Here is a 130,399-nt window from a genome sequence, read left to right on the forward strand (position 1 = left end):
TGGAGCCCGGGAGGGGTGGGAGGAACTCGGGGCATCTCCCTCTTCTCACGACGAACTAAAGCGGACAGCGGTTCTTGTCCTGCAACAAACACCCTGCTTCTGCCGTGGTGTGCGCCATCCCGGCGAAGCTGAACCAAAAAAACAGGATCTTCTCACGAGCCGGCAGGATGAGGAAGTGAGCGGAGATTTCGGAAACATGCCTGCCCTCAGGGGGAGCACGGGGCCGCCCCAACACCATGGGTCTCCGTCTGCCAAGAATCACGCTCCCTGAAAGGATCTCAGCCGGCAAGCGTTGCCATCACGCCCTGCGTCCCTCCAGGGAAGCAAGAGCCAAGGGCTTGGGGCGCAGCAGAGCCGCAGAGTGCCACAGAGACATCAACATCAGAGTGTCGGGATTATCCCCGAGAGCCACAAAAAGACCCACCAATTCACAGCCTTAAGCTCTGTCCTGTGAAAATAAGCCCCAGAGCCCAGTGACAGCGCCGGGGAGGGAACACTTGGCCTGAGCCCTGGCAAACCACACCCTCGATGGTGCCAAACTCAGGCTCATCTCATCCTCTCAGCACCCATTTCGTGGCTCAGCACCTTTGTGTCGCCCCTTCTGCTGCTTCCCTTGTTTCAAGCACAAGCTGTCCAGGTGCCCAGCCCTACCCCTCCTTGCTGAGGCACACGCAACTCTAAAGGTTAACCTTAATTTGCCCTGAGCCTTGACTTGAGCCTCTTTCAGCATGTATAAATATTCCAAATAGTAGGAAGAATGAGTTGAAACTCCCACGAGGATGGCACAGGCACGAGGAGATGCCCTGCCTGCTCCCAGACCCGCAGCAGGAATCCTTCCCTGCCTGCCCAAGGCTCCTTTGTCCCTCCACGCCTTCACGGCAAGAGAAATGAGCTCCCGACAAAAGCGGTCGAGGGCTGAGCTGCAGGCAAAGCTGCTTTTGGAAGGGACGTGTGCAACAAAGTCGGTAAAGGACAAGAAAAAGTTTTATTAAACAGCAACAAAAACAGAAAAAACATCCCCCCAGTTTGCTCCAGCGTGAACCAGCGCCCCGTGCCCAGGGGGCTGCTCCTCTCCCACCCCGCAGCCGAGGGTCCCGGGGGTCCCTACGGCTTGTGGCTGAGCGTGGGCCCCGCCGTGGCGATGATGGAGGAGCTGGCCAGGCTGCTGCCCAGCGTTATGAGCGTGGTGCCGGCCCCTCCTGGCAGCACGCCCTGGGGCAGCAAGTGTCTGTTGGCCAGAGCCTCTCTGGTGTGGATGATGGTGCTCCCGTCGTCCACCACGGAGGGAACCCTCCCCAGGGTCTCCACTGCCCCCAGAGCATGGCCGAGGGCCGTGGCGCTCTTGGTCAAGCTGACCTTCTCCCCGATGTGTCCCAGAGGTCCATCGCCCTTCATCGTGGCCAGTGTCGAGGTCAGGATGACAGTCTTGGAAGCCGTCTGCAGGACTTGTCCCACCTTTGGGTGTACCAGGCTGCCGGGAGGGCTGGGGGCGCCGGCCAGCGGGGAGGTGGCGAAGGTGACGGCGCCAGTGGGGGAGCTGGCTGAGGAGGAGGAAGGCTGGATGCCCGGCAGTTTGAGGGGCACAGAGGTAGCCTCACCCATCACAGACTTGGTAAGCGCAGACAGCTTGGCATCCGACATGACGTAGAGCGTCTTCATGGGGCTGGTGGTGGTCACTGGGGAGAGGGGGAGAGCACGGTCAGCCGCCATGGGGATGCGGTGCCCACCCTGGGCCGCAGCAGCGGAGTCACAGGGTTTCAGAGCGAACAGAAAGACCTGGCCTTGTCTGCTCTGCAGAGCAAGACCCCAGAACAAACCCCAGCGCTGCCACAGCCTTGGCAAGGGAACAACAGTCAAACTTGGGCACCACCAGCACCGCTCCCCACCTAGACCGCTCAGATCCCCCACGGAAGCCTCCCTCTTCCTTCAGAGTCTAATCTCCCCAAAAAGTTCCCTCCCGTTGGGACAGGACATCGTGGTTCTTCCTTAGCCAAGCAGGCTCCATCTTGCCCCATCCTACCTGGCAAGCTGCCACAGACCACACCAAGCTCACGCTGCTCTCGGCAGCCCGGCTCAAGGCAAGCTCCTGCTCATCTCCAGCACCTCCAGCCCCATCCCACCAGCAGTGACGGGGGTGCTCAGACCCTCATCACGCTCCACCCCAGGAGGCGGCTGAAAGACTTTAGGCTTTGTGAAACAAAGCCCTCTGTGCTCTAAGGCAACGGCAGAGGTTGCATCGCAGTGGTTACCCATCCAAGTCGGCTCCCCAGCTACAGCTACGGTGGCCACAGCCCAGAGAGCAACAGAGGGGAGAGAGACGTCACTGAAATCTCATCACTGGGATTAGATGCGCTCAAGGGATGGGAAAAAGCCTGGAGACTGGTTAAAGACAACGCTGACCAGAAAGACCCCGACCTGGAGCAGCCCGTGGTTTGCCCCTGCAGTCGCCAGAGCTGCGACTTGCTCCGTCCCTCAGGAGCCCGCACCGAGGAGTGGAAAGCAACCAGCCACGCCGGGTCACCGGGCGTGCAGCACCGTTATGGCTGATACAGGGGCATCAGCGATGTGCCGCGGCGTCCCTCGCACTCGTCAACGCCACGCCACAACCACCACCAGCACAGCGTGGAACCCAAACGGAGCGCCTCAAGCGGGGAGGGCGCGGAGCAAAGGCAGAATGGGAGCACCGACCCCACCATCCTGGGGGGAATCAGGGAGGCTGGAAGGGTGGGAGGACAGCAAGAACAGGCGACTCCAGCCCCCCTGGCACAGGCTGGGGAAGCAGCACGGACACCCAGCGATGCTGTGAAGACATCGGCAACGACCGCCCCAGGAAACAGAGTCTGGAAAATTCTCTGCGCTTGCACCCCAGCCCACCCTGCTGCTCCAGCAGCTTTCCTACAAACTGGTCTTCCCCGCTGGACGTGAAGCCAGCCTGAACCCCCAGCAAAAGCAGGTGATGTTCTCCACAAACCTAACTTCATCCACCAGCTATGACAAATAACAAAAGGAACAAGAAAAAACACGAGACGACGACTTAAGCCAAGCGCTTCTGCACCTCCCTGATGAGTCCTGGGGGAAAAAAAGCAGAGTTTGAGAGTCTGCAGAGGTCAGTTAGCTGGGTTTAACGCCTGCAAGGAAAGCCGAGCTGCCTCGCCTGTCCTTTGGGAAAGCGGCACAGCCCCACTGAACTTCATCCGCCAGATCTGGCCTGAGTGCTGCCTACCTGCTCACCCTGCCACTTGCTTGGAAATGGGCTGGACCGAGGAAAACGAAAACACCGGCTTGGCTGGCAGCGGGCTCTTTGGTACAGAAGCCTTTGAGAATGCAACGGACCGCATCACCAGCTTGTGTCAGCTTTATTTCTTTTCAAGTCTGAGGCTACTGGCTGGGTAGTGGCTCTGCAGCATTTATTTAGCTGTAATTGGATGGGTCTGCTCTCCGCAGACAAGGTAAACGTAGGCAGCAGGGAGAGTGCTTATTGCTACGAGTGCATGACGGGGGCCCTAAACACAAGCTGCAGATAATCCCTTCTGTGTCTGGGCTCAAGTTTAACACCCTGCTCTTCGTCAACTGCTCAAAAACAGCTGCATTGGGCCAAAACTTGTGCAAAGACACCACAGGGGAACCTAACTTAAAGCGGGGGGGGGGGGGGGACGGGACGGGACAAAAAAAAAGGGTGATGGGCTTAAAAATAAGCAGCATTCGGGCAGCTACTCCCCGGGGTGACTCCGCACATGTCGCCAGGTGGCATGGCTCCAACCCAGCCTCCGCTCTGGTCCCCAGGCCGGCTGCCCGCGCCCCACGACTGCCATGCGCCTCACCTACGGGTGCTGCCGCGGCGGAGGTCAGGTGTGCCGCGGGGTCGGCAGGAGCCATCTCTGCGCCAGCCTGGGCTTTGCTGAGATCCATCTGAGACAGCAGCTTGCCAGGAGAGGCGGCGCTGGTAGCTGGGGCAGCCAGGTTCCCAACAGCACCATCTGGAGCCTGGAAGGGTTAAAGTAACGGAGAGCTACTGGAAGTGCCCCCCGCTCCGAGGATACACCACCTGCGGGACGCTAGCCCTCACCTAAAAAAAATCATGCCCTCTCCGTGCTTCTTCTAGCCTTGCCCTCACTCTGACCAGCCATCACCAAGGCTCAAGGGAAAATGCGTGCTGAGAAAATCCGCAGAGATCTGAATTCTAACAACACAACGGTGTCATTTGCAGCACTGACACTGTGCCGAGACTGGCACAAACTCGTTGCCTTTTTCTGGAGCGGAACAGGATGGCTCTATCCCCATCGCTGGTTGTCAGGGAGATCAGTCCTGCTCTCGTTTCCTCTGCAGCAACAGCGCAGCAACAGGCAGGAGCTCAAGAATGATTCCTGCATTGTGCAGACCCACTTGCAAGAATGACACGCTGCTACCAGCGGCACCAGTGAAAGCCCAGCGAAAACTGGAGCAGCACACACCATCCTCTGCATCAGAAGAGCTTCTGTCTTGCTTGATGAAGATGTACAAGCCCCTCTAACAAGAACCATCTGGTCACAGGGCACCAGTGTCCACCAGATATCCAGTACTGGGACAACTGGGGAGTTTGGATTTGTGTCCTAAGGCAGATGATAGCACACCCTGAAGAGCACCGAGAAGCATCAGCGAAATACCTGGAAATTCCCCCATTTGAGGGGCTCTTCAAAGACTTCTGGGTCAGCTTCACTTGCCTGAACTCAGGCACATCTACAACCTGATCCTGCAGAGAGCCGACTGCACGTGCTCCTGTGCTCTCCCTGGGAGCCCACAGCCCTGAGGTGACATAATTCAAGCTGCAAAGCAGCTTTTCCAGCTACAGAAGCAGACACCCACCTCTTCAGTCAGACTTCTCTGACCCAGCTTGGTCGCATTCCTCCACCACTGACAAGCACTGCTTAAGTCTGAGCCCCCCCCCCAATGCTTGTGCAGGTCGCAGCCTGCTTTTCCATGCCTTGTGCAGCAATTCAATGGTGCTCCATAGCTGTAATTAATATTTCTGCCCCTGGGAGTGGAAGGGGTCAGACTTCAGGAAAAGCAAGCTGTTTACTGCCTGCTTACAGCACATCCACCACCAGCAGCTGGCCCTGGGCTCTCCTCAGAGCTCTCCTCATCCCATCAAGGGGAGACCCTTGCCCAAAGCTCAAACCATGACACCTCAGCTTGCAGCTCTGGTCATCGCAGCGTAAATCTTCGTGCCGCTGAGCGGAAAACAAGAGCGTGACCCAGCATCAGCATCACTCTGCGCTCTGTGGAGCTACTATCAGGATATAACCACACTGCAGGGGGGAACCCGTACAAAAAGCCACGTTCAAACCACAGTGGAGCAGTTGCTTGAAAAGAGAAGCTGAAACTAGCTTGCTTTTTCACTTTAAAGCCACCCAAACACTCTTGCTCCTTTCTACTCTGCTACTCACAGAAAGCATTTGCGCCAAACTCCCCCGGGAGATTCCTCAGTCTTCCGCCTCCCGCTTAATGCCCACGGGGGAAGGAAAAGATTTACCCACTCAAACTGCATCTCAGCTGCTACAGGCATCGCCCCAGCCCCCAGAGTTTAAAAATCACAGCGCACAGCCGATGCGTGGGCTTCACGCTTCCTGCACAGGCACACTGGAGCCTGTCAGCTGGAATTTCAAAGGGAACGCAACCGACAACAAGTTTGGCTGTTGCTGAAAACACAAGAGCTTAAGCCCCCGGCGACGTTATCCCCCAAAAGCCTTTTGTAAATTTGCTCTTTTACAGGAAGCCCTGCTAGATTACGTAATCCTATGTGCTCAAGGTACACACAAGCTGATGTCAAGGGCTATAATTAGTTGCAAAAACACAGAGCTCATTCCATTTCCTGTAAAAGCCAGCTTTCAGTTTGCTTTTGAAGCAACTCTCGCAGCTGGCCACACAATTAAGCCCTACCTTGAACACACAAGCTCAGCATTGTAGGTAAAAGTCACAGCGTACAATCCAATTTCCCGCTCCAAGAGCCACCGCCTTAAAACATTAACCCGCACATGAACTCGTTAACCCTGGAGTTCATCCGTACCAAGTTCCGTTACACTGCGGAGTCACTGTTCCGCTGGATATTTAGGGTCTCTTGAAAGTAACAAAGGACATAAAGGGAAGCACGCCAGTTCTGACGGTTTACTAAGTGGCCTTTGAAGAGCACAAAAACTGCCTCCAACACGGATGAAGAGTTTCAGACCTACAAAAGCGACTCACCTGCTGCTTAGGTGGGATCTGCACTGAGCGTCACTAGCTCTGTGTTTCCGAGCTCTTCCTGCGCCAGCTCTAAGCTCAGCTCTGCCAACGCTCACAGGCTTTGTCGTGTTAGCAAAGTGACTGAAAGGCACAGAAAAGTCAAGGGAGGAAGGATGTGGATGCTCCCAAATGTGAGGTTTAACCAGCAGTAAACCAGGACGCTGCGTGGAAACTCCCAGCAACAGTGGTTGCAATGCCAGCTCTAAAACAGCGTGGGACAAACTAAGGTTTTATGGCTGCCCCTGTTAATACCTGCCCAACTTCCATCCAAAGGCTTCACCTTTAGGATAATACCTCCCTAGATATATCTCAGGGCTCCAACCAACCTCAAACAGCCTCTGCATACAGCAGCAAGGAGCAGAAGCACGCTCCCTGCCTCCACAATGCTGCCCACAACTCAAGCCAGCCCAGCAACAGGGACCAAACTACAGACCTTCATCTACAAAGATTGCTCTGCCCCTCCTACACCGGACTACCTGCCCGGGACCGGCGTTAGTGCTATCAAAAGTAGGAAAACCACGTGCAAGAATGACAAACCCAAACCCTGCCAATCTGGCGTAATCCTGGCATCCTCAGCATCCAGCGCCAGTTTGTTAATCCCTGTTGGGAACTAGAGCTTGATCCCCACTGGATGCTCCGCACTCACCCGACTGCCCAAGCTGCAGCATTTATCATCCTGGGAGCTTGTTGACTTGTTCTTTGAACTACCATCTCTCTGCAGATGCCTGCCTCAAATCACTGCAGTCAGGGTCTGTTGGACAGTCAAGTTACAGCCCTCGGTCTCCACTCAGGCAGCCAGCAGCCCTTTTCCTGCAATGCCTCCTTCAGCCCCGTGAGGCAGACCGCAGGTCTGGGCTGCCCGTTTTCTCCCACATCCCACAGCCAGGGAAGCAACTACAGGAGAGACCTGAGTGTCGCACAGTGCCGGAGCTGGCACCATGAGATCAGGTCAGCCTTGCTGATGGCACAGCACAGCCACCACTGACCAGCTGCCTGGTGCAGGGCGTCAGAGCCAACCTTTCCACTCTCACCTCCATGGATCCATCTCAAAATCTACAGTGGTTTAGGACAGAGCCCAAGGATACACCTGCAGTAAATTTACCCGTTTTGCTACCTCCAGGATTTGAGGTTGAGAGGTCCACATTACAGTACTGAAACCACTACATTCACAAGAAAAAAACCCCTCTCTGACTTGACGTCTTGTGCTTTCAAATCAACCACACCAAGACTTAACCTAGGAAGAAGGAAGGCAGCCAGGATCCTTGAGACAGTAGCTGGCACGCATTGAGAGTCCAAATAATAAGAGCTTTTCCTACTGTCAGTGATCCACCTCCAAAAGGAAATCTGTATCAAACAGGTACAACCTTGGAGCACACGCTCAGCACTTCAGAAACTGGTTTCGACAGCATGGTAGTGAGAAAGAGCAGGAGCTTGGGATCTGCAGAAGGAAACAGTACAGTATCCCCAACAGCCACAGGGCCCAGCCTCATATCAGGGCATCTAATAGTCAGAAGGAGCATTTTCAAGAGGAATAATGCTCCGGAGAGCACGGCCAACCCCCTCTGCCTGAACAGCTTTCTTCCTTCCACCAAAACCTGCCAAGAAAAGCCTGGAGCTTCAGTAACAATTTCCATGCCGATATCAGCTTTCGAAGTCTAGCCAGAGATTCCCTCGGTGCGGTATTAGCGTCGTATCGAGCACAAGCGACGCTGCCACTAACAGACAAGAAGATGAACTGGGTCCTTGTAACCACCACCTTGCGAGGCCCCTTTCTGCGTTGCCTCAGCAAAGCAACAAAGCTCATCACACCCAAGAGATGTGACCAAGAACACTTTCCCCACAACAGCCATATCTGTCCTTGACTATGATGGTCAGAAAAAGGGCAGAAGAGCAGCAGCAGGCACTTTCTCTACAGAGAAGGTGCCAAAAATTACCTGAGGTGCCTGCGTCTGCATCGGCTGTTCCTCGAGCTGGGGCTGGACAGTCCCCATCGCAGCCTGGCTAAGCGTGGTCACGCGGCTGGGCTGCCCACGCAGCGTCACAGTAATGGTCGTTGGGGCCTTCAAGCCTAGAAAACACACGAGCGAGATGTTCCTGAGACATGGGGATTGCGCGGGTCACGTTCACCAACTGGCGGATGCATCAGAAGCCTCTTCCCATTAGAGGAAGCTGCTCAGAAATTGCTAGCACATGCAGCTGGCCGTAGCTACGGCTCAAAGGCAAAATAAGCTTTGGAAACGTCGGTCTCGGGGCGATGGGGTGCCACAGGCACCTGCATCGCATGCCTGTCCCCGTTCTCCCTCACCTGCTGCCTGGTTGGAGATCTGAGCCAGGCCAGGGAGGCTGCTGGCCAGCTTCGCCAGTCCCCCGTTTGTCAGCAGCTGGTGAATGGCCGTGGGCTTCCCACTCGCCGAGGCTCCCAGAGACAAAGAGGTGGCAACCGGGATGGTGCGGACGATTGTGCCGGTGCCCGTGGTTATGGCACTCAGGTTCTGGATAGGCGCGGGCGTTTTCACAGCTGAGGTCTGGAAGGAGAAGCGGAAACACTCAGTACCTGGAAGGAAAGTGGATGCCGGGATGGCACAGCCTCTCCCTCGCACAGAAGCTAGAGGTCTTCAGAGGTCAGAGTTTCCACACTTCATTCTGGTGGCCACAAGCAGGTCTAAAGGCAAGTAACCTTGTCCCTTCCAGTCTGCACATACTCATTTCAACTTGAAAGTGTGACTGGGAGAAACTGTGGCTCCACTTCTAATGAAGCCACCCGTTCTGAAAGGTTGGCCCACACCACAGGGATGGGGAGCTTGCCTGAGAGGTCACAGGCATGCATTTTCCTAGAAGAACAAGGAGAAAGATCGCTGACCCCCACCCCGTCCATTCTCCAGCTCCTTCTCAGCATTTTCTAGGTGGCCATCTAGAAACAACTTCCCACAGCCCTGTTTCCTAGACCTCATGACACTTATGGGAACCCTTAGCCCCCAGCCCACCACCAGGGCTTAGATGCATCATTTTGGCTACAGTTCACACCGACTGTCCCTCATCTCTCTGGTTCTGGAGCAAACATGTCCTGTCTAGGTTCCCTTGACTCCTACCGCTTTATCCTCCATACAGCCTCCCTCCGGAGAGGGAATCTCCGATGTTTGCAGGCTGCGTACCTGCACGGGCGGCCCAGCAGCAGCTACGCTGGCAGGAAGGGCTGATGACTTGGTCCCAATGTCCTGCAGGCTGAAGCTCAGCCCTTGCAGCAGGCTGCTGGCAGATGCTGCTCCTAAAAAAAGTAAATAATAAAGAAATCAGGCTTGGAGAACTCACCAGCATGAAATTCCAGGTCTGTCACATGGCAGGTGTCTGCAAAACGGTTCTTTAAAGAACAGCATCCCAAGCAGCCTGCCTCAAGGTCGGCGGGGATCCTCCTCGACGCTCTACACACACAGTCCAACACATTTCATTGCTGCAGCTACAAACGAGGTTAGCTGTGAAACCCAGGAGGCAAGAGGAGGTCGGTTTTGGTATCTCAAGGCATCATTACATACCAATGACACAATTCACAGGTCACCTACTGCGCCATCAGCCTCGCTTTATACCATCCCACTGGATCTCTGCAGGCTCTGCAATAGCAAAGCGCTACAAATACTGCCTTGGCCAAACCCAAAGCAACCAGGGAATGCAAGAAAGAGGATCCAACAAATGATTTTGTACCTGGTTTACCTTTTACATTCACGAGAGAGACATGGAGAGAGGCAGGTACCTTGGAGGGTACTGGCTGGCTGGGCCTGCAGGCAGTGGGCGCTGCTGGCCACCAGCCTGCTCTGCAGGGCGTGGAAAGCGCTGGGCGCTGTGCTGCTGGGGCTCACGGCAGCCGGAGCAGGACCTGAGGAAGTTTCTGCTGCCGAACTCAGCCTACAAAGCGAGCAGAAGAGAAAGACTCCAGTTAATGATAAACTGCCCAGGGCAGGGCGAGACGGCTTCGACAGCAAGTTGTCACTGGCCTAACAACCAAGCATGACTCCTGGAGGCGTAAGGCAGGGAGTTGACGAGCTACAAAAACCCAAAGCAAGACAATTTTTCCCTGTGTCCACTGTGGCAGCTAGAACAAGGAGCACCTATGGCAAAATCCGTGTTCTTCCGAATTGGGAGCGAGCTTGTTATCACGTGTGCGCCTACCGAGGTGCAGCAAGGGCTGTGTCACCCTACACAAAAGCAATCTACCTTGCAGTGAAACTCTTCCCATTTAAAACCTACTTTCTATTTGAGAACAGCTCTTCTTCCTCTCCCCTCTCCCAGATCAGTCAGAGTCCGGTTCTCCAAAGCTTGGTTTGAATTAAAAGGGAAAACAGTGATGCGAGATGTCAACATCAGATTCATTCCCCAACAGAAATCCCTACAGCCAGTTCATCAACTTCATGAACCCATACTGAGGCTTCTTTTCCCTATCTTTGGAAAAAAAATGCTTGACTGTTAGAGGGAATGAAGGGAAGGATTAAAGACAACACTGAATTTCTGGCAAAAGACATCACAGGCATTCAAAAGACAGAGATAAGCAAACGTGGATTTGCAAAAACCATATTGAAATGTAGCCCAACAGCCACAATACCTTCTACTTGGAGAACAAATCTGATGAGGAGCAGCTGAGGGGGCTGAGGGGGTTTAGCCTGGAGAAGAGGGGGCTGAGGGGAGCCCTTCTCGCTCTCTGCAGCTGCCTGAGAGGGGCTGGAGTGAGGGGGGGGCTGGTCTCTGCTCCCAAGTCACCAGTGATGGGACGAGAGGGAACGGCCTCGAGCTGCGTCAGGGGAGGTTGAGGTTGGAGATGAGGGAAAATGTCTTCCCTGCCAGAGTGGTCAGGCCCTGGCACAGGCTGCCCAGAGAGGTGGGGGAGTCACCGTCCCTGGGGGGGTTCAAACAATGTGTAGCCGTGGCACTTGGGGCCATGGTTTAGGAGGCCTGGGGGGGTTGGGTTGGGGTTTGGGCTTGATGATCCTAGAGGTCTTTTCCAACCTTAATGATTTTACTTCTGCCCATTTCTGCCATTCTCAGACTTGACTGCCGGTTGACAAAGAGTTTTCAGGAGCCTGAGAGTCTCCTGCACTTCAGAAAATTCCAGCCATATGCAAGATACCAGAAAGCTCCATGCACAGAAATCACCCTGCTGCAGTGCTTCCCATCAGCAGCCTGTCAAAAAGACCCACAGCTTATAAAAAAGAAAGTCGCACTCACTTGGGGGTGGTGAGCAGTCCCGACAGCTCCTTTGCGCCCGACACAGACTGGCCGACAGCCATGGGGACCGGCTTTCCAGTGACAACTGCAAAAGAAAACGAAGAAACCTCACTCTCTCCTCTCCACGAGTCTTTAGGGATTCCCCCTCTCTCACACAACTACCCACAGACCCAGCGCTGCAGGCCACGGGCTTGTCCCGCTCACAAAGCTTCTTCTCAAGGAAACCTCTGCTGTTGCAGCCATAAACACACGCTCCGGCCACCACGCTACGGGAGATCGGGAATATCAAACAGAGCAGAGTTGAGAATAAAAACCGGAAAGCTGCCGTTGTGGAAGTGTTACACAGGATTGAGGGAATCGGCTTCAAAATCTGTAAGCAGTGAAATCTCAGACCCTCACCACCAAATGCAAACCTCTCTTCTAAACCTTATCTCCGCTAATCCCCTCCTCCTAGTCCATCACGGCACAGGTCTACCGCCTCAACCGATTAATTTGGATCTGGCTGGTCGCTAGCGATGAATTTTGTAAGCATTCCTTAGAGACACTTTACAAAATACACAGGGATGCGACGAGTCACAATATTTGTTTATTGCGGTGTTTTGGGATACAACTGCGTTTGTCTTGTGCATTCCTCCTGCTCACACACGGTAAGAGGGAATTCTTGTTTTGGTTCATGTTTACTTCTGCAATTCATTTCCTTTCTGTGAAAAGAAGTAAAGTTTGGAAAATTAAAAAAAAAAAAAAAGATTCCAGAAACCAGAGATTTTCAAAGCTGCCAGAAGATTAACAGTAACCGTAAAAAAGGATGTGTATTTATCAGTCATTTTCACAGTTCAAAACAACTGCTAAATTAACCAAGGGATACTTCCAAAGGAGCAGAATTATTTCTCAGCTTTGAAAACCTCTGATTTCGTACCAGAATGGAGACGCTGACCTTTCAGTCCTGCACTGCATCGAGCTAACGCTAATAACGAGCGACTGCTTTACATATCTGGGCCTCTCCACTGACGTGAGGAAGTCGTGTACACCAGCGCGGGCAGTGACAAGGCAACACCCTTCAGGTACAAGGGTGACAGTAGCCAAAGCTTCTGGCCTCCTTGCAAAGGCTCAAGGGGAAGAAGACTGAGCACATCACCTCTTCTTGGACCGCAGGGACCTCTGCAATGCTCGTCGCAGCGGGTTTTCACAGCCGCAGAGGAGCTGGAGTTTATTTATATGCATATCGAATGCGTATTGTGCCAGACTTCAGGCCCGAAGGGGAACAGCAGAGCTGGGCACTCGACTGATCCGTGAAGCCTGAACGCACAAAGGCCTTCCAGAGGGAGGAACATCGCCGTCATCCCTAAAGCAGGAGCACGTCCCAGGTGAGAGCTTCACGCAGGAGTTGCAAGAGCGGGAAGCAGAACCGGAGGTGTGCACGACCTACTTGGAGCAAGGGGTCCACCAGGACCGCCACCCTGCTTCCAGCAGCAGCTCAATGCCTCCGAGGAAGGTGTAAAATTCACCTCGCAGCTCAAAAGGCTGCAGTTGAGCGTTTCACTGGAGCCTTCAATTCCAACTGCTACGGAAAACAGAGGCTCCTGCCATGCTCCTACGTGTTGTCAGCCCCCACGCTTCCCCAGTTATCCCCAAGTCACTCACACCTTGAGCCTCCGTCTGTTTTCTGCAGCTAACTCCTCCAAAAATAACAAAAATCGCAGCTCCCCTCCCCTCCCCACGCCGTGCCCCAGAGGAGCGGGTCTGGGCACAGCCACGACCCCGCTCTCCGGTTAAAAAGCAGCTATGCAATCGCAACTCACTTTCTGCCTGGGTGGTGAGGGGTGCTCCGTTCCCCACGCCAGCAGCATCTCCGTGAGAGACAATGGTCACCTTGATTTTGGCTCGTTTGGAGGATTTGGTGCACTGGGTCGGGCTGGGGGTCTGATGCCTCTTCAGCTGCATACGCACATCATCTTTCTCAGCCCCTTCCGAGTGCTCTGAGGAGACTGGAACTAGGGGACAGAGAAGTAGCTTTTTGAAAACTGATGGCCGATCCCTCCAGGTCAGCGCTGCTCCACTGTGCGCACCAAGGTGTGGAGAAGGGACACATGCCCATGCACACTTCCACAGCTCCCTCCATGCCAGCCTTACCCATCTCCCATGCACCAGGAACCCACGCTTCTCCTTTTCACCACCTAGGCTGACTTCCACGTGCCATAAAGCTGCTGTCTTAAGGCCACAACTTAGCTTAAGCTACTCAAAGGCTAAGGCAGGCCAGCATATAAAGTCTTTCTTGCCTCTGCAGCAAAGAAAAAGGGATGCCTACAGTGGTAAGACACCTCCACATAAACGCTTTTCATTTCAAAGTGTGGCAAAATCAATCCCGGCCCCTCCAACATCCCTAATTTCCAGGTGAGGGGAGCGTCCAGAGACTTGCAGAGCTGGTGCAGGCACGCTGCCAGTGCTGGGATTAGAGCTCAGCTCGCCTGCTCCTCCGACACACCAGCACAGGTATTTGCACGCCTGTCGTTCGGCGCATCCCTTCCAGTGCTCGTAACCGGCCCTCCAGGAGCTGGGCTGAAGCATACAGGTTTCTCAGAGGCACTAAGCGAAGCAGTCGTGAGCACAAAAGGAGCTGCAGCAAAGCCAAGCCCCCATGTACCCTGTGCTGCTCGGCACTAGATAGAAGCTGCGAGCTGACTTCTCTTCCGCACCAACAGCTCGTTTTGCTGCCACGTCCTTGACCCGTCACATCCGTTTTGTCCTGCCTAGAGCACAAGCTTGCCAGGGCTAGGGCTATCCGAAAAAGCACAGAGGACCCACAACAAGAGCCTCTGGGCAGCCCAGATCAGGAGCTGCCGCCTCCTGCCCATCCATTCTCAGCACGTCTCCCACCGCTGGTGTACGATCATCCGGCCCCAGCCTGAAACACTGGTGGACTGGGTCGAAATGAGGGCACAGATCTGCCTCCCGCTGTGGTGTTCGCAGCCTGGCAGTGCTCAGAAATGCAGCTGCCGCTGTGCCTGAGTGCTGCTGTGATCTGCGGCAAGGGGGAAATGCCCTCGCTCAGAACTATGGAGAGCCCTCTCCATCAAGAGCTTCTGCAGGCCGCTGCTGAGCCAGCTAACCCCCCCTTTGCAGCTGGTCCTGGGCATCAAAGCCATGTACTGAACAGCCGAGAGGCCAAGAGGTATATAAATAAAACCATCTAGATATGGATATATTATATAAAGTTGATATAGATGTGCGTATGTATATATATACGCTCTCCTCGTATCGCTCCACCTGCATACCGCTGAACTGCGGGTGTAGGACAAAACCGCAGCCAAATCCCTAAATGTCAGGTGACTCCATCGTTCCGGGGCCGCTCAGGGCCCCAAGACAAGCACAAAGCTTGCTGTGCTGCTATCGATGGCCGGACTCGTGGCTTGAGCATGTTAACTCGTGCAACGCTCCCGTGCCTCCCGCCCACCTGCAAACATGCATCGTCCAAGTCGCCGTCCGGAAAGACCTCATCAGGCGTGCACAAACTGCAGGCACCAAAGCTCCCCCCACAAAGTGCCACCAGCCAAGCAAGGACAGTGAAATGGCTCATGCACAGGCAAGTGGCGTTAGGTGCCCCTCAAAGCATCAGCGAACAGTGACCCAACATCCCTCTGTGTCCCCACCGCACGAGAGCGGAGCCGCCTTCTGCTCGCGCAGGGGCACGCAGACCCCCGCCGCGAAGAGGCGGCTGCGTGTTCGGGAAGAGCACCCCGCTCCCAAAACAGCAGCGAACGCTCCCAACGCGTGTGCCTCAGCTCCCGACCCCATGGCTCAAGCAGCCAAGGCAACACAGTAACGAGCCCAGAGATCTTAATCGGCTTTGGATCTTATCAAAGGGCAGGGCAGGCTGGTGCCAGCCTCTCCACATCTCCCCACCAGTGGGGTAACACCCACTGCAGTTTCTTTTCCCAGCAGACGCTGGGTGGGAGGACATCGGGTAAGTGCAGGGCTCCATGTGTGCTCCGAGGCTAATCTCATCACACAGGGGAGAGCATAAAACAAGGCTCAAGGGAGAAAGAAACCTTTAAAACAACCGGCTCGGGCCAATACTTGCCTCAGGAGTTTGTTACCACAGCTGTATACATGCAGCTTGGACTACATCCCGAGTGTGCTCAGGGCAAGCAGGGAGCCTGTATCTTAAGAGTCTCCATACAACGTGCCAAAATAGCACCAGCTCCTCTGCATCCAGTGCTTGCCTCGCTGAGTTAAAGGTACTGGCATTCGGGGTGCTGCAGAGAGGCAGCTCTCATCCACGTCGATGCTCTCAGCACCCTGGGGCCACCTGAATGGAGAACTGACAGCGACAGCTCACGTACTGACGCTGCAGCCTCACGAAGCCTTGGATTTCAATCTCTTTTCCACTCCTAATACCATATCCACAGCGTCACTGCCATCTGAGATGGCAAAACGTGTCTTTAGATATGCTGTGGATCTCGCCCATCGATCCCTAACCCTCAGAGCACCGCGCAGACTGAGGGCCACCTCTCTGCATGCTCCAGCACCCAACGCGAGAGACCACAGGACTAGGGACTGCTCACCTCTGCCCATCTCCTGGTCCAGACAGCACCCCTCTCCCACTACATCATCATTTTGTCAAAGCCATCCCTCTCCCTGACCCCTCTGCTCTCCTCTAACTCTATCTGGCCAAGAAACGTTGCTCCACATGTCTACATCTGCCCCTTCCAAGTCACTCAGCACTCCCTCATTTCTGCTCCCACTGACAGCCCCTTCGCTGCTCCACGTGTTTGTGATGCTCCCCCAACACAGACAGTCTCTCAGGCTGGAGTCCATATCCCCTTCTCAGCCCTGGCACAGGAAAGGGCTAAACTCATGATCACAAAAAGCCACCATGTCGTCTACAAAGTTTTAGTCCATCAGAGCAAACCGGCTGCCAGACTACACGGCTCGAAGAGCAGTATTTACCCACCAGAGCAGGGAAAGGGGAAGAGCTCAGGAAAAGTTAATGCTCTCAGCTAGCCATTTGCTTTAGCTTCAAATATAGCAATGAGAAAGCAAAAAGCAGGGGGACAAAGGGACACGTTGGGCCGCATCCCCAAACCAGTGCAAGGGAAGAGGAAGACGATGAAAGAAGGTACCAGAGACAGAGAGAAGGAGGGAGACAGAGAGAGAGACAGTGAGAAGTGAGGAGATACTCACCAAAGAGACATGAAGAGGTGCCAGGAGGAAGAGCTTTCCTCACCAGCATGTTTTGTTTCAGAAAAGCAGCAAACTGAGCTGAAATGAATGAGAGAGAATTACAGTATCACAGCCCGGCTCTGCAGGGGGACAGGGAACTCCAGGGACACCACTGCGACCCACAGACAGAGACCTCGGAGCAGGCAGGCAGGCAGAGAGCTCTGGACAGGACTCATCCAGCCACAACGGAGACACACCGACCTCCTCTCCGGACGTCAGCGTAGCACATCCGACACTAGAAGGGGCACCATCCCAGCCCTCACAGAGAGCATGCCCCAACAGCACGAGCCCTCTCCAGCCCCACAGCCGTCAGGAAAAGGTCCGGCGCCCAGGGAACCGAGAACAGGCTTGGCTGTGAGAGGCACAGCTAGCTTAACCAGGCAGTTGCACCAAGAAGCTGAGAGCAGCTGGGAGACGTCAGCCAGCACATCCCTGAACAGCTACGGCCACAAAACGCAGGCCAGAAGCCACACTGCAGCAGCACTCCTGACAAAAACAAGGCGGCCACCACACACCCCACTCCACTGACCCTCCTCCTGCATGCTATCTAGAAACTTCCTCCCTCAACTGCAATGAAGGAATAGATTTCTTTAGTCGGTGGTCTGAGAAATTAAGGCAGATCCAAGCTTCAGCCTCCCTCCCTGAGTCAGAGAAAGACTTTAGAGAACGTGGAGGGTCACACTGTTGCAGGAGACAACAGCAAGCCTGTTCAGGTCTGTCTTGAGCAAAGAAATAAGGAGAGGAGGGAGGATGGAGAACTGTGCCCCAGGTGCCGCTGATATTTGCCAGAAGGGATCATCAACAAAACCATTATCTACACTCAGTGTTCATGATCAGAGGGAAGCTGCACCATAAAGTTTTTAATCAGCATCTAAGAGGACAAAAAAAAAAAACCCCACAGCTCAAGCTGGTTTCTTATTCGGAGCAGATTTTCCACTGCCATTTGATGCAAGATGACTCGGTAATTACCCAAGCCCCGCTGTTTCAGTCACAATTCAATAGCCTCAATCACCTCCTGAGTACCTTCAGTCTCCCTCCCAAGCAGCCTTCAAGGATATGAGACACCAGTCAAGGGGCTTACACTTGAAAAAAGAACGAGGAGTACAGCTACGTGGCGATTGGTCAGCCAGAGCAAGTGAAAACCAGAGCAAGGCTCTGCAAGCTGCAGAAACACCATTTCCAACCTAATTTCAACCCTACAGGCTGCAGCCTTTGGATGACAGCGACAGGGGACCGAGCAGTAGAGAAAGCTGCCACAGGGAGCTCGGAATTCAAGACAGGACTCAGAAAACAAAAACCTACACACGTCAGGGCAGATAAAGACCAAAAATCCAGATGCCAAGGGGGAAAAGGGTGGGAAAGCTACGGGGCATTACCTTGTGCCTGCTTGTGCGTCAGGACGGTGTCTGTCCTCTGCACCTGCCTCTTCAGCAGCTGCGTGGTGCCGATCGGGCTGGGCTTCTGGATGGAGGACACAGCAGCCATTTTAGTCTTGGGGCTTGAAGTGGGGCTGCTGGAGACGCTGGATAAGTCCTGCTCAGAGAGAAGGTACACCTCTTACCCCCTCATTTCCCTAAGAGGCAGCCGTAACCCTGAGCATAGCAGCACACAGGCAAGAACGTGCATCCTTTTGCTGGAGCAGATATATTTGCAAAGGTTCGTTTGCCCCAATGCAACCCTTTAGTCCCTCCGTACCCTCTCACCTCCCTCTCCCAACACTAACCAAGTCTCTCACCACACATTTCAGCAAACAAAAGCATCTCTTTACACAATCTCAGCCTTCCACAGCTCAAAGTATCTCAGAGAAAACCCCCACCTCCGAGCCCGAAGGCGAGGCAGGCACTTTGGCGGCCGGTGAGGTGGGCCTGCTCGTTCTTTCTGGCAAGTCAAACGACAGATCCCTCCTGGTCGAGTCACGGGGCTTCTTCTTCTTCTCAGCATCCAGGTCACGGGGATCGGAGCCTGAGTGGCTCTCCGCTCGGGTGAGGACTCCAGTCAAGAAGTCAGCTATTTCATCCTAGGAAGGATGAAACAAATAGTTAGACTAAGTGGAGTGCAGAGATCCCTTAACAACTGATCTTCACAGCTTGAGAGAAAAATCGAATGAAAGATTCCCAAACACAAAAATGGATAAGGCTCTCCAGGTTTAATATCCCGCAAAAAGAAAACATAAAACCTTAGAATAGAGTCATAGAATCATTAAGGTTGGAAAAGACCTCTAGGATCATCAAGGCCAACCGTCAACCCAACACCCCCAGGCCTCCTAAACCATGCCCTGACGTGCCATGTCTGCATGTTGTTTGAACCCCCCCAGGGACGGTGACTCCCCCACCTCTCTGGGCAGCCTGTGCCAGGGCCTGACCCCTCTGGCAGGGAAGACATTTTCCCTCATCTCCAACCTAAACCTCCCCTGATGCAGCTTGAGGCCGTTCCCTCTCATCCTGTCACTGGTGACTTGGGAGCAGAGACCAGCCCCCCCCTCACTCCAGCCCCTCTCAGGCAGCTGCAGAGAGCGAGAAGGGCTCCCCTCAGCCCCCCTCTTCTCCAGGCTAAACCCCCCCAGCTCCCTCAGCCGCCCCCCAGCACACTTGTGCTCCAGACCCTGCCCCAGCCCCGCTGCCCTTCTCTGGACACGCTCCAGCCCCTCCAGGCCCTTCTTGTCCCGAGGGGCCCAAACCTGAGCCCAGCATCCGAGGTGGGGCCTCCCCAGTGCCGAGCACAGGGGCCCCATCCCTGCCCTGCTCCTGCTGGCCAGATGGATACAGATAGGCCTTGGCTTTCTCATTAAAGCTCATACTCCACTGACTTCTGACACATGGGTTAGAAAAAAGATGGTTTCTCCAATGATCCCAGGAGTACTGCTTGCTTCCCCAGGCAGATGTACTGGAAGACTTAGAAAACTGCTCTTTGTTTGAGGTGCACTACCAGGAAGCTCACATCTCTCCTCCTAAAAGGAGACAGCCACTTCAAAATCCCACTCAGGAGACAGATACCTTCATCCAACTGATCCTGTCAGTAAGGTTATAACTTGTGGTCACAGAGACATTTCAGCACAGGTTATTTTTATAGATATGAGATGTAAAAGGAAGATTTCTGTGGTTACCTGGATGCACCTGTCCACCATACTCTGGGTCAGGCCTTCTGACTTCTTTTTGGCTTTGCTTATCCTATTAAAACAAACAAAAAAAAAAACACCACAAAACACACGGAAGTCAACACACGTTTGGTTCTCCACTTTCATGCTAGCAACATCATTCTTCACCTGAGAGTAAGATCCAAGCGACAGCAAGCTCACTCCCTTACCAGGTTAGTCACAGAGTAAGGTAAGAGCCAGCTCCGAAGGCTCTCAACTCAAGAGCACCGTCTGCTGGAAAGATGAGATTCATCATTTGTTCTGAGACAAACTTCGATGACTGAGGAAAAAGGCCCAGCACCCCGAAGCACTTGGCAATGCAAATAAAATGTCTCCTTTCCTTCAGAGCTCTGTCTTCAGGCCCAGTATGTGAGTTTTACGTTTCTTTCTTTCCTCTCCTTTACTGATTGTCCCTACTATAGATTTCTGACTTATATGACACTCCAAAACCTCGTCTGCACTACTGGGCCCAGCTCTAGCACCAGGCCAACCCTACTCTCATACACAACTTGCTCGGGTTTTTGGTGGTGTTATTCCAAACACACACAAGTCTGACAGGGAGAACAAGTTCCGAAGTTTACTGAAACCTTAAGAGCTTCTTGCCTCCTGCGAGGCTTTTAGAGCCTCCCTTACCCCAACTCTGTGCACAGCCTCCAAAAGTTACATATTCCAGAGCCAGGGGTGACATGAAAAAGGAAATACTTGCTCTACAGTTGTACCACACTGAACCATGGATCTTTAACGTACCACTGGGAGAAACGATGCAGATTTATCACAGAAAACCAACCCTTTATCCAGCGTACCAGGTTTTGAATAACAAAGCTGACACTGATGGAGCAGTTTTATGCAGTTCCCACCAAGTTTCAGTATCAAATTTGGGTATTTTCTGGGGTTTTTTTGTATGCAGCACTCTCGGATCTTGCCCAGTGCTCCTGGGAAGAGAGTGTCCATCTCGCAGATCATTACCTGAGATTGTCATCTGCTCCTCCCACCACCACCATGCTGTTATCAGCTCGTATTTTCTCCCGGAAATCTTCCATCGCTTCAATGTTGCACTGCAGGGAATTCTGACCGATCACAAAGAGGACAGGGGTCTTCATCTCCAGAAGGGGGTCATCAACATCCTGCAAGAGCAAGGGGAACTGTAATTCGGAAGGACTGATCCAGGACATGGAGTCTTTGGAGCCGAACACCTTTCTGAATTAGATGAGGATTTCCAAAAACAAAAGGCATGTGCCACAGGGGCAGACAGCACTTCAGGTGCAACCCCAGTACGTACCACCTGCGTCCTGAAAGGAGGGAAGTATGAATTGTGCGGTTTGGTTAATCATCTCATGACAAAGACTGATTCAAAAGCTGAATGAGTACATAGTGCTGTTACTCATTAATAACTGAGACTGATGCCCTCCCTCTCAGAAACCCTATTTCATTGCATTTTCCTCCCTCCAAGCTTTTGCCGCACAAACCCAGCGTAAGGCTGAAGAAGCACCAACAGCAAAGCTTCCTGGGGTGAGCTCCCGATGGGGCTTACATAGCTGCACCGAGTCCTGAAGAAAACTCTGCTTGAGAGCTGCACAGTGCTCCAGCAAGTGCCTTTTATTCAGGCATGAGACAGATTTCCACTACCCTGAGAATGAGCCATTTCATTAGCACGACCATAATCACTCCCAACCCAGCCACGCGCTGGTCAGCTAATAAAGGAGCCATTTCGGCTCCATGTGGATGAACCCAAGTTGTCATCTCTGCTGCCAAACAACACAGTAAGTGACCTGCACGTAAGACGCAAGGAAGGAGCTGCAAGAGCAGAGACAAGAAACAGACTTCTCACACCAGCTACCACATCATGAATCCTACTGTGAATGCAACAGTCCCGCCTGGTGGGAACACCTCCTCCAAATGAAGATATCACAGACATTCCTCAAAAAAAATCTTCCAATTATCACTGCACTTCCAAGCCCAATTCCATGAAACAATCTAGGGACATTTTAAAAAAGAAGTACAGTTCTTTAAACGGCTCCACCTCCTTTTGGTCCTTACCCCTCTGGGGCCATCAACGGTGAGCAGCGGGAATCCAAGGCACACAACCGCAGTGACATACTCCATCACTGAAACCTGGGTAGAAAAAGCAACAGTCAGCGTCCTCACTGTCAGGGCATCGAGGGTGCGAAGGCTGCTTTGCCAAGCTCCTGTCAGGCACAGAAATATTATCCATGTTTAGAACTTGCTTTGTTGTGGGGAAAAAAAATACACTGAATGACACAAATTGCTTATGCCCCCACATCCAGAAAGGATGTCTGTCTCAAAGTCAGGCCTTGGAAAGAGAAGAGGGACAAGAACCACCCTGCAGAGCCTTAAACACAACAGTAATTCAAATCTAACTCTGAATTGAAGCTGTCAAGTGGGCTCCGAGAGGATGCCAAGGAATCGGGTACTTACGTGACAAGCCACCAAGGCACCTGTGTTCCACCCGATCAGGATGATCGGCTTGTGGGAGAAGTGGTTGTGAATCTACAGGAGAGAAAAAAAAAGACATGGATGGAGAAGAGGGACAGACAAAGGGACGATGCGCTGGAGGGGCACAGCACCTACAGACAAGGTGAACAGTTCGAAGGGAGCAGCAAAGGCGCCCCGATACGCTCACCGCTCTTCCTTACCTCCGCCACTTTGCCCCTCACCGCCCCTATCATGTGTTCAAGACACTGCAACACTCCCACCCCGCTGCCGTTGTTCAAGAGGTGGGTGGCGATGGGAATGACCTGCGGTTTGAAATGAAAGGTTGATAAATAACAAAGGCATTACTGGGGACAACAGGTACTGACAATTAGCACGGACTGAATCCAGTTTATGCGTGAACTTGTGCTTTCTCTCTCCCTCTTTCCCCCAAGATTCACTTCTAGCTACTAAAAACAGAGGAAATAGAGAATTCCCCACAGTCATCCTCTGCTCCTCACCTCGCTCCTACACACCCAGTATATCTACCACACTAGGAGGCGTGTGAGCAGCTCTGTATCCAGGCAGAGGACTACGGTGACCTGTAGTCTCTCTCCTGCAACCCCTTCCTACCAGAAGACTCACAGAATCATTAAGGTTGGAAAAGACCTCTAGGATCATCAAGGCCAACCGTCAACCCAACACCCCCAGGCCTCCTAAATCATGTCTCCAAGTGCCACAGCTACACACTGTTTGAACCCCCCGAGGGACGGTGACTCCCCCACCTCTCTGGGCAGCCTGTGCCAGGGCCTGACCGCTCTGGCAGGGAAGGCATTTTCCCTCATCTCCAACCTAAACCTCCCCTGACGCAGCCTGAGGCCGTTCCCTCTCGTCCTGTCACTGGTGACTTGGGAGCAGAGACCGAGCCCCCCCCTCACTCCAGCCCCTCTCAGGCAGCTGCAGAGAGCGAGAAGGGCTCCCCTCAGCCCCCTCTTCTCCAGGCTAAACCCCCCCCAGCCCCCTCAGCCGCCCCCCAGCACACTTGTGCTCTATCAAGTCTTAGTAACAGTAACGATACAATCTAAACTGCTGAAGGTGGATGACTTTGGTCAGCAAGAGACCCAAAATGCATCGGATTTTGGCAGCTTCATTCCCTGTGCAGTGTCTCAAACGGTAGACGCTGCAGATGGTGGATGTCAGCCTCTGCTTTCAGCAGAAGGAAGTATTCTGCTGCACTGAAGCCTTATAAAAACAAGCTCAGCAGCTGCAGCCTAACAGAGCTGCTAGTTTGAACTTCCCTCCTTTCAAAACCAACCATACCAACCTTTCCCAAGCAGGAAAGCTGCGACTGCCAGAATCGGTGCCGTCGAGAAGTGGGGAACATGGAGTTGGAGGGTCCAGAGGAAGCAATCAGGATGAGGGGGGAACCAGGCAGTTTGCTCTGCAAGTTCAACAAGAGACATGTAAGAGAAAGCAACCTCCCTGCTCGAGGCCTCGCTGCCCAGCCTGGCCTGCACAACGAAGCAGGAAGGATCTTGCATAGCTCATTAATTGATTGCGTTTGCTCCGGTTAAAGCTACCTCAGCGTAGCACAGGGGGAACGTGTCCAACAGGAGGACCCCCCCCTCACTGAGCAAGTCTAAAGCAGGATGAAAAAGAGCCCAGGAAGCAAGTCAGAGGTGGAAGGAAGAGGACAGCAGAAGGATGGGAAGACTAGAGCTCACATGAGGCCAGCCTCTCGCTCCCTCCAAGCCCTGAGAGGTACTCACGGGTTTATTATGCGACAAGACACCCACTGCTGGGTCCCAAGGTCTCTTCAGCAGCAGAGACAGGGCCTCAGCACCTGCCGCCCCTGTCTTCGCGGTAGAGGAGAGCAGCATCCTGTCGATCAGGGTGGGGATCTGAAACCACAGGCCAGAAGGGACTGAGAAAACGCACACAGCCGTTCCAAAGAGAAAGGACAGAAACTCCATCAGCTTCCTCTAATGAGCTTTATGAAGGGAGAGCATTATACATGATAGCAAAGTCTTTCACTGCTTTTATCACCTTTCCTTTAAGCGTTTGCAGAGCATCCAAGTAAGCAGCCAGCACTGGCAAACTGAGGGTTTCCACTAACGTTGTGTGAAGCCACTGGATCAGTTTGGTGTCCCAGTTCACACTAGCCAGAGCTTGGCGGACCCTCCGAGCACACTTGTCCACCGCTATCCTCCTCAGGACTGGCTCGTTGCAAGCCTAAAAACCAGGAAATTAAAAAGACACAGTCAGGGGAAAAATCAAGCATGCCACGTGCGTCCCAAGCCCCAGGAAAGTATCAGCTCAGGCAGCCCAATGTCCTCTGGCAGCAGGCAAAGACCAACAGCCTCACAGTAAGGACAAAATCATACCCAAACAAGCCAAGAGCTGCCTGGTTTTTAAGGCTACACAACCCAAAGGCCAAGATTTTAATCTTGACTCAATTGGTCTTTGCTAGGAAGGACTGATAAAAACATACAGGCAGCAACTCTGCTGCTGGAAAGTGAAATAGTAAAAGGCCTTACCCCTTCGTTAGCCAAGCGAGCCAGCCTGTCAGACTGCAGCGCTTTGTGAATCTTATTAAATAGCTTGTTCTGGGCCATTGTCCAACCCGTCCTGTCAGGAAAACCAGAGAGGTAAGGTAGGTCGCTGTTACATGGAGAGCCAGGTCCTGCGAGCTGTGGCCTGCTCCCTGAGGCAGCCGGCAGCACAGCCGGGCATCGGCTGCGGCTGCAGCCTCAAGAACTGATTTACGGCTATGGCCAAAGCGAGTTTGGCCACTAGGGATTTAAATTAGAGGATGGTTCAGTAAAAAACACCAGGTTTTAAATATCACTAGGGTGCATCGGTGAACACCCAAGCATCAGAAAGGCAAGAGTAACAGCAGAAGCAGTGAGCCCAAAATAATCACTCCTTTTAGCAAATGTTATCCCATTTCTCAAGCATACTGTCCAGAAGAACCTCCATTCCTTGTAACGTCAAGACCGTGAACAGAATTGACTACAGTTACCAGGAGAGTTTTTAACAGGGTGGAATTAATGCGTAGCTTCATTGTTAATTTGACATTGGAATACGGCTGAGTTGAGGGTCAATCTAACGACTCGCTGTCCCAGCCTCTTCCGAACAGAGGAGAGAGCTTCACATGAAGCATGTGGGAGTGATTCAACAGCTGGGCCAGCCTTTATCATTAAATTTGTCAACTTTTACAGCAGGCAGACAAGGAATTTGGACAGGAGAGTTCATTTTCTTTGAACATTATTGTCATGGCTTTAGCTGGGATAGAGTTAATTGTCTTCACTGCAGCTGGCCTAGCGCTGTGCTTGGACTTAGTATGAAAACAATGTTGATAACACACCAATGTTTTGGCTGTTGCTGGGCAGTGCTTGTACTAGTCAAGGACTTCTCCAGCCTCCCAGGCTCTGCCGGGGGCACGGGAACCCGGGAGGGGAGGGGGGCACAGCCAAGAGAGCCGATTCACACCGGCCAAAGGGCCAGGAACACCATGCCCAGTCTGTTCACTGGGAGGAGCTGGCGGGTGGTGAGCGACCAGATCGTTTGTGGTTTTGTTTTTTTTTCCTTTTTCCCTTTTCCTTTCTATTATATTATCATTATTATTATCACCATAATCATTATTATAATTGTTATTTTAATTCTGAAACTGTTCTTATCTCAACCCACAAGTTTGGTTTTTTTTTGCTTTTGCTCTTCCGATTCTCTCCCCTGTCCCACAGGGGTGGGGGCAGTGAGCGAGCGGCTGCGGGGTCTTTAGTTGCTGACTGGGGCTGAACTACGACAGTCCTTTTTGGCACCCAACGTGGGGCATGAAGGGTTGAGATAATAACAGTTGCTGGTCACAGCATAGACTCTGTTCTCAGTATTAGTTTATCCAATCTGCACCGTGCTCTTGTATTTGCTGTGTCTGTTAAAGATCGGTGTTGGCTTTTGTGGCCTGCTGTGCTCTGCAGTGATTAGTGATGTTTTGTCTGGGAGAGCTGTTTTAAAAACATTGACCTTGAGTTTTATTTGGTATTTGAAGTTTATATTGAAGCCATTACTGTAGGTCGGGTACCACCTCACAGAGACAATTAGCAATTATACCTCCTCCTCCTCCTCCAAGAGTTTTTTTTATGGAGGAAATGCAGAACAGCACCGTAGCTACCATCTTCTATGATGCCTCCTCCTTCATTACAACAACTTTTCAGTATCTTGAACATCCTTGGGTAGTTAAGATATACCTGTTGGTATTGCTTTGGCAGACCATTTCAGGTCTGCCTAAGGTTAATAAGCAATTTAAGAACATCATCCAGAGATCTGCCCCAAGGCTCGATAGCTATGCATGGCAGGGTATGTGGGATAGTGTGGGCAAATGCCTAAGACGGTGGGCACCCCCAGTGCCGTGGGACTTCAGCCCTGAACAAGTGCAGAATCCTGAAAAATTAGTAGAATATTTGGAGGAAGTATGTTGTCACCCTGGCAGTTCCAGAGAGATACAAATCACTGCAATGGGCTGGGGCCTGGCCCACGCCTATTGAGCCCTGTTTAATACTATTCAGTACCCCCAAGGGGAAGAGAGGGCCTCTGGATCTAAAAAGACAAAGACAAGGAAAGCGAGTAGCACTGCAGCCACTCAAACCCCCATAACAGACACTGCAGCTACTCCAACCCCGGTGACAAGCATTGCAGATAAATCAGAGGACCAAGCCGTGCCAGTATCAGTCGCCCCTAGACACAAGAAGAAATCCTGGAAGAGAAAATCAACCCGTTTAGAAAGAGATGATGGAAGAGCAGGGCCATCACAAGGCGAGGAGGAGGAGGAAGAACTCATACCAGAAACGGAAACCACCCAACCCCTATCCTTGAGTGAGCTGCAAGATATGCACAATATTTCGGCTGTCGTTCAGGTGAGCACATTGTCACCTGGCTGCTCCGATGCTGGGATAACAGGGCCAGTACCCTGGAATTAGAGGGGAAGGAAGCCAAGCAACTGGGATCCCTCTCTAGGAAAGGGGGCATTGACAAAGCAATTGGAAAAGGGACACAAGCCCTCAGCCTCTGGAAGCGACTCCTGTCCGGAGTGAAGGAAAGGTATCCCCTCAAGGAAGATATTGTATATCGCCTAGGAAAATGGATGACCACAGAGAAATGTATCCAGGACCTGAGGGAACTAGCCATGCTTGAGGTGATTTATGGTGACCTGGATGATCAATAGTCATCCAAAGATCCAGATGAAGCCCAGTGCATGCGACGCATGTGGCGGAAGTTTGTACAGAGCGCACCATCCTCGTATGCAAACTCATTGGCAGTGATGGCCTGGAAAGATGACGAGGCACCAACAGTGGCGGAGGTGATTGATAGACACTGGGATTACAAAGCAAATTTCTCTTCCTCCCTCGTCTTGGCTGTGGAGAAACTGTCCCGGGAGGTTCAGCAACACAAAGAAGATATGTCCTACTCCCCACCAGTAGGGACCAGTATCTCAGCCATTAGGAGTACGTGCCCCTTTGCTCAAGAGAAAGGATACAGGCCACGCTATGGTTTTACCTGCGTGACCATGGAGAGGCCATGAGCAAGTGCGATGGAAAACGTACCTCGACCCTAGAGGCATGGGTACGTGAGCTACAAGGGAAAACAATCACTCAGGGAGGTTCTTCCAGGAAAGCTGCTGCTCCAGTTTCTAGTAAGCAATTCCCCAGAGAGAAGTAGAAGCACTGATTTTATTTCTGAACCTAACAGAGACACCTGTGATTCATATTTACAGGGAGTGACAAATACTATGACCAGGACTAGAGGGGCCCTGCTTCCAGCCAGGTGGAGGAAAGGGATAACCGGGCTTACTGGACTGTGTGGATGCGATGGCCTGGCACGTCCGACCCACAGGAGTATAAAGCTTTAGTGGACACCGGCGCACAGTGCACCTTAATGCCATCAAACTATACAGGGGCAGAACCCATCAGCATTGCTGGAGTGACAGGGGATCCCAAGAGCTAACTGTATTGGAGGCCGAAGTGAGCCTCACCGGGAATGAGTGGCAGAAGCACCCCATTGTGACTGGCCCAGAGGCTCCGTGCATCCTTGGCATAGACTGCCTCAGGAGAGGGTATTTCAAGGAACCAAAAGGGTACAGGTGGGCTTTTGGTGTAGCTGCCTGGGAGACAGAGAGAATTAAACAGCTGTCTACCTTGCCCGGTCTCTCAAAGGACCCCTCTGTGGTGGGGTTGCTGAGGGTCAAAGAACAACAGGTGCCGATCGCCACCACAACAGTGCACCGGCGGCAATATCGCACCAACAGAGACTCTCTGATCCCCATCTATGGGCTCATTCACCGACTCAGGAGCCAAGGAGTGATCAGTAAGACCCACTCACCCTTTAACAGTCCCATGCAGCCAGTGCGGAAATCCAACAGAGAGTGGAGGCTAACAGTAGACTATCGTGGCCTGAATGAAGTCACTCCACCGTTGAGTGCTGCTGTGCCAGACATGCTAGAACTTCAATACGAACTGGAGTCCAAGGCAGCCAAGTGGTATGCCACAATTGATATTGCTAATGCATTCTTCTCAATCCCTCTGGCAGCAGAGTGCAGGCCACAGTTTGCTTTCACTTGGAGGGGCGTCCAGTACACCTGGAATCGACTGCCCCAGGGGTGGAAACACAGTCCTACCATTTGCCATGGACTGATCCATAATGCTTTGGAACAACGTGAAGCTCCCGAACACCTACAATACATTGATGACATCATCGTGTGGGGCAATACAGCAGATGTTTTTGAGAAAGGGAAGAAAATTGTCCAAATCCTTCTGAAGGACAGTTTTGCCATAAAACAAAGTAAGGTGAAGGGACCCGCACAAGAGATCCAGTTCTTAGGAATCAAATGGCAAGATGGTCGTCGTCAGATCCCCATGGATGTGGTCAACAAAATAGCAGCCATGTCTCCACCAACTAGCAAAAAGGAAACACAAGCTTTTTTGGGCATTGTGGGGTTTTGGAGAACGCATATTCCACATTACAGTCTGATCGTAAGCCCTCTCTGTCAAGTGACCTGGAAGAAGAATGATTTCAAATGGGGCCCTGAGCAATGACAAGCCTTTGAACAGATTAAACGAGAAATAGTCCATGCAGTAGCTCTTGGGCCAGTCCGGGCAGGACAAGATGTAAAAAATGTGCTCTGCACCGCAGCCAGGGAGAATGGCCCTACCTGGAGCCTCTGGCGGAAAGCACCAGGGGAGACCCGAGGTCGACCCCTAGGGTTTTGGCGTCGGGGATACAGAGGGTCCGAAGCCCGCTATACTCCAACTGAAAAAGAGATATTGGCAGCATATGAAGGGGTCCGAGCTGCTTCAGAAGCGGTTGGTACTGAGGCACAGTTGCTCCTGGCACCCCGACTGCCAGTGCTGGGCTGGATGTTCAGAGGGAACGTCCCCTCCACACACCATGCAACTGATGCTACGTGGAGTAAATGGGTCGCACTGATCACCCAGCGGGCTCGAGTAGGGAACCCCAGTGGCCCAGGAGTCTTGGAAGTGATTATGGACTGGCCAGAAGGCAAAGACTTTGGAATATCACCAGAGGAGGAGGTGACACGTGCTGAAGAGGCCCCACTGTATAACACACTGCCAGAAAATGAGAAGCAATACGCCCTGTTCACCGATGGGTCCTGTCGCCTTGTGGGGAAGCACCGGAGATGGAAGGCTGCTGTATGGAGTCCTACACGACAAGCAGCAGAAACTGCTGAAGGAGAAGGTGAATCGAGCCAGTTTGCAGAGGTAAAGGCCACCCAGCTGGCCTTAGACATTGCTGAACGGGAAAAGTGGCCAGTGCTCTATCTCTGTACTGACTCCTGGATGGTGGCAAATGCCCTGTGGGGCTGGCTGCAGCAATGGAAGCAGAACTGGCAGCGCCGAGGCAAACCCATGTGGGCTGCCGCACTGGGGCAAGATATTGCTGCCTGGGTAGAGAACCTGGTTGTAAAGGTACGGCATGTGGATGCTCACGTCCCCAAGAGTCGGGCCACTGAAGAGCATCGAAACAACCAGCAGGTAGATCAGGCTGCCAAGATGGAAGTGGCTGAGGTGGATCTGGACTGGCAGCATAAGGGTGAACTATTTCTAGCTCGGTGGGCCCATGACACCTCAGGCCATCAATGATGCAACATAGGGGTGGGCTCGTGATCGAGGGGTGGACTTGACCATGGATATTATTGCACAGGTTTATCCACGAATGTGACACATGCGCTGCAATCAAGCAAGCGAAGCGGGTAAAGCCTCTGTGGTGTGGGGGACGATGGCTGAAATACAAATATGGGGAGGCCTGGCACATTGACTATATCACACTCCCACAGACCCACCAAGGCAAGCACCATGTGCTTACAATGGTGGAAGCACCCACTGGCTGGCTGGAAACATCTCCTGTCCCCCACGCCGCTGCCCGGAACGCTCTCCTGGGTCTGGAAAAACAAGTCCTGAGGCGACATGGCACCCCAGAGAGAATGGAGTCAGACGATGGGACTCATTTCTAAAACAACCCTATAGACACCTGGGCCAAAGAGCGTGGCATTGAGTGGGTTTATCACATCCCCCATTATGCACCAGCCTCCGGGAAAATCGAACGATTCACTGGGCTGTTAAAGACTACAGAGAGCAATGGGGGGGTGGGACATTCAAACACTGGGATACACATTTAGCAAAAGCCACCTGGTTAGTCAGCACTGGGGGATCTGCCAATAGAGCTGGCCTTGCCCAGGCAGAACCCTTATGTACTGTGGAAGGGGACAGAGTCCCTGTAGTGCATGTGAGAAGTATCCTGGGGAAAACAGTCTGGGTTATTCCTGTCTTGGGTAAAGGCAAACCCATTCATGGGATTGCTTTTGCTCGAGGACCTGGGTGCACTTGGTGGGTGATGTGGGAGCACGGAGGAGTCTGGTGTGTGCCTCAAGGGGGTTTGATTTTGGGTGAAAACAGCCAGTGAACTGAATGGTAGGGTGCTAATCGCTATATAATGTTGTATGTCATCACTGCTATGGTTGCTATATGCCATATCAATGGTATCATGGTGGGAATCTCCCAAATTAAGAAAAAAAAATGAACTTTCGTTGACCGAAGCAAAGTGCAGCGGTGACAGAATGAGGACTAACAGTGCAGCAGTGATGGAACAAGGACTGACTTCAGCATGCAACAATCCAGCACCACACACCATCTCTCCTGCCCTGAAAGACTCGTACAATAGATGGAACCCAAAGTCATGGACTAAATGAACTCAGTGGACACCTCATGGACATTTTACAGGGGTGGTCCATAGACTAGGGGAATGATAAATGAAATCTGTATATTCTGTTAAAGGATGAGAAGGCAGGTAGGGGTTATTGAAATTGTATTGGATCGCATGGAACCTGAGCATGATGTAAATGATATGGAATAAGGGGTGGATACTGTCATGGCTTTAGCTGGGATAGAGTTAATTGTCTTCACTGCAGCTGGCCTAGCGCTGTGCTTGGACTTAGTATGAAAACAATGTTGATAACACACCAATGTTTTGGCTGTTGCTGGGCAGTGCTTGTACTAGTCAAGGACTTCTCCAGCCTCCCAGGCTCTGCCGGGGGCACGGGAACCCAGGAGGGGAGGGGGGCACAGCCAAGAGAGCCGATTCACACCGGCCAAAGGGCCAGGGACACCATGCCCAGTCTGTTCACTGGGAGGAGCTGGCCAGGGGAGGCAGGCAGCGATCACAGCACAGGGATCACTCGATCACTCAGGGTGATCGAGTAGATTGTTTGTGGGTTTTGGGTTTTTTTTCCTTTTTCCCTTTTCCTTTCTATTATATTATCATTATTGTTATTATCATCATAATCATTATTATAATTATTTTAATTATGAAACTGTTCTCATCTCAACCCACAAGTTTTTTTTTTTTTTGCTTTTGCTCTTCCGATTCTCTCCCCTGTCCCACAGGGGTGGGGGCAGTGAGCGAGCGGCCGCGGGGTGTTTAGTTGCTGACTGGGGCTGAACTACGACAATTATTCAGTTCAGGAACGTCACCGCGTATTGAGTCACACCAAAAACAAAACCCGCACCATGCGACAGGCAGTGGGTTGGTGCCTGAATTCCACTTCTCTGCTATCTCCGCACTACCTGTTGACATGTTCCTCCCAGTCGTCCGGCGGCGGAGGGGCGTCAGCATCCGTGCGAGCGAACATCACGTGGCGCTCGCACTCGTTCATCACGCTGCGCGCCTTCTGGTTGTCATAGAGCGGCACGGGCGTGGGCGTCACGGTCTCGACGTCGATGGGGATGTCTGCTTCGCTGTCAGGAATAAGTACGCTTTAGAGGAGAGGATCGCTCACCTTGGGGTCTGCCGTGCTTTAAAATGAAAAGTCCACTGAGCCTCATAACCAGGTTTCTTGTTACTCCCGGTCCAAGCCCAGGCCTGAACCCCAAGACCAAGCCCCTGAGCTGGGACCCTGAGCGCACTCCCATCCCTCACCCCAGGCCCAGCCCCACACCCCGACCCTAAAGCAAACCACAGAGGCCCAGCCACAACCCGCCTTCCTCCCCCGATCCCAAGGCTGCAAAACCAGCCCCAAGCCCACCCCCAAGGTGCTGAGCTGAGCCCAACTCAGCCCCCACACCTTCCCACAGCCCATACCGCTCCCCGCAGATCCCAAAACCTGCTCTAGTCTCCCCACCCACACTTTCCCACCCCAACCACACCACCCTCCAGGACGCCCCCCACCCCACACTTTCCCCTCACAGACCCCCTCCGTACCTAACCTAGCTCCCCCGGTCCCACACTCTCCCCTCACAGGCACCCCAGCCCCACAAGACCTCCCCCAGGCCCCTCTCCCGACAGGTCCCCCAAACCCCACAGGCCCTCCTCTCCCCCCACCTGCCCCACAGGACCCCCCACAGCCCCACATAGGTCCCTCAGCCCCACAGGAACTCCCCACCCCACAGTCCCCTCAGGACCCCCCCACAGCCCCCCAGTAGGCCCCGCAGTCCCACAGGACACCCCCCCACAGGCTCCTCAGGACCCCCACCTGCCCCTAAGTACACAGGCTCCTAAGCCACTCAGGACCTCCCCAGCCAGTCAATAGGCCCCCCAGCCCCACATCCTCCCTTTACTGACCCCCCAGCCCAACACTGTCGCCTCACAGCACCCACCCACCCCACCCCACCCCACCGGCCCCTCAGGACCCGCTCCAACCCCCCCACAGAACCCTCCCCCACCCGCCCCACAGACTTCTCAGCCCCACAGGACACTTCCCAGCCCCCCAACACGCCCTCCCCGCCCCACACAGGCCCCTCAGCCCCACGGAATCCCTCCACCTGCCCCACAGGACCCCCTCAGCCCCCCCCGCCGGCCACCCAACAGGCCCCCAGCCCCACACTCGCCCCAGCCCCCCGGGCTCACAGGGCGGTGCCAGGCTGCCGGCGGGGCGTGAGGAAGAGCATGCGGGTGGGACGAGCGGCGCTGGCGTCGGGGTGGGCGCTCCAGGGTTTGGCGTAACTGTGGTCCAGGCAGACCAGGTCCAGCTCCCGTTCGTGCACCGACAGCTGCAGTAACAACGACGTCCCCATCCTCCGCGCCGACCACTGCAGCTCCCGGTCGCGATCGCGCTCCCGGTCGCGATCACGGTCCGCTCCGCGCTGCGACATGGCCCTACCACATCCCCCCGCGCCCGGCCCGCCGCCCCGTCGCGCTGCGCATGCGCGGGCACGCCCCGCAGGGGGCATGCGCGGCGGGGCGGGGCTGCGGGGCGGGGCGGCGGGGCGGGGCGTAAACCGCGGAGGTGGAGTCCGAGGGGCGCGGAGCGGAGCCAGAGGGCGGAGCCGGAGTGTGGGGGCGGGGAGACGGGCGGACACACGGACGCACGGACGCACGGACGTGGGGATGCGGTGACCTGGGGATGTGTGGGCATGGGGGCACGGGGGAGTGGGGATGCAGTGACATGGGGACATATGGACACAGGGACATGGGGAATGGGGACACAGGGACATGGGGGTGCCATAGCATGGGGACATACGGACACAGGGACATGCGGACACACGGACATGGGGATGCGGTCACATGGGGATATATGGACATGGGAACACAGAGACATGGGGACACACGGACATGGAGACACCATGTCATGGAGACATACGGACGTGGGGACATATGGACACAGGGACATGGGGATGCAGTGACATGGGGACACAGGGACACACACAAGTGGGGATGTAGTGCCATGAGGACACATGGACACAGTGACATGGGGTTGCAGTGACACAAGGAGATGGGGGTGCCGTGCCATGGGGACACATGGACATGGTAACATGGGGGTGCAGTGACACGGGGACACATGGACACGCAGACATGCAGACGAGGGGACGCAGTGGCTTGGAGACACAGGGACACAGGAGCATAGGGATGCAGTGACATGGAGACACAGGGACACACAGATATGGGGAAAGAGTGACATGGGAACACATGGACATGGGGACGTAGAGACATAGAGATGCATAGCCATGGGGACACAGCAACATGGGGACAAGGGACATGGGGACGCAGGGGCACAGGTAGCCAGGCACATGGTGGCATGGCAACACCCACCAAGCCAAGCCAACAGCAGCGTCGGTGCCCTCTCCCCGCAACGGTGCCATTCTGGAATGCGTCCTGGCAGTGGCAGCGCCTCGGTGACAGCACAGCAGTGGCACGGTGGCCCGGGCGCGCGGCCATGCTGCGGCTGCTGGTGGCCAGCGCCCACATCCCCGAGGCCACCGGCGCCGGGCCCGGTGTGCACGTGTCTGCCCGCTTCAGAGGTACCGCTGGGTACAAGGAGGGGGACACTGCGGTGGCCGTCCCCGTGGGACGAGGTGGCATCGGCCGTCACTGCCTGACGAGGTGGCATCGGCCATCCTGGCGCACCACGGTGGCATCCTCGTGCAATGGGATGGTGCCGGACACGCCTGGGGACAGCGCTGGCCATCCCCGCGTGTGGGGGCAGCGCCAGCTTTCCCTGTACACCCCGATGTCCCCACCCTCACGTGACACCATCCCCCCTCCCGTCCCCCCACAGGCGTCCCCAGGAGCACCCGGGTGGTGCCGGAGGAGCGCAGCCCCACCTGGAACGAGGTGAGGTGACCCCAGGGTGGCCTGCGGTGGCATGGGGACAGTCAGGTCACCCCACTGACCCCTTGTCACGTCCCCCCGCAGACACTGGCATGGCCACTGGGCACACGTCCCCTGCAACCCACGGCCAGCCTGACCCTGCGCCTCCGGCACTGGGGCCAGCCGGCACCCCGGGGGTGAGTAGCACCCATGGGTGGGCACCCCGGGGGTATCACCCCCAGCATGGCCACCCTCACCATGTCCCTGTGTCCCTACAGGGACCTGGGTGCCACCACGGTGTCACTGGACCGGTTGGTGGCCAACCCCGGGCTGCTGCTGGACCTCAGCCATGTCCCGCTGGTGGATGCCCGGGGACAGCCCACAGGGGTAAGCACCCACCCACGAGCGCACCCAGCAGCACCCCAGGGTGCCGTCAGGCATGGTCCGGGGTGCCACCCGTCCTTTTGCAGTGCACCGTCACCCTCCGCTGCTCCTACGTCCCCCGTGGCGTGGCTGGGGATGTCGCAGTCCCCCTGCAAGGACGGGTGCCACCGCCGGCGGTGTCACCGGGGACACCGCACCACCCCGGCAAGCCCTCGGCAGGGAGGAAAGAGGATTTCCAGGTATGGTACCCATGGGTGCAGTGGCACCCGGGGGTGATGTCCCATCCGGCGGCCACCACATCACCACCTGTCCCATAGGTACGGGTGAGGGTCATCGAGGGCCACCAGCTCCAGGGCAATGACATCAAGCCGGTGGTGATGGTCCTCATCGGCCAGCACCGCTTCAGGACCAGGATCCGGGTGGGGAACAACCCCTACTACAACGAGGTGACTGTGGGGAGGGGACACGGGGACACGCCGGTGGCCCCGCACCCCACCCTCACCCCCTTTTGCCCATTTTCTAGGTGTTTTGCCAAAATTTCCACCGGACGCCCGCCCAGCTGGCAGCGGAGCCCATCCGCATTCAGGTTGGGGGGGGGGGATCGGTGCCGCCGGCGCGGTGGGGGACAGCGGGGTGGCCTCTGACACCATGTCCCCCGCCCCATCACAGGTGCTGGACTCGCGGGCCACCCGTGCCAAAGCTGTCATCGGCGTCTTCCAGGTGAGGGACGGCGGCTCCAAATGGGGGGTCGAGCCGTGGTTCGGCCGCTCTCACCCCCTTTGCCATCCCCGCAGCTGGACATTGGCACCGTCTACCGGGCGCCGGGTAGGCAAGAGGGTTGGGGTGACAGCGGGGTGACAGCAGGGTGACACCGAGGTGACACGGGGGTCTCCCACCATGCCAGGACACAGCTTGAGCTGGAAGTGGCTGAGCCTGCAGCATCCCCACCGCCCCGACTCCGGGTCCCGGGGGTACCTCCGCGTCAGCCTGGCCGTCCTCCACGCCGGCGAGCCGGTGCCAGTGAGCGCCCCCCATCCTCCCCAGCACCCCCCCAAAAAAAAAAATTCCCTCGGAGGGGGGGGTTCCCCATTTTTTCCACACCCCCCCAAGGAGCAGGAGGAGCCGGCGGGGAACGAGGACGTGGAGGCCAACCTGCTGCAGCCATCGCCGTGTGCCGCCACGCTCCAGCTCCGCATCTACCGCGCCGAGGACCTACCGCAGGGTGGGCACCGGGTGGGTTTGGAGGCAGGGGGCGGTAGGTCTGGGGGACCCCCCCCACCCACCCACGTCTCCCCATTCCCGGTGCAGCGGAGCCGGCTCGGCCATGCCTCCCCTCGGTGCTACCGGTCGGCGGAAAGCGGGGCTTCGTGGCGGCGGCCGTGCGGGTCAGCTTTGCCGGCAGGACGGTGGGTGCTGGGAAAGGGGGGAGGTGGGTGAGTGGGGGGCCCGATCCTGCGGGGGGGTGGCTGATGGCTCTGCCCAATGCAGCTCTGCACCCGAGTGATGCCCCCCGACGCCAACCCGGCATGGAACGAGGTTTTCTTCTTCCCCCTGAGGGTAAGGTGCCCCCTGCCCCCAGCCCCGGCATGCATCCTGCACCCCCTCCCCAAAGCAGGGGTACCCCCAAAAGGGGGGGCACCCCCCCCCACATCCCCCTGCTTTTTTCTCTCCACAGCTGCCCCCCATCTGTGATGAGATCGAGCTGGCCATCCTCAGCGGGTAAGTGGGGGACAGCACCCCCCTCCTGGTTTGGGGGCGATCCCCCCGTTTTTGGGAGACCCCCCACCCCTTTCACTGCCTACCCACAGGTCCCGCAGCAGCAAGGTCCTGGGCACCGCCACCCTCCACCTCTCCCAAATCTCCTCCGCCGGTGCTGAGCTTGAGGGTGAGTGGGGTTCATCCTTGGGTGGGGGGTCCCCAGCACCCAGAGTGTCCCCCCCCATCCCCGACTGAACCCCCTCTTTCACTCCCAGAGGGGACCCCCGGCTTCTTACCCTGCTTTGGACCCAGCTTCCTCCCCTTCTACGGACCCCGGCCGGATGCTGCCAGGACACCCAGCACTGTGAGCGGGTGGCAGGGTGGGGACAGCACCCACTGGGGGGGGGGACACGACAGGGACACCCAGCCACCCCCCCACACCTTTATTTTACAGGACACTGGGGTGGCTTATCGGGGCCGGGTGCTGCTGGAGCTCAGCACCCACATGGGGACCCCGGACGGGCGCCAGCGAGACACCATCACCCCCGAGGACATCGCCCAGGTGCAGGTGGGGATGCGGGGACACGGTGCAATAAATATATAAATTTTTTTTAAGCTCCATTTGGGTATTTTTGGGGTATTTTAACCTTATTTTTTGCCGCAGCGCCACTTGCCCCGCCGCCGGTTCGGGTTGTGCGGGATCTTTTATTCGGCCACCATGGTGCCAGCCGGCCCCGAGCTCCTGCGCTTCGAGCTCAGTCTGGGCAATTACGGGGACGCTGGCGATGTCACCTGCAAGCCGGCCGCCTCCGTCACCCCACACGGTTGTCCCCTCTTTGATGGTGAGCAGGATGCCGGGGTGGGGGGGAGACGGGGGACACAAGGGTGGTCCCATGGGATGCTCGGTGCCCTCCGGATACAGGCAACCGCTATCACTACCTGCCGTGGTACGGTGACAAGCCAGTGGCGGCTGTCACCTCATCGTGGGAGGACGCCGGTCACCGTTGGGATACCCTAAACCTCCTGCAAGCCATGTGCCGGCGGTTGGTGAGCACCCAGGAGTGACGGCGGGGTGAGCTGGGATGTGACACCCCGGCCCCCAGCCCCGGCTCCGCATCGGGATGGTTTGGGGGCACCTTTGCAGGAGAGGAACGTGGCGGAGCTACGGGGCGCCCGTGGGGACGCCCGGGGGGACATCGGCAGGAGGCTGCTGCGCCAGCTGGCGCAGGACTGCCGGTGAGCAGCTGGGCCCCGGGGAGCCGCGGGGCCTTGGGTGTCCCAAAGCGGTGGGTGGTGGGATGCTGGGGGGACCCCTGGGCCTGCCAAGCAGTGTTGGGGGGGGGGGGTGTTATTTGGGGTATTTGGGAGGGAAATGGTGCGTTTGGGGGGAAAATGAGGAACTTGAGATGACAATGGGATGTTTGGGGTGAAAATGGAGCAATTGAGGGGAATATGGGGTATTTGCAGGGGGGAAATGCCACATTTGGGGGGAAGTGGGGGCATTGGGGGGAAAACAGAGTAATTGGGGGGGAAACGGGTTTTGGGGGGAATGGGGCATTTAGGGGGAAATAGGGCATTTAGGGGGAAAACAGGGCAATGGGAGGGAAATGGTTCTTGGGGAGGATTGGGATATTTGGGGGAAAGAGGGCATTTGTTGGAGAAATGGATATTTGGGGGGAAATGGGTATTTAGGAGGAATCGGCATTTTGGGGGAAAAAATGAGGCATTTTAGAGGACTGGGATGTTTTGGGGAAAAGGGGACTACTGCAGGAGAATTAGGGCATTTTGGGGAGCAACAGGACATTTTGGGGGGAAACAGTGTCTTTTGGGGGAGAAACAGCATTTGGGGGGGAAATGGGGCATTTGGGGGAAAACCAGGGCATTTTAGGGGAAAAGGAGGTATTTTGGGGGGGGGTTGTTTGCAGGCGGGCGCTGCCCCAGCTGGAGGCGCAGCCTACCCCCACGCCGCTGGATGCCCACCTGCGAGCTGCCCGTCTTCACCTCCTCCGGCGCGTGGCGGCGGCAGCGGTGCCGCCAAGAGCCGGCTGGGACACGTTGCTGCCGGTGGCCGAGGGCTGGCTGGGACGTGTGGCCGCCCTGGCTGTCGAGGTGGGGGCCAGGGCCGGGGGTGGGTGTCAGGGGCTCATCGCTGTGTCGAGTTGTGGCCGGTCTCAGCCCGCCCATCTCTCTCGGTCTCTCCCGCTGCAGCCGCAGGCCGGCATGCCCGACGTGCTGCTGTGGCTGCTGCGGGGGGAGCGGCGGGTGGCCTGCGCCCGTGTCCCCGCGACTGACCTCATGTTCTCCCGGAGTGGCCCCAGCGCCTGTGGCAGACTCTGCGGCCGGATCCAGACCCTCTTCCTGGCGGTAGGCACCCCGTGTCCCCTCCATGTCACCTGTGTCCCCCCTGTGCCCCCTGCCTCCCATCACTGAATCCTTCACATCCCCCCACATCCCTTCCACATACTCTCTGTGTCCCCTTCCTGTCCCCTCCATGTGCCCTTTGCATCCCCTCTCTAACTCCCCCACATCCCCTCCGTGTTCTCTCTCTCCCCTCCATGTCTGCTCCATGTCCCCTTCATGTCCCCTTTGTGTCCCTTCTGTGTCCCCTCTGTGTCCCCCATGTCTCCCCGTGTCCCCCCCACATCCCTTCCACGTCCCCTCCATGTCCCCCCACATCCCTTCCATGTCCCCTCTGTGTCCCCTCTGTGTCCCTTCTGTGCCGTCTCTGTGATCTCCCCACATCCCCTCCATGTCCCCCTGTGTCCCCCATGTCCCCTCCATGTCCCCTCTGTGTCCCCCATGTCCCCCCACATCCCCTCCATATCCTCTCTGTGTCCCCTTCCGTGTCCCCCCACATCCCTTCCATGTATCCTCCATGTCCCCTCTATGTCCCTTCTACACCCTCCCCATGCCCGCCCCACGTCCCTCCCATGTCCCCTCTGTGTCCCCCGTGTCCCCCCCACACCCCCACCCACGCTGGGGACCGCAGGGCTCCGGGGACGTCCGTGCCCAGCTCCGGCTCCGTCTGTGGCTGGGACGGGTGGCCGACAGCGGGGACCTGCCACGACACCTCGAGGGCACCCTGCGTGTCTATGCCGAGACGGTGAGCCCTAGGGTGGGGGGCCTGCCCCAGGGTGCACCCCCCAGTCCCCCTCAACCCCATGTCTGTCCCCCCCCCCAGTATGAAAACCAGACCAAGCTGCTGGGCAAATGGGGTCCCCGGGGGCTGCTGGGGCGCCCTGGCTTCTCCGACAGCACCGGCAACGTGGGGCTCCCCCGCCACAGCATCCGGCCCCCCAAGGGCTGGCGCTGGGAGGGACCCTGGACCGTGGAGCCCCAGCGGCGGTGAGTCCCGTGGGACAGGTGGTGACACCCACCCTGCCGCCTTTGGGGACCTCGGGGATGACGCCGGCCTTGTCCCCTCGTCCCCAGGCTGCTGCTGGACACGGAGACCAACGTGGGCGAGGTGCTGGAGGAGGTCTACGAGAACGAGAGCCGGCAGCTCAGCGGGGAGTGGGGACCTGCTGCCACGGCCAGCACCGACGCTGTGAGCGGGCGACGGCGTGGGGGGTGCCGGCGGCGGGGTGACGCGACTGCATCGGGGCTCAGCTCTTGCCCGGTTCTGCAGAGCGGCGCGGCGGTGCCACCCAAGGAGGAGGTGGCGTGTCCCCAAGGTTGGCACGTCACCGATGGCTGGCGGGTGGATGTGACAGGGGCCGTGGATGAGGCCGGTGAGTGGGTGTCCCCACCAGGCGCCGCGGGGTGGGTGGGTGGGTGGCAGCGATGGCGAGGACACCTGGGTGCCGCAGGTTGGGAGTACGGGGCGAGCGCAGCTCCTGGCAGCCCCCCGCCGGCATGGCACGCCGCCGAGAAGACGTACCACACGCACCGGCGCCGGCGCTGGCTGCGCACCCGCCGCAGGGACCCCAGTGCCCAGGGACGGGAGCAGGACGTGACCTCCTTCCTCCGGCTGGTCGGGGCGGCGGGGACAGGGACGGGATGGTGGGGACGGGGGTGGCAGGGTGGGGTGCAGGGATGGGGTGGCAGGGACAGGGGTGGCAGAGATGGGGACAGCAGGGATGGGGTGGCAGGGACAGGGGTGGCAGGGATGGGGTGGCAGGGATGGGGACAGCAGGGATGGGGTGGCAGGGACAGGGGTGGCAGAGATGGGGACAGCAGGGATGGGGTGGCAGGGATGGGGACAGCAGGGATGGGGTGGCAGGGACAGGGGTGGCAGGGATGGGGTGGCAGGGATGGGGACAGCAGGGATGGGGTGGCAGGGACAGGGGTGGCAGAGATGGGGACAGCAGGGATGGGGTGGCAGGGACAGGGGTGGCAGGGATGGGGACAGCAGGGATGGGGTGGCAGGGACAGGGGTGGCAGAGATGGGGACAGCAGGGATGGGGTGGCAGGGATGGGGACAGCAGGGATGGGGTGGCAGGGACAGGGGTGGCAGGGATGGGGTGGCAGGATGGGGGTGACAGGGACAGGGGTAACAGGGACAGGGGTGGCAGGGATGGGGACAGCAGGGACAGAGGTGGCAGGGACAGGGGTGGCAGGGATGGGGGTGGCAGCATGGGGTGGCAGGGATTGGGACAGCAGGGACACGGGTGCTAGGGACAGGGTGGCAGGGAAGGGATGGCAGGGCCAGGCCTTTGACTACCAGCGCACTGCTGTGAGGAGCCCTGTCTCTCCCCTTGCGCCATGCCACGCCATCCCCATGCCACGCCGTCCCCATGCCACGCCATCCCCATGCCACGCCGTCCCCATGCCACGCCGTCCCCATGCCTTGCTGCACCCCGTGTCCCCACAGCACAGCCCCGAGGTGGCGGCGGGGGCTGAGGCCTGGGAGTACGGGTCCCTCTGGGGCTGCCGCTTCCACCTCCAGCCCCGGGCGGGCGACGTGTGCCGGCGGCGCTGCTGGCATCGGCGCATGGTGCCCGCGCAGCCCCCGGCCGTGGCACCCCTCTTCCTCCTGGAGGGCTCCCCGGTAGGAGAGCAACCAGGGGGAGCTGGGGCTGGGGGGCACCGGGAGGGTCCCAGGGGTAAGGGGGGGTGGAGGGAGGGTAGTGTGGAGGGATGGGGGGACGGAGGGAGGGAGGGATGCCGGGAGGGAGGGATGGAGGGAGGGATAGAGGGATGCAGGGTAGGAGGGATGGGGGGATGGATGGATGGATGGATGGATGGATGGATGGATGGATGGATGGAGAGAGGGATGGAGAGATGTAGAGATGGAGTGACACTGGGGCAGTAGGATGTGGGACAGCGGGATTCAGGGCCAGGGGACAGGAGGGCCAGGGGGACCCCCCACCCCACATCCCATCCTGTCGCAGGGCCCAGAGGACCCAGCTGAGGAGGACAAGCCGGCTGCAGCAGAGCGGCAGGCGCGGGGCTCGTCCCGGACCCCGCCCCAGCAGCCCGTGCCCCTCATCCTCTGCACCTTCCAGCGTGAGCCCCGGGGGACACGGGGGGGGGGGACTGGGACAGGCCGGGGGGGTCCCAGGGCCCCCTGCCAGCCCCTGCCTCTCCCGCAGAGCCCAACTTCTTCCAGCTCCGCTGCTACATCTTCCAGGCGCTGGAGCTGGCACCCCGCGGCTCCAAGGCCACCGCAGGTGGGACCCCCCGGCCCCCAGCCCCCACCCCGATGGGCGCCCCAGGGTGCTGATGGTGCCACTGTCACCCAGACCCCATCGCCCATGTTGCCTTCGTGCACGTCAGCCAGAGCACCCGGGTGCTGCCCGGCACCCTGGACCCCCTCTGGGACCAGACGCTGCTCTTTCACCGGGTGCTGCTGTACGGGGACCCCCGGGGCGTCCGGGATGAGCCCCCCGTCATGGTGGTGGAGGTCTTCGACCAGGACGGAGGGGTATGGCACCCATGGGTGGGGGGCACCCACGGGTGGGGGGAGCACCCACAACCAAGCAATGCCTTGCAGGGTGCTGGTGGTTTCCTGGGGAGGAGTGTGTGCACCCCACATGTTTGGCTGGATGTGGGGCGCCGGCAGCCCCCCCGGCTTCAGCGTTACCCACTGCGGGGACTGGGGGGGCCGGCCGGGGAGCTGCTGGCTGCCTTTGAGCTGCTGCACGACACTGAGGTGAGGGGCCAGTGGGGGCGGGGGGCCATGGCGTGCACCCAGGTGATGGGATTCCATCATCATCATCATCATCCTCCTCCTCCTCCCCGGCAGGATGGGTCCCTGGCGCAAGTCAGCACCCCGCCGTGGAGGCAGGGGGTCTTCAGCGTCCCCCAGGGCATCCGGCCTGTCCTGCAGCTGGTGGCACTGGAGGTGAGACCCTGGGACCCGGGTGGGGACAGGGATGAAGGTGGGATGGGGACGAGCCTGGGAGGGGAACAGGCTGGGGACAGGGACAGTGATGAAGGTCCTGGGGATGGGATGGGGACAAGGACAAGGACGGGGACAAGGCTGAAGACAGGCTGGGGATGAGGTCAGGGATGGGGACAAGGGCGAAGAAGGGGACAGAGTCAGGTCAGGGACAAGGACAGAGATGAAGATGGGGACAGGCACAGAGGGACTAAAACAAGATGAGGACAGGGTGGGGATGGAGATGGGGACAGGGACGAGGATGGGGATGGGCACCTGCAGTGGCCCACCAGGCAAGCAGCCCACCCAAGCTGACCCTGGGGACCCAGGGGACCCCAGGGGGAGTAACAGCCGCTGTGTGCCCCCCAGGTGCTGGCGTGGGGGCTGCGGGGGCTGCGTGGTGGCGTGCGGGCGCCCAGCCTGGAGGTGCAGTGCGGGGGCCAGACCCTGCGGACCCCCACCATTGCCGACCTCACCGCCAACCCCAATTTCCCCATCAATGCCTTCCTGCTGACACTGGTGAGGATGGAGGGGTGGATGGGGGGAGCCCCATACCCATGGGTGCTGCTGGTGGCACCCTGGGGTGATGGCACGACTCGGCCCCAGCACCTGCCGGCGGAGGAGGAGTACGTGCCCCCCATCCGTCTGCGGGTGCTGGACACGCGGGATTTCGGGTACCGACCCGAGGTGGGGCAGGCCTGTGTGCGGAGCCTGGGGCAGCACTGCTGCCAGCCCCAAGGCGAGGGGCATCCCCCCGGCTCTGGAACCCCCCCACCTGGCTCCGGTATGGCCCTGCCCAGCCCTGGTACCCCCTGCCTCATCCCAGCCCCATCCTGCCCCATCCATGATACCCCTGCCCCATTCCTGCCCCATCCCTGGTAGCCCCTGCCCCATCCCTGCCCCATCCTGCCTCATCCCAGCCCCATCCTGCCCCATCCCTGCCCCCTCCCTGGTAACCCCTGCCTCACCCCTGCCCCATCCCTGCCCCATCCTGCCTCATCCCAGCCCCATCCTGCCCCATCCATGATACCCCCTGACTCATCCCTGCCCCATCCCTGCCCCATCCCTGCCCCATCCATGATACCCCCTGCCCCATTCCTGCCCCATTCCTGCCCCCTCCCTGGTAACCCCTGCCTCATCCCTGCCCCATCCATGATACCCCTGCCCCATCCCTGCCCCATCCTGCCTCATCCCAGCCCCATCCTGCCTCATCCCAGCCCCATCCTGCCCCATCCATGATACCCCTGCCCCATCCCTGCCCCATCCCTGGTAGCCCCTGCCCCCTCCCTGCCCCATCCTGCCTCACCCCTGCCTGATCCTGCCCCATCCCTGCCCCCCACTACCCACCTCTGGGATGGTTTGTTTGCCCGTCTCCCCCCACAGCCACTCCCTGGAGCAGGATTGCTCAGGTGAGTCCCCCCCAGTCCCTCGGCACCAGCACCCAACCTCAGCACCGCTGGATGCCGGGGTCCCTGGCCCCATGCCTCAGTTTCCCCTCAGTTTCCCCTTTGCTCCCTGCAGATGCTGCCCAGGATCACCACTGAGAAGGGGGCTGTGGGCAAGGTAGGCACAAGGATGGGGTCACCGGGGCCACCAGAGCCACCAGGGTCACCCGTCCCCACCTCATCCTGCTCCCCACCAGGCTGCAGAGGAGGAGGAGGAGGATGAAGATGAGGATGACTGGTGGAGCAAATTCTATGCAGCCATGGGGGACAAGGCAAAGAGCCAGCAGGGGACCAACAGGGACAGACTGAAGGTGAGCCAGAGCCTGGGACCAGGAGCAGGGGACAGGGGACAAGGATGGGGACGGGGTCAGGGATGGGGATGGGGACAGGGGTGGAGGGGATGGGATAGGTTGGGGACAAAAACAAAGCAGGGGATTGGGACAGGGATGGTTGGGGACAAGGACACAGATGGGGGCAGGGATGAAGATGGCATAGGGCTGAGGTCAGGGATGGGGATGGGGATGGGATGGGGATGGGGATGAGATGGGGATTAGGATGGGACAGGGGTGAGGACAGGGATGAAAACGGGATAAGGACAAGGTCAGGAATGGAGACTGGGAGGGGAACAGGCTGGGGCCAGGGCCAGCAATGAAGAAGGGGATGGGATGGGATGGGGACAAGGACAGGGCTGAAGATGGGATGGGAACAAGGATGAAGATGGGCACAGGGGTGGGATGGGGAGAAGCACCAAGATGGGGATGAGGACAGGAACAGGGACAGGGACAAGGACGAGGACAGGAACCGCTCCCCAGATCTATGGCTGCGAGCTGGAGGCGGTGCCCGAATTCGAGGGGCTGCAGGATTTCTGCCAGACTTTCCCGCTCTACCAGCCTGGGGATCACCCCACAGCAGGGGAGGACCCCGTGCCTGTGGGCGAGTTCAAGGTGGGTGAAAGCCCCTGGGAGACCCAAGAGCCGGGGCAGGGGCACCCCAGGGTGCACGACTGGGCGGCTTTCGCAGGGTCTTTTCCATATCTACCCCCTGCCCGAGGACCCCAGGGTGCCCCCGCCTCCGCGCCACTTCCAGCAGCTGCCCCCCAGCCAACCCCAAAAGTGCCTGGTGCGGGTCTACGTCGTCCGGGCCTTTGATCTGTCCCCCCGTGACAGGAACGGGCTGGTAAGACACCCATGGGCGCTAGACAGGGGTCCCCTGTCCTCCCCACGCCCCCATGCCACCCTGACGGTCCCCTCCCTGCTGCCAGTGTGACCCCTACATCCGCGTCTCACTGGGGACGAAGACGCTGAGCCAGCGGGACCAGTACGTGCCCAACACCCTGGAGCCTGTTTTTGGCAGGTATGGCCAGAGCGGGTGGCCCAGTGGCACGGTCACCCCTGGGTGGCACCGGCGGGGGCCGGCCTGGCACCCAGACAAGGTACTCAGGGGGGCTGGTGGGATCCCATTTCCCCTGTCAACCTGTCCCTGTGCCAACCTGTCCCTATGCCACTGGGTCACCACGCCACCAGGTTCTCATGCCACCATGTCCCCATTCTCCATGCTGGCAAGACCCCATGCCAGCAGGTGCCACACATGGGGGTCCCCATGTCACCAGGTCCCCATTCCCCATACCAGAATGGTCCGGAGCCACCAAGTCCCCGATTCCTCTGCCAGCAAGTCCCCACGCCAGCAGGTCCCCATTCCCTGGGCTGGAGGGTCCCTGTGCCAGTAGGTCCCACTTCTCCATGACAGCAGGTCCCCGTGCCACCAGACGCTCCACCCCCTGTGCTGGTGGGTCCCTGTGCCACCAGGTCCTCAGGCCACCGAGTCCCTGTGCCAGAAGGTCCCCACACCTACGGGTCCCCACGCCTATGGGTCCCCAATCCCCATGCCAGCCCCATGCCAGCACGTCCCGGGGCTGATGGCACCGCTGCTGCCAGGCTGTTCGAGGTGACAGGCACCATCCCGCTGGAGAAGGACCTGCAGGTCTCACTGCTGGACTACGACCTGCTGCCACCCGACCAGGAGATCGGCACCACCACCATCGACCTGGAGAACCGCCTCCTCTCCCGCTTCCGCGCCCACTGTGGGCTGCCCACCCTCTACCGCACGTGGGTGCCCCTGGGGAGGGTACTGGGGGGGCTGGGGGCATCAGGGTCCGCAGTCCTGAGCCCAGGAGTGGGCATGGGGATGGGGATAGGGTGGGCATGGGGACAGGGTGGGGGCAGGGACGGGCACAGGGTGATGGGGATTGAGTGGGTATGTGGGAGTGGGTGCAAGGAGATGGTGAGGGAGAGGATGGGGACAGGGGTGGGCACAGAGGTGGGGAGAGGATGTGCACAAGCAGGTTAGGATGGGGTGGGCACAGAGGGGTGGTTGTGGGGTGGGCGTGAGGCGATGGGGTGGCACAGGGATGTTCACAAGGAGATGGGGACGGGATGGGTACACGAGGGTGGGCACAGGGAGATGGTTATAGGGTGGGAACAAGGGGGTGAGGTTGGCACGGGGATGGAGACGGGGCAGGTATTTGGGAGGATGAGGATGGGGTTGGCCCTGGGATGGGCACAGGGGATTGGGGTGGGCACAGCGAGGGGCACAGGGAGATGGGGGCGATGGCCAGGGAGGGGACACGCAGAAGCAGTGATGCCGCAGCCCCCAGCCCACCCGCTGGCCCCACAGCGCTGGCCCCGGGTGCTGGAGGGACCAGCTCCCCCCCAGCCGGACACTGGAGCACTTTGCCCGCAGCCGGGGGCTGCCGGCACCCGAGTTCAGCTCCGAGGGCACCGCCGTCACCTTCGGGGACCAAACCTTCCTCCTCAGCCACTTCGGTGGGTGGGTGGGTGGGTGCGCGGGGGAGGGGGGGGGGCAGATCCTGTCCCACGGGTGTGACGGTTGGGCCTTGCAGAGAGCGGCCCCCCCCCACACCGGTACCCCGGGGCACCCCGCGAGCGCCTGGCCCTGCACGTGCTCCACGCCTGTCACCTCGTCCCCGAGCACCTCGAGACCCGCACCCTCTACAGCGGCACCCAGCCTGGGCTGGAGCAGGTGGGGATGGGGCACCCCGGGGGGGTGACGAGGACAGGGTGATGGAGTCCCTGGGATGACAGGGATGTGGCCAGGGAGGGACCCCGGGGCGATGGGGACCTTTGGGTACAGGGTGTGCCAGGGGATGCCAGGGACCCCAGGGTGATGGGGACCTTGGGGTAGCAGGGACCCCAGGGTGACAAGGAGGCCCAGGGCAGTGAGGGATGCTGGGAGGGGGGTGATGGGGATCCTTGGGTGGGGGGGATGCCAAGGGGGTGATGGGGACCCTGGTGTGACAGGGACCCCAGGGCAGGGAGGGATGCTGGGCACCCTGGGTGACAGGTGCCCCGGGGTGACAAGGACAGGTGCTGGAGGGTCGACAGAGGCCCTGCAATGATGGGGACCCCAGAGCAAGGAAGGATGCTGGGGGCAATGATGAGCACCCAGGGGTGATGGGGGCACCCTGTGACAGGGGGGATGCTGCCGTGGGGACCGAGGGGTGCCTGTCCCAGCCTCCCCCCGCATGCCGTGCAGGGCAAGGTGCAGATGTGGGTGGACATCTTCCCCGCCAGCCTCGGGCCCCCCGGCCCCCCTGTCGACATCACTCCCCGCAAGCCCCAGAGGTGAGCACCCAGCCTGGCCCCAGCGGCGGGACAGGGGTGTCCCAGGGGAGAAGGTGACACATCCTTGTGCGCGCGCGTGGCCCCACCAAGGTACGAGCTGCGCTGCGTGGTCTGGAACACGCGGGACGTGGACCTGGGGGACACCAACCTGCTGGGGCAGCAGATGAGCGACATCTACGTCGCCGGGTGAGCCGCGGCCACCGCTACGTCGCCCACAGGGAGGTGACAGCGGGGCTGGAGACAAGGGTGACGGCAGCGTCCCCTCCCTCGGGCTGGCACGGCAGGTGGCTGGACGGGCTGGAGGAGCAGCGGCAGAAGACAGACGTGCATTACCGCTCGCTGCAGGGGGACGGGGCCTTCAACTGGCGCTTTGTCTTCTCCTTCGAGTATCTGGCGGCCGAGCAGCTGTGTGTCCTGCCCCGCAAGGTGAGGGGCAACCTGGGGTGGGAGCTGGGGTGGCGGGGACACAGGGGACAAGCATGACACCCCCCTTTCCCCTTCCCAACCACGGCAGGAGCATTTCTGGAGCCTGGACGAGACAGTGCTGAAGGTGCCCCCCAAGCTCATTCTCCAAGTGTGGGACAATGACAAGTTTTCGGCTGATGATTTTCTAGGTGAGACCCTGTTTCCCTGCCCCACATCCCCCAGCAGGGTGGGGGACACCCACGGGTGACGGGGACACCCACGGGTGACAGTCAGCTGCCACCTGCCTTGCCTTTTCCCCTGCAGGTGTCCTGGAGCTAGAGCTCACCAGGCTGCCACGGCCTGCCCAGCACCCCCAGGGCTGCACCCCAACACCACAGGGGACCCCCCAACGCCCCTGGCCATGGTGGGGGCCACGGGCCCCCTCCTGGCTCTCCCTTTTCCGGCAGAGACGGGTGAGGGGGTGGTGGCCCTGCACCATGCAGGAGGGCGGCAAGCGGCGCCTCTCAGTAGGTGGCGGGGGACGGGACACTGGGGTAGCGGGGCACAGGGGTGACAGATCCTGCACCCCACCTCCCACCCATCACCTCCCTCCAGGGTAAGCTGGAGCTGAGCCTGGAGCTGCTGCCTGCAAAGGAGGCGGAAGAGCGGCCGGCAGGGAAAGGCCGGGAGGATCCCAACATGTACCCGACGCTCCCAGCGCCTGTGTGAGTCCCCAGGGAGATGAGCTCGTCCCCCCCACCCTGGGGCGCAGGGGGGCAAGGGGAAGGGGCACAGGGGGTCCCTGAGCTGGGTGTCACCCGCAGGCGGCCCGAGTGGTCCTTCCTGTGGCTGCAGGCACCGCTGCGCAGCCTCCGCTACGGCCTCTGGCGGCAACACCGCTGCCGCATCAGCCTGGCGCTGCTGCTGCTGCTGCTCCTCGCCCTGCTCCTCGCCTTCGTCTACGCCGCCCCAGTGAGTGCTTGGAGGCACGGCTGCCCCCCAATTCCCCTCCTCACAGGCTCCAAAGCGCCCCGTGAGCTCCCCTCTCTCCCTCACCGCAGGGTTATTTGGCCATGAAGCTGGTTAACCCTCTCCAGAGCCTGCAGCTTGGCGGCGGCAGCGGCGAGCGTCGCGCAGGCTGGCCCTGACATGCCAGCACCAGCGAGCGCCAAAGGGTGCTGCGCACCCGCCTCGCCTCCTCAATAAAGCCACATCAGTGATGGTCAAAGCACCGTCCTCAACTCCGTGGGTTGGTGGGGGCAGAACCAGCAAAGGAGCTACTCCATTTGGGGGAGCCCCACGGCAGCGGGATATGGCCCCCCAACTCGCTGTGGCATCGGTTTGGGGAGGAAACGCTGCATCCAGGGCATTGGGCGGTGACAAAAAGCACGGCCCTGTCACACACACACTGATGTTTATTCTGAGATACCAGCTACAGCTCCAGGGAGAGGCACAGGCATTTCGCCCCTGGTTATCAGACAAAAAGAAGAGGCAAAACACCAGAAACACTCTCTTTTTGGGCCACAACCACCATTGAACACTTTGAAAAAACCTCCCACCAACCCCCACGACAGCATCCTGCCGAAAAACTGCTGGCCACACGTGCGTGCATCCCAGGCACCACTGGGAGCCCGTGGGGATCCGGCGCAGGCGCGGGTGTCCTGGAAAGCAGTAGGTCAAGGACATGGCTCCCCAGGACACCGTCGAGGAGGGTGCTGCTGCTGGTGGGGTGACAAATTTGCCGCCTGGATGTCCCCAGAGCCACTAGACTCCCCTAGGACAAACTGACCTAATATCTCCCTCTCCTGGGTCCCACCAGGGACCCCGTGCCCTCTGTGCCACCACCTTGTGAGCAACCAACAATGCCCCTGGGGCGAAGGCGGCTGTGACGACCGGCAAGAGACACGCAATCATTGACCAAAGCAGTCACTGAGGTAGGAATAAACTACGACTCCCTGAAAGGCAGCGAGAGCTCCGGCTCCAAGAGGCAGGGGATCGCCCCGCGAGGCTCAGCTCCTCCTCGGAGGGGCCCCGGGACGCAGCGAGCACCGAGGGGAAAGCTGCCAGAAGCCACGACACGACATGCAAACACCACGGTGCAGGAGGCCGCGCCGGGACGGGAGGCGTGCGGAGGTGGCGGCATGCTCGGCGGCAGCCCTACAGAATGGGGAGAGGGGCCAAGCCCCGAGGTGCAGCAGCAAACGGTTATTAGAAATGGGGAACCCAGCGTTACATCCCGAACCGGGGAGGGGTCTGCAGCGAGGGGCTGTGGAGGAGACTGGCTGCTCCCCAAGGGGTGAGCCCAGCAGCCAGGCAGGTTCCCAGCGAGACCTGCCTCGCCGCCAGGGAAAACCATCACCATTCCCTGCCCCGAAACACCAAACCTCGGCAACTAGCGGGGCGGAAGTGGGTTGCACAGCAGCACGGGAATTCAAATTACAAAGAAAAACAGTCCAGCCTCCAAAGACAGCCTAAGGCAAGCGACGGAGAACAGACGGAGCGGGATGAACAGCTTGGAAAAATCCCTCCTGGAAATGAAACCATTGAGATAAGGGGTTGCGAAGGTAATGGCAACACTGCGAGGGGTTATTGTAGGAGGAGGCGAGGGAAGCAGGCGCTCGCTGGCGAACCTCAGCCGGCATTTCACAGCTGAGGTAGCAATTTCTGCCTGCTTTCGGGCTCCTTGGATGGCAGAGACAGCTCAGCACCGCCGGGACAGCCCGTCCTCCTGAACAACTCAGAAAGCAAAGCCCCTTCAGGGGATGGCAGGTCCGTCCCCGCAGCGCTCGGCTCCCGGTCCCTCGCACACCATGCTGGGGATCCCCCACTCCCACCGGGAGCAGTGTGGGAGTTCTGGAGCCTGATAAGAAACAGCAGCTGTCCCCGCTGGGGTTTTCGGGTGGACACGAGGGTCCCTGCCGTGAGGGTCGGCCCATCACGCTCTGGCCAGTCTGGGACAGGTGGGAGCCGGGACATGGCCAGCAAGGACTAGCAACGGGCCATCGCGGGGTGGGTCCCAAGTCAATAGAAGTGTTTCCGGCTCTGCTCCTGCCACTTGTTGTAGACGATGACTCCAATGACAATGGCAAAAACGATGGCAACAAGGGAGAAGAAGACAATTAAGAAGAGAGCCAGGCCGCTCATGGGCTCCAGCGGCGCCTCCACTGCATGACAAAGGAAGGAAAAACAGCCCATGAGCCCCCCGTGCCCCGAAACCCAGCTGAGATTTGCCTGCACTGGGGGGTTTAACTGCCCCACACCGACACACCAGCAAGCCCACGCACACCCTGCCAGGCTCACGCCACTCTATAGTTCAGCTCTCCAAAGCTTTCGGGCGCTGCTCATTGTAAGGGCCGGAGCTGTGAGACCTCAGGGAACACAGGGGGCTCACGGACGCGTCTGCGGTGGGATTTCGGGAGGTTCAAACCTCTCGCTCTCTGCAGCTGCCTGAAACGGGCTGTAGCGAGGTGGGGGTTGGTCTCCTCTCCCAAGTTACTAGAACGAGAAGAAATGTCCTCAAGCTGCGTCAGGTGAGGTTTAGGTTGGAGATGAGGGGAAATTGTCTTCCCTGCCAGAGCGGTCAGGCCCTGGCACAGGCTGCCCAGAGAGGTGGGGGAGTCACCGTCCCTGGGGGGGTTCAAACAACATGTAGATGTGGCACTTGGGGACGTGGTTTAGGAGGCCTGGGGGGGTTGGGTTGGGCTTCATGATCCTAGAGGTCTTTTTCAACCTTAATGATTCTATGAGCTTCCAGTGGACCAGTACACACCATTTCAGTCACGGCATGACTAAAGGGGAGGCCAGGGTCCTCCAGGAGGGGAGCGCTCCTCCAAGGGCAAGCGCTGCTGCCCGCTACGCCTACACCAAAGAGAGGCGGGCTGCGACACCAGTTGTGTCACACAGTGAGCAAGAACAGCTGTCGGCAGGTGGAACAGGACACAGACCTCCCAGTTCCAGCTGGAGCTCAGCTGGTTTGCTGGCGAGAATACATGGTTTCTGCTCTGCAAGCACCACATCGCGGGTTCCCCCAAATCCCTCCCAGTCCCACCTTCCCCCACCTGAGGCCGGCAGCTCCTACTCACTTCCCGGCAGCTTCAGGTTGTCCACGACTGGCAGATACACCTCTCTGTCCCGCTTCTCCTCCTCTGGCGTCCGCTCCACCGTCAGCTGGTAAAGCTTCAGCGAAATGATGTCATGGTTGTCTGGAAGCAGAACAGAAACGTGTCCCAAGGCATCACCGACAAATATGGCTCTGGCCAGGGATTCGAGTGCCCCAGACAGCACCGTGGGATGTTATCACCTGGGGCAAAGGCACTGGCTCTCCCCTCCCAAGGGGGGAAAGCTCACCTCCACAGGGCAGGGCCTACGCCAGGCTGAGAGCTGCGCCCCAGCCCAGGGCCCTCTAACAGGAACATTTAAGCCACTTGATCTGGTCTGGTTGGCTGGTTTTCAGTTTATCTGACTCAAAACTGCTCGGACACCCAAAGGGTATGTGTTAGCATCGGCCTCGTGTGGCCCTGCTTCTTTTGCTCGTGATGGCAGAGTTGTTAGTAGGACAAGGTGTGCGCTCCACACCAGCCTGCCAGCTCCCTGGGCGCAGGGCAGAGATCTGAGCGAGAAAAGGAACTTCTGTTGGAGCCAACAATGGGCCCAGACACCGGCCACCAATGCGCTTTTGTAGAGGCACAACTCAAATTGGGCTTAAAACCTGCCAAAAGAGGCACAGCAGTGTAACATCAGGCCTTGTGGCACATCGGCCAGTGCCGGGAGAGAAGTATTACGCTGAGGAAGGTGGAGGGCTTTAGCTTTAGCTCTCTGTAAATCCCGATTTACATCAGCCCACATTACACCATCGGCTCCAGGCGCACCTGGCCAGTCCCTCCCTCAATAATGGGCAGGCAACAGCTCTCAGGCTAGGAAACCCAAAGCAAAATACACCCAGGCAGGTCCCAGAGACAGAGCCAGAGAGCAGGAGCAAGCATCGCGACTTGGCTGTAACGCCTGGGGCGTTTGCAGCGACGGCAGTTCTTTCCAGCGCTGCCCTTGGGGCTCACCCGGCATTGCAGGCTGCGGCAGGAGAGAACAGGAGGTTTTTTTGAGTACTCATCCTGTTTTTACTCCTCCCAAGGTGCGTGTTTTGGAGACACCTCTGGCTGAGCCGGTACAGCCGCTTTGCTGCTGAGGCCCCCCAGGGAGCTCAAGGAAAACGGGCAGTGCTGCCTAGGCAAAGCATTTAGGGGAGCGACGTGCCCAGACTGGGCTTTTGGCTCCTCAGGACTTGCTGCAAGACAAAAAACAAGGCTCCTGCTCACAGCTCAAGGGTGTTTAAAGCGCGGAAAGGTCCTCACGTGCTTCTGCAAGCCCCAGCAGGTACCGAGCTGCACCTCCAGACACCCAAAGCTGCACAAGAGCTGCCAGAGCTGCTTGGGAAGCGAGGCTGGGGACCCCAGCGCAATACCTGACAGGTCTCCGGTGACAGAAGAGGTCCCGAAGTAGTACCCACGGGGCAAGCGCACGCCTGGCACATCAATGCAGTCTCGCCACTCGTGCTTACCATCGATATCGATCAACACCTGCGAAAGAAGCAGCTCCCTTAGCTCCCCCATGGCCCTGCTGCCCACTCTGCCCTGGCAGTCAGCACTCACCGTCAGTCTCCTCTTCACGTAGCGGATCACCAGGAAGGTGTCGTGGTTGAGGTTGCGCACCATGGCCGTGCAGCCCCCCAGCTCCGTCGGCCTCCCATCCCGGTCGTGGTCGTAGGTGAGAGAGCCGTTGTTCACCATGGCCGAGATGTAGGGGAAGACGCGCTGCAAGGGGGGCAAGGCTGGCGGTGAGTTTCTGCTCTCGCCATCGGCCATGGCTCGACTACCGGCTGCCCACGCATCCCAGTGCGCCTCTGGGGTCAAGAGCCACAACACCCCTACCAGATCCCAAGCTCCATCATCCCCCAAGAATCCACCTCAAGAAGACAACAGCACGATCTCACTTTATCCCCCAGCCCTCCTTGGGCCCAGCCTCAGCTCCCAGATGTTCGGGATGGAAGACAGCCGATTTCCATGCAGTCTCCCAGCTCACACAGGGATTTCTGGAGCTCAGAGGAGGGAATTCCTCGACTGTGAGCCAATGTGAAACCTGACAGCCTGGGAATGGGTAGGTCGGCAAGAAAAAGTACCTGATTTCCCGGGCTGTACCTCCTCTTCTGAGCCTGCCAGTCCAGGGTTATCGCAAAGCAAGAAAGAGCACAGAAGCAAGACGGTCATAGACCAGAGTTTAGTATTAACCTGCAACCTGGAAACTTCCTCCCTAGAAAGCTCAGCCTGTTATCGGCTTAGCAGAGAGGGTCCAGTGCCAAATGCCAGGACACATGGCTAGGAAATGGCGCCAGCGGGCAAAAGCCACATACAGCATTTTTCCTCCTGTCATGCAGCAGCTCACTCACACAAAAGCCAGCACCCAACAGGGGACGCATCGGCCACGACCGCTCCCCAGGGCCCACAGCTAACCCGTCCCTCTTCCCTCGAGGATAAGATGCATCTTTTTGCCCTTTTAAAAGGTGAGGGAAAGCAGCTGTGAACGCACACACCATTACAGCAACTGGCCGACCAGCATTTCTCCATCGTTTCCCTTCCTCGGTGCTTGACCTGAGGAGGGCAGCCCCCTCCGGTTGCAGACTGTGCTGGGAAGCCGGACACCCACATTCCACCGATTATTTCTTTTAAATAAGACCCATTGTGCATCCCTTTACCCCACAAAAGCAGAGCTGCCACCTTGGTAACATGGCACCAGGCGGCTCAGAAAGGCTTTTCCGAGCACAAAGTCCACCCCTGCACCAGAGCTGGCTGCTTTGAGTGTTTGAACAAAACTCGGTAGTTACTCAACGTTTGCTCGGCAGCTCTGACGTCAGGGCGCATCCCAAACCGCACCCCTTTGTCTCTCCCTGGGGTGAAGGGGGTCCTGCGGGGTGCTGGGGTGAGCACCAGGGTCTTGGGGTAAAATAGCACCTATTTTTTAGGAGAAGCTAGAATTACAAAAGGGTCCAGCTTTGGTTTTGGAGTGATGAAACAGATTGCAGCATCAGCGTGGGAAGGGCCTGGCTTTAACTTCTTCCGCACGCCTTTCACCACAGGAATGGACACGAACAAAACCCAAACAAACAACAGACACATCAGGAACACAAAGGTCTTTAGACAGGCATCCTTCAAAGAGGCAGAGTGCAGTCACACCTCATCCCCGCGAGCGGGGAAAGCCTCCTGCCGACCAGCTGCCAGGAAACAGCCCCGCCATGCAGGCAGGCCTGGGCTGGCAGCTCGGGTGCTGCTCTGCTCGAGGTCTACAAAGCCCATGCTCTTGGTACAGCTTCACCTCAAGCACTACTCGCTGGCAGCCTCCGGAAAGCAAAGGAACTCCCAATACAGAGGTGGTGTCATCAGCTAGTTTCCTTCTGCCCTGAAAGCTTTTCCTCTGGGTAAAGCTGACCACAAAACTACCCTGCAGGTTTTCACGGTGAAGAGTTATTGCCACGCTGGGAAGAAAAAAAAACAACTACAGAGCACAGCAGGGAAAGGCGGTGGAGAGGAAGCAGAGGAATATCTGGTCTCTGATTTAAGAGCTCAGAAAAGATGGCACTGCACCGATGAAGAGCTACATTCGCAGTGACGCAAGCCATAACCTTGGTGCTGCCCATGCCACACTCTGCAGGCAGCTGGCAAGCAGCCCCATCCTGTTTATCCTTCCCAGCTCACCTCCTGCTGCTTCTCCTCGTTTGGGTAGGTGTCCACGAACACTCCCAGGCCCAGGAAGTTATCCTTGCTTCCAAAGACAGGCCCTAGAACGAAGGAGAGGCTCTGAGTAAGGGTGGAAAGGTCAGGCAGGCATTGCAAAGGGTTTGCTACACATCCCTTCGTGTTATTCTTTTTATCAGATAACAAGGCAAGAGCTCTCCAGACCACACAGGGGTAGATTTACCCTCAAGTCACATAATTCCGCATGAAAACCAACGCACAAGTCAAGTTGGGAGGTTATATGGGGTCAGAGGCTCGTTAACAAGCAAAGGCTCTTTAATGTTGCTGTGGCAGGGAGACCCAGATCAGACACTGATGGGGGATCAGCACAGATGGATCTTCTGTCCCCAGTTTCCACCTACTTCTGTAAGGCAGAGCTGCATCACCTCGCCAACAGTGTCCTGGGCTGCATTCAAAGGAGTGTGGCCAGCAGGGCGAGGGAGGTCATCCTCCCCATCTACTCTGCCCTAGAGAGACCACATCTGGAGTGCTTTGTCCAGATGTGGTCCCCCAGTTCAAGAATGATGTGGAACTGCTTCAGCAAGTCCAGCAAAGAGCTACCAAGATGATCGGGGGACTGGAGCATCTCCCTTGTGAGGAAAGGCTGACAGACCTGTGTTTGGTCAGCCTGGAGAAGAAAACGCTGAGGGGGGATCTCATCAGTGCTTATAAATATCTAAAGGGTGGGTGTCAGGGGGATGGGGCTGGGCTCTTTCCAGCGGTGCCCAACGCCAGACCAAGGGGCAACGGGCACAAGCTGGAACACAGGAGGTTCCACCTGAACATGAGGACAAACCCCTTCCCTGTGCGGGTGCCAGAGCAGGGGCACCGGCTGCCCAGAGAGGCTGTGGGGTCCCTTCCCTGGAGACATTCACCCCCCGCCTGGACGCGGCCCTGTGCCCCTGCTCTGGGGGTGCCTGCTCCAGCAGGGGGTGGGACAGGGTGGTCTCCAGAGGGCCCTGCCAACCCCCGCCATTCTGGGATTCAAAGGCCAGAGACAGAGCAGAGCACTACAAAACTCTGTGCAGCCTGGGGCAGTTAATCAAGGACCCTCCAGGCAGGGAAGTCTGAGGGCAGGATTAAATTCCCTACCCTTTGCTGATCAAGGATCGAACTTCCTCTGCAGTCTGTTTTTTAAGGAGCTGACTCCCAGTGTGGGAGGCCCCATGCTTCCCGTTATACCAACTGTCTCAAGATCAGGGCAAAATAACCCCAAAGCCGTCTACCCCCAAGCTGATTCCAGCCTCCCAGAGCCCCGTAAACTCCCAACCCAGGGTGCCGAGGCTCAGAGGCAGCCTCACGCATGGTCATTACTCCCTCTTCACCTTCCAGGGCGAGAGAAAAACAGCCTTAAGGCCCCAAAACACCACAGTTCCCCAGAGGACGCTGCGATTCCCCACTGCTATTTCCCCGAGTGAGCCTACAGACTGGGGAGACGATGTCCGAGAGCTGGTTGGCACGTGTCGCCCAACACCTTCCCCTCAAGGCACAGCCTCCGTCCTGGCAGCTGCCGCCAGCACTTTACCTGGCTGCATGCGATCTTTGGTGTACCAGATAGCAAAGCCATCTCCATTCAGGTTTTTCTTGCCTTGCCCGTGGATTTTAAAATGCACCTGCATCTCCCAGTCTCGGAGATAACATGGCTGCAAGAGAAGGAGCAAGGATGTGAAATTAGGGTGTCCCTCATGCCAGCACCCACCGCTTCCCTACACACGAGGGTGAGGGACGGCAGGGACGGACCGCCGCAGCCCGCTGCGCTGTCCCCTGCCCATCACAGCAGCCGGCAACTCCACATGCCACCAAACCAGAGAGCACACTGCCACTCCCCATTTCCTTTGCCAACAGGCCACGCTGTCCCATTTTGGATGCAAGCAAGAATAATTAATCCCAAGGGACATCATTAAAGCTGAAGGAATTGGTCCTTGCCCAAGGCTATAAAAAGCCAAGGAACTGATTCTGATCTCACGCTACGCTGAGGCAACAGCAACTTCATCAAAATCAATAACTCGCGCCCAGGAAAAAGAGAGCAGAAAGAGCCCAAGGAGCAGCTCCAGCTTCTTAATTGCTGTTGAGCCAATTAGATCCTGAGCTACCAACAAATTCCTTGTGTGAACAGGCACAAAACACAAGGAGCTTGTAACAGATTCGCTCACGCAATGTTGTGAAGCTGGCTGGTGGCTTCACTTGGAAGCCACAACAGTTTGTGGGAGCTGTAAAGCCAAGCAAAAAATCCCTCCCTCAATATTTTATACAATAGAAGTTGAGCATGATGGATCCCTTCTGGTCTCATAGGGCATTTTTCAAACCACTACAGAGCAGTGGGGCACAAAAACCCTGCTGATTTCAACCCCAAATTGATATTCAACAGGAATTATCAAGGTATTAAAGGCAGCCTTGCTGTCTGCCAGGCAAAAGGCTCATGGGGGCAGCAAAACACTTTAACAGAGCTCAGCACTGGCATGCCACATCGAGCTGCCACTTGACCAGCCCCGCTCTGTGGTGTGGGCATGGCAAAGGGGGCAGTGGGCATGCTCCAGCTGTGGTGGTGCCAAGAGAGACCCCAAGGTGGTCAGTACAGGCATCCTAAATTCACATGGGGTGGAGGCGACTCAACCCTTGCAGGAATTGCCATGCCAAAGGCTGGAATCTGAAGTGCTACTGGTACCCCCAGCCCTCCTCAACATCCCCAGCCACCTTCGCACCACCCTCTCCCTACAGCCTCCCAAGCCCACCCCAATTCCCCCCACACCACTTTGGCCCAGACCTTCAAACCTCCCCTGCCCAAACACCCCTGTGTTCCCACAGACCCCCAAGTCACCTGTCTCATGAACCCCTCCCACCTGCTGCTCCAGACCCTCGCACCCCCCCCCCCCGCTGGCCCAGACCTGCCCACCCCACTGACACCTCCCACCCCACCAAGATGCATCCCCCAGCTCCTTCCCCAGTACACCAGCCCCCCCCCAGTCCTGCCCATACACCCACACCCCAAAGTCCCCTTCCCCAGGACCCCTCACAGCCTCTTAAGTCAGCTTCCAGCCCCCCAAACTCCCCGACCCCCAGCCCCCCATACTCACCCCAAGCCCCCAAATCCCACTCGCCCCCCAACCTGGCCTGACCCCGCTCCTCCGGTCCCCCACGGGGGGCACCCCGCGGTCTCGACCCTCTCCCACAGCCCCCCCCATCCCAATGACCCTCCCCCCCCCGGTCCAGGCCCCCTCCCCCCCGGGCTCACCACGCGGTTCCAGACGGCTCCCTGCTTGCTCTGCACGTCGGGGGTGAGGCGGATGTACTGGGTCATGACCATGGCGTTGCCCTGCAGGTCCCACAGCCCCGAGCTGGCCGAGCCCACACCTGCGGCCCACATGCACCATCGGTACCGGGCGCCGCTACCGGGCACCGCCCGCCGCCCTCCTGCCCCACTCACCCTGGTACGGCTTGGACAGGGAGTGCTCCCGTTTGAGGTGCTCCTCCGTCTGCTCGGCCCGCGGCCCGCCCAACGACAGCGCCACAGCCAGCAGCGCCAGCCCGGCCCGCCACCGGCCCGCCGCCGCCATCTTCCCTCCGCCGCGCCGCGCCCCGCCTCGATCACCCATTGGCCGCCCCGCCCCACATCCCCGCCTATCGGTTGGCCGCGCGGCCTGGCTATCAACTGAGAGGCGGGGCGCGAGGGGAGGCGGAGGGTGATGGGCAATGTAGTTCCGGCCGCCTTAAAAGGTCCGGCCGGCACCTGGCGGCTGACCCGGCCTGAGTCCTGCTCCTCAGGTCCTAGTGCCCCCGCACCCGGTCCTCATGGACTCATTCAGGTTGGAAAAGACCTCAAGGATCATCAAGTCCAACTCCCAACCCAACCCCCCCAGGCCTCCTAAACCATGGCCCCAAGTGCCACAGCTACATATTGTTGGAACCCCCCCCAGGGACGGTGACTCCCCCACCTCTCTGGGCAGCCTGTGCCAGGGCCTGACCGCTCTGGCAGGGAAGACAATTTCCCTCATCTCCAACCTAAACCTCCCCTGACGCAGCCTGAGGCCGTTCCCTCTCGTCCCATCACTGGTGACTTGGGAGCAGAGACCAACCCCCCCCCTCACTCCAGCCCCTCTCAGGCGGTTGCAGAGAGCGAGAAGGGCTCCCCTCAGCCCCCTCTTCTCCAGGCTAAACCCCCCCAGCCCCCTCAGCCGCCCCCCAGCACACTTGTGCTCCAGACCCTGCCCCAGCCCCGCTGCCCTTCTCTGGACACGCTCCAGCCCCTCAAGGCCCTTCTTGTCCCGAGGGGCCCAAACCTGAGCCCAGCATTCGAGGTGGGGCCTCCCCAGGGCCGAGCACAGGGGCCCCATCCCTGCCCGGCTCCTGCTGGCCACACCAGTGCTGACACAAGCCCGGGGGCTGGTGGCCTCCCTGGCCACCCGGGCACTGCTGGCTCATGCCCAGCCGGCTGTCAGCCAGCACCCCCAGGGCCTTCTCCGCCGGGCACTTCCCAGCCCCTCTGCCCCGGGCCTGGAGCGCTGCCTGGGGTTGGTGTGACCCAAGGGCAGGACCCGGCACTGGGCCTTGTTAAACCTCACACAACTGGCCTCGGCCCATCGATGCAGCCTGTCCCGGCCCCTCTGCAGAGCCTTCCTGCCCTCCAGCAGATCGACACTCCCGCCCAACTTGGTGCCATCTGCAAACTCTCTGAGGGTGCCCTCGATCCCCTCACGCAGATCATCAGTGAAGATATTGAACAGGACCAGCCCCAACACTGATCCCTGGGGAGCCCTGCTCATGGCCACTAATGTCACCCCCCGGCCAGGTCCTAGTCCCCCCTAGCCCCCACCCATCCGCATTTCCCAGGGGACACACCCCCCCCCCCACTCCAGGTGACAGCCACCCCACCCCCCCTTCAGGCGCCACTTGCGCTCTCACCACGCGGTCCCCGCCCTTTGGAGGCCCCGCTGCCATCGCCCCTTTAAGGCGCGCGAGCCGCCTGGCGGGCGGGGTGGGCTCGGCGCGGCGCGTGAGGCGGGTCGCGAGCGCGGCGATTGCGAGACGCTAACATGGCGCCGGGCGGCGGGCGGCGGCGCGGCGGGGGCGGGGGGGGCGGCGGCGGCGGCCGCCCCGGCGGCTCCCCGGCGGCTCCTCCGTTGTTGCCGCCGCTGTTGCTGCTGCTGGCGCTGCCCGGCGGGGCGGTGCCGGCGGGGGACAGCGTGATCCTGGGTATGCGCTTAGAGAACAGCACGAAGCCGGCGGCGGGAGCTCCGGTGTCCGGGCCCATCCGTGTCACGGAGGATAGCAAGGTGCTGCTCCGCCTCTACGGGCTGGGGCTGGGCCCTCGTACCGGCGAACGGGTGGCTTTCGCCGAACTACCGGAGACCGCCAACGCTTCGGTTCCCAACGGCACCTGCCCCGAGCGCTCCCAGGACCTGCTGGTGCAGCCCGGAGCGGCCGAGGCCTACAGCACCTCGGCCCTGCTGTGGGTCCGCGTCCAGCCCCTGCGCAAGGACGAGCAAAACAAGACCTACGTCCTCTGCACCCAGCGCCGGCCCGGCCAGCCCTGGTTGCCCCATCAAGGCACCGACGGTCATATCGTGGTGTTGGAGGAGAAGAAGTCGCTGTTACCCCTTTGGTTGCAGGTGATCCTCATCGCCGGGCTGCTGGTGCTGTCGGGGATGTTCAGCGGGCTCAACCTGGGCCTCATGGCGCTGGATCCCATGGAGCTGCGCATCGTGCAGAACTGCGGCACCGATAAGGAGAAGCGTTACGCCCGTAAGATCGAGCCCATCCGCCGTAAGGGGAACTATTTGCTCTGTTCCCTGCTGCTGGGTAACGTGCTGGTTAACACCACCCTCACCATTTTCCTCGATGACCTCATCGGCTCCGGCGCCGGCGCCATCGTCGCTTCCACCATCGGCATTGTCATCTTTGGGGAGATCGTGCCCCAGGCGCTCTGCTCCCGCCACGGCTTGGCTGTGGGTGCCAACACCAATGTCCTCACCAAGTTCTTCATGCTGGTGACGTTCCCCCTCTCCTACCCCATCAGCAAGCTCCTCGACTGCATCCTGGGCCAGGAGATTGGCACCGTCTACAACCGGGAGAAGCTGGTGGAGATGTTGAAGGTGACGGAACCCTACAACGACCTGGTGAGGGAGGAGCTCAACATGATCCAGGGAGCCCTGGAGCTCCGCACCAAGACGGTGGAAGACGTGATGACCCCGCTGCAGAACTGCTTCATGATCAACAGCGACGCCATCCTGGACTTTAACACCATGTCAGAGATCATGGAGAGCGGCTACACTCGCATCCCTGTCTATGAGGACGAGCGTTCCAACATCATGGACATCCTCTATGTCAAAGACCTGGCTTTTGTCGACCCCGATGACTGCACCCCGCTCAAAACCATCACCAAATTCTACAACCACCCCGTCCACGTTGTCTTCCACGACACCAAGCTGGATGCCATGCTGGAGGAGTTCAAAAAGGGTGAGGGGGATCGGGGGGTGCCACTTCCCTGGGGTGCTACTTTCTTCCCCTAGGAGGAGACTGGCAGATGCCGGAAGCAAAACTCCAGGGAGTTTTGCCCACCAGGGCTGCCGGGGGTCCCCACAGTTCAGGCAGTTGCGATCTGGAGGGGACCGGGTGCCTGGGGACTCGGCACTGGGGTGCTGGGGACGGGCAGTGCGGTGCTGAACCAGGGGCAGCTGCTCGGAGCCTGCAACCACCCAGGCTTCCGGAGTTTGGCACATAACGGCACTGCGCCCGCGCCGGGGAGGGAAAGCCTTGGCTTTATTGGCCGCGGAGCAGCCCGTGCGCAGCGCCAGCCTCGAGAAACACTTTGGGAGTGTTTACTTGTTCCTTGTTTTTAATTATCGGCCCCGGAGGCCCTTGAATAGCTGTTGGAAAATTGCTCGGCTCCCTGGTTTGGGCTTGGCTCCCTCCTCTGGGCTCTTCCCCGCCACAGGGAACAACGAGTGCCGTTCGGTGCCGGCCCCCAGTTCCGCTCTGCTTCCCGCTTGCGACATCAGGGCTCCTAAAACCGAGGGTGGCCAGAGGGCTGGGAGGAGGAGCGGGACCTGGGCTCACCGGAGGCTGATCCCACCAGGAGCGGGAAAGGCTGCGTTAGCTCTGAGGCAGGATTTGACCTGCCCAGGGTCCCCACTCAGGGCTTTGCCAGACCAGGCAGGGGACCCCTCTGCCCTCCCCAGCTTCTCGCAGCTCCTGCCAGCGCAGGACCGGCTGCCTCTGTCTGGGCTGGGATAAAATAAAGAGCCCGGCTGTGGAGCAGCTGTGCCGGGTGATGTCAGGCCAACCCTCAGCCGTGCGTGACCCTGCACTCTCCGCTGGCTCCCATTACACTTGCCCGGCGGAGGTTTGGGTGCATCATGAGAGCCAGGCGGTTTGCTGCAGTCAGGCGTATTTTGAGGGGGGTCATGGCGAGATTTAGGGGATCTAATAATTCCTCCTGCAGCAAGAGCTCGGCGTGAGCTTGGGCGAGTGTTTGGGAGCTGGTAGGTCCAAGCCTGGCTGATCTTTGAGGGAAGGTAGGAGACAGCAGCTCTGCTTCTGCCTCCCTTTGCAACCGTGCTTCCCTGGCACCCAAAAACATCAGTGCAGGAGGAAGGCCCCTCGGTCAGAGCTCGGTGTTGCTTGTGGTTGCGAGATCTCATTGTCTTGGAGCTGCTGTGATTAATGCAAAAGCTTCTCAGCAAATGCTTTTCCTTCAGTTCATCTCATGCCAGTTCCAGAACTGCTGTAGGAGCGCGCAACTGTCCCATTCCACCCCGTTCCCAAAAGCCAGCAGTATAGAAGCAGAGTCCTGTTGCTGCCGGAGCTGGAGTTATCCTGGCTGCTGGCACCGGCTTTCCCTCCAAAGAATCCTTATTAAAGGATTTAAAGCGTGTTCATTCCGGTTACAAAGCCGCCCATGTCCTGTACTGTTATTTTTTTTGTCGCTGCCACTCTGGGTCAGGAGCGGGTAATTTGTGGGGCCGCTGCCTGGGCTGTTTTTGAGGTCACTCTCTGAACCCAGTTCCTCGTGGATGCAGCACTGCGGCGAGTCTCTGCCCTCATCCCACCGATCGGGACCTTGATCAGCAGCGCCTGTACTGTTATGTACCTTATGAGATGCGCCCAGCAAAAGGAGAAAGAGGGAAAAATCAACTGGCCGCACTTCTGATGGCCCTAATGACAGCGCTCAGCAGCCGGACCTCTTCCCCCGGTGCCACAGCAGTGTCCCAGACAGCTCCTGCAGCAACGTCCAGCACTTGGCTCAGTGCCTCTTCCCAATCTCCTTCTCTCGGCGCATACCCGGTGTGAAGCTTTGAGTGGGGAACAACCCTGCGGGGAGCTCCTGGCCTCCCTGCCGAGCTCGGGGTGTTGATCTCCTTCCTCATGTGGGGACCATCGTGGCAAAGGGGGTCCCGGGGTGGTGTGAGGGGTCTGTCACACCCCGCCGGCAATGCCACGGCCTGTCCTTTGCTCTGGCACCTTGGGCTCCCCGTGGCGTTTTTGTTTTGCCTCCAGCTGCTCCCGTCCGAGCTCTGCCTTGGCTGCTCGGCTCATCGGGGCTGGCCCCACAGCCCGGATCCTTTCACTGCTCCCCGCCTCGCACACAGTCGGCAAAGGAGCGACCACGCCTCACCAAGGGGGTTAGATGTGTGGGTAAGGGGTTTTCACAGCCCAAGCAACCATTTTAGGGTCTCTTCCCTCCTCTGCACATCGTCTTTTTGCAGCGGGGTTGCCTGAACTGCGTGAGCTTGGCTGAACAAGGAGAAAGAAGGGAGCTGCGCGGTGCCCATCCCTAAAATTAGCTTTTCCCTGAGCAATGTGGGGCCTGCAGCCACCAGCTCTAAAATTAAATAGCAGATAGTGTCAGGAAGGGCAGATTTGTGCTGGACCCGGAGCGGGACAGCGAGTGGGGCACCATGCTGCTGGCCTGGGGGCAAGTGTGGTGCTTGAGGAGGTAGAAGTGATTTTATTCCGGGCTGTGCTGAGGTCAGGGAGGGAACGTCATGTTCCTCCGTGCCTTGGTTTCCCCAGGCTAAGGATACCGGTCCTGTGGGTGCATTGGCCTGGCCTGGGCACGCTGTGGTTTTCCATGCAGCTGCTCGGCTCCTGTCCCCGGAGCAGAGGTGGATGTTCCTCCTCTGAGGAGTTTTTCCTGGTGGCTCGGCGTGATTTTAGGACAAAGTTCACAGAGAGGCTTGGCAGGTGCCCGGCAGCTGGGGCAGGAGCGATGCAAGCTTCTATGTGAGCCGGCGGTTCGGATTTAGCTTGAATAAGGCAAACTGTGTCCTGCCTGCGTGGGGTGAGGCCAGTGGAATGAGGGGAGTTGTTAATTCAGGGCTGCGGAGGTCTTCCTGCCAGCAAGGACCTGCCTGCTCGTGGCCAGGGCCAGCTGGGCAGTGGCTGCCTGCCCTTGGCTCTCTTCCCCAGGATGTTTTGGCTCCAGGATTGGGCGGCTACTGCGGCACCAGGTGTCCAGAGTGTTTCCTCTGGAATGGGACAGCCCCGGGTCAGCTTAGCAGAGCCGCCAATGAAATTCAGAGAGTTTGGGGCCACTGGCAGAAACCTGATTCGTGGCTGCGTCGTTCCCCCCATGCTGGCGTGCCCTCAGCCCACGGGCACTCACCCGGCATCGCCGGGACCGTGCCGTGCTCCGGTGATATGGCACAGGCTCCTCCGGGGACACAGCCACCTCCTGTGAACCCCCTGGGCAAGCCTGTGCCCCACAGCGGCACAGAGGTGCCTTGAGCCTTGCGGGCGCCGCTGTCATGGGCTTAATTACTGTCATTACACTGAGAATTAGTGCCTGGCCTGGGAGCTCGTTTAGATTTTAACTGGTTTATTGTTTCCTGTCCAGGAGGGTGATGGGGAGGGCTGGTGCTAAGTGACATCCCTGGGTGCTGGGACCCGGCGGTGGGACTAGGGGTGCCTCGGGGATGGTCTCCCTTCCAACGTCCGTGTGTCTGTCTGCAGGGAAGTCCCACCTGGCCATCGTGCAGAAGGTGAACAATGAGGGCGAGGGAGACCCATTTTACGAGGTGCTGGGGCTGGTGACGCTGGAGGACGTCATCGAGGAGATCATCAAGTCAGAGATCCTGGACGAGTCGGATATGTACAGTAGGTTTTGAGCTCGGCCCCTCTCCCCTCCTCGTCGCGTGCCGGGGTCCCGCCTTGCCCCTCTGACACCCTGCTCCCCGCAGCTGACAACCGCAACAAGAAACGGGTGGGCAACCAGAAGAACAAGCGGGACTTCTCGGCCTTCAAGGACCCTGTCAATGAGCTGAAGGTGAAGGTCTCCCCACAGCTGCTGCTGGCCGCTCACCGCTTCCTCTCCACGGGTGAGTTTCTGGGGGGGGAAGCCCCCTGCAGCTCACGGCACCCCTTGGCTTGGTCCAGCTGCAGAGCATCAGCTCCGACAGCTCCCTGGGACTGACCCAGTTGGGCTCGGTGTGCTTTCACCTCCCTGGCAGCTGCGTGGTCTCCATTCCCATCCCCCCTGCCCAGGAGGAGTCACTCCAACCATCTTGTTCAGAAATGATGGGGCGCTTCCGTCTTGTCCCACTTTCCTCCCCTCTGTCCCCCCCCAAAAATGAGAAGGGACGGGGCTCAGGGATGCCAGCTCTGCCTCTGATGCTCAGCAGGTTCCCATCCCTCCAGGATGGTCCTGTTCCCTGGCTGGCATGTGTCCCCCCAAGGCTGGGGCTGGCCTTGCTGGGGACCTGGAGCTGGTGTTTGGGCCAGACCTGTGCGCTCCTGCCCGAGGGAGGTGTCAATGGGGCTCAGCCTGATCCAGGGAACCACCCCAAGGGACGGGGGGACGCACCTTCATCTGGAGAGGGACAAGGACTGTGGCTCTGACCCCCCTTCCCCTCTCGCTCTCAGAGGTGACGCTCTTCACCCCCAACTTCATCTCAGAGAAGATCCTGCTGCGGCTCCTCAAATATTCCGACGTCATCCAGGAGCTGAAGTTTGATGAGGAGAACAAGAAAGCCCCACGCCACTTCCTCTACTGCAAAAACAAGGCAGCCGACTACTTCATCCTCATCCTGCAGGTACCCAGGCGTGGGGTGGCGTTGCCAGCTGTGCGCATGGGGTCCCTTGGGTGAAGGCTGCGATGGGGGGGGACTCTCGTGCAGCCCAGCGCCACGGGATGTGGCTTACCTGCCGTCTCTCCCTTGCAGGGCAAGGTGGAGGTGGAGGCTGGCAAGGAATGCATGAAGTTTGAAGCGGGAGCTTTCTCCTACTATGGCGTGATGGCCCTCAGCCCCTCTCCCGCATCTGGTAAGCACGGCCCAATTGCCTGGGTGCCAGCGTGGGCAGAGCCCTTCCGCTCTGATTTAGAGCTGCCGGTGGGAATAGGAGATGCTGGAAGCTCCGAGCCCCCACAAGTGCCCCCCAAGGCATGCTGGGAGGCTGCATGGCCAGCCTGGAACTTGTCCTCAGGGACCCACACCCCGAGCGTGTCTGGCAGCGGGAGGAGGGTCCGTGCCCATGCCGGAGGCTGAAAACCCTCCATCCCAATTTTGGGCTGCCCTCCCATTGCTGCCAGGCTCTGCGAGCGGCCAGACGCCAACCCTCGCGGTTCAGCTTGGCATCGTGGGGTCACCAGCACCCATTCACGGGCACCGCGAGGGGCAGAGGTACCCACAGCCACCCTCTCCTTTCCCCAGAGGCTTCTCTTGACCTTGTCCTCTGCGTGTGTGTTGTGTTGTCCGTCTCTCTGCCCTAGCCCTCCCAGCCCAGCCCCGGCGCCCATCCACAAAACGAGGGTCATTGTTTGCCCGGTTGACAGGTAAACGGTGCGGCTGCATGATACGCCAAACCCCGCTGTGACCGCATTAACCCGCCGTATTGGGCGTCCCCACCCCATTAATGCAGCACTGGGTATTTTGTCCCCCGAGCCAGGCTGGCTACTCGCCGGCTCGTCCGGCTCTGTGTGCTGGGAGGCCGTCCTGGTTGCCTCCCCGCATCGCCGGCTTTCTCACCCCGCATCCGAGCGCCTCTGGAAGAGGAAAGCCGGCTCCTGCCAGGGTGTGGCATGGGGCTGGAGCTTGGGCAGCGCTGCTGGCCGGTGTCACCCGACCCCACTCACGGTGGCATTAGGGTCCTGCACACCCTGTAACTGCCCCAGCTGCCCCGGCTGCCTTCGCTGTAGATATGGCTGAGGAGCAGGGGGACAGCGCCGCTGGGCAGCCCGGCGCAGTGGATGTCCCCGTGCCGGCTGGCTGGTGAGGAGGTGCCACTCTCCCCGCTGCTGCATGCGGTTCCTGTGTCACCCTGGCTTTCCAAGCACGTCACCATGCCCTCCTTGTCCTCGTAACCCCCACCTTGTCCATAACCCCACGCAGGGTGACTGATCCACCGGTTTGGGGAGTCACAGTGTCCTTGGGCTGGGACTGTCCCCTGTCCCCTGTGGCAGAGGGACCGGCAGAGCTCTGGACTCCTTGGCCGTGGTCGGTGGCCATTCAGCAGGCGACAGGCAGGGATCAAACCTGGCGCTGCCCGGCAGAGCTGGGGGACGGCAGCGCTCGGCCACGGCAGGCACAGGGATGCACTGGGGCGGACGCGTGTCCCGTCGCTCCCTGTCACCGCTGGGCTCCGTGTCCCCAGAGCCAGTGGGACAGGGCTCTCCCTGCCCAGCACGCGCTGGAGCCCGGGCTGGCGTCACCAGGGGCTCAGCACCCAGTAACTGGCAGGCAGAGAGTTGCCAGTAGGACCCTCCGTGGGGTAGGAGGTCCCCAGCGTGGTTAACCCCATCTCTCCCATCCCCGCAGAGATCCGCTCCCCGTCCCACGTCAGCAGCCTGAACTGCTCGGCCTCCCTCAGCTACCACGAGCGCTTTGACTCCGTCTGCTCCCCTGTCAGCAGCAGCAACAACCAGCTCAGCGCCAGCACCAGTGCGCAGTACGTGGCCGACTTCAGCGTCCGCGCTCTCTCCGACCTCCAGTTCATCAAGGTGAGGCAGGTGCCTGCCGGCACGGGGACGGGGATGCCGTCAGCAGGGTCCGGCACCGCTCCTCACCTCCCAACATTTTTATTTTATTCCCCGGTGCAGATCACACGGCAGGAGTACCAGAACGGTCTGATGGCCTCCCGCATGGACAGTTGTCCCCAGTCCCCCGACAGCAACACCCCTAAAACGGACGCCGGTTTACCGGAGAAACCGGAACCCTCCACCACTGCCGACGAGACCACCAGTCTCCTGAACGAGAGGAACTGCCTGAGCCGCCGGAGCAACCACAGCCCCCTGGAAAACTCCATCTGACCCCGGCGCGCGCCGGGAGGGACCTTGCGTGCCCGTTTTAGGGACCCTTTCCCCGGTAGGAAACGCTCGGCATCTCCTCGGTGACGCCGCGCTGGGTGCCACGGTTGCTGGAGAAGCCCGGTTGAGCTGGAGGAGGCGGTGGCAGCGCGGAGGGGAATGGAGCTGGGACTCGCTGCTGCTTTCCAGACTGGCTTATTTTTAATTAATTTAAACGGATGGCAGCGGAGACGGCACAACTCACCGCCAGCCGCCCCGCTGACGGCGCTCGTTCAGCTCAGGGAGCTTCAGGTCTTGTCTGCCACTTCGGGGCGGGGGCTCCGCCGCAGCCCCCCGGCACGGGCATCCCGGCCCCTTTGCGGTGTTTTCGGGGCACGACGGTGGTCGAGGACACCTGGGGTACGGCAGCATCTCGTCCTCCTCCCGGTGAACCGGGGCGATGCTGCGACCTTTCCCGGTGCCCGTTCCCCTTTCCCGCTGGCCTGGGGCACGGGGGGATGCGGCGGTGCAGAGCTCTGCGGCAGGCCTGACGCCAAGGGGGTGGGCTCAGCATGTCTCCTGCGCAAAGCCGGACACAACTGTGGCCGAGACCCCCCACTATCCTGGGAGATCCCCCCCTCCCCAGCCCCTCCGCCGCCCACCGGCGTCACGGGCATGCTGAGGACGCAGGGACGGCGCCCCCCGGACCCCGGTGGTTTCGGTGCCTTCCCCCCCGCCGCCGAGGCGAGCGGGTTGGGGTATCTCAGGGTATCCGGATCAGGGGGAGCAGTGAAAAGGGGGGGTGAGGGGGGATGCAGGATCCGGCTTTTCGGGGTGGCACAAAGCTAGTGACCAAAGTTGTACAGGCAGGAGGGGGCCAGCGCCATGTCGTGTGTGTGTGTCCCCCCAGCACCGGGGGACCCGCGAGCCCCCCCCCGTGTCCTCCTTGGGGCAGCATGTGGGACCCCCAGTGAGCACCGGCTGGGCCCCCCTGCCCCGCTCCCCGGAGCGTCATGCCCGCTGGGGGGAGGGCAGGAGAGACAGCCCCTCATGTCCCCCCTCCCCAAAAAAGCACAAATTCCCTGGGTGAACTGTGTAAGTTATTGGGAAAAGGTTAATTATTTTTGTTAATCACATCTCGACGATCAGGTCCTAGGTCCTTCCGCGGGGAGATACTAGAAGTAATAATAATAATTATTAATAATAATAATAATAATAAACCAAGACATTAAAAAAAACCCTTTTTTTAATTAAATCTTCCTCTATGCAACCCCTCCCCCCCCAGCTCTGGGAATTCGTATTTATTTTTCACAATAGTTTGATTTATGTATTTGGGGGAGGCCGGACCTGGCGGGTGTGGGGGGGCCGGGCCTCCCCCCTCGCGGTGGCGACACCCCCCCTCCCCCTCCCGCCGCCCCCTCCTCGTTGTGAAACCGACTGTGGAATTTTATTTGATGGGTTTTGGGGAGGGGGTTGCTAGTTCAGTAATAAAAAAAAATCTATATCTGTACGTCGGCCTCCTCCGTGCTTCGTGGCGGGGTGGGGGGAGCCGCGGAGGGTGCGTCCCGGTTACCGGGGAGGGGGTGGTCCCAGGGCCACCGCCAAAGGACGCGGCCCCTTTAAATCCTTCCCCCCGATGTTTACAGCACAGCGGTGAGGCACCGCCCCCGGAGGGGATAGCGAGCGGCGATTGGCTGCACTGCGTGAGGTGGGGCAGCCGGCGATTGGCCGCGAGGAGGAACAGTGGCGGGGCGGGAAGCGCGGCGGTCGGCTACTGGCTGCGGGGCGGGGACCACCGCGGAGAGGCGGAGCGACAGGGGGCGGGCGGCCGCCGATTGGCTCACTGGGAGGAAGGTGGGCGGGGCGCTGGGCGGTGGGAGAGGCCCGGGGCGCTCCCCGGGGCGGCGGAACCGGCATCGGTACCGGCCGCCCGTCGCCTCTCCCCCTGGCAGGGCCCGCCGGCGGCTCGGGGACTCCCTAGTCCCGGGCCGGGAGGCCAGGGCGGCCGGGGAGGGACTGGAGCCGCTGGAGGAGTGTTTCCTGCTAGAGGTCGGCGCCGTGCCGGGCTCGCTCGCCATGGCCGCCACGGTGGGCAGCGGCTGCGCCCGGCTGCCCGCCTCCGAGGGCGAACGCTCCAAACGGGCAGAGGCGCTCCGCGTCCTCGACCTGGCGTTGGTGGAGCCCGGGGGACCTCATCCCGCTCAGCGCCCTCGCCCGCACCGAGCTCGACGGCGTCCTCGAGGGGATCGGGAGAGGCGAGTGCTCCCGGGGCAGCCACCCGGCTCCTCTGCTCCCGCCTGCCGGGAAGGCCCAGCTGGCCGCCGGGCAGAAGGTGAACAAGGGTGGAGGAGGCCCCTTCTGTGAGGTGCCGGGGCTGGTGACGCTGGAGGCCGTCATCGAGGAGATCATCAAGTCAGAGGTCCTGGATGAGTTCAGTATGTGTCAGGCAGCGGGGAAGGGGTTGTTGCAGCCGTGTCACCCCTCAGTGTGTGCTCCTGCCCCGTTGCAGGTAGGACCCAGATGTGCTGGTAGCCAGTCCCCCGCCGGACCCCTGCTGCAGCACGCCAGGGAAGATTTCTCTGGTACCGTAACAGCAAAGCTCCCGCTGACTGCGCAGCGCTTCCTGGCGCAAGGTGAGCACAGGCAGGAGCTGGCTGCCTTCACCCTGCCCGCTGGGCTGCTCGCAGGGTCCCCGGGCACAGCGATGGGGGGCTTGTTACGTGGCACCGGGCCGACGCTGGCCGCTCTCCCCACAGAGTTGGAGCTCTTCAGCCTGGCCCGCGCCTCTGAGAAGGCCCTGCTGCACTTGCAGAGCCATCCCGGCGCCACTCAGGAGCTGAAGTTCCACAAGAACAACCACTTCGCTCCACCACCATCCCACCAGCCACTTCATCCTCATCCCGCAGGTACGGCCCCACCGGCGTGGAAACGGCACCACGTGCCACCAGCTGCACAGGGGCCAGGCCGTGGCCCATCAGCCCCGCGCGTGTCCTCTCCAGGGTCCTGCCACGACATGTGCGGGCACTGGGTCCTCTCTCCACCTGTCAGGGCTGTGCCAGTGCCGCAGGCCTTCCTGGGCCACTCAGACTACAGGCAGCTCTCCCTTCTGCCTGCCCCAAGCTGCCTGCTCTCTGCAGGGCCGCGTGGAGGTGGGGAAGGAGGGACTGAAGTTCTAAAATGGAGCCTTCACCTACTACCGCGTCTCCACGCTGGCACAGCTACCTGCAGGTGAGAGCAGCTGGCAGCGCCAGGCTCACGCCCGGGGAAGCACCGAACCTGCTCGGCTGTTTTTTGGGGTGCAAAGGCAGATGCTTTTTAGCAGGTTCTGGCTCTCCGACAGCGCCCCTGGTGTCCGCCCAGGGCCGGACCGTGGCACCGGCCTGCTCCGTGCCCAGGTGACGCAGACGCAGTATATTGGTGCCCTCGCGGCCTCCAAATCCGGCCAATTCGCCTGACAGTGTTGAGCTGAAAATCATCCCCAGCAGCCGGACCGCATTCCTGAGCCACCAGAACACTGCGCCAGGTAAGGAGCTGGCACAGCGGTGGGACAGCTGCCCCAGTAGCCGTGCCCAACTGGGAACCGTGCCCTGGGCACGGCTGGGGGGTTCTGGTGAGGCAACCTCTGTCGCCGGTTCCTGTCAGCCAGGCCCAGCATGGCAGGGCAGCCAGTGGGGCACCCGATTCGGGGTGCCCCCTGCGAGGCTCCCTCTCACGTGTGTCTCACCACGTTTCCCTGGCTCGAAGGAGGCTGACCGCCGCCCTGGCACGGGCGCTGCGAGCTCAGCAGCTGCTGTTTGCTCCGCCACAGGCGACACCAAACCAATCCCACAGGGAAGCGAAGAAGCCCTCCTGCCTCCTCAGCGCTCCAGCTGCTCACCAGGCTGGTAGCCGGTGGCTGCGGCCCGAGCCGAGGGCCAGGAGCGTGGTTTTGGCTCTGCCACCACACAGGTGCCCTGTGGCGTTTCCTGCTTCAACAAAACATTATTTGCCCCAATTTTGTTTTTTTTTTTTTTTTTATGAGGAAATGAAGGCCACGGGAGGGGTTGGGGGCCAAAAAATGGCACTGTGACTCCCCCCGCTGCTGCCAGGGGTGACCCCAGCACCCGGTGCAGGGGACAGAGGAACAGAGATGACGCCAGGTGCCGGGGGCTTTGGTTATCCATCGGAGATGGGGTCTGGTGGCGCCAGGCGTCCTGTGGCAAGGTGTCCCCACCGCGTCCCTCTCAGGTATCCAGGAGGTCCCGCACCGCCGGGCTGGCCACGTCGCGGGGCCGCCGGCCCTTGGCGTCACGGATGTTGGCCAGCGCCGGGCTGTGCCGCAGGAACAGGGTGCAGAGCTCCCGGTGACCTTGTTCAGCCGCCTGTGGGTGACGCGTCCATTATTGCCGGCACCACATCGCTGGGGGACGCGGCGGCCCCGCCGCCCACCTTGTGCAGGCTGGTGCGACCGTCCTCGTCGGCGGCTGCCGGGTCGGCGCCGTGGGCCAGCAGGAGCTGGGCGACGGCGAGGTGGCCGCAGTAGCTGGCGCGGTGCAGGGGGGTGGCTCCGCCGGGCGTGCGGGCATCGCAGCGGGCGCCACGCTGCAGCAGCAGCCGGCAGACCCCCAGGTGTCCGTTGCGGCTGGCATAATGCTGGGGGGGGGGGGGGGGGGCACGGGGACAGGCAGGGGGGTGGGCAGGGGGTCTGCCTGTCCGTCCCCCTGTCCCCCCCCCCCCAGCCCCCAGTCCCCGTGCCCCCCCAGTACCAGGGCCGTGTACCCCGCCAGGTCGGGCTGGCTGGGCTCCCCGCGCCGTTCCAGCAGCTGCAGCACCCGCGCCTCGTCCCCGTCCCGCGCCGCCGACCAGATCCCTGCGGGCAGCGGGGGGGGCGCGTCAGGAGGGACCGAGCCCAGACCCTGCCCGCAGCGTCCCCGTGCCCTGCCCGTACCCTCGAGGAACCCCAACCCCCGCCCTGTGCCTGCCTGGGCCCCTGCTCTGCCCCCACTTCTGCTTGTACCCAGGGCCCCTGCCTGGACCCAGGCCGCTGCCCCCGTCCCTGCCCTGCTTCTGCCGCCGCCCTGCCCGCGCCTGGGCCGCGCCCCCCACCCCGCCCCACCCCGCTCGAAGTCCATCTCGGGCAGGCTCTGGTACACGCTGGGCACCGCCACCCGCCACCGGCAGCACGGACCGGGCGGCGAACGGCGGCCCGCCGCCATGGCCACCGGGCGGGGGGGGGCGGAGGGGAGCGGGAAGGGCCGAAAGGAGCCGAAAGGGGCCGGGAAGAGCCGAAGAGAGACGAGAGGGGCCGGGAAGGGCCGAACGATGCCGCGCCCCTAGCGCTGGAGCGCATGCGCACTCTGGCCCACACTTATGGGGGGGGGCCCAGGGATCAGCCCCCAGCTATGGGGTGTGTGGGGATCACCCCCACCCTTATGGGGGCCCCAGGGATCACCCCCCCCGCTATGGGGAGCCCAGGGATCACCCCTCAGCTATGGAAACCCCAGTGCTCACCCCCCCACAATTATGGGGGGGGCCCAGGGCTCACCCCCCTGCTGTGGGGTGTCTATGGATCACCCACACGCTCACTTATGGGGGCGCAGGCCTTCCCCCCCCCAGCTGTGGGGTACCTAAGCCTCAACCCCCCCAGCTATGGGGGTCCCAAGTCTCCCCACCCACCATGGGGGCTCAGGGCCCCCCCGGGCCCCTCTTCCCACGCCCCCGGCAGCCCCTGGCCCTGCTCCCAGGCCCCACCACTGGGACCCCGGGTGCCGCTTCCGCCCGCCTTCCCGGCAGGGCCTCCCCAGGGACCCCCCCCAATGCCCCAGTGTGACCCCCAGTATCCGCGGGGGGGGCCTGGGCCCGCGGCCAGGCCTCGGCAGCCTCGGGCCCCCCCCGCGCCCTGGGAACGGCGCCGCGATGCCCTTTTATAGCCCCGAAAGCGGCCTTTTTCCATGAGCTCAGCGGCCGGGGGGGCCCCAGCACCCTCCCTGCGCCCCCCGCCAGCACCGGACACGGTCCCCACGGGCTTTGCCTTTAATATATATATATTTTTTTTTTAATCCTTTTTATTATTAATATAAAAATACTCACATATTTACAGCAAATAAATATATTTCAGTAACAAATAAATTACACTGGGGAGGTGGGGTTATACAAAAGGAGCCCAGGCGGGCGCGTGCAGGGGGGGCGGCAGGCGGGTGGGGGGTATTTACAGCCAGGGCTGAGGGGAGACGAAGACCCCTGGGGCTGGGTGGGGGGTGGGGGGTGCCCCCAGGGGGGTGAGAGGGGCATTAGAAAAGTTCTCATGAAGAAATACCCGATCGCTTCTTAAATCATCCCAAAAAACCATCCTGTGGCCACTGCCCGGGGTGGGACGCGGGGCCCGGGGCTCCCCAAGGCCAGTGGCGGTCCCCAAGGTCTGTCCCTTGCCCGGAACACGGTACCGAAGGTGGACGCGGTGACCAAGAGCAGCTCCGGCGCCCAAGACGGGTGCCGGTGCCCCAAGGGCGTGCCGCGGTGCCGGTGCCACGGCCCCAAGGCGGGTGCCGGGGTGACCGTCCCATCCCAAAGACGGGCGCTGGTGCCGAGGTGGCAGTCCCCAAAGCGGGCGCTGGCATCCCCGCGACGCTCGCTGGCACCCACGCTGCAGCCCCAAGCCGGGTGCTGGTGCCGTGGCGGTGGTCCCCGCGGTGGGTGCCGGCACCGGGGTCCCCCCGGCGGGTGCTGGGCCGGGCCCTGAGGTAGGTACGGCTGCTCGGCGGCAGGGAAGCCGCCCGCCGGCGGCTCAGACCGACGACTCCTCGGGGTTGGAGTCGGGCAGGGGCTGGCGCTGCTGCAGCTTGCGCCGCAGCTCCTCGGCGAGGTCGGCGCAGGGCGGCCGCTCTTCGGCACCCAGCGCCAGGCGGATGTAGCCGTTGGAGGAGGAACCACGCAGGGGACCCAGATGGATGCGGGTGGGCGAGTGGAGGGGCTGCCCGGGGATGGCGTTGGGCGGCGAGGCGGCGCCGGGGGGGCCGCCGTTGCGGCAGGTGGCGTGACCCGGCACGATTTTGAGCGAGCCGTCCGAGTAGTAGTAGCTGGCCGGGTCCCACAGCTTCTCGTCCGAGTCGGAGGCAGCGCTGGGCACGAAGCGGGGACTGGGGGGCTCCTTGGGCAGCTCGATGGGGTACACCAGGGTGCTCTCGATGGCTTTGGTGCCTTTGCCCAGCTCCTCCCGCAGCCGCCGCCAAAGCGAGAGCACCACCAGCACCAGGACCAGGCACAGGGCGCCCAGGCACACCGCCACCACCCACACCAGCCCCAGGCTCTCCAGCGGCGCCCGCGTCTCCAGCGGCACCCCAGGACCCGCCAACACCGCCACCCGGTACACCTCACCGCCCAGCCGGGCTCCCTGCTCCTCCGAGAAGCAGCGGTATGTGCCGCTGTGCTGCGCCCCGGCTCCCGGCACCACCAGAGCCCGCAGACGGGCGTCGTGCAGCACCAGCGCCTGCTCGGCCGCCAGCGCCCGCCCCTCGAAGGTCCACAGCGCCTGGGCCAGGTTGGAGCCCAAACGGCACGTCAGCACCAGGTCGGTGCCCGCCACCACCGTCACGTTTTTGGGGGTGATGGGCCCTGCGGGAGAGGGTGCGAGTCAGGAGGGGGAGGCACAAAGCTTGGGGGGGGCCAATGTCCCCCCCCTCTCCCGGCTCCATGCGGCGCTGAGGGCGGGGGTCTCACCTTGCTTGGCCACCTGCGGCAGGGTGCAGGCACGTGTGTCGGAGCCCAGCACGTCCTGGACCAGCTGGGACCTGTGGGAGGAGGTGGCGGAGGTGATGGGGGGGCCCCCTGTGCCGCAGCGGGGGGTGTGTCCCCCTCCCCAGTGAACCCCCTTACCCATTGAGGCCGTCAGTGCGGACGCAGAGGCTGGCGTTGCGGCTCCAGGCGCAGTAGGGATCCCGGGCCAGGACACAGTCCGTGCACGACTGGTAGCGGCCGCAGTCGGCCAGGGGCAACTGGGCCACCTGGAAACGGGAGCCAGCGAAGAGCAGCTTCTACGAGGGAAGAGAGACCGGGCGAGGTGACACGGCTGGTGCCGCGAGGTGACACCCCGGTGGCGCCAGCCCCTTCCCCGCGGCACCGCTCACCTTCCGACCAGCCAGGACCAGGCTCTCCACAGGCTGTGCCGGCTCGAAAACCTGCAGCTCCTCGACCAGGTGGATGCGAACGCCCAGGTTCAGTGCCTTGTGCACCCAGCCGTCACCTGCGGGGCCGCGGTGGGCGGTGAGGGACGTCCCCACGCCGGGAGCCCCCCGCAGTCCCCTCCCCAGCTTCCCCCCCCACCCCAGCGGGTACCTGTGCCGATGAAGAGCACCTCATAGACGGTGCCGTCCAGCCCAGGCACTCGGTCTACCACCAGCTGGGTGAAGTTGGCATCTTTCTTGAGGAGCAGCGGGCGCCCGCGGTGGGGCAGGATGGGCTCGTCCATCAGCGGGTGCTTCTTGGCGAAGTTGAGGGTGTTGTCAGGCAGCTCGAGGGAGCTGGCGAAGCCGTTCTGGCGGTGCCAGTCGGTGATGCACTGGGGACGGAGGGCACCGTCAGGCGCGTGGCCGGATCCCGCACCCTCTTCTCCCCTCTTGCCCAGCCAGTGCCGACACTCACCGCACCGGGACGGGGGCTCGGCACCTCGTCCGAGTACCGGCCCCACTTCTGCGCCTGCTCCCGGTATTCCTTGTAGGGCCCCTCAAACGCCTTCTTCACCTCCAGGATGTGGTACCGGCAAATAGCTGAGACGTCCACGTCCCCCCTGCAAGAGACAGGGCAGGTTTTTAGGGGGAGCTGCCAGTCACGGGGAAGCCCAGGGCTGCCGTGTCCCCGCGCACTCACCAGCGGGCCTGAAAGACCCCGAAAAACGTGGTGTCTTGCCAATCGGCCCCCGGCAGGGTGAAGACGGCCTGGAGGCGGTTGAAGTGGAGCTGCTGCTCGGGCGCCGAGCACACCAAGCGAGCCTTCAGGAAGGTCGTCCACTTCTTCTGCAGCGTGCGGGCGCCGCCGACGTCCCCCTGGGCACCCAGCCGGCATCAAGACAGGGCCACCACGCTCACCAGTGGAGCGAAGCCACACCGGGACAGCGTCCCCGGCGTGGGCTGTCCCCTCCCCATACCTTGCAGACCCGCGCCACACGGGCCACCACCTGCTCCGCGTAGCAGTCGTACTCCACCGCCCGCTCGCTGAAGAAGAAGTAAACCTTGTCGTCGTCCCCGGTGCTGCTGGCTGCGCTCTCCTGCACGTAAGCTGAAGCCACGAAGTGGGGCTCTGCGGAGGCAGAAGGGGCGGAAAGGGGAGGTTAACGCTGTGCTGGGGTGGGGGGTGCCCGCGCTGTCCCCCCCGGTGTCCCCCCAACCCTACCATTCAGCCAGGAGGTGAGATACTCGGTCTTCATGGAGTAGTGGGGGCCCAGGTTTCGGAGGATGACGGGCTCTGTGCCCAGGAAGTTGTTGAAGGTGGCCGAGTACAGCTCCCCGTCTGCAAGGCAAGCGTTTAAGGAGGGGGACGGAGCGGGGGGCAGTGGGCACCCCCCGACCGCAGCGGGTGCCCGGCGGTGTCACCTACCCACAATGAGGCCGGTGTGTCCCTTGGTGGGGTCGTACGGACACTTCCCCTTGCCATCCTCAAACGCCGCTTGGTCCAGGGTGAAGCCGGACAGTTCCTGTGGGCCGCAGGAGTGGGTGCGGGTCCCGACCCCCTCCCTGGTTCATATCCCCCCGTACCCAGCCTGGCCCTGGGCTCAGGGATGCCCGCCCAGATGACCCTCCTAGCAATAGGGGCACCCCTGGACCACCCTTCTGGGGACAAGGACACCCCCCAATAACACCCCTGGGCACAGGGACACCCCCCCCGATCCCTCTGGGCACAGGGGCACCCCTGGACCTCCCTCCTGGGGACAGGGACACCCCCCAATGACCCCTCTGGTCACAGGGACACCCCTAACAATCATCCAAGGGGATGGGGGACACCCCTGGATCACCCTCACGGGAACAAGGCCACCCCTGAATGACCCTCCTGCGCACAGGGACACCCCGAATGACACCCCTAGGGACAGGGACGCCCCTAGATGATGCTCCTGAGGCTGGGGCAGGGGCTGCCCTGGACCTCCTCCCCGGAGGCAGGGGGGAACCGGGGGCTGACGGGTTTTGGGGGGCTTCCGCAAACAGGGGGGCCGCACTCACGATGTAGGTGCACTTGGGCTGGAAGGCATAGGTGCCGCAGGCGTAGAGGTGGGAGCTGTTGTAGCTCTGCAGGAAGCGCACGTAGTTGAAACAGTCGGTCTGGGGGATGGAGAACAGCCGGTTAAGGGGGTGATGGGGGCGGGGGGAGGGGGCACACCGGGGTGCCCTGTAACCCCTCCCCAGCTGTGGCAACAGCACCCGTGCCCCGCACCTGGTTGTTCTTGCCCTTCTGGATGCACTCAGCTTTCTTGTCCACGGGCGCTTCCCAGGAGATCTGGGGACAGAAAAAGGGTCAGCGGGCTGAAAAACGCAGGACCCCCCGCAAAATATCCCCTCCTCTGGGGGTCCCCCAGGACCTCACCGCCGCCTTGAGCTCCACGGTGCCGGTGGCCAGGGCGAAAACGGCCTCGCGGGCGCCCACATAGAGCAGCGCCTCGGCCTCGTCCAGCGTCAGCGTCAGGTAGTGCGAGACCCCCCCCTGCGAGAAGCGCTTGGCCACGTCCTTCAGCTCTGTGGGGTTTGGGGAGGGGGGACACACACACGGACATGGGGACATCAGGGTGAGGCCACCACGACCGGGGGGGTGGGCACCACTGGCACCCCCAGGGCACCCCTAGCCCCCCGCCCCGCCGGAAGCCCCCTGGCCCCGGCACCGCACAAAGGGCTCTTTGTCACCGGAGCAGGCGCTGGCGGCGCGGCCGAACAGAGCGGCCTTTGGCGAGACCCCGCGCCCCCCCACCCGCCCCCAGGCCCCGCAGAAAGGCCCCATTGACGGGGGAGGCACCAGGGCCCCCCGGGGCAGGGACACGGACGCGGGGCTGGCACGGCACGGGGACGGCACGGGGGTGGCACGGGGACGCAGGACGCCGGCATGGCAAAGGGATGGGGTCTCGGGCGCGGGGACGGCACAGGGTCGGTGGCACGGCACAGGGACGGGTGTCCAGGGCGTGGGGACACTGGCACGGTGCAGGGAGAGGAGGACATGGGGCACCGCCACCGCACAGGGACAGGAGAATGGGGCAAGGGAGGGGAACACAGGGCACGGCAAAGGGACAGGGGTGCCAGGGCTGGCGCGGGGGCAGGGGCGCGGCGCACGGCACGGATGGAGAGCCAGGGTGCTGGCACAGGACAGGGCCAGGGGGCAGAGGGTGCTGGCACAGCAAAAAGATCGTGTCTCGGGGTGCTGGCGCAGCAGAGGGCTGGGGACAGGGGTCACGGCGAAGGAACCGGGACAGGGGGCGATGGCAGGGCACGGGGACAGGGGTCACGGCAAAAGAATGGTGACAGGGGACACTGCACAGGGCCGGGACCCCGGGCACTGCCAACGGCACAGGGACACGGGGCAGCGCCCCTGCGTGTCCCCCCTCTGCTCCCACAGACCCCACACTTTTGGGGCCACTGATCCCGGGGGCGTTCCCCACAGTGCCGACAAGCTTGGCGGGGACGACTCCAGTCACTGGGGTGTCACCCTGGTGCCGGCAAGGGATGGAGTCGATACGCCCACCCCACTGTGCCTCAGTTTCCCCAACCCACTCCCCATCTCCCTGGGGGGGGACACAGTACTCACCCGCGTAGGGGACAGTTTTTCGGGGCACGGCGCTCCACAAGGACCCTGGCGTGGCGGTGGCGAGGGCCAGCAGCGAGGCGAGGGCCAGCAGCCGGCGGGGGGCCATGGCGCCGGGGAGGGGGGGGACACACGTCCTGGGGAAGAGGGGGGGCACGGACACGCCCGGCCCCCGTTAGGGTTACGGGGCATCGACAGCAGCAGAGACGGCGTCACGCGGGCGGCGCGGGGACAAGGCGGGCATTGAGGGCCGCACGTCACGAGGCCGGGGGCACCCCACGCAGCCTGGGGGGGGACGGACACACGGGTCCCCGACTTGCTGCTCCCCCCCACTGTGGTCCCTCCTCCGGCCGTGACGAGTCACCGAGGGAGTGGGGGGGAATCACAGAGAAGGAAACGGGCCTTTCCGCTTCCCACCCCACCCAGGCGGCCCCACCTCACCCGCGTCCTGCCCCGGGACCCCCCGGCACTGCCCGGTGTCCCGGGGGGTGTCCCCTGCTGCGTCTCCCGTCCCCCCCCAGGCTGGGCAGGATGCGGCCGGGCGAGCGGGCGGCCGGGAATTGTTCTGCCCAGCCCGGCGGGAAGCAGGAAGCCGGGGGGGTCCGGGGGGCGTCCCGCACCGCCTGGGGAAGGATTTCCGGGAGGGTGGGGGGCCGGGAACGGGCCCTCTGCGGGCGTGGGAATGGGGGACACCCCGGACGGGCTGCTGGGGGGGGCTGCGGGCAGGGAGATGCTGGTGCCACGGGCATGGCCAGGGTATCACGGGCACGGTCAGGGTGCCATGGTCATGGCAGGGATGCCATGGGCACAGCTGGGGTGCTACAAGCACGGCTGGGGTGCCATGGGCAAAACTGGGGTGCCACAGGTACAGCTGGGGTGCCATGGTCACAGCTGGGGTGCCATGGGTATGGCTGGGGTGCTACAAGCACGGCTGGGGTGCTACAGGCATGGTCTGGGGTGCTACAGGCATGGTCTGGGTGCCATGGGCAAAACTGGGGTGCCACAGGCACAGTTGGGGTGCCACGGTCATGGTGAGGGTGTCATGAGCATGGCTGGGGTGCCACAGGCACAGTCATGGTGCCATGGGCAAAAATGGGGTGCTACAGTCATGCCCAGGGTACCATGGGCACAGTCGGGGTGCCATGGGCAAAACTGGGGTGCTACAGTCATGGCCGGCATGCCGTGGGCACATCGGGGTGCCGTGGTCATGGTGAGGGCGCCCCGGGCATGGCCGGGTGCCCCAGCAGGACGGGGTCCCCAGGGTCCCCAGTTTTGGTGCTGGACGCCTGGGGGTGCCACGGGGGGACGCGGGTTCCCAGCCCCACGGCCGTGCCATCCCGCGGGGGGTCCCCACGGGGGGGTGCCATCCCGGGGGTGCCGCGGCCCCGCCCCGGTGCCATCCCCCGGAGCGGGGGGTGGGGGGCACCCCACGGCGACGCGCAGCCCCGCGAGTCGAGCCCACCCGGTCCCCGCGGGTGGGGGACCCCCGGGTGCAGCCCCACGCGGGCGGGGGGGGCCGGGGCACCGACGGGTCGGGGCGCACGGGGTGGGGGTGGGGATCCCCGTTACCGGGGGGGGGGGGGGTGGGGTGGTCCGACCCTCGCAGCAGCGCGGCCGGTTGGGGGCGGGGGGGGGGGGGGGGGGGGTGGCGATGCCGCCGGGGGCGCCGGTCCCGATCGCCGGTCCCGGGAGGAACAAAGCGCCTCCCCCTCCTCCCTCCGCCCCCGCGGCTCCGCCACAACAATACCGGGGCGGGGCGGGGCGGGGGGGGGCCGGGGCGGGCCCGGCGGGGGGGGGGGGGCGCGCACTCACCTCGGGGCGCGGCGGGAGGCGGCGGCGGCGGGTCGGGCCCGGCCGGGGCGGCGGGAGGCGGCGGGCGGCGGCGGGTCGGGGCGGCGGTGGGTGCGCGCCGCGCGGCCCCGCCCCTGACGTCACGGCCGCCCCGCGGGGAGGGGGCTCGGCTGGGCTCGGCTTAACGCGGGGCCGGCTCGGCCCGGCCCGCTCCGCCTCAGCCTGGCCGGCTTTAACCCGTTTGAGCTCGGGCCGGCCGGGCCCGACCGGGCTCCGCTCAACAGGGTTTGGCTCAGCCCAGTTCGGCTCAATCTCTCCTTCGGCTCAGCCCCCAGCTTGGCTCAGCCTAGCTTGGTTTAACCTAGCTGAGCTCAGCTTAGCTTGGTTTAACCCAGTTGAGCTCAACCCAGCTGGACTCGACAGGGCTCAGCTCAACAGGGTTTGACTCAGTCCAGTTTAGTTCAATCTCTGCTTTGGCTCAGTCCAGTTCATCCCAGCCCAGTTGAGCACAATCTGTGGTTCACCTCAGCCCAGTTTAGCTCAAGCTCCCAGCTTGGCTCAGCCCAGTACAGTTCAGCCTGGCTTGGTTTAACCCAGTTGAGCTGAGGCCTGCCTGGCTCAACCGGACTTTGCTCAAGAAGGTTTGGCTCAGCCCAGTTTAGCTCAATCTCTGGCTTGGTTCAGCTCAGTTCTCAGCCCCCAGCTTGGCTCAACTGGGCTTGGCTTAACAAGGTTTGGCTCAGCCCATTTCAGCTCAATCTCTGGTTTGGCTAGCCCAGTTCTTCTCAGCCCACTTTAGCTCAACCTCTGGTTTGGCTCAGCCCAGTTCAGCTTAGCTCAGACCAAGGTGGCTCAGCCCAATTCAGCACAGCTTGGCCAGGCTCAGCTCAGTTCAGGTCCTATTCAACACAGCCCGCCTTGGCTTGGCTCAACCCAGTTTGGCTCAGTCTCTGCTTTGGCTCAGCCCCCAGCTTGGCTCAGCCCAGTTCCACTCAAGCCCCCAGCTTGGCTCAACCCAGCTCAGCTCAACCCAGCTCGGTTCAGTTCAGCCCAGTTCACCCCAGCCCAATCCAGCACAGCTTGGCCAGGCTCAGCTCAGTTCAGGCCCCATTCACCCAGCCCACCTTGGCTTGGCTCAACCCCAGCCCAGCTTGGCCTGGCCCAGCTCAGCCTAGGGGAGGCAGGAACCCCAGCACCCTTTCAGGTTTCCAACAGCCACCAGCGCCGGCCACCCCAAGGCACCCGCAGGCACAGGAGGAGCCGGGGGTGTTTATTGGGTCAGGGGGTGCCCTGGGCACCCTTGGGTGCCCAGCATCTCCCAGGGCACCCCAGGAGAGGGGGTGGTGATGGGGACCCCCCACCCTACGCCAGCATCTCCTGCCACTGGACGTAGAGATGGGCAGCTGGGCGTGGAGGAGGAGGTGTCCTCACGTGGAGCTGCTCAGGGTGGCCCTGTGGGCACAGGCGGGGGGGTCAGGGACATGCGGGTCCTCTTTGGACTCCCCAGGGCACCCCCAGGGCCCAGCGCTTACCCACGGGGTGCAGGGCACATTAGGGGTGCCCCATGACACCCCCTTCCCGGTGAGGGGAGCGCCCACCTCCTGGGCGGGGTCCTCTGGCTCCTCCAGGCCCCTGGGGAGCATCAGGCGTCGCAGGGTGTCCAGCTGAGCCAGCACCAGGAGCCGGCCCGGCGCCTGCAGCTGTGGGGAGAGCAGGTGTCCGGGTGCCTGCGCCCCACGCCACAGCCCGCTGCGGGTGCCAAACCCCAGCATGGTCCCACCTTGTGCACCCACCTCTGCGGGCGCCCCGGCGGGTGGCACGGCGCCCAGCGGCTCCCTCAGCAGCTGGGCTGTGCCGTGAAGGCTCAGGTGCCGGTGAAGCTCCCTGGGGAGAGGGGGAAGAGCATGAGGGAGGGTCCAGTGTGTGCCCACAAGCCCGTCCCCACCTCTGTGCCTGTCCCCGCCATCCCCCAGTGCTGAGCTGGGACATCCACGTGGTGCCGGTGTGGCCCCGGTGCCCTGTGGGTGTCTGTGGCGAGGGGTGGCAGTGCCAGCAGCCGGATCGTGCCCGCTTTGTGCCTGCACAACCGGCTGCAATCAAGGAATTGGAGGCAGAGACATCCCAGCCCAGCCAGCCCTGGCACGGTGCTGCGTGGCCGTGCCAGCTCCCGCCGGGCTCCCTGTCACCAGTCCGCGTGGCGTGGGTGGCACGGGACGCCTGGCAGGGCTGGCTGGCAGCGCAGCGCCGGGTCAAGGCTGAGGAAGGAGAGGAGGGTGGTGAGGGCCAGGAGGGCACCGTCGGCATGGTGGCATGGCTGGCTGACCATGCACGGCGCCAGGAACTGGAGAGGAAAGGCGGCACGTCGCCAAGGAGCCCCCAAAAACCAGGGCAGGGTCAGGCTGGCACGGCCGGCGGCAGCCCCAGCAGGCACCCCTCCAGGAGCTGGCATCGTCACCCGCCCAATTAGCAGGGTAGCTCTAACGAAGGCGCAGCATCCTTGGCGCGGGTGGCAGGCTCCTGCCTTGCAGATCTCACTGAGCTGGTCCCCAGGGCCAGCGTGCTGGTGGCATCAGGGCTGGCCTGTCTCAGGGAGCAGGACAGATCCGGGCTCCTGGAAGAGCAGAAGGGGTTGGTGGGGGGCTGGCAGGGTGGGCAGCACCCTCCTGACCGCTGCGCCGGGGCTCACCTCGTGTCCGCAGGGCACAGTGCTGAGGCGGGGGGAAGCCTGGGTGATCTCCTGCAGCATGGCACGCCAGGGCTCGCCTGCGGGTGAGGGGGCGGTGAGGGGGGCCAGGGGCCGTGCTGGCAGGGTTTGGGGGGCACCCCGTCGAGGCAGCCCCATGCCCTCGCTGCGCTCAGCCCCGGTGCTCAGCCACATCTCCCACAGTGCCTGGGAATCTTTGGCCATGGCCGGGCAGAAGGTCAGCAGCTGCTGAAAGAAAGAGGGGGTGACTGGGATGGCCCTGCAGGAGGAGGGGGCACCACCCTGCCATGGGAGCTTGCCAGCACAGGCTGGGGAGCGGGCAGGTGGGCACGCAGTGGGAGAGCAGGCTGAGGGTCCCGTTGCAGACGAAAGCTGGCTGGCTGGCAGGCGGGTGGCTGAGGCAGAGATTTTTGGGTGAATGGGGCTCTGCCCACGTCCCCTGTCCCCCCCATCACCCCAAAATGTCCTGCCTGGCTGGTGCTCCCTGGTGGAAGAGCCCCTCCAGCCCGTGGGTATCCGGGCAGGCCGGCAGCGCGGCTGTCTGGCTCCGCTCCCCGGCACGGGGGTGCTTAGCGCAGGGCAAGGGCACCCCGGGATGCCCGGCACAGCCCCCGTGCCCGTCCTGTGCCCGGGGGGTGCCAGGCTTACCTCTTCTCCCTGGCCAGTGAATCCAGGCCACTGGCAAGTGGATCTGGCCGCGGGCACACGTCTTGGGCGACAGCGCAAGGGAACGGGGACGCTTCCATGGGTACCTGTGGCAGGTGCACCCTGCCCCCCACTCCTCTGGAGATGGGGGCCTTTGCCACAGCGATTGCCGGCTTTTGGCACCTCATTTTTCCGCTCTTTTAGCTTTGTCATGTCCCAGGCACGTATGTGCACCCCTTGGGAGGGGAGTGGGGGGAGAGGTGAAACCTCTCGGCAACAGAGGGTCTGCAGCCAGCGAGGTTTTGTTGTGGCGGGTCATTGACAGCAGGGCTGTCACTGGAGGGAGTGTTGCGGAGGCACGGTGTGACCCTTCTCCCAAAGGGAATGGAATGGGCGAGGGAGAAGTGGTGTGAACCCAAGGCTGTTGTGGAGAGGAGAGAGAAACGCCGTGGAAGCAAGCAAGATGGCAGAGGCAAAGGGACCGTGGGTGCCATACTGGGTGCCTGTTGGATGCAAGAGCAGGACCAGTGTTTTAGGTGTTTTGAAGTATTTTAGGCAGGTGGAAAAGGATAATTCTGAGAGTCAGAGATTGAATGCTTAAAGGCATAATCACAACGCGAGAGACAGTGGACGCGTTTACTAGAACGGAAGATAGAGATTATGTTAACCCAAGCGCAAAGTCCCCCCAATGTTGTCCAAATTCAGAAGTTGATTGCGGGAACAGATCCTGAGGACTGGGATGGGGATATCTGGGGAGATCCTGATGAAGCTAGTGCTGATGAAACGGAGGAGGTAAGGGATGTAAAACCTCTTATCAAAACGAGAGGCATATGGGCCCACAGGGTGGAATCCCCAAACTACTGTCCGTACCAGTCCATGGCCAGGACCTGAGCTCAGCAATTTGCAAGTTACGTTTTCACACGAACCGGGTGAGACAGAGATGGAAAACTTGTGGCGTGTTTCACTGACCGGAGGTGATGGGATACTACTGAGTGATGACAAGGCTTGAGGGTTTTGGGGACCCAGTGTGTTTCTAAGTGACGGGCCAGCTGGCAACCAGTCTATAACTTTTTGGGTGGCTCACTGGGCTGGTGGCATAGACCCCAAAGAACTAGGGGAGCCTATAGCCATTGGGATAAGGGGACTGTCGGATTTGGGGGAAGGGGTAAAAAAGGCTGCTTGTGTACAGGCAACGTGTGAGAGAGGGCTGATACCTTGAACAAAAGCTAAAAGACAGAAGGTTCTGCTGTGCCTTTTGTGGTGGGCAGGATGTGCTAAATTTATGCCCAGCCAAGGCACCAGAATTGTTGCCTCATATATATATATTATTCTTGGATGAAATGGAATAATGCAGGGGTTATTAGTAATTAAGAAAGGATCACAGTTAGGAGTGGAAACTAACGCCTGAGAATTTTAATAGCATTCAGGCCAGAGAGGAGGGTATTAGCAATGGTGCCTCATTGACAAGAACCTCCTGAGAGAACACGCATCAGTGGAACTTCAAGGACTGTCATTGGGAACATGCTGCTACAGAGAAGGGTGTGAGGATAAGGAGAGGCCACAACTCAGTCAGCAGTGATAAAAGGCAACATCTTGGCCCAGACGGCGCTGAAGCAAGGAACTGGGGGAAAGGTGATTCCAGCGGGGGGATGTTGCGACCACAGACTCAACCGAGGGACAAAAGGACTGACCCCCCCACTCCTCCTGAGCGTGCGCAGTGTATTAAAATCACACTGTAGCTTTAAATTTAAGCGGAGAAGATACAGAGCAATGGAAGAGGGGGATGCTCAGTCAGGCCCATGGTTATGTGGTGTGTTAACTGTCATTGATAAACGTCAAACTGAACTCCAGGAGGGGTACACACTAGGAGGAATTATCCCCAGTGTGGCCTGCACTGCAATAAAAGAATGCCTGCTTTCTAAATTCCAAAATTGAGACTTAGAGAGTTCTTTTAACTGGCTTTTACGGCACCCCTTGGGGTGCGGGGCCATGGCGGGGTTCGGCCCGGCGCCCTCAGGGTAGACCCCGAAATGGCGGCCGAGGCCTCGCCATGGCAACGGGGGCGGGGCTGTGAGGAAAAGGTGGGGCTTCGGCTGGGGAGAGCCAATAGAAGGCGGGCGGGTCGGGAGGTGACCCTATCCGCGGCGCCCCGGCGTTCTCAAAGCCTCACCCGCCAATCGGGGCGGGCGGCTGCAGGGGTTGAGCCAATCCCGTGCGGCTCTTGGTGCACAGGGCGGGCATGGGCCCTGCTTCCGCTTCCGTCGGAAGTGCCGTCCCGCGGCCTGCTCCGGTGCGCGGCGGAGGCGGCGCGGCCTCCAGTCCGGCCGTGCCATGGCGGACGTGACTGCGCGGAGCCTGCAGTACGAGTACAAGGCGGTGAGTGCGGCCCCGTGGGTCCCTGGGCCTCCCCCGCCTCACTGGCCCCGTGCCCGGCGTCCCGTCTCCGGTGCCGGTAACCCAACCCCTCCCACTCCCCGAGCGGTGGCGGCGGCGGCGGCGGCGGCGGCCCCGGTTCTCCTCGCGACAGCGGCCGGCCTGAGGAGCCCTGGGTGTAACGGGCCTTTGCCAGGGCGGGGCGGCGTTTCTGGGGACTAAACTCCTCTTTTTCGTTTTTTTTCCACCCCATTTCCCTCCCTCAAAGCGGGACTTCCCGGGCACCGAGAGGTACCGGAGCGCCCGAGCGAGGAGTGGGCCCCTTCGCCCGTCTGGAACGAGCCCCAGGGTGGCGCTGAGCAGCTCAGGCCCGGCTTAAAGCCTAAAGTCAAGCTTAGCGTGTGTGTGGTTAATTAACACCCCGACTAATTAAAATGTCAATTATTTGTGCCTCGAGCAATGCAGGAGATATTAAATGAAGATCAAATTATTACATTTATTATGTTAAATTAAAAGGAATTGTGTGTGTGTTGCTGTAGCGGATGTGCGGTGGGTGCTGGGTGCGGTGTGGCTGCCCTCATGGCAGGATCCCCCCGGCACCCCTCAGCCCCCCTGTCAGGACCCCCGTCAGCTCTCCCTCGGCCCCCTGTCAGCTCCTGTTGCTTCTTTTCCCAGAATTCCAACCTCGTTCTCCAAGCTGACCGCTCGCTGATCGACCGGACCCGGCGCGATGAGCCGACAGGGGAAGTCCTGTCCTTGGTTGGCAAACTGGACGGGACTCGCATGGGGGACAAGGCCCAGAGAACCAAACCCCAGATGCAGGAGGAGAGACGAGCAAAGTGAGTGTGGGCACAGAGCCTGGGGGGTGCACAGCCCTGGCTCTGTTTGCCTGAAAAACTCTCTGAGCGAGTAATTTCTCATTTCTGTCTTCAAATAAAGCAGCCTTGATTTGTTTTTAGTTGTATCAACAGGGTTGAATCAGGAATATTTTGTAGTGGGAAATATTTTGGTGGTGTCAGCACAGGCCCACAGGCTAAAAACCACCGCCTTGGAAGGCGCAGAGACATCATTTTCTTTCTTTGCAGTTGCTTGCTCCATGTCAAGACACTGAACTAAAAGTGAAAAATGAAAAAATATGTGTTGCTCTCCTTTGTTTTCCAAATAAAAGAGATTAGCTCTACTTGAAATAGCAGGAGTGGGGCTCTGCTGCAGGGCTGACCCAGGCACTCTCCTCCCTGTCCCTCCTCGCAGGAGGAGGAAGCGTGACGAGGACAGGCATGACATCAACAAGATGAAGGGTTACACGCTGCTCTCCGAGGGCATCGATGAGATGGTGGGCATCATCTACAAACCCAAAACCAAGGAGACCCGTGAGACCTACGAGGTGCTGCTGAGCTTCATTCAGGCAGCTCTTGGGGACCAGGTGAGGATGGGGATGCCTTGGGACGGCTGCCCCTGCTCCAGCAGAGGAGTCACAGCCTGTAATATCCGGCCCTTGGATGTTTTAATCCTTCCTTGTAATCCCATGCAGTGGCTTCGCTCCCTCAGTGCTGGCTTTTGGGCTCGGGGGTGTTGCGATGGTGCCTCCAGAAGGGTCCAGAAACAGGAGGGACCGACACTGTAGCCTTCGTGTAGCAAATTTCTCCTCGGTACTACGCGTTATTCCTTCCGCAGCCGCGCGACATCCTCTGTGGAGCCGCCGATGAGGTGCTGGCGGTGCTGAAGAACGAGAAGCTGCGCGATAAGGAGAGGCGGAAGGAGATTGATCTGCTGCTAGGACAGACCGATGATACCCGCTACCATGTGCTGGTGAACCTGGGGAAGAAGATCACGGATTATGGCGGAGACAAGGAAATCCAGAACATGGGTATGGGAAAGGCGTTGGGCTGGCAGAAAGTGGCATTCCTGGTGCTCAACCCAGCATTCTCTCTTAGCATTTGCATCGAGAGATGCCAGAAAAATTTTGGATGGTTTTCAAGCCCCCAAACCACATTCTTTTCTTCTCTTGGATGCGCAGAGGTGTGGGCGGGTGTGTGGATCTGTGAACTTTGCATGCAGTGCCCAGATTTTTCTGATGACTTAACTCCGCTCTCCCTTGCAGATGACAACATTGATGAGACGTATGGGGTGAATGTGCAGTTCGAGTCTGATGAGGAGGTACGAGACGAGAGGCTGCAGGGTGGCAGCGGAGTCTCTGCCCTGTCCCCTTGCACTGAGCCACTCTGCAGTGATCGTGCTTATAGAATCACTACGGTCGAAAAAGACCGTTAAGATCAAGCCCAACCCCCAACCCAACCCCCCCAGGCCTCCTAAACCATGGCCCCAAGTGCCACGGCTACACATTGTTTGAACCCCCCCAGGGACGGTGACTCCCCCACCTCTCTGGGCAGCCTGTGCCAGGGCCTGACCGCTCTGGCAGGGAAGACAATTTCCCTCATCTCCAACCCAAACCTCCCCTGACGCAGCTTGAGGCCGTTCCCTCTCGTCCTGTCGCTGGTGACTTGGGAGCAGAGACCAGCCCCCCCCTCACTCCAGCCCCTCTCAGGCAGCTGCAGAGAGCGAGAAGGGCTCCCCTCAGCCCCCTCTTCTCCAGGCTAAACCCCCCCAGCCCCCTCAGCCGCCCCCCAGCACACTTGTGCTCCAGACCCTGCCCCAGCCCCGCTGCCCTTCTCTGGACACGCTCCAGCCCCTCCAGGCCCTTCTTGTCCCAAGGGGCCCAAACCTGAGCCCAGCATTCGAGGTGGGGCCTCCCCAGGGCCGAGCACAGGGGCCCCATCCCTGCCCGGCTCCTGCTGGCCACACCAGCGCTGACACAAGCCCAGGGGCTGGTGGCCTCCTTGGCCACCTGGGCGCTGCTGGCTCATGCCCAGCCGGCTGTCAGCCAGCACCCCCAGGGCCTTCTCCGCCGGGCACTTCCCAGCCCCTCTGCCCCAGGCCTGGGGCATTGCCTGGGGTTGGTGTGACCCAAGGGCAGGACCCAGCACTTGGCCTTGTTAAACCTCACACAACTGGCCTCGGCCCATCGATGCAGCCTGTCCCGGCCCCTCTGCAGAGCCTTCCTGCCCTCCAGCAGATCGACACTCCCGCCCAACTTGGTGCCATCTGCAAACTCTCTGAGGGTGCCCTCGATCCCCTCGCCCAGATCATTGATAACGGTTTTAAACAGAACTGGCCCCAACAGTGAGCCCTGGGGAACCCTGCTCGTGACCGGCCACCAGCTGGGTTTAGCTCTGATCACCACAACCCTGGGCCGTGCCGTCCAGCCAGTTTTGTACCATTTGTCCCATTTTACTGGGTCGCGTTGGAAAGTGGGCATTGGCTCAGGCTGGGATGTCTCTGCCAGGAAGGAGATGCTGGATTATTTTAGATGCTGCTTCCTGGTTTGAGGAGGATTTGTTGATTATCCTGCTAATCCAAGGCTCGTCGTGAGTCAGCATGACGGAAAGCAGATGGTGACATTTAGATCTCGTGGGGAAACTTGACAGATGGGGAAGAAGAGGACATTCAGATGCACTGGTTGGAAGCGTTTCATAGAAACACTCCCTGGGATTGTTTTTTGGAAGAGGTTGAGAGAAAGATATAGACAAATATGGGATTGTTGGAGGAGTTGCTGGCAGAATCCCTTTGTAAAGAGAAGAAATAATCATATCACGAGGTCCTTTACCTGAACAGCAGCGTTATGTTGCTGTTAAAAGCACAAGCCAGGCCGTTTCCCCTCAGGAACGAGTTGCCGGCTTATTAATTTCTGTCGAGGAAAAGCTTCTCTTTGATGTCTGCAAAAGCCTCTTACTGGAACTCGTCTTTTAACAGGAAGGTGACGAGGACATCTACGGTGAAGTGCGTGACGAGGCGTCCGATGATGACATGGAGGGAGATGAAGCCGTTGTCCGTTGCACCCTCTCAGCCAATGTGAGTCACCGAGGAACGTGTGAAACCTGGTTTGGGGTCGCCCGGAGGAGGGTTGGGGGCCCTCTCAGTCTGCAGATGGAGATAAGGGCATTTGGGGGTGGAGAGGAGCCTTGAAGCTGTTTGATGGAGGCCACGATGAACGTTAATGGAATTAACAGCTCTGGCAGCTGCTGGGTCTCTGCGGCTCGGCCAGGGTAGAGGGAGGCCCTGGGTGCTCGCTCCGTGACACAAGGGTCGCGTGCCTGCATTCTTCTCGAAGGAAGATAACGTTTTTGTGGGTTTTTTTGAAGCTTGTGGCGTCGGGTGAGCTGATGAGTTCAAAGAAGAAGGATCTGCATCCTCGGGACATCGATGCCTTTTGGCTTCAGCGGCAGCTGAGCCGCTTCTACGATGATGCCATTGTTTCCCAGAAGAAGGCGGATGAAGTTCTGGAGATCTTGAAGGTCAGTGGCCACCTGGTCGGCAGGATTGCAGCAGTCCCAGAGTACCCTCTCTGTCTGGAAGACGGGAATTTTCCCCACCAACTCGTTACCTCTTCAAATTTTGGCTGTGCCATATTCGCCAACAAGATAGACGAGTGCTGGACTAGGTTGGGCCTAGTCTTAAGTCACAGAAATCTTCTAAGGGGAAGATGATTGGGTTTTTGTCAGCATTTGCAGGGAGATCATCGTAAATTGGGTCCGTTTCCTCTCTCATTTTGGTACTGATGCACGTGTACGCTGGGCATGGTGACTCACTGGGAAGGAGTTGGGGAGGGTGGGTTTTTATCTGCGGTCCGAGTCAGGTACCTACTCTTGCATGTAGCTGCTGTTGATCCACGTGATTTCTGTTCTGTGCGAAGCAGGGGTTCTTGTTCTGTGGGGCACAGCGGTAACCGGTCGGTCCTCGTTTCTTCTCCTCCCAGACTGCAAGCGATGACCGGGAATGTGAGAACCAGCTTGTTCTGCTCCTGGGCTTTAACACCTTTGACTTCATTAAAGTCCTGCGGCAGCACCGGATGATGAGTGAGTGCCGTTCCCTTTAACCTCGTTCTTTCCCTGCTGTTCTGATGTGATTCTCACCAACCTGAGGCTTTTTAATGGCCAAACTGTGGTCAACTGTGTTGCTTTGTGAAGCTTAGTCCCTTGTTTGCTCCCTTCTTTTGGTTCAACCCTTAACCCTGCCTGCCATCCCTTAATTTTCTTTCATCAGTCCTGTACTGCACTTTGCTGGCCAGTGCACAAAGTGAAGCTGAAAAAGAAAGGATAATGGGGAAGATGGAAGCGGATCCCGAGCTGTCGAAGTTCTTGTATCAGCTGCACGAGACAGAGAAGGAGGATCTCATCCGGGTAAGGCTAGAGGGAACGTCAGGCAGGATGAGAGGAGGAATCCTTGCTGCCGTCTGCGGTCATGGTTGCGTGTTTTATTTGCTGTTTGTGAGAGGAGCCTGCTGACTCAGCTGGGATCTTGAAACCATAGGAAACGTTGCTTAGGTGATGGCTGAGACTCAGCTGAGAGGACGATCTATTTACCACATCTTATTTTTGAGTCACTCACGTGTTTGCTTTTCCAGGGAAATGTCAATATCTGCAAGTTTCACATTTTTACGCTGGTATTAACTGTCTTGTAACGGCACCGTTTCACCTCTGGGCCTCCTTGTTGCAAGGCTCACCACAATAAAACACCCATATCACTTCTGGTCAGCTCTAACTACCTGGGGTTGGAATCTGATACTCAACAGGTTCACTGGCGTGCAGGATTAGCTCTGCTCGGCCTTTGGATGATAGCAGTTCTGTGACTGATTTGGGGGTTGTTTTTTGGGGGGATTAGTGCCATATTCTTGCTTTGTTGCTCAAAAAAGCCCTGCTCAGGTTGATGTGAGGGGCCAGTTTGGTGTCTCTGTGTTTGGGGAGCACCGCTGGCATGCAGCGGGATGGGCTTTTGCTGGGGCACTGCAGGTTTGTGTGTCTTCCCTCCCTGCTACCCTTCACCCGCTCTCCTGGAAGGCAAGCTTACATCCTGGCCTTGGGGGCACTGGTTTCTACTGCCAGAAATTACTGGCTTTGGCTGCGTGAATGCCTGTGCTCGAAAGAAGTGGTGGCTCGTGGTTGTGTAGAGTCGCAGGGTGCGAAGCGCGCGTGATGGGAGAGCCTGGCAGTCCGGAGGGAGGCTCGGCAGCTCTTCCCCGGGGCTGAATTCTCATCTCTGTGTGCAGGAGGAACGTTCTCGCCGGGAGCGTGTTCGTCAGTCCCGGATGGATACTGACTTGGAGACCATGGATCTGGACCAAGGAGGAGAGGTAAAAGTCTTTGAAGTCATCTGTTCCTAGTGCTTCTGACCAGCACCCTCAGCAAGTGCAAAAAGAGTACTCAAAGTGGCGTGGGCAGGAAGATACCAAGAATAAGCCCCTGACGTGCTCAAGAGGCACCTGCCATTGGGTGCGGGTGTTCTTCCTTTGGTCGCAGGGTGAAAATGGCAGGAGAGGGTAGTTCTCTAATCCTTGCCCCTTTCCTGTTGCTCTTTCCAGGCCCTGGCTCCCCGGCAGGTGCTGGACTTGGAGGATCTGGTGTTTGCTCAAGGTAGTCATTTCATGGCTAACAAGCGATGCCAGCTCCCCGATGGCTCCTTCCGCAGACAGCGCAAGGGCTACGAGGAGGTGCACGTGCCTGCCCTGAAGCCAAAGCCTTTTGGGTCTGAAGAGGTAGGTGACCTGCTTTGTTCCCCCTTGTTTAGCACTGGCTGTGTTGAGTGACATCAGGTGACCGATGTCACCTCCCTGTGCTTCTGTAAGGCCTCTGACGCGGCCCCCCACAGCATCCTTCTCTAAACTGGGGAGATACGGATTTGATGGGTGGCCTGTTCGTGGATGAGGAACTGGTTGGATGGTCACATCCAGAGGGTCATGGTCAATGGCTCAATGTCCGGATGGAGACTGGTGACGATTGGTGTCCCTCAGGGGTCCATACGGGGACCAGTGCTGTTTCATACCTTCATCAATGTGACAGTGGGGTCAAGTGGCCCCTCAGCAAGTTTGCAGGTGACCCCAAGCTGAGCGGGGCAGTTGACACTCCCGAGGGATGGGATGTCATCCAGAGAGACCTGGACAAGCTCGAGGTGGGCCTGGGAGAACCTCGTGAGGCTCAACAAGGCCAAGTGCAAGGTCCTGCCCCTGGGTCAGGGGCAGCCCCCGGTATCAGCACAGGCTGGGGGATGGGGGGATTGAGAGCAGCCCTGCGGAGAAGGGCTCGGGGTGCTGGGGGACGAAAGGCTGGACGTGAGCCGGCAACATGCGCTCGCAGCCCAGAAGCCAACCGTGCCCTGGGTGGCATCCCCAGCAGCGCGGGCAGCGGGGCGAGGGGGGGGGATCCTGCCCCTCTGCTCCGCTCTGTGAGACCCCCCTGCAGCGTCGCCTCCAGCTCGGGGCTCCTCAGCACGGGACAGACACGGGGCTGTTGGAGCGGGGCCAGAGGGGGCACAGAAATGCTCCGAGGGCTGGAGCCCCTCTGCTGCGAGGCCGGGCTGGGAGAGCTGGGGTTGTGCAGCTGGAGAAAGGGAGGCTGCGGGGAGACCTTATTGTGGCCTTCCTGTGCTTGAAGGGGGCTGAAAAGAAAGATGGGGACAGTCTTTTTGTAGGGTCTGCAGCAATAGGACAAGGGATGATGGTTTTAAACTAAAGGAGGGTAGATTCAGACTAGATCTAAGGAAGAAATTTGTTACACTGAGGGTGGTGAAACCCTGGCCCAGGTTGCCCAGAGAGGTGTGAGATGCCCCATCCCTGGAGACATCTGAGGTCAGGCTGGACGGGGCCCTGACCAACCTGGTCTAGCTGAAGATGTCCCTGCTCACTGCAGGGGGGTTGGACTAGATGGCCTCTAAAGGTCCCTTCCAACCCAAACATTTCTGTGATTCTGTGAGTTGTTGCTAATAGCGTGACAGATACTTCCTGGGACTCAACAGACTTTGTGGCTGTGACGGCCTCTCAGATGTCTTGAAGAACTGTTATTTCAAGCTTCAGAGATTTCACGTGGTTGAAGAGGGTTCCTGATTTCTAGTTTCTCCCTTCTGGAGTGTGCATCCTGCACTGGCGGTTTCTGTCTCGGTGCTGCCCTGCCACGTTCAGCAGCTTTGCTGAGCCCTCGGCTCTGCTTTTGCTCCCTCCTTGCTGTGATGTGCAGCGTGGGCCAGAGATCTGGCTGACTCATGGCGTGCCTTGTGGTAAATTGCCTGCAGCAGAAATGCGGTCTGATCTGTCCCGTCGTGAGAACGTGGTGGGGATTTGCTTTTTCCGATGGCGTAGCCAACTATAATTTATACTCGTCGGCGTGCACAGGCCAGCTAATGAGCCTTATTTGATCTCTTCCTAACCTGCTCCACGATCCCCAGGCGCGGGGCTTCTCTTCTGGCCATCTGGAGACAACATGACCCTGCTACTCCCCAGGGCGTCTCTGAGGTCTCACATATGCCCCGCAGCCTACGAGGTACTGAAACAAAGGCATTGAGCTCAGTGTGTTCCCTTTTCAGCAATTGGTTTCTGTGGAAAAATTGCCCAAATATGCCCAGGCTGGATTCGAGGGGTTTAAAACACTGAACCGTATTCAGAGCAAACTCTACCGTGCTGCGCTGGAGTCGGATGAGAACCTGCTGCTGTGTGCTCCCACGGTAAGGATCCCGATACCCGGGTCCTCTGCGACGGCGAGCCCAGAAGGATGATCTGCTTGGGCAGAAAAGGCCGGCTGCGGCAGGCCTTTACCCTGGAGAGGGCACGGATTTGATGGGCCTGGTTCTGCTTGCGTTCTAGGGCGCTGGGAAGACGAACGTGGCGCTCATGTGCATGTTGCGAGAAATAGGAAAACACATTAACATCGACGGAACCATCAACGTGGACGATTTCAAGATTATCTACATCGCGCCCATGAGGTCCTTAGTGCAGGAGATGGTGGGCAGCTTCGGGAAGGTAAGGAGAGCTTCGGCCTTGGTCTTGTGGTGTCTTCTGTCTATTACGCTTACAGAAGAATATAAGCTCTGGCAGAAGCTTGTGGGGGAAGGATGAGTTTGGGTTGTGCCTTTAATCTCTGTTCGTGTTGCCTGGGCCGTGAGCGTGTGTCGATACAGGCTTTGGATGTCAGCGTGGGCTATGAAATCCACGCATTTCTTCCAGCGCTGTAGTGGGACAAGTATGAAGCTGCGAAGCGTCTCAGGGCTGCGCTGCTCTAACGCCGCCCTGGGGAGCGTGCGTTTATCTGGCTTAACCACCTGTGGGCTCCCTCCTAGCGCCTGGCAACTTATGGCATCAACGTGGCTGAGCTGACGGGGGATCACCAGCTGTGCAAGGAGGAAATCAGCGCTACCCAGATCATCGTCTGCACCCCGGAGAAGTGGGACATCATCACCCGCAAGGGAGGGGAACGCACCTATACCCAGCTGGTGCGGCTGGTCATCCTGGTGAGCAGCGCCGGTGCCCGCAGAGCCCTGGCATGGAGGAGGGGGGCAGTGACCAGGACCAGCGCGGGGTCTTTTGGCATTGCGGTTCCCAAACGTGTGTTAGTGGTTGAAGGTGTCCGTGGTGCTTGGTTTTGGAGGGACTCGGGCTTTGAGCTGCGGGATGAGTGCGCCTCGGTCCACAGAGGCGGGTCTGCCAAGAAACTAAACCAAAAATGCGTAAATAGAGTTGGTTTGGAGCGGGGTTAACTCGGTTCCTGTTTCCACTCTTCAGGACGAGATACACCTACTGCACGATGACCGAGGACCCGTCTTGGAGTCCCTGGTAGCCAGAGCCATCCGCAACATCGAGATGACTCAGGAGGACGTGAGGCTCGTCGGCTTGAGCGCCACCCTCCCCAACTATGAGGACGTGGCTACATTTCTGAGAGTGGACCCGGCCAAAGGCTTGTTCTACTTTGATAACAGGTACTGTGGAAAGCTGGGAGAGATCTTTACAGTCACGTGGTGGGTAGCTGTTGAGAGCTGGGAAAGACCTGCCTCCTGTGGCAGGCAGTTGGGTGTTTGTCTGTCACTGGGCCTTCGGCCCATGCTCAACGTGCATTTATTTGCTCTTAGATGTGCCGGTAAATGCACATTCAGAACTAGAGCAGTTAAATACAGCCTCAAAATTTGTGCCAGGGTTCCTGCGTTGTCATACTTGCAAGAGGGTGCTTCAGAGAAGGTGGATAAACTCTGCTGTACCTGTGTGCTGCAGAAGCTGTTTGAAGGAAGCCTAAAATAGGATTTTGGTTGTTCCTGAAATGCCATTTTTGCTCCCCGAGTGTGAGCATGGCAAATGGATTCCAGGGAAGAGGAATATGTGTTACTGTCCCCTACTGTTTAATCTAACTGGGCAGAACTGGAGCCATCAAATCTGAGTAAATTGAGGCACAAAGGAAGCACGTTGAACTTGGTAGCGCAAAATACGGAGTGCCTTTTGACAGGGCCTTTGCATCAGGGTTTCTCCGTTCTTCTGCTCTTTTAAGTACTTGATTTTTTTTTTGCCTTGCAGCTTCCGACCGGTGCCCCTAGAGCAGACGTATGTGGGCATTACAGAGAAGAAAGCAATCAAACGCTTCCAGATAATGAACGAGATTGTTTATGAGAAGATTATGGAGCATGCTGGAAAGAACCAGGTTTGATACTTTATTTTATTATTCCTGATACGCTTAACCCTGGTTCTTGCCTGTTGCTGGCGAGGCTTTTTTGAGTTGCTGTCGCTGCAGAAGCGCTGCAGGGGAGAAGAGAGTAGGTTTGGGTGGCTGATGGCAGCTGAGAGAGGAAGGAACACGGGTTTTCTCTCTGTGCCAGCTGCCTGATTAACGTATGACCTGTTCTTTTAGGATGAGGGAGTTTCTGTGATGCTGTCCTGTTAGATCCGGAGCTCTGTGCCTGGTTTGCAGGGCATCTGGACTAATTCTAGATCTTTTCCCACCCGGAACACCAGGAGCACGGGGTCAAGCATCTTTGCCAGCTGCAGCTGCGGTGATTCCTCTCTCAGAAATGACACTGTGTGCTTGTTTAACAGGTGCTGGTGTTCGTTCACTCCAGGAAGGAGACCGGGAAGACAGCCCGGGCCATCAGGGACATGTGCCTGGAGAAGGACACCCTGGGCCTCTTCCTGCGGGAGGGCTCAGCCTCCACCGAGGTCCTGAGGACCGAAGCTGAGCAGTGCAAGGTAACTGCCCAGCTGGGGCTGTTCGGACCTAGCAACAGCAGGAGCGCAGCTGCAAAGGCGCCGCTGCCAGTTTGGTGCGGTTTCGCAGCCTTTTCTCTAGGATATGTGCCGCCTTCTGTTGCTGCTTTTCTCCCTGGTGGAACTTGGCTCAGGCAGAAAACCCAGAGCTGATTGTGTTTCCGCTGCAGAACCTGGAGCTGAAGGACCTCCTTCCTTACGGCTTTGCCATTCACCACGCCGGGATGACGCGAGTGGACCGCACGCTGGTGGAGGATCTCTTTGCCGACAAGCACATTCAGGTGAGCCTCGCATCCCAGGAGGAGTTCCTGTGTTTGGGGTAACGCTCGAGCCATGTTTTCCAGTAGCTCTTTGGGCAAAACCAAGAGGATCAAGCGTAACCAACCCCCGTCGCACTCTACCGAAGCTGCTGCCCGATGAAGGCAGCCTTGATTTTTGTGTAAATTATAGAAACTAAAAGCACGTGACCAGGAGCAGAGTAGGCAAAAACTTCTCCACTAGGCTTAGCTGAGCGCTCAAAGCTAGAGTTCTGTCCCAGAGCAGGCTGTCTCCTCCACAGTTGCCCCTCTGGCAAAACTCCATCCAAGCAATTTCCTGGCTGCGTTATAAATGGAAGGCAAAGGATTTTCTCAGGGTTATGCGGTGAGCTGGGAAATGTGGGCAAAGATCTTGCTGTTTATCTGACCTTCCTCTGCTGAGCTGTCAAGACAATCACAGTTCTCAGATTTTGTCCCTTTTATGCATGTTCCTAATGTCAGGACCAGCATTTTAGATCCCGTTTTTTCCCTAGGAAGAGGCTTCTGCCTGGCTTTGATCGCTGTTTCACTCCTGCAGGTGCTGGTCTCCACAGCCACGCTGGCCTGGGGTGTGAACCTGCCTGCTCACACCGTCATCATCAAGGGGACGCAGGTGTACAGCCCCGAGAAGGGGCGCTGGACCGAGCTGGGTGCTCTGGACATCCTGCAGGTGAAGTTCTGGAAACAAAGGTGCTGCCGGGACCCGGGGCAGGGCTTTTCCTTTCCTGCTGAGGCGTATTTGAGGTCTGCTTTTGTATCCTCGGTGCAGTTGCTCCCTGCTCTCTACTGTCAGACTGTCTTGGCTGTTCTGGCAACAGCCCTGCTGTGAGGGCAGAGGACAAACAGATCCGTGGGAGAGCGGACAAACGATTCCTCTCCCAGTATCTTGCCCAGACACATCTGAGAGAGTTCTCTGTGTCTCCTGCCAGCTAAAAGTAACAGCAGACTGAGCAATCTGGCGGCAAAGCCCCAGGACACGGCAGCAAGGAGAAATTGCCAAGCTAGAAGCTTTTCTGTTCCGCTGACCTCACTTTCTCATTCCCTAGATGTTGGGGCGTGCCGGGAGGCCTCAGTACGATACCAAAGGAGAAGGGATCCTCATCACGTCCCACGGTGAGCTGCAGTATTACCTCTCCCTGCTCAACCAGCAGCTCCCCATTGAAAGTCAGATGGTGTCGAAGCTCCCGGACATGCTAAATGCGGAGACTGTGCTCGGCAATGTCCAGAACGCAAAGGCGAGTGTGAATCTTTGCCTTCCCCCTTCGCACCCGGGGGGGTTGGTGGGGAACTGCAGGGGCCCAGGGGTGATCCGTGTTGGGGAAAGATGTTGTCACTTGTATGGGAGCAAAGAAACCTGCAACCTTTGATGCCCAGGGAGCAAATTTTGAAGAGATGTGGAAGGGCAGCCACAAGAACTGGCAGGCTGTAAGGCTGGCTGGTGTGTCAGGCGAGTTGGGTAGATGTTTCTGTAATTCAGAGCAGAGATCTCCACGTGGAGAAGGATGCTGGGGAAAAGTCTGCATGTGGAGGGTGGGTGTTTTTGGTTTTTAATCCCTTAATAATAATTCTCTGGTTCTGGAGGAGAGTTACATACGGCGCTGCTGGGCTTGCAAGTTCTGGTTTAACATTGGCACGGCAGGATTTGGCTGGGCTCGGCCCGCTGTGTCCTGTGCTAGTGCTGGGAGCTCTGGGCTCTGAGCCGGAACGTCGCCCTGGCTTGCCCTAAGGCACCTCCGTCGGCTCTTACGGCGCCTTGGCGTTTCCTCAGGATGCAGTGAACTGGCTGGGCTATACCTACCTGTACATACGAATGCTGCGCTCCCCCACTCTCTACGGGATATCCCATGACGATCTGAAGGGGGATCCGCTGCTGGACCAGCGCCGCCTGGACCTGGTTCACACTGCAGCCCTCATGTTGGACAAGAACAACCTGGTGAAGTACGACAAGAAGACGGGGAACTTCCAGGTGAGGCAGGACATGGGAAAGGCACTGTGACCAAGCAGGGCTGGACAGGAGCATCCTCTAGCTGAGAGAAAGGAGGCAAAGAGGCATCTTGCTGATGAAATACAGTTCCCAGGGAACGCCGCTGTGTAATTCAGAGCTGTCGTGCTGTTTGCCAGCACAGAGAGTGCTGGTGTAAAACCTGACCCTCAGTCTGTCACTGTTGTGTGTTTGCTGCTGCCTCTTAAGGAAATTCACATTCCTGTTGCATTTTCATTGCTTCAGAAGCAGTGAGATGAGAAAAGGGGAGGCTCTGATGTGTGCAATTGTGTACCAGGTAAAGCAGCTCTCCTGCGTGATTTGTAGCCTGTGTTTATGCTTAGCTTGGCTGGAGATGCCTCCCCTGCTGCAGCCTAGTTCCTCCTCAGCATCTTCTGTCTGTGCCACGAGCAGTCAGGTGTCTTCCTGCTGTGTCACTCTGGCTGTTGTCCTTGTGGCAGGTGACAGAGCTGGGCCGCATCGCTAGCCACTACTACATCACCAACGAGACGGTGCAAACTTACAATCAGCTCCTGAAACCCACCCTGAGTGAAATTGAGCTGTTTCGGGTCTTCTCGCTGTCCTCGGAGTTCAGGAACATCACTGTGAGGGAGGTATGGAGCCAGGCGCCTGCCCTGAGTGTGACAGCCCCGAGGCATCGGTCTGGATGCTGCAGGGGAAGATGCAGAGCTCGCCCTATAAGGGACCGTTCTCATCTCTCCTGCCTTGGGTTTTCTGCAGGAGGAGAAGCTTGAGCTTCAAAAGTTGCTGGAGCGAGTTCCCATCCCGGTGAAGGAGAGCATAGAGGAGCCCAGCGCCAAGGTGAGCCCTGCCTGCCCCCCTCGAGGGGACTTCCCTGCCTGTCCCAAGGGGAGCAGCGATCCTTGGGAGAGAGCTGTCATAGTAAATGTCCCTCCCTGGGGCGGGATTGCTGGTCTCTTCCCTCTGTGGGACACCCGGGACTGTGCCAGAGTTGCTCGAAGAGCTGTGGGCGTTCTTGTCTCCGGTTGAGCACGCTGTCCTGCGGGGCGGGACAGTCACTCCCCTCTAATCGCTTCTGTCCTGCCATGCCTCAGAGCCCACTGGGATCAGGTGTGGAGGGTGCTGAGGGCCTCTCTGTTCTGCTTCCCCAGATTAACGTGCTCCTCCAGGCCTTCATCTCCCAGCTGAAGCTGGAAGGATTTGCTCTCATGGCAGACATGGTATATGTTACCCAGGTGAGTGAGGAAACACAGCCGGGGCTTCTCTGTTTCCGTTTAGGCGTGTGCAGTCCATCCACGTCTCAGTCTCAGACAACTATTTGCACCTCAGAAATTCAGTTTGTGATCATAAATGGCTTTGAAAATAACCAGAGTCAGCAGTGAGAAGGTGTGACCCTTGTCAGGATGGGAATTAAATCTTCATTGGCGTCTCCACCTTGTAATGAAAATAATTCAGTGCAGGAGAACTACAGTGTAGCCTTATTCTTCTCCCACAAAGGCCAAGCTCCCAAGGCTGGGAATCAAGTAATCGCTCCACCTGTAGGTGTTTGGGATGAAGGACCTTTAAGTATAATTCAGTGCTTAAGTGAAGCTTACAAGAAAGGTGGGGAAAGACTTTTTACCAGGGCCTTTAGCGATAGGACGAGGGATAACGGTTTTGAACTGAAAGACGGTAGATTCAGGTTGGATATAAGGAAGAATTTTGTTTTACAGTGAGGGTGGTGAGACACTGGCACAGGTTGGCCAGAGAAGCTGCGGATGCCCCATCCCTGGAAGTGTTTGAAGTCAGGTTGGACGCAGCTCAGAGGAACCTGATGTAGTGAAAGATGTCCCTGCCCGTGGGGGGGGTTGTGTCAGACTAGATGAAGGTCCCTTCCTACCCAAACCATTCTGTTATCCTGTGGCCGGGCAGGAAAATGGTTAGAAAGGAAGGAAGAGCTAAATGTGGTGCTCGCAGCCAAGCTCTGAGAGCTGCTCTCTGTTCCGCCAGTCTGCTGGGCGGCTCATGCGCGCCATCTTCGAGATCGTCCTGAACCGCGGCTGGGCTCAGCTGACCGACAAGACCCTCAACCTCTGCAAGATGATTGACAAACGGATGTAAGTGAGCTCTCGGAGGTACTTTCTGATTGCAGGCTGGATGTCTCTGGTGTGGGATGAGACTCTTCAGTGTAGCCTGGCTAGGTCTGCAGCGTTCGGGAAGGAGAGCGCTCGTGCCTGTCAGGGCGTGAAGGAGTGTGTGTCTGGCCGAAGACCAGTCTCCGGCAGCGTGGGGAGCCTTGGTGCTCTGAAGGCTCCGTCTCTGTTTCCTTGCTTATCTCACCCCGTGGTGTCCTCGCAGGTGGCAGTCCATGTGCCCTTTGCGCCAGTTCAAGAAACTGCCTGAAGAAGTGGTGAAGAAAATCGAGAAGAAGAATTTCCCATTTGAACGGCTCTATGACTTGAACCACAACGAAATAGGTACGGAGGCACGGGCAGGGTGGCAGTGTACGGTGTCTGCCTTTGTTCTCTGCCGTGTTCTGATCCAGAAACTGGGGGTTTGTTCCTCTCTGAGTGAAGGGGCAGAACTGGTGAGGGTCCTGGTGTACAGCCTGAGGAGGGCAGCAGCTTTGCCCTGGCACCTTCCAGCTGCTCAGGTTGCCCATACTGAATACTGCTCGGTTTTGGGAGCTGTTGGTCACCCTGTTGTCCGTCTGTCCTGACAGCAGTACCTTTCTGTTGCAGGGGAGCTGATCCGAATGCCCAAAATGGGCAAGACAATCCACAAATACGTTCATCTGTTTCCAAAGCTGGAGCTCTCGGTCCACTTGCAGCCCATTACCCGCTCCACCCTGAAAGTAGAGCTCACCATTGCCCCCGACTTCCAGTGGGATGAAAAGGTGAGCTGTGTAGCTAAATATCACCAGGCTAAGCACCACGCTGGGGGAAGGAGAGCACTTCTAGGGCAGGATTGCTGTGGGAGGGCTGACGTTCAGCTCCTGGAGTTCTGGAAGGATCTGGGTGATCTGGACTCTGATATGAAGGTAACAGCTGCCCTTGCTCAGGTACACGGTTCGTCCGAAGCTTTCTGGATCCTGGTGGAGGACGTGGACAGCGAAGTGATCCTACACCATGAGTACTTCCTGCTGAAAGCCAAGTACGCGCAGGACGAGCACCTCGTCACCTTCTTCGTGCCCGTGTTTGAGCCACTGCCCCCGCAGTACTTCATCCGGGTGGTCTCCGACCGCTGGCTCTGTAAGTCTCCTCCTGCCAGGAGCACCTCAGTCGTGCAGCATGAGTTCTCCCCGGGGTCTGAGGGGGGAGTTCAGGACCTCTTCTAGTGCTGTGCTGGGTGAAGGACTGCTGACATCCTGTTGGCAGAGGGAGCTCAGGGAGGAAACCATTGGAGTGCTTTTGGAGATGAAAACGCTTTCTTGTGTGTCTGACAGCCTGTGAGACCCAGCTGCCCGTCTCCTTCCGCCACCTGATCCTCCCTGAGAAGTACCCTCCTCCGACCGAGCTGCTGGATCTGCAGCCGCTGCCCGTGTCGGCTCTGCGAAACAGCGCCTTTGAGAGCCTCTACCAGGACAAGTTCCCTTTCTTCAACCCTATCCAGACCCAGGGTGGGTATTGCCTCTGCTCGCTGCCTCCAAACTGCCCCTCAGCAGAGAGCCCTGGCTCTTTTGGTGTTCGCAGTCCCGTCGCCTTGGTTTTGTGGGGTTTATTCACGTATTTTGAGGAACTTCGGTAGCAAAAAAAGTCTACTCTCTACCTCCCCTGAGCCTTAGAGGTTTGATGGCTTGAAATCTTTCTCCATGGGTGAGAGTATCTTTGATATATTCCTCAGGGACATCAGGCAGCCAGCCCAGGGCTGTCTGGCAGCAGCAGGTTTGCTCCTGGAAGCCGTGTCTGTGCTAACGCTGCGGCGCAGGTTCACAGAGCCGGCTGGCCTCAAACTCCTCCATCTGTGCTGCTCGTAGGGATGGTGCTGTGAGCGAACCAAAGCTGCCCTGTTGTGTGTCTCTGCCTGAGCTTAGCCAGGGCAGGGAATTCATACTTGTGAGCTGCTGTGACAGGCTAGAGCCTGTTTTGCTCTGTGGATCTGGGGCTAAAGCTCTTAAACAGCCCCTCCTTTCCGTAGCTTCTCCATGCGCAGGCTGGGCTGGGGCTGTGTTCCCCTGCCCATATCTAGAGCTTTGATAGGAATCCATGGAGATTTTGCTGAAGTGCTCTCTTGTGTTGTCCACCTGTCACCAGTGTTTAACACGGTGTATAACAGTGATGACAACGTGTTTGTGGGGGCCCCCACGGGAAGCGGAAAGACTATTTGTGCTGAATTTGCCATCCTGAGGATGTTGCTCCAGAACTCGGAGGGACGCTGCGTGTACATCACCCCCATGGAGGCCCTGGCAGAGCAGGTAAACCCGGCGTCCTGGGGAGAACTGGAGCCTTACCCCAGCTTAGATTTCTTTCCTCATCCCCTGTTTCCCTTTTCCTCATCCCTTCTTTGCTGTCACATCCCTCAGGATGACTCCAGAGCCTTTTGACGAATTGTGGTCTCTCTGAGGGAGCAGAGAGGCCCAGCCCCAGTGCCGACCTGCCGGGGTTGGTCTGTGCATGTGCGCGTCTCCAGGGGTTTGGTAGGATTTGTTCTACTTTGAGGTTGACAATATCATCCCTTGCGTTTTTGGCAGGTCTTCTTGGACTGGTATGAAAAGTTCCAGGAGCGTCTCAACAAGAAGGTGGTCTTGCTGACGGGGGAGACCAGCACTGACCTGAAGCTGCTGGGCAAAGGGAACATCATCATCAGCACCCCTGAGAAATGGGACATCCTTTCACGGCGCTGGAAGCAGCGGAAGAACGTCCAGAACGTCAACCTCTTCATTGTGGACGAAGTGCATCTCATCGGGGGCGAAAATGGGGTGCGTCTGGAGGGGGAGGAGGGCGCTACTCATGGGAGTGATGCTCGTCATCGTGTTGGGCGTGTAGAGCTGGGGTGGGGTGGGTGGTTGCTCCCTCCTAATACCTGGTCTGAGGTCGGCTTTTCCTGCCGGGCGTCTCCCCAAGCTGCAGGTTGGGCTGGGATAGGAGGGCCGTATCCTTTGGGAAGCTGAGGAGTTGTTTTCCCCTGGGCTCTCCGTGGGTGAGAGTGCTTGGCCAGAGCTCAGCCAGGAGAGGCAGCTGCGGTGGGGAGAGCTCGGCGCTCCCTTCCTGTTCCTGCTGCAACCTGCCCTCTCCTGTCTGCAGCCGGTGCTGGAGGTCATCTGCTCCCGCATGCGCTACATCTCCTCGCAAATCGAGCGGCCCATCCGCATCGTGGCCCTCAGCTCGTCCCTGTCCAATGCCAAGGACGTGGCTCACTGGCTGGGCTGCAGTGCCACCTCCACCTTCAACTTCCACCCCAACGTCCGCCCCGTGCCCCTGGAGCTGCACATCCAGGTAGGGTTTGGGCAACCCGCAATCTCCTTTTCCCGTCTGCCTGGTTTCCAGACAGCGTCACTGCCTGCTCCTCTTCCCCCACAGGGCTTCAACATCAGCCACACGCAGACTCGCCTGCTCTCCATGGCCAAGCCCGTCTACCATGCCATCATGAAGCACTCGCCCAAAAAGCCGGTCATCGTCTTTGTCCCGTCCCGCAAGCAGACGCGGCTCACGGCCATCAACATCCTCACCACGTGTGCCTCGGATGTCCAGAGGCAAAGGTAATGATGCTGTGGCCTGTGTCCCTCCTCTTGAATCTGGCAGGGGCAAGATTTAGGGCTGTTTTGCTGGGCTGAGGGACAACTAGTGATAGGAAGTGGTCTCATTAGTTGTCACTCGGGCATCTGCTGCCATCTAACAAGGGTGAGTGTGGGATTTTTTCCCCTGGGGCGTGGCAGCCCTGGCTGTACAGCCAGCCTGGGGAGCAAGGGGCTGGGGAGCAGCTCTGCAGGGGGACCTGGGAGCTCTGGCCGACGGCAAGTTGAACACGAGCCAACATTGTGCCCTGGCAGCCAAGAGGGCCAGCCGTGCCCTGGGGTGCATCGAGCCCTGCATCGCAGCCGGGCGAGGGGGGGGATTGTCCCGCTCTGCCCCGCGCTGGGGCGGCCTCACCTCGAGTGCTGTGGGCAGCGTTGGGCGCCGCAGGACATTGAGGGTATAAAGCTACTGGAGAGTGTCCAGAGGAGGCCGCGGAGTTGGGGAAGGGTTTAGAGGGGAAACCGTGCGAGGAGCGGCTGAAGTCCCTGGGTTTGTTCAGCTGGAGCAGAGGAGGCCGAGGGCAGCCCTCATGGCGCTCTGCAGCTCCCTCCCGAGGGGAGGAGGAGGGGCAGGGCTGGTCTCTGCTCTCTGGTGACCAACGCCAGGGGCCGAGGGAACGGTAGGGAGATGTGCCAGGGGAGGGTTAGGCTGGGCATTAGGAGAAGGTTCTTCCCCCCGAGGGTGGTGGAGCCCTGGAACAGGCTCCCCAGGGAGGCATCACGGCACCAGCCTGGTGATGTTCAGCAAGTGCTTGGACAAGGCCCTCAGAGACACGGTGTGAATTTGGGGTGTCCTGTGCAGGGACAGGAGCTGGACTCGATGGTCCTTGTGGGTCCCTTCCTGCTCAGGGCATTCTGTGATCAGGGAGGGACAGGCTTGCTGGGCCTGGCAGGTGTCTCGTTATTCCCCCCTCTCCGGCAGGTTCCTGCACTGTGCAGAGAAGGATCTGGTTCCGTACCTGGACAAGCTGAACGACAACACTCTGAAGGAGACACTCGTGAACGGGGTGGGCTACCTGCACGAGGGGCTGACCACCATGGAGCGGCGAGTGGTGGAGCAGCTTTTCAGCTCCGGTGAGTGGTGGGATGAGGACACGGCGCTTCTACTCGTAACCCATTTTCCCCGGAGCTTGGCAGTTCCCGTGGTCTCTGGACTGGAGATAACGGCTTGCTCAAGCCTTGTGTCATTTCTCTACCTCCCGGGTCCAAAAGGGCCACGATCTTAAACTTCACCGTCTCTCCTTGGCCTCCCTGTGTGCCGAGACCTGTCTGCCCAAGCGCAGAACCCCCAGATCTTTCTTCCCCATTTCTGTGACCCCGAGGCGCTCTGCCCGCGGGCTGACCGCTCTCCCCGTGCGCTTTCCAGGTGCGGTTCAGGTGATGGTTGCCTCCCGCAGCCTCTGCTGGGGTATGAACATCGCTGCTCACCTAGTGATCATCATGGACACGCAGTACTACAACGGCAAGATCCACGCGTGAGTATGTCGCACTGGGGGCAAGACCAGCTGCGGCTTTCCTCGGTGTCCGTCCTGCTAGTTCAGGCTGCGCTGAGCATGAGGGAACGATGCCCTAATCCCAAAGGACTCCATCCCTGTCCAGGCAGAGGCTGGGCATCGCCGGTGAGCGGTGGGAGTTCTCCATGATGCTTCGTTAACTCTCTCTCCCCGTCCCAGGTACGTGGATTACCCCATCTACGACGTGCTGCAGATGGTGGGCCACGCTAATCGCCCGCTGCAGGACGACGAGGGCCGTTGTGTCATCATGTGCCAGGGATCCAAGAAGGTGGGGCGCCATTTCTGGCCTGCAAATGTCTCTCTCCTGCCTGGGGCGTGGGTTTCTTCTCTCAGCTTTGGGCAGGCTGATGTATAGCCCTCACTCAGAGCCCTGGGAGGTGCTCCAGGACTTTGGAGGTGCTGGGGTTTATTTACCCCTTCCCTCTACTCCTGCCTCGCTGTAGGATTTCTTCAAGAAATTCCTCTATGAGCCCCTGCCGGTGGAGTCGCACTTGGACCACTGCATGCACGATCACTTCAACGCCGAGATTGTCACCAAGACCATCGAAAACAAGCAGGATGCGGTGGACTACCTCACTTGGACGTTCCTGTATCGCAGGATGACGCAGAATCCAAACTACTACAACCTGCAAGGTGGGCAGAGAGGGCTGTGGGATACAGGGTTGGGGGACGTTGGGGACGCTCTGCCTGGGGGCTGTGCTTCCGCAAGAGCAGCTTTTCTGCGTCCTGGGGAGTTTCTGAGCCCTGACGCGATGCTGCTGTACCCGCAGGTGTGTCCCACAGGCATCTCTCGGATCACCTCTCTGAGCTGGTGGAGCAGACCCTCAGTGACCTGGAGCAGTCCAAGTGCATCAGCATCGAGGACGAGATGGACGTGGCTCCTCTGAACCTGGGGATGATCGCTGCCTACTACTACATCAACTACACCACCATCGGTAAGGGCTCCGCGAGGGACAGGTACCGCACGCAAGCGTCTGCCCGTGCTCCCGCGCCCCCTGCGTCGCGCCCTGTGCTGCGGGTGGCGGAGACAAGGTGCCATGAGCGTGGCCGGGGGTGTTAAACTCTCCTTCAGCACGAGGCTGCATGTTGTCTGCCTCGAGGCACCTCATGTGCATGGGGTTCAATGCTGTATGGTTTTCCCTGACCCCTCTACCCAGAGCTCTTCAGCATGTCCCTTAACGCCAAGACCAAGGTGCGAGGCCTGATTGAAATAATCTCCAACGCTGCCGAGTACGAGAACATCCCCATCAGGCACCACGAGGACAACCTGCTGCGGCAGGTGAGCGGCAGCGTGTCGGGTCGGGGCCCGGAGGCTTCCTGCAGGGTCCGGGGAAGGAAACTGCCTGCGTTTTCGGCTCTGTAGGGCTTAAAGCACTGATGGGTTTATCATTTCTCCCCGTAGCTGGCCCAAAAAGTTCCCCACAAGCTGACCAACCCCAAATTCAACGATCCCCACGTCAAGACCAACCTCCTGCTGCAGGCTCACTTGTCGCGCATGCAGCTGAGCGCCGAGCTGCAGTCGGACACCGAGGAAATCCTCAGCAAGGTACGCCGGGGGCGGGTGGGAACCCACTCGCCTTGCCTGCGCCACTGTGTTCTGTCACTTCTGACCCGTCCCTGTCCCCTCGCGTCCAGGCGATCCGGCTGATCCAGGCCTGTGTGGACGTGCTGTCCAGCAACGGCTGGCTCAGCCCGGCGCTGGCCGCCATGGAGCTGGCGCAGATGGTGACGCAGGCCATGTGGTCGAAGGATTCCTACCTCAAGCAGCTGCCTCACTTCACCTCTGAGCACATCAAGCGCTGCACGGACAAGGTAAAGCCTGGGGGCAGCGCCGTGGTCCTGCCCTCGCCCACCGAGGGAGCCCTGGGTAAGCGCGGGGCTGAAAACGTCTTCCTTGCAGGGGGTTGAGAGCGTCTTCGACATCATGGAGATGGAGGACGAGGACCGGAACGCCCTGCTGCAGCTCTCGGATGCCCAGATCGCTGACGTTGCTCGGTTCTGTAACCGTTACCCCAACATCGAGCTCTCCTATGAGGTGGTGGAGAAGGAGAGCATCCGCAGGTGAGGCGGGGAGCGGTGGCGGGGTCCCCTCGGTGCCGTGCTGGGGCCGACGGCACGCCATGACCCTCGGTGTGGGTTCTTTCCATGCAGCGGGGGGCCCGTGGTGGTGCTGGTGCAGCTGGAGCGTGAAGAGGAGGTCACTGGGCCTGTCATCGCTCCCCTTTTCCCCAGGTACGTGCCAAAGTGTGTGTGGGGGGGTTGTCCCCTACTGCCCCCAGCCCATTAACTCTTACCTCTCCGGCAGAAACGCGAGGAGGGTTGGTGGGTGGTGATCGGCGACTCCAAATCCAACAGCCTCATCTCCATCAAGCGTTTAACGCTGCAGCAGAAAGCCAAGGTGAGCGGGACCGGGCAGGGGGGCGGCAGCACCCACGTGGACACGGTTTGGGCGAGCCGGATGGGTGCCCGGTCTCCCCTCCGCGCCCTCCCCCCCAACACCCCCCTCCTCTTCCTCACCGCGTAGGTGAAGCTGGATTTCGTGGCCCCAGCTACGGGGACGCACAACTACACGCTGTACTTCATGAGCGACGCCTACATGGGCTGCGACCAGGAGTACAAGTTCAGCGTGGATGTGAAGGAGGCGGAGAGCGACAGCGAGTCCGACTAACGCGGCGCCGTGAGGCTCCCCGAGGGGCCGCAGGTCCTGGCAAGGATCCCCCTGAAGTTCAGCCACAAAACCCCAACTGTGGTAGCGCTTGCGTCGCCTCCCTTTGTGTGGCTTCGGTGTATTTTCCTGTTTTTTTGGTTTTTGTTAAGATATTAATGCTTTGTACAGTGTTTTTTAGAAAAGAGCTGCACGTGGAAGCGTGACAGATGAATAAATCTTGAGACCGATCTTGCCCTCTGCGCTGCTGGGTATGGGAGGGGGGGAAAGGGAGGAGGAAACCAGCACCCCTGCCTCTGCTTTGCCCTGAGGCTGTCCCCGAACTCCTTTGTAGCTCTGTGCCTTCAACGTGGGGCTCAAATGTTCATTAGCAGAACTAATCAAGGCAGAATTGGCTTGGTAGCCATTTTGAGGAGCGCTACGCAGTGTCAGCCCACAGCAGCAGACCTAAATGCTTCCCCTCGGGCTGTGCTTCATGGCGAGGCGTAAAACCAGCTCCCCGGCAGGCCTGGCCTCCTGTGCCACCTCGTCCGGCTCCCACGGGGGCACCCCTACCCTGTTCCGCTCACCCTGAGGGCGACGGGCACGACGGTGACAGCACCGAAAGGAAGAGCCGGAGGCTTTGGCTGGGAAAGGACAGATTTATTGAGTGTGGGGCAGAAAGAGGGGGGAGCAAGTCCTGCCCCACCTCCCAGAGCCAGCCGAGTCCCCGCAGAGGGGCCGTGCTCCTGTGCACACTGCTGGGGAGGCCAGTGGGACCCCTCCGTGGTCCCGGGGATGCAAAAGTACACCTCAGTGGGCAGAGGAGGTCGGTCGCCATCTTCCCTGTGTCCTGTCCTGCCACTGGGGAGGGGGAACGCACAAGGGGATTCAACCTCTCAGCTGACTTCGGGGCGGTGGTACTTCCAGAAGGCGATCTCACCGTCGTCGCTGCACGAGGCCAGCAAACCCGGCTCCTTCGGGTTCCAGGCCACGCAGTTGACGTCCTGCGAGTGTGCCCGGGGAACGTGGGCGGTGAGGCTGAAGGTGGGCTGCCGCGGGTCGGAGGACGCGCTCTCCTCAAAGACGCGGATGGCATCGTCGCCACAGGCCGTCGCCAGCGCCCCGGTGAGGTGGCACCTGGAGCCGGCAGCGCCGGGAGCGTCACCCGCGCTGCCACGGGGGAGAACACGGAGCCAGGTGGCTTCACCCCCTCCCCGCCACTCACCACGCCACGTCGTAGATGGTCCTCGTGTGGTAGCCGGAGAGGTTGCAGACGCATTTCCAGGTGGGGTCGGTGCCACTGCAGGCCACGCCTGGAAGGCAAGGGAATAACTGGCTCCCAGCCTGCTCTTTTCCAGGTTATGGGCAGCTCCGAGGCACGCGAGATAGGCCGGGACCCTCACCTTCCTCGTTACCCGGTTTGTACTGCTGCCAGATGCGCACCGTCTTGTCATCGCTGCAGGAAGCCAAGCGTTCGCCGCTGCGGTCAAAGGCAACGCTCCACACCGTGGACTCGTGGCCCTCCAGCGTGGCGCAGCACACCCAGTCGTCCTCCTCTTCGTGGTACAGCTTCACCGTGTCGTCGTAGCTGGCCGAGGCCAAGAGCTGAGGGAGGGCAGAGGAATCACCCAGGCGCCAGGCAGCTGCCCTTCACCTGCGGTTTGAGGTCGGCGGAGCTGGAACAGGACCACGTCGCCGCTCTCCAGGCCCGTTCCCGGCTCTGGGCTGGAAAAACCAGCGCGCATGTGTGCGCGTCCCCCGCCCCGGCAGGCCCCGCTCTCACCTCCTGGTTGGGGTGCCAGACCACATGCTTGACGTCCTGCGTGTGGGAGTTGAGGACGCTGACGCACTCGTACTCCTCCTCCTCGTCCACTACAGAGGGAAAACTGTGATGGTGAGAAGGGGGGAGGCCAGGGCAGGGGGGGCAGCTCTCCACCATCCCCCCTTCTCTCTTTCTAGCTCGGGTGGGGGGCTGCCCCCTGCTGCCCCCTCACCTTCCCAGACCCAGACGCTCTTGTCACGGCTGCAGGTGGCGAGCAGGGAGCCGGAGGGGGCCCAGGCCACCGACTTCACCTCGTTCTCGTGCCCCTCCAGGGTGGTGACACACTGGGGAGGGAGAGGGGAGGAGCGGGGCTGTGGGGTGCTAGGGGTGTCGTGGGGGGTGGGGCGGGCTGGGCTGGGGTGGGGTCTCACCTCAAAGTCATTCTCTTGCCTCTTCCAGATGCAGGTGGTGGCGTCAAAGCTGGCGGAGGCCAGGTAGGAGCCGCAGGGGGACCAGGCGACCCTGCGCACCGTGCGCTGGTGCCCCTCGCCCAGCACCGCCCGGCACGACCAGCCTGGCCCTGGCGAGGGCAGGATGGGGCCCATGCGGGCAGGCCCCGCCCCTCGCCCCGCCCCTCCTGTACGCTCTCCCTTCCCAAGCCCCTCCCTCCTGCCACTCCAGCCCCACCCCCTCAGCCAAACCCTCACAGCCCTGCTAGCCCCGCCCCACCAGCCCCGCCTTCATTGGGCATGTAGCCCCGCCCCCTCCCTACGGCCCCTCCCTCCCGGCCCCTTAGCCCCGCCCCATCCCAGACATGCCCCACCTGCCCCCGCCCCCTCTGCCAGCCCCTCCCTCCCCATGCCCCGCCCCGCCCCTCCCCAGACACACCCCCCTCGCTGCCTCTACGGTCCCGCCCCTGACACACCTTCTAGCCCCGCCCCATCCCTCCCATCCACCCCGTTAGCCACGCCCCCTCCCACAAACGCGCCCTGCTAATCCCGCCCCCTCCCCACGGCCATGTCCTTGCAGCCCCGTCTCTGGCCCCCGCCCCGGCGCCCACCTTCCCTCGCCCAGAGGCGGATGAGGCGGTCCCCGCCGCAGGAAGCCAGCAGCCCGCCGCCGGGGCTCCAGGCCAGGAACCAGCACCGGGAGTCGGGGTGCGCCGGGACGCGGCACAGCAGCTCCAGCGCCTCCTTCATGGCGGCGGCGGCGGCGCGCCGGGACGTCAGCACGCCGGAAGCGGAAGTGCCGCCGCCCGGAAGCGGGGCCGGTAGCCGGAAGGGCCGGTAGCGGAGGGGCCGGTACCGGAGGGGCGGTCGGCGGCCTTGCAGCGCGATGTACACCCCGGGCGGGCCGGCGCTGCCCGGCGGGCGGCGGCGGCGGGGCGGCGGGGCGGCGGCGAGCGGCCTGCCGAAGCAGCCGGAGCGCAGCCTGGCCTCAGCGCTGCCCGGCGCGCTCTCCATCACGGCGCTCTGCACGGCGCTGGCCGAGCCCGCCTGGCTCCGCATCCACGGCGGCACCTGCGCCCGCCAGGAGCTGGGCGTCGCCGATGTCCTGGGCTACGTCGACCCCGAGCTGCTCCGAGGTGAGGCCGCGGGACCGTGACCCTCCGTCCCCTCGGTGCGGGTGGGGGGGGAGCTCTGGGCCCCGCCTGAGCCCCAGCCATCCCCGCATCTCCCAAAGCTCCCAGACGAAGGTTTCCACCTTCCAACATGGCCCAAATCCGGTGGTTTTCCCCCATTTTGGCACTGAAGCCCCCCGGGGCCCAGCCCGGCTGCCCCACCGTACAAATTCACCTCCGAATATCAGCCATAAACAGCTGCGTTCGCGGTTACTGGCCGCGAAACGGGCCTTCCCCCCCCTCCCCCGGCAGCCCCGGTGCGATTAAACTACTCAGGAGAGAGAAAAGCGCAAAAACGTCGTCGCCAACTTATTTCTTGAGACCCCCTGCGGGACCTCCGCGCCCCTGGGTGGGCTTCACGGCAAACAGCTAATGCGGGTAAAGCCGTTGGACACGTAATTCCGATGACAAAGCATATGTTTATTAGCGCTTTTTACTGTGATGTTTAAGCAAACGCCTGGCTTTTTTTATGAAAACCTCCCCCAGCTCGCAGTGGGGGGTGACTGGAGCCCCCTCCCCTCCTCCCTTTCCCCCCCACCTTGCTGGAGGGACCTCCTGGAAGCCGGAGGGGGGTGGATTTGAACCTCCCGCTACCAGCTGCGGGCCCAGATAAGGGTGGGCAAAGTCTGCAGCCGCTTGAATTTGGGTGGAGTAGCACGGGATCTCCCTCGCCGCCACGTTGCGTCCTCTTCCTCGCCGGTAGGACATGGCATTAATAAAAAGAATGTCTAGTAATATTTTGAACTTCACTTTGAATAAGGAGCCCACGCAACCTGCTTTGTTACATCAACTGTTTTGTTGTGTCAGAGGCATTTGTTTAGCTTTAATTTCTATCGCGATAATAGATTGTAAAGCAAAATACGTGACCGGGCCAAGTCCTGCTGTATAAAAGATACTCGTTTTCTAGAGTCCAATTAAAAGCGCCCCACCGTGCTCTGCTTTCTGAGGTTTTAAACCTCAAAGGAAAATGCTGGGCGAGATTGGAGCAGGGGGCGTCGCAATCCCAGTGGCTCTGGTGAGCGATTTGGGTAGAAAAAAAGGAGTTTTCTGGTGCTTGGCAGCTGCCTCTCTTCTTCACCTCGCAGATTACTGCATGAACCCGCAGACAGTGCTGTTGCTCCGGGTCATCGCCGCCTTCTGCTTCCTGGGAATCATCTGCAGTCTCTCGGCTTTCCTCCTGGACGTCTTCGGCCCCAAGCACCCAGCGTTAAAGATCACTCGCCGCTACGCTTTTGCTCACATCCTCACAGGTAAATCCCCCCGGGTGGGGATGGGGTTTCCGCCGCACTAGAGCAAAACCTCGGTTTTCTTTTTCCCAAGGGGATAGAAAACAGCCCCCGAAAGCTTTTTTCCAACTTTTGGTTCAGAGCTGCGGCGCCTGTCCTACCTGCAGGGTTTCCCCTTCGCGGTGTTTGGGGTCTGAAGGGCAAGAGAAGCCTCACATGGTTAAAACTGGAGTTAAATCTTGGGAGGAAGGGGTTGAGGATGAACACTAAGAGTCTGCTAACGGGTCTTATTTCTCAAAGAGATCCCGTAGCACCTTTCTGGGAAAGAAGGTCATTTTTTCTGGCTCATGAGGTCAAAGGAGCTTTAATATCCCTTTTGCCCAGAATTACCCCTGTCAGACCCAAGCGGCTCAGGGGAAGTCCGAGCTGTCACCCTGCCCCAGACACTGAGCGACCATTTGTCCCTGCTCCTTCTAGGTCGCAAAAAAAACCCCCTTTCCAAGCTGTTTGGCTTTGATTTGCGCTGCTAGCCGGGTTTGTCCTCAGCCTGTGACCCTCCACCATGGCCCCTTTCACCGCAGGCTCTCGCGCCCTGCCTGCTTAAACCTCCACCAAGCCAGGCTCGCTGTCTCTTTGCCTGCTCAGCCGTGAAACGAATACGCTGATTTATTTATTTTGCTTGCGGCTGAGCGTGTCTCCCGGTCTCTCTCTCAGTCCTGCAGTGCGCCACCGTCATCGGCTTCTGCTACTGGGCCTCAGAGCTGATCCTCGCCCAACAGCAGCAGCACAAGAAGTACCATGGTTCCCAAGTCTACGTCACCTTCGCCGTCAGCTTCTACCTGGTGGCGGGTGCCGGGGGAGCCTCCATCCTCGCCACCGCCGCCAACCTGCTGCGTCACTACCCCACCGAGGAAGAGGAGCAAGCCCTGGAGCTCCTGTCCGAGATGGAGGAGAACGAACCTTACCCGGCCGAGTACGAAGTGATCAACCAATTCCAGCCGCCGCCGGCGTACACCCCCTGACGGCGCTGGGACGCGGCCACAGCTTCTCCCACCCCCGGACTCTGCTTTCTCAACACTTCCTTCACCCATCGGATCTCTCCCGCGCAGAGGAAAGGACATTTTGGGTCAGATGATAAGCGTTTTCTTCCTGTTCCTTTTATTAACTTCATGGTGTGATTTTTAACCCCGGCTCGGCTGGCCGAAATAACGACGGCGTCATCCCCTGCGCGGCTCCTCCCTGGCACAAGGGCCGCGGGGATCCGCGCTTCCCCGCCAGAGATCTCATTCCCACCCTGCGAAGGAGGGAGAAAACACGCCGGACTCCCATCCCAGCACGCGGTGAACTCGATCCTTGCTCCACCGAGGCATAACGTACACCCAGAGGAAGGCGTGATGCGTGCGCGAGTGTATATATTTCTATATATCTATAGGGGAAGGGCTCGCCGCGGCGTGCGGTGGGAGAGGAGCGGCCCTTCCTAGCGGCTGTACGGCGGGAGGAAGGCAGAGCAAACCCCCCGCTGCTCTCCCTCATCCTCTTTTCTGACAGGCTCTGACCACACGAGCGTTTTGCACTTTATTTCAGACTCGGGGGGAGGACGGTGACGGTTTCGGTTCCAGCTCCCAGCGACCGTCGCCGCTGTAAAACCCCCGACCGAGGTTTGCGGACGGGCGGCGCTGCCTGATGTCAAAGCAGCGTGTTCTGATGCCGGCGGTGGTTTTGGGGGTGCTCTGGCCCCCCTCACCACGGTGTCTCACCAAGCAAATCTCGGTGGGTTTTTTAGCCAAGACACAACCAGACTTTGGTACAGCGACAGCCCCCGGATGGAGGTTGAGCCTGCACTGGAAAACCGACATCTCCACCTGTAGCTTTTATGCAAGTTCTGGAGCTCATCGGACTCTCCCGCTTTTTGCCCTCGCTTTTAATCTCAGTGTTTTTCTGTCCTGCTCTTAGTTTATTTCCCCATTCCCCAAGAGATGCTGGCCCTCGGGGAGTGAACGCTTCCCCGGACGGAGCCGGAGAGCCAAGCCAGCGCAGCCGGGCCTGGGGGAGGCAGCCGGCAGGGACAGAGCGGGGCTTTTTGGGGTTATTTAAAGCAAACCGAAGGGGGAAAAATAACCACGTAGGGATGCATCGACATGAGCGCTGCAGCGCTGAAAACCCCGAGGCTGGCTCCGCTCGTCCAGTGCTTTAGGGAAGGAGTTTTAGGACAGGTTGTTGGCTCCTGCTGATCCCTTTAATGCTTTTATTACCAATGTCCTTGTCTTGCCCAGCTGGTCCCTTTTTCCCCGCACCCGCAGCAGCACTGGCTATGCAAGAGCTTCGGCCGCTCTCCGGGGCTCGTGCCGTGGCACGAAACACCGGAAGGTTTGGCCCGGGGCAAGCGCTGCCCGCGTCCTGCGAGGCTCTGAGGAGGAATATCAGCCCCTTAAAGCCCTCGAGGGTTTCAGTGGTGCAGCGGGGAGAAGACAGCGGTGTGGTGTTGAGGGGGTTTAGCGAGCCCGGGGGTGGCTCCTCGTCCTCCTCCATCCCGCCTCCGGGTCCGCGGCCAAAGTAAACATCCCGCTGGCTTTTCCCCGGCATCCAGCTGGCACCGAAATCCAGCCAGGAAAGGGTTTGGGGGTCCCCACCGGTGACTCGTCTGCAGGAGGGGGGCTGAGGGTGAGCGCTCCGTGTAGAAAGACACTATTTCTGTATAAAACAAACCCCCAAAAGACAAAAATGGCCTCGTTTCCCTCCCCCTGCGGATCCGCCAACAGATGTGAGACGGGGCGTGGGTGTGGCGGGGTTTGGGGGCCCCCCGGCGCTTCTCTGGAGGAAATAAAGGGGGTGTAAAGAGTCGTGTGTGGGAGCTTGAGCTTTGTTCAGGAAAAGGGGGTGCCCCTCCTTGCGCCATGCCCTGAGAAAGAGCACTGCCCTGCGCCCCAATAACTGCCCTGCCTGCACCCACCCCCCTGCACCCCAATAACCACCCTGCCTGCACCCATCCCCTGCACCCCAATAACCGCCCTGCCTGCGCCCACCCCCCTGCACCCACCCCCTGCACCCCAATAACCGCCCTGCCTGTGCCCGCCCCCCTGCACCCACCCCCTGCACCCCAATAACCGTCCTGCCTGCACCCATCCCCTGAACCCACCCCCCTGCACCCCAATAACCACCCTGCCTGCACCCATCCCCTGCGCCCACCCCCCTGCACCCATCCCCTGCACCCCAATAACCGCCCTGCCTGTGCCCGCCCCCCTGCACCCACCCCCTGCACCCCAATAACCGTCCTGCCTGCACCCATCCCCTGAACCCACCCCCCTGCACCCCAATAACCGCCCTGCCTGTGCCCGCCCCCCTGCACCCACCCCCTGCACCCCAATAACCGCCCTGCCTGTGCCCGCCCCCCTGCACCCACCCCCTGCACCCCAATAACCGCCCTGCCTGCACCCACCCCCCTGCACCCCAATAACCGCCCTGCCTGCACCCATCCCCTGCACCCACCTCCTGCACCCAAATAACCGCCCTGCCTGCACCCATCCCCTGCACCCACCCCCTGCACCCCAATAACCGCCCTGCCTGCACCCACCCCCTGCACCCCAATAACCGCCCTGCCTGCACCCATCCCCTGAACCCACCCCCCTGCACCCCAATAACCACCCTGCCTGCACCCATCCCCTGCGCCCACCCCCCTGCACCCATCCCCTGCACCCCAATAACCGCCCTGCCTGTGCCCGCCCCCCTGCACCCACCCCCTGCACCCCAATAACCGCCCTGCCTGCACCCACCCCCCTGCACCCCAATAACCGCCCTGCCTGTGCACACCCCCCTGCACCCACCCCCTGCACCCCAATAACCGCCCTGCCTGTGCCCGCCCCCCTGCACCCACCCCCTGCACCCCAATAACCGCCCTGCCTGTGCCCGCCCCCCTGCACCCACCCCCTGCACCCCAATAACCGCCCTGCCTGCGCCCGCCCCCCTGCACCCACCCCCTGCACCCCAATAACCGCCCTGCCTGTGCCCGCCCCCCTGCACCCACCCCCTGCACCCCAATAACCGCCCTGCCTGTGCCCGCCCCCCTGCACCCTGCCCTGCGGCCCCTGCCTTCGACTCCGCCTGTGGGGGCGTGTCCCCGCGGCAAGCCCCGCCCCTTGCGTAGCCCTGCCGCGTGCGGAGCTCCGCCCCTCGTCCCTCCGCCCCGCCCCTCGAACCCTCAGCGCCCCGCGCGCCCTTGCCCTCCGTGCCCCGCCCCCGCCCTTGCCCAGGGGCGGGCTCTCCCCGCCGCCGCCCAATGGTGACGCCGGGCGGGCGATGCGGCGGCCACTCTCGTTCGAGGCGCGTTGCTATGACGAAAGGGGCGCGACGCGGGGCGGCCCGCTGAGGCAGCGGCGGTATGTTGCAGCCGCGGCGGCTGCTCGTCCGCCTCTTCGCCCGTTTCAACCGCGCCCCCCGCCTCGGTCCGCGCCCGCTCGCGGCCGACCAGGCGTCCCCCGCTACCGGCGGCCAGCCCGGGGGCGGCGCGGGACGGCGGGGCCTGCTGGGCCTGCTGGCGCGGCAGTACAGCTGCGTGACGGGGCAGCGGGCGCGGCGGGCGCGGTGCCGCAGCGGGGACGGGGCGAGGGGCGGTGGAGGAGGGTGGTGGTCGGGCTGGCGGTGGCGGGGCTCACCCCGAGGCCGCCCCGCCTTCGCCGCCGTCGGCCGTTTCACGGCGACCCTGGCCGGTGTCTTCGTCTGGGACGGGCAGCGGATCGAGGAGGAGGAGCTGCAGCGGTGGGTGTCCGTCGCGGCGCCCCCGGGACCCCGCCCCCGCTGCCCCGGCAGCCCCCCGAACCCTCGGCGGCCCGGGGCTCCCGGCGCTCTTGTGCCCCACCCCCACGACTCCCCATTCCATAGGCCCTGGGGCGGCCCCCACGTCCTCAGGGAGCCCCCCCAAATGTTCTGGGGTGCCCTCCCGAGCCCCTCTGCCTTCGGCACGTTCTGCCCCGTGTGTGCCCCCGGGGATGCCCCCCCCCCCGCCAAATCCCCCCCAGCCTCTCTCCTGGGAGGGTGTCCCTCGGCCCTTTTTCTGGGGTGCGAGGGGGGTGTTCGTGCCCCTTTTGTTCCCAAAATCCTGTCCCTGCGTGTTCTACGCCCTGCAAATCAACTGGGGCCTTGGAGTGCCCCCTACACCCCCCAATTCTCTGCTTGGTGCCCCCCACCCAGCTCCCCCATTCTTGGGCTCTGGGGGTGCTACTCCCACCCCCCAAATCCTGCCCCAGCAGGGTGCTTCCCCCAAACCCTCCCCGCAGTGGTTTCAGGGTGGCCCCCTACACTCCACCCCCGCCCCAGGGGTGCTGCAGGGTGTTCCCCCTCACCCCAACACTGGGTGACCCCGTCACGCTGCCGTGCGGAGTGTTTGCACCAGTGCTGGCATGGGGGGGACAAACGCACACGCGGTGCTCCCCGACCCAGCAGGGTGAGGACAGAAGGACCCTCTGTGCTCTCCGGCTGCCGTTCGAGGTGGCCGTGGCAGCGCGGCTTTGCTCAGGTGCAGTTGCCTGACGAAGCCGGGGCGCATCAGGAGAGGGTGATTAAAACTGCATGAGAAGCTCAGGGTGCGATGGGGCATTGCCGGCTTTCCTCTCTCTTAAATTCTGCGTCTGGGTGCCCGGTCCAGACCATCCTGTAGACGTTAAATACCGGGTATTTGTTTAAGTAGCTTATCTGAGGCTTAATTAAATCTTAAAACTAATGAGAAACAACACCCACACCCCGATTTATGACACCTTCAAACACTTTAGGGAGATCCTCAACCCTTATGTGTGGCCAACACTGGAAAATAGACCAAATCCTGGGTTTATTTCCTAACAAGGAGCCGCCGCCGCTTGGCATCGCATGGCCTTTCGCATCCCAGTGTCGAGGATAAACCATGCCTGATGTTTTCCGGTGGGCTCAGCAGGGCTTGGCTTAGGCCTGGGATTAAAAGCAGCATCGGTCTTTTCTTGTTCAAGGTTACTCCTTGCAGGCTTGAGCCTCCTCTCCTTAATTTAAGGACTCCTCAAGCCCAGTCCTATTCCAGTGCATTTTACCAGGCGTGGCAGAGTTCACTTTTATTATTCCTCTCTCTTATTTACTTTTTACTTATTCCTTTAATCATTTAGACTCCGTCATGGCTCCTTAGGCTTCAGTCTAGTTATGGGAGAGATCAAGTCTTCGGCAAAGTCTTTGCTCATCGTCACAATGAGTTGGAGGCGCAGGAAGTCTCAGCAGGAGAGTTTTGGTCTCCTCTCTTCAACAGCTGATGTGGGTTTTAACGAGGCAGGTGGGAGCAGAAATAAATAAATAGGATAAGACCCTGCGGTGAAAATTCCTGCGTAGGTCTCTCCTCCTGGCTGGCTCACATGTGTCTCAGTGTCAGCCAGCGAGCTGTGTCCCCTCCCGGGGTTTAAAATAGCTCTGTGCTTCGGTATCGTCTTTCTCTTCCCCTTCCAGCTCTCCTTCTCTGTCCCCCCTTTGTTTAACTTTGGGGAAGCTTTTTGTTTTATCTCGGTAAAACCACAATCCCTACTCTGGTGGTGCCGCCCCCAACTTCTGGCACGGTGGTTCGTAGCCGTCAGTGGGTCAAGGATGGCGGAGAGAGCTCTGCCTGCGGCCGGCGTCCCCTGCGGAGGCGTCCCGCCCGCTGCCGGTGCAGCAATGCCGACGCGGCCCCCCGAGTTAAGCGCGGCCGGGGCTGGATGCCAGCCAGGGCAGCGGCTCAGGCGGCTGTCGGCGGCTGCCCGTCCTTCAGCCACTGGCTCACGAAGGTGCCTCCTTGTCTGCGCGGGCAATTCTGGGCGCTGGAGCCCCTGCCGAGGTGAGAGCTGTGCTGGGAGCCCCCGCCGCCTCCAGGTTTGAGGCGCGGGGCTGGGCTTGCGGGGGGTTTTGTGGCACAAAGCCCTCGCCGTTCAGGTGGCGGTGGTTTGGTTTTCGGGTGCTGTGGTGCCGTGCCCCTTCCTCAGGGAGATGGAAATATTGTGGATTTAGTTTCTAGAGCTGTGAGACAGGCGCCGGTGTGCAGAGGGACGAGGGCCAGGCCGGTAGCGGCCTCACGCACCCATGCGGATAAGTCCTGTGGCTGTTATTTTTACTGCCTCGTCTCCGATGATGGTGGGGGTGGCGAAGCAGGAGCACGGAGGCTTTGCTCCCTGCCCTAATTTGATCCCATCCCATCCCGCTGCGGTCACGGAGATGATCCAGCTCAGAAAGGTCTCCTGGTCTTGATTCCCCGGCCCGCTGCCGCTCCCGCAGGCTCCACACCCCTCCGACCCCATCTCAGGTAGGGTCCTGAGCTGGGAAGGGTCCTCAGGTAGGGTCCTGAGGGAGTGGGGCCGTCCCCCCTCGGTGAGGGGAACAGTGGGGAGCAGAGGAGCGTTCGTGACGGGGCGACGCCGGAGCTGCTCCCACCAAACCCAGGGGAAGGTGGGGCTGTGGATCAGATTAGTCCTGCAAAGCTTTCGGGCCAGTCTAGGGGAGGCGGGGAGCTTGGTGATTTCCAGGCAGACTAGTGAGACCTGCCTTGCAGGTTACAAATTCATGCTTTACTTCTGGCTGATGCTAATTACTTTAACATAATTAGTGTCTTCAGGCACCACTGGGAGAGTTGAAAGTGCCGCAGAGGCAGGTGATCCTCTTCCTTGAGGCTGAGGGCTGCAGGTGCAGATAAACCAGCCGTTCCTCTCTAATGCTTTATATTGTGGGGCTGAAGCTGCGGCTCAGAGGGATTTATCCCAGCAGTGGAGTATTTCCTGCCCTCTTCTCCCTGTAGTTCTGAGACCTGAACCAAGCTCCGGCTTCTGTAGGTGAAGGATGCTGAAACTGGGGGCTTCATTGACCATGGAGCCACGTTTGTGGGACACCCCTGCTTCTTCTGTCACCTTCCCACTTGTAGGAGAGGCTGCTCTTCCCGTTTGCTGCCTTGCGGACTCTGGCTGACGTTGGCGATTTGCTGCTTGTCGCTTCTCAGCCTGAGACGGGCTCCCACGAGCCAACCCACCCCCTGAGAGAGCGGGGAACCCCCCCCCTTCCCTTCCTGCTTCCTTTTGTACCCCAAGCCTCAATCCTGTAAACAGCTCTGTACCTCAGTGCCTTCAATCTGAAAATCCTTTTCCTTAAATCCATCATACTTTCTGTTTCATCGAATCATTACGGTTGGAAAAGAAAGCCCAACCCCCAACCCAACCCCCCCAGGCCTCCTAAACCACGTCCCCAAGTGCCACGGCTACACATTGTTTGAACCCCCCCCAGGGACGGTGACTCCCCCACCTCTCTGGGCAGCCTGTGCCAGGGCCTGACCCCTCTGGCAGGGAAGACAATTTCCCTCACATCCAACCTAAACCTCCCCTGACGCAGCTTGAGGCCGTTCCCTCTCGTCCTGTCACTGGTGACTTGGGAGCAGAGACCCGAGCCCCCCCCTCACTCCAGCCCCTCTCAGGCAGCTGCAGAGAGCGAGAAGGGCTCCCCTCAGCCCCCTCTTCTCCAGGCTAAACCCCCCCCAGCCCCCTCAGCCGCCCCCCCAGCACACTTGTGCTCCAGACCCTGCCCCAGCCCCGCTGCCCTTCTCTGGACACGCTCCAGCCCCCTCAAGGGCCCTTCTTGTCCCGAGGGGGCCCAAACCTGAGCCCAGCATTCGAGGTGGGGGCCTCCCCAGGGCCGAGCACAGGGGGCCCCATCCCCTGCCCGGCTCCTGCTGGCCACACCAGTGCTGACACAAGCCCGGGGGGCTGGTGGCCTCCTTGGCCACCCGGGCACTGGCTGGCTCATGCCCAGCCGGCTGTCAGCCAGCACCCCCAGGGCCTTCTCCGCCGGGCACTTCCCAGCCCCTCTGCCCTGGGCCTGGGGCGTTGCCTGGGGTTGGTGCGACCCAAGGGCAGGACCCAGCACTTGGCCTTGTTAAACCTCACACAACTGGCCGCTCGGCCCATCGATGCAGCCTGTCCCGGCCCCTCTGCAGAGCCTTCCTGCCCTCCAGCAGATCGACACTCCCGCCCAACTTGGTGCCATCTGCAAACTCTCTGAGGGTGCCCTCGATCCCCTCGCCCAGATCATTGATAACGGTTTTAAACAGAACCGGCCCCAACAGTGAGCCCTGGGAGCCCTGCTTGTGACCGGCCGCCAGCTGGGTTTAGCTCCGCTCATCCCACTAAATGCGCTAACTGGATTTAGTTCTGTTCACTGTTTCATCCTGCGCAGCTTCTGTTTAATTCAGCCAGGAAAACAAATCTTAGTTTGCGAGCATCCAACGGTGAATGCTGCAGGTCGTTTTGTTTTTTTCTCTCCGTGGAAGGGCTGATATTTGCCGAGGGGGGTTTGTCTGCCAGACCTCACTGGGGGCCGGGGAGAAGAGCCTCCCACCTGTACAGGGAGCGAGCCCCTGTGTGCATCCCCTAAGGGACACCCATCGCGATGCCGCTGCTACCACCCCGCCGGGTTTTTTCCTCCCTTCCCCTCCTTGAAGAACAAGCCCTGCAGCTGCGGGTGACGTTTTGTGGTGCTGCGAGGGCCCGCCTGGCTTAGGGACTCCCCAGCAGCCACGTTCAACCCCAGGCGAGGCTTCCACTCTGCAAGAGGATGTGGGAACCCCCCCAGAACACACCACAGCGCGATTTTTCAATGCTGTGTAATATGTATAAGCTCAAGGATGAAAGAAAAAGGCTGCAGGGGGGGCTTTCCGCACTCCTGAGCGACCCAGGTGGGAAGGGAGATCCCAGGCTGCTCTTCCCACAGCAGAGACCCTCTAGATGGAGCTGGATCGCGCTGGGAAGGTTCTGGCGGTCTCGGGGGGGCTCCAGCTGTAGCAGGAAGGCTCTGGCGAGGCTTTGGTTGCTAACTGGTTTGGGTTTTGTCTTTGCCCCAGGTCCGCGCAGGAGATGAAGCACATGGAGAACGTCTCCAGCTTGTTACAGGGCAGCACCTCGGGCGACTATCAGCGGCCGGATCCCAAGTCGGAACGCGAGGCGGCCGCCGCGGCCGGGGAGCAGCCCTGGGAGATGATCATGGACAAGAAGCACTTTAAGCTCTGGCGACGGCCAATCGAGGGCACCCACTTATACCAGTACCGAGGTAATGGTGCTCCCCGTACCCCGCCTGTAGCTTGTTTTTCCCGTGCCCGGTCCTCGGGGTGGGGCGTCTCCTGTGTCCCGCCTGGCCTGTATTTATAGGAAACCAGAAAAAATGGGAATTGTCATCCTTTGCGCCCCTCTCTGCGGATCCTGTCCCCCCTTAGCCCATCAGAGGGGTCCCAGCCCTGCCACCTGCCTTAGAAAATGCCTTTTCCTTTTAATCTTGCTGCACTGAGGTGAAGACTGGCTTATGCCTGGGACTAAAGGCTTTCTCTTTGCTGTAGTGTTTGGGTCGTACACGGACGTGACTCCCAGGCAGTTCTTCAACGTACAGGTGAGCACCTTTGAAGATCTGGGCTCTGGGGCACATTAGAGCTCAAGTACAGCCTCTGCCAGAGGGGTGGGGGAGAGAAACGGGGAATATCCTCTTCTCTTTGTACCATTTATGTGATCTAGAGCCGATCCCGATACAGATCAGAAGTAGGGCGAGGTATCCCATGCCCCCATCGGGTTTTGCGGCCCCGCTGGAAGCGAAGAGTCAGCACATGTGGGCCGCGAGCGGCTGCAGGAGCTCAGTGGGTTTCTGGTCCTAGCTCGCTCTCTGCCTGACTTGCCTGCTCCTGCGCTTCCTCTTCTGGTGACTTTCAAAGAGTATTTAATAATTTCCTGGTGGGGGAAACGCCTGACCATGACGCAGCTTGTTTCCACAGGACAAGGAAAGGGCCGGTTACCTTCCTGTAATGACACCGTTGGGCTTTGTTGTGACTCAGCCTGTCTTTCTCGCCAGCTGGACACCGAATATAGGAAGAAGTGGGACTCGCTGGTCATCAAATTGGATGTAATCGAGAGAGACCTGGCCACTGGATCAGAAGTGATTCACTGGGTCACTCATTTCCCGGTGAGGGGTTCCTTCTTTCCCGCTCTGGTGATCCTCCTTGCCCCAGGGGGATGCGGCGGGGTTGATGCCCGTTCCTTCTCTTCCCCAGTATCCCATGTACTCGCGAGACTACGTATACGTTCGACGGTACGGCGTAGACAAAGAGAACAACCTGATGGTGCTGGTCTCACGGTAGGTATTGCCAGGCCCACCTTCCGCTGGCTTTTTGTCGCCTCCCATCTGTAAAACAAAGTTGAGAGTTGGCTATAAATTTCATAAGCTTTTTTTTTAAACCATGTCAAAGCCTCAGGGATCTGTCTCGAAAATACAGCCACCTTCTCAGGGGTGAAGACACTGTTCTCTTAGTACCCACCTCCAGAAGACCAGCAGACGCTCGGTGTAGTCCGCACCCGGGGCTCACCTCGTGCTGCTCCCTTCTCGTGTTCCCTCCAGGGCGGTGGAGCATCCGAGCGTCCCCGAAGACCCCGAGTACGTTCGGGTCAGGACCTACGAATCCCAAATGGTCATCCGTCCCCACAAAACCTTTGATGAAGTACGTTTTGGGGGGAGGGGCTGGGAAACGGAGCAGAAAGCTTGTCGCAAGGTTGCTTCCTCCTGCTCAAACCACTGCTCCGAGGGGAGCTGTACCTTCTCTGCCCGTCATCCGTAGCATTGAGCTGGGGTAAATAGTCCAGAGTTGGGAAAAGAGGGGTGCTTTTGTTTCTCAAAGGTGAGGGAAACCCATTCGCTCGCAGCTCTGGAAGGATTTGAAGCTCTATCCCAGTATCTTGAGACTCTTCCTGCAGGAGCCCGGCATTCCTGGAGAGCCAAACGTGCCATTTCAGAGCACCAGGCTCCTTTTCAAAGGCCTTAAGCCTCACAAGTCTCGTTCCTAGTGCTTAGTGTTCTCAGAAAAAGCATCGCTGGGTCTTCACAGGGTATCCAGAGCCTGAAAAGAGCGTGCTGGGTCGGTGGAGGACTAGGGCAATGACACCTTCTCCAAAAAATACCCTTCCTCTGTGCTTCCACTGGGTCTTTGTGTGTCCGCGTCACCCTCTTAATGCTTGGATCGATGCCCCGAAGAGCCGGTAGCGCTCGCCTTGTAAGATGCAAGTGGCCCTAGGGGCAATTCAGGTGGGGGGTGCAAAGCCCGGCAGAGTTTCTCTGCCAGCTCAGACTCACTCGCCTTCTCCTTCCCCAGAACGGTTTCGACTACTTGCTGACCTACAGCGACAACCCGCAGACCGTGTTCCCCCGTTACTGTGTCAGCTGGATGGTCTCAAGCGGTGAGTGAGCTTTGGTGGTGAGAATTCACCCCTGGGTGAGAAATTCTGCCATCTCCTTGCTCCGGAGCGAGCACGGGCGCTCCCGCCTTCCCCTTCCTCCACATGTCAGGGGCAGAAAATAGATGGAGAAGCTTCAAAACTGAGACTGGGAGGATTTGGGGTATGTTTTGTGCCTCAGGCTGCTCTTTGTTTTTCACGGAGAGAAATCATAGAATCATAGAACGGTTTGGATTGGGAGGGACCTTTAGAGGCCATCCGGTCCAACCCCCTGCAGCGAGCAGGGACATCCCCAACTAGATCAGGTCGCTCAGGGCCCTGTCCAGCCTGGCCTGGGATGTCTCCAGGGATGGGGCATCTCCCACCTCTCTGGGCAACCTGGGCCAGGGTTTCACCACCCTCATTGTAAAAAATTTTTCCTTATATCCAGGCAAAATCTCCCCCCCTTTAGTTTAAAACCATCACCCCTTGTCCTGTCACAACAGGCCTGGCTAAAGAAGTTGCCCCCATCCTTCCTAGAGTCCCCCTTTAAGCACAGGAAGGCCACAATAAGGTCTCCCCACAGCCTTCTCCTCCCCAGGCTGAACAACCCCAGCTCTCCCAGCCCAGCCTCGTCGCAGAGGGGCTCCAGCCCCCGGAGCATTTCTGTGCCCCCTCTGGCCCCGCTCCAACAGCCCCGTGTCTGTCCCGTGCTGAGGAGCCCCGAGCTGGAGGCGGCGCTGCAGGGGGGTCTCACAGAGTGGGGCAGAGGGGCAGGACCCCCTCCCTCGCCCTGCTGCCCGCGCTGCCAGGGATGCCGCCCAGGGCACGGTTGGCTTCTGGGCTGCGAGCGCATGTTGCCGGCTCACGTCCAGCCTTTCGTCCCCCAGCACCC

General features: G+C 59.9%; 11 protein-coding genes across 23 annotated transcripts in view; 6 read left to right on the forward strand and 5 right to left on the reverse strand.

Moving 5' to 3' along the window:
* Positions 1-966: 966 nt before the first annotated feature.
* KANSL3 (KAT8 regulatory NSL complex subunit 3) lies at positions 967-33,971 on the reverse strand. 6 transcript variants are annotated; one of them, XM_075074522.1, is made up of 22 exons: positions 33,665-33,971; positions 32,386-32,556; positions 24,790-24,880; positions 24,299-24,484; positions 24,022-24,153; positions 23,577-23,693; positions 22,477-22,578; positions 22,259-22,330; positions 21,860-21,934; positions 20,789-20,946; positions 19,793-19,856; positions 18,506-18,706; positions 18,066-18,222; positions 16,651-16,728; positions 13,269-13,460; positions 11,470-11,554; positions 10,004-10,155; positions 9,411-9,523; positions 8,564-8,783; positions 8,193-8,326; positions 3,822-3,984; positions 967-1,676 (listed from the first exon to the last, which is right to left on the reverse strand). In XM_075074522.1, exons 1-22 carry the CDS (start codon positions 33,907-33,909, stop codon positions 1,105-1,107), a joined length of 3,480 nt encoding a protein of 1,159 aa, XP_074930623.1. In that variant the 5' UTR covers positions 33,910-33,971; the 3' UTR covers positions 967-1,104. The 6 variants fall into 6 exon arrangements, with proteins under 6 accessions (XP_074930623.1, XP_074930624.1, XP_074930625.1 ...); XM_075074523.1 differs by lacking the exon at positions 16,651-16,728 and having other exon boundaries at positions 33,665-33,970; XM_075074524.1 differs by lacking the exon at positions 13,269-13,460 and having other exon boundaries at positions 33,665-33,970.
* A 999-nt stretch (positions 33,972-34,970) lies between these two features.
* Positions 34,971-50,387, forward strand: FER1L5 (fer-1 like family member 5). The gene is made up of 51 exons (XM_075117492.1): positions 34,971-35,055; positions 35,313-35,368; positions 35,450-35,541; positions 35,623-35,731; positions 35,815-35,967; positions 36,046-36,174; positions 36,252-36,314; positions 36,398-36,448; positions 36,523-36,553; positions 36,633-36,748; positions 36,839-36,983; positions 37,037-37,134; positions 37,217-37,285; positions 37,404-37,447; positions 37,537-37,622; positions 37,702-37,790; positions 37,881-37,994; positions 38,091-38,268; positions 38,349-38,473; positions 38,571-38,662; positions 39,352-39,535; positions 39,635-39,790; positions 40,416-40,529; positions 40,608-40,771; positions 40,859-41,157; positions 41,236-41,399; positions 42,240-42,416; positions 42,760-42,874; positions 42,961-43,038; positions 43,111-43,292; positions 43,362-43,552; positions 43,637-43,712; positions 44,118-44,267; positions 44,355-44,532; positions 45,132-45,157; positions 45,270-45,311; positions 45,391-45,504; positions 46,006-46,137; positions 46,214-46,369; positions 46,455-46,546; positions 47,128-47,298; positions 47,867-48,015; positions 48,093-48,232; positions 48,746-48,834; positions 48,925-49,020; positions 49,119-49,260; positions 49,349-49,448; positions 49,564-49,766; positions 49,855-49,964; positions 50,064-50,211; positions 50,301-50,387. Exons 1-51 carry the CDS (start codon positions 34,971-34,973, stop codon positions 50,385-50,387), a joined length of 6,150 nt encoding a protein of 2,049 aa, XP_074973593.1.
* Positions 50,388-50,636: 249 nt separating this feature from the next.
* Positions 50,637-60,607, reverse strand: LMAN2L (lectin, mannose binding 2 like). Of its 4 annotated transcripts, XM_075117435.1 has the most exons (9): positions 60,445-60,607; positions 60,253-60,371; positions 58,546-58,663; positions 56,982-57,064; positions 55,412-55,444; positions 54,885-55,046; positions 54,698-54,812; positions 53,322-53,441; positions 50,637-52,403 (listed from the first exon to the last, which is right to left on the reverse strand). In XM_075117435.1, exons 1-9 carry the CDS (start codon positions 60,572-60,574, stop codon positions 52,261-52,263), a joined length of 1,023 nt encoding a protein of 340 aa, XP_074973536.1. In that variant the 5' UTR covers positions 60,575-60,607; the 3' UTR covers positions 50,637-52,260. The 4 variants fall into 4 exon arrangements, with proteins under 4 accessions (XP_074973536.1, XP_074973538.1, XP_074973537.1 ...); XM_075117437.1 differs by lacking the exon at positions 60,253-60,371; XM_075117436.1 differs by lacking the exon at positions 55,412-55,444 and having other exon boundaries at positions 60,445-60,606.
* Positions 60,608-62,026: 1,419 nt separating this feature from the next.
* Positions 62,027-71,368, forward strand: CNNM4 (cyclin and CBS domain divalent metal cation transport mediator 4). Its single transcript, XM_075117424.1, has 7 exons — positions 62,027-63,473; positions 66,969-67,112; positions 67,196-67,333; positions 67,878-68,047; positions 68,177-68,276; positions 69,770-69,951; positions 70,051-71,368. The coding sequence occupies exons 1-7, from the start codon at positions 62,051-62,053 to the stop codon at positions 70,258-70,260; spliced, it is 2,367 nt and encodes a 788-aa protein (XP_074973525.1). The 5' UTR covers positions 62,027-62,050; the 3' UTR covers positions 70,261-71,368.
* Positions 71,369-72,080: 712 nt separating this feature from the next.
* On the forward strand, positions 72,081-74,462 carry LOC142068195 (uncharacterized). Of its 5 annotated transcripts, XR_012664216.1 has the most exons (6): positions 72,087-72,671; positions 72,746-72,869; positions 72,993-73,142; positions 73,374-73,464; positions 73,559-73,759; positions 73,879-74,462. XR_012664216.1 is itself a non-coding variant. In XM_075117460.1 (5 exons), exons 1-5 carry the CDS (start codon positions 72,663-72,665, stop codon positions 73,689-73,691), a joined length of 507 nt encoding a protein of 168 aa, XP_074973561.1. In that variant the 5' UTR covers positions 72,087-72,662; the 3' UTR covers positions 73,692-74,462. The 5 variants fall into 5 exon arrangements, 3 of the variants coding, with proteins under 3 accessions (XP_074973559.1, XP_074973560.1, XP_074973561.1); XR_012664215.1 differs by having other exon boundaries at positions 72,081-72,671; positions 73,236-73,464; positions 73,559-74,462; XM_075117460.1 differs by having other exon boundaries at positions 73,559-74,462.
* Positions 74,231-75,490, reverse strand: ANKRD39 (ankyrin repeat domain 39). Its single transcript, XM_075117462.1, has 4 exons — positions 75,332-75,490; positions 74,982-75,085; positions 74,665-74,868; positions 74,231-74,597 (listed from the first exon to the last, which is right to left on the reverse strand). The coding sequence occupies exons 1-4, from the start codon at positions 75,429-75,431 to the stop codon at positions 74,460-74,462; spliced, it is 546 nt and encodes a 181-aa protein (XP_074973563.1). The 5' UTR covers positions 75,432-75,490; the 3' UTR covers positions 74,231-74,459.
* A 771-nt stretch (positions 75,491-76,261) lies between these two features.
* On the reverse strand, positions 76,262-83,901 carry SEMA4C (semaphorin 4C). The gene is made up of 15 exons (XM_075117417.1): positions 83,797-83,901; positions 81,988-82,121; positions 80,782-80,930; positions 80,632-80,694; positions 80,421-80,519; positions 79,804-79,900; positions 79,600-79,716; positions 79,355-79,506; positions 79,078-79,253; positions 78,853-78,997; positions 78,547-78,769; positions 78,339-78,454; positions 78,088-78,245; positions 77,932-78,002; positions 76,262-77,826 (listed from the first exon to the last, which is right to left on the reverse strand). The coding sequence occupies exons 2-15, from the start codon at positions 82,091-82,093 to the stop codon at positions 77,000-77,002; spliced, it is 2,499 nt and encodes an 832-aa protein (XP_074973518.1). The 5' UTR covers positions 82,094-82,121; positions 83,797-83,901; the 3' UTR covers positions 76,262-76,999.
* A 5,471-nt stretch (positions 83,902-89,372) lies between these two features.
* Positions 89,373-112,943, forward strand: SNRNP200 (small nuclear ribonucleoprotein U5 subunit 200). Its single transcript, XM_075117414.1, has 45 exons — positions 89,373-89,500; positions 90,173-90,336; positions 90,749-90,920; positions 91,172-91,364; positions 91,599-91,654; positions 93,308-93,406; positions 93,697-93,849; positions 94,311-94,410; positions 94,598-94,734; positions 95,601-95,684; positions 95,913-96,086; positions 97,907-98,044; positions 98,184-98,339; positions 98,657-98,827; positions 99,099-99,292; positions 99,879-100,002; positions 100,395-100,544; positions 100,733-100,843; positions 101,397-101,528; positions 101,905-102,093; positions 102,627-102,824; positions 103,301-103,453; positions 103,581-103,661; positions 103,973-104,056; positions 104,811-104,917; positions 105,159-105,277; positions 105,542-105,696; positions 105,862-106,051; positions 106,246-106,419; positions 107,054-107,214; positions 107,491-107,718; positions 108,044-108,235; positions 108,320-108,498; positions 109,457-109,608; positions 109,901-110,009; positions 110,208-110,316; positions 110,492-110,681; positions 110,819-110,983; positions 111,206-111,327; positions 111,451-111,594; positions 111,684-111,860; positions 111,949-112,109; positions 112,200-112,278; positions 112,351-112,446; positions 112,573-112,943. Exons 1-45 carry the CDS (start codon positions 89,456-89,458, stop codon positions 112,714-112,716), a joined length of 6,411 nt encoding a protein of 2,136 aa, XP_074973515.1. The 5' UTR covers positions 89,373-89,455; the 3' UTR covers positions 112,717-112,943.
* A 397-nt stretch (positions 112,944-113,340) lies between these two features.
* CIAO1 (cytosolic iron-sulfur assembly component 1) lies at positions 113,341-115,656 on the reverse strand. Its single transcript, XM_075117432.1, has 7 exons — positions 115,518-115,656; positions 114,889-115,037; positions 114,690-114,801; positions 114,479-114,567; positions 114,099-114,300; positions 113,921-114,008; positions 113,341-113,832 (listed from the first exon to the last, which is right to left on the reverse strand). Exons 1-7 carry the CDS (start codon positions 115,654-115,656, stop codon positions 113,592-113,594), a joined length of 1,020 nt encoding a protein of 339 aa, XP_074973533.1. The 3' UTR covers positions 113,341-113,591.
* A 136-nt stretch (positions 115,657-115,792) lies between these two features.
* On the forward strand, positions 115,793-118,864 carry TMEM127 (transmembrane protein 127). Its single transcript, XM_075117461.1, has 3 exons — positions 115,793-116,042; positions 117,164-117,328; positions 118,019-118,864. Exons 1-3 carry the CDS (start codon positions 115,793-115,795, stop codon positions 118,324-118,326), a joined length of 723 nt encoding a protein of 240 aa, XP_074973562.1. The 3' UTR covers positions 118,327-118,864.
* A 2,763-nt stretch (positions 118,865-121,627) lies between these two features.
* Positions 121,628-130,399, forward strand: part of STARD7 (StAR related lipid transfer domain containing 7) — a 13,755-nt gene continuing 4,983 nt past the window's right edge. Inside the window, exons 1-7 of the mRNA XM_075117433.1 lie at positions 121,628-122,056; positions 127,161-127,366; positions 127,650-127,699; positions 128,153-128,263; positions 128,352-128,434; positions 128,696-128,795; positions 129,444-129,528. Coding sequence (XP_074973534.1) covers positions 121,680-122,056; positions 127,161-127,366; positions 127,650-127,699; positions 128,153-128,263; positions 128,352-128,434; positions 128,696-128,795; positions 129,444-129,528 — 1,012 coding nt within the window. The 5' untranslated portion in view covers positions 121,628-121,679. The remainder of the gene's footprint in view (positions 122,057-127,160; positions 127,367-127,649; positions 127,700-128,152; positions 128,264-128,351; positions 128,435-128,695; positions 128,796-129,443; positions 129,529-130,399) is intronic.

Source organism: Phalacrocorax aristotelis, chromosome 24 (assembly GCF_949628215.1).
Source record: "Phalacrocorax aristotelis chromosome 24, bGulAri2.1, whole genome shotgun sequence".
NCBI classification, from domain to species: Eukaryota; Metazoa; Chordata; class Aves; order Suliformes; family Phalacrocoracidae; genus Phalacrocorax; species Phalacrocorax aristotelis.

Excerpts from the sequence above, each read along its gene's own strand:
- KANSL3 (XM_075074522.1), bottom strand. The coding sequence starts at position 33,909 with ATGTCGCAGCGCGGAGCGGACCGTGATCGCGACCGGGAGCGCGATCGC. Across the intron at positions 24,485-24,789 it reads CTCGCTTGGCTAACGAAGGG|GCTTGCAACGAGCCAGTCCT; the intron begins GTAAGGCCTTTT and ends CCTGGTTTTTAG. Across the intron at positions 3,985-8,192 it reads TGCAGACGCAGGCACCTCAG|GCTCCAGATGGTGCTGTTGG; the intron begins GTAATTTTTGGC and ends TAACCCTTCCAG.
- FER1L5 (XM_075117492.1), top strand. The coding sequence starts at position 34,971 with ATGCTGCGGCTGCTGGTGGCCAGCGCCCACATCCCCGAGGCCACCGGC. Across the intron at positions 38,474-38,570 it reads AAGCCATGTGCCGGCGGTTG|GAGAGGAACGTGGCGGAGCT; the intron begins GTGAGCACCCAG and ends GCACCTTTGCAG. Across the intron at positions 45,312-45,390 it reads AGAAGGGGGCTGTGGGCAAG|GCTGCAGAGGAGGAGGAGGA; the intron begins GTAGGCACAAGG and ends GCTCCCCACCAG.
- LMAN2L (XM_075117435.1), bottom strand. The coding sequence starts at position 60,574 with ATGGCGGCGGCGGGCCGGTGGCGGGCCGGGCTGGCGCTGCTGGCTGTG. Across the intron at positions 58,664-60,252 it reads GAGCCGTCTGGAACCGCGTG|CCATGTTATCTCCGAGACTG; the intron begins GTGAGCCCGGGG and ends CTTCTCTTGCAG. Across the intron at positions 52,404-53,321 it reads CAACCTGAAGCTGCCGGGAA|TGGAGGCGCCGCTGGAGCCC; the intron begins GTGAGTAGGAGC and ends TTTGTCATGCAG.
- CNNM4 (XM_075117424.1), top strand. The coding sequence starts at position 62,051 with ATGGCGCCGGGCGGCGGGCGGCGGCGCGGCGGGGGCGGGGGGGGCGGC. Across the intron at positions 63,474-66,968 it reads GCTGGAGGAGTTCAAAAAGG|GGAAGTCCCACCTGGCCATC; the intron begins GTGAGGGGGATC and ends GTCTGTCTGCAG. Across the intron at positions 68,277-69,769 it reads CAGCCCCTCTCCCGCATCTG|AGATCCGCTCCCCGTCCCAC; the intron begins GTAAGCACGGCC and ends CCATCCCCGCAG.
- LOC142068195 (XM_075117458.1), top strand. Across the intron at positions 72,870-72,992 it reads GCAGCGCTTCCTGGCGCAAG|AGTTGGAGCTCTTCAGCCTG; the intron begins GTGAGCACAGGC and ends CTCTCCCCACAG. Across the intron at positions 73,465-73,558 it reads GCTGGCACAGCTACCTGCAG|GTTCTGGCTCTCCGACAGCG; the intron begins GTGAGAGCAGCT and ends GCTTTTTAGCAG.
- ANKRD39 (XM_075117462.1), bottom strand. The coding sequence starts at position 75,431 with ATGGCGGCGGGCCGCCGTTCGCCGCCCGGTCCGTGCTGCCGGTGGCGG. Across the intron at positions 74,869-74,981 it reads TGGCGGGGTACACGGCCCTG|CATTATGCCAGCCGCAACGG; the intron begins GTACTGGGGGGG and ends CCCCCCCCCCAG. Across the intron at positions 74,598-74,664 it reads GTCGCACCAGCCTGCACAAG|GCGGCTGAACAAGGTCACCG; the intron begins GTGGGCGGCGGG and ends CGTCACCCACAG.
- SEMA4C (XM_075117417.1), bottom strand. The coding sequence starts at position 82,093 with ATGGCCCCCCGCCGGCTGCTGGCCCTCGCCTCGCTGCTGGCCCTCGCC. Across the intron at positions 80,695-80,781 it reads CCGTGGAGCTCAAGGCGGCG|ATCTCCTGGGAAGCGCCCGT; the intron begins GTGAGGTCCTGG and ends TTCTGTCCCCAG. Across the intron at positions 78,246-78,338 it reads TGGTCCTGGCTGGTCGGAAG|AAGCTGCTCTTCGCTGGCTC; the intron begins GTGAGCGGTGCC and ends CTTCCCTCGTAG.
- SNRNP200 (XM_075117414.1), top strand. The coding sequence starts at position 89,456 with ATGGCGGACGTGACTGCGCGGAGCCTGCAGTACGAGTACAAGGCG. Across the intron at positions 90,921-91,171 it reads AGGCAGCTCTTGGGGACCAG|CCGCGCGACATCCTCTGTGG; the intron begins GTGAGGATGGGG and ends TTCCTTCCGCAG. Across the intron at positions 93,407-93,696 it reads GTTGCACCCTCTCAGCCAAT|CTTGTGGCGTCGGGTGAGCT; the intron begins GTGAGTCACCGA and ends GTTTTTTTGAAG.
- CIAO1 (XM_075117432.1), bottom strand. The coding sequence starts at position 115,656 with ATGAAGGAGGCGCTGGAGCTGCTGTGCCGCGTCCCGGCGCACCCCGAC. Across the intron at positions 114,802-114,888 it reads GGCAAGAGAATGACTTTGAG|TGTGTCACCACCCTGGAGGG; the intron begins GTGAGACCCCAC and ends CTCCCTCCCCAG. Across the intron at positions 113,833-113,920 it reads ACCATCTACGACGTGGCGTG|GTGCCACCTCACCGGGGCGC; the intron begins GTGAGTGGCGGG and ends TGCCGGCTCCAG.
- TMEM127 (XM_075117461.1), top strand. The coding sequence starts at position 115,793 with ATGTACACCCCGGGCGGGCCGGCGCTGCCCGGCGGGCGGCGGCGGCGG. Across the intron at positions 116,043-117,163 it reads CGACCCCGAGCTGCTCCGAG|ATTACTGCATGAACCCGCAG; the intron begins GTGAGGCCGCGG and ends TTCACCTCGCAG. Across the intron at positions 117,329-118,018 it reads TTTTGCTCACATCCTCACAG|TCCTGCAGTGCGCCACCGTC; the intron begins GTAAATCCCCCC and ends TCTCTCTCTCAG.